The sequence below is a fragment of the Folsomia candida genome, unplaced genomic scaffold (assembly GCF_002217175.1).
Source record: "Folsomia candida strain VU population unplaced genomic scaffold, ASM221717v1 Fcan01_Sc036, whole genome shotgun sequence".
Taxonomy (NCBI): domain Eukaryota; kingdom Metazoa; phylum Arthropoda; class Collembola; order Entomobryomorpha; family Isotomidae; genus Folsomia; species Folsomia candida.
The window spans coordinates 1245350-1364330 of NW_019091228.1; the positions used below are offsets into that span (position 1 = coordinate 1245350).

The 118981-nt window shown below is 37.8% G+C and overlaps 8 protein-coding genes and 4 long non-coding RNA genes across 21 annotated transcripts; 6 read left to right on the plus strand and 6 right to left on the minus strand.

Moving 5' to 3' along the window:
• Positions 1–3569: 3569 nt before the first annotated feature.
• On the minus strand, positions 3570–7644 carry LOC118439463. The gene is made up of 4 exons (XM_035860785.1): positions 7583–7644; positions 5563–5678; positions 5293–5334; positions 3570–4174 (listed from the first exon to the last, which is right to left on the minus strand). The coding sequence occupies exons 2-4, from the start codon at positions 5656–5658 to the stop codon at positions 3998–4000; spliced, it is 315 nt and encodes a 104-aa protein (XP_035716678.1). The 5' UTR covers positions 5659–5678; positions 7583–7644; the 3' UTR covers positions 3570–3997.
• Positions 7645–13992: 6348 nt separating this feature from the next.
• LOC110860968 (zinc finger protein OZF) lies at positions 13993–16307 on the minus strand. The gene is made up of 5 exons (XM_022110089.2): positions 15943–16307; positions 15387–15606; positions 15147–15260; positions 14975–15061; positions 13993–14601 (listed from the first exon to the last, which is right to left on the minus strand). Exons 1-5 carry the CDS (start codon positions 15947–15949, stop codon positions 14058–14060), a joined length of 972 nt encoding a protein of 323 aa, XP_021965781.2. The 5' UTR covers positions 15950–16307; the 3' UTR covers positions 13993–14057.
• A 1024-nt stretch (positions 16308–17331) lies between these two features.
• LOC118439436 lies at positions 17332–19224 on the minus strand. The gene is made up of 2 exons (XR_004837422.1): positions 18666–19224; positions 17332–18256 (listed from the first exon to the last, which is right to left on the minus strand). It is a non-coding gene; the product is annotated as an uncharacterized LOC118439436 (long non-coding RNA).
• A 3579-nt stretch (positions 19225–22803) lies between these two features.
• Positions 22804–26067, plus strand: LOC110860944. Its single transcript, XM_022110059.1, has one exon. It carries the CDS (start codon positions 22804–22806, stop codon positions 26065–26067), a length of 3264 nt encoding a protein of 1087 aa, XP_021965751.1.
• Positions 26068–28705: 2638 nt separating this feature from the next.
• LOC110860971 lies at positions 28706–30718 on the minus strand. Of its 2 annotated transcripts, XR_002549009.2 has the most exons (5): positions 30616–30718; positions 30204–30359; positions 29148–29261; positions 28962–29076; positions 28706–28893 (listed from the first exon to the last, which is right to left on the minus strand). It is a non-coding gene; the product is annotated as an uncharacterized LOC110860971 (long non-coding RNA). The 2 variants fall into 2 exon arrangements; XR_004837433.1 differs by having other exon boundaries at positions 29148–30359; positions 30659–30715.
• A 266-nt stretch (positions 30719–30984) lies between these two features.
• Positions 30985–37778, plus strand: LOC118439454. 3 transcript variants are annotated; one of them, XM_035860767.1, is made up of 6 exons: positions 30985–31478; positions 31542–31613; positions 31943–34345; positions 34426–36048; positions 36449–36682; positions 37280–37778. In XM_035860767.1, the coding sequence occupies exons 4-6, from the start codon at positions 35608–35610 to the stop codon at positions 37595–37597; spliced, it is 993 nt and encodes a 330-aa protein (XP_035716660.1). In that variant the 5' UTR covers positions 30985–31478; positions 31542–31613; positions 31943–34345; positions 34426–35607; the 3' UTR covers positions 37598–37778. The 3 variants fall into 3 exon arrangements, with proteins under 3 accessions (XP_035716660.1, XP_035716658.1, XP_035716659.1); XM_035860765.1 differs by lacking the exons at positions 34426–36048; positions 36449–36682; positions 37280–37778 and having other exon boundaries at positions 31382–31478; XM_035860766.1 differs by lacking the exons at positions 34426–36048; positions 36449–36682; positions 37280–37778 and having other exon boundaries at positions 31394–31478; positions 31545–31613.
• Positions 37779–38505: 727 nt separating this feature from the next.
• On the plus strand, positions 38506–41287 carry LOC118439424 (zinc finger protein 563-like). The gene is made up of 6 exons (XM_035860724.1): positions 38506–38681; positions 38791–39250; positions 39339–39617; positions 39694–39715; positions 40109–40502; positions 40910–41287. The coding sequence occupies exons 3-6, from the start codon at positions 39425–39427 to the stop codon at positions 41078–41080; spliced, it is 780 nt and encodes a 259-aa protein (XP_035716617.1). The 5' UTR covers positions 38506–38681; positions 38791–39250; positions 39339–39424; the 3' UTR covers positions 41081–41287.
• Positions 41288–41429: 142 nt separating this feature from the next.
• LOC110860949 (zinc finger protein 16) lies at positions 41430–47997 on the plus strand. 7 transcript variants are annotated; one of them, XM_035860754.1, is made up of 11 exons: positions 41430–42169; positions 43641–43727; positions 43828–44145; positions 44224–44245; positions 44471–44861; positions 45311–45653; positions 46179–46296; positions 46384–46405; positions 46492–46497; positions 46580–46727; positions 46833–46974. In XM_035860754.1, exons 1-10 carry the CDS (start codon positions 41713–41715, stop codon positions 46676–46678), a joined length of 1863 nt encoding a protein of 620 aa, XP_035716647.1. In that variant the 5' UTR covers positions 41430–41712; the 3' UTR covers positions 46679–46727; positions 46833–46974. The 7 variants fall into 7 exon arrangements, 6 of the variants coding, with proteins under 6 accessions (XP_035716647.1, XP_021965759.1, XP_021965757.1 ...); XR_004837426.1 differs by lacking the exons at positions 46492–46497; positions 46580–46727 and adding exons at positions 47315–47396; positions 47481–47622 and having other exon boundaries at positions 41433–42169; positions 46179–46301; positions 46833–47235; XM_035860752.1 differs by lacking the exons at positions 46492–46497; positions 46580–46727 and adding an exon at positions 47633–47997 and having other exon boundaries at positions 41435–41610; positions 41688–42169; positions 46179–46301; positions 46833–47235.
• A 16429-nt stretch (positions 47998–64426) lies between these two features.
• LOC118439456 (PR domain zinc finger protein 5-like) lies at positions 64427–69034 on the plus strand. The gene is made up of 8 exons (XM_035860776.1): positions 64427–65319; positions 65388–65851; positions 65923–66264; positions 66338–66436; positions 66861–67022; positions 67355–67370; positions 67923–68307; positions 68837–69034. The coding sequence occupies exons 2-8, from the start codon at positions 65389–65391 to the stop codon at positions 69005–69007; spliced, it is 1638 nt and encodes a 545-aa protein (XP_035716669.1). The 5' UTR covers positions 64427–65319; position 65388; the 3' UTR covers positions 69008–69034.
• A 6727-nt stretch (positions 69035–75761) lies between these two features.
• On the plus strand, positions 75762–78417 carry LOC110860951 (filamin-A). Its single transcript, XM_022110072.2, has 3 exons — positions 75762–76139; positions 77128–77366; positions 77972–78417. The coding sequence occupies exons 1-3, from the start codon at positions 76091–76093 to the stop codon at positions 78068–78070; spliced, it is 387 nt and encodes a 128-aa protein (XP_021965764.1). The 5' UTR covers positions 75762–76090; the 3' UTR covers positions 78071–78417.
• A 451-nt stretch (positions 78418–78868) lies between these two features.
• LOC110860978 lies at positions 78869–80053 on the minus strand. The gene is made up of 3 exons (XR_002549013.2): positions 79798–80053; positions 79170–79312; positions 78869–79090 (listed from the first exon to the last, which is right to left on the minus strand). It is a non-coding gene; the product is annotated as an uncharacterized LOC110860978 (long non-coding RNA).
• Positions 80054–84276: 4223 nt separating this feature from the next.
• LOC118439445 lies at positions 84277–85150 on the minus strand. Its single transcript, XR_004837427.1, has 2 exons — positions 84647–85150; positions 84277–84561 (listed from the first exon to the last, which is right to left on the minus strand). It is a non-coding gene; the product is annotated as an uncharacterized LOC118439445 (long non-coding RNA).
• Positions 85151–118981: the final 33831 nt, after the last annotated feature.

Genomic DNA, 118981 nt, shown 5'->3' on the forward strand with positions numbered 1-118981 from the left:
GTTTGAACTACGCGGGTGGGGGTGTCAAAACGGGGCAAAAAGAGACGTGGGTTAATGTGGGATAATAACGGGAATGTGCTGAAAGACGTTGTGGGCGTGCCACAAAGACAATTCTGTGTGTTTTCACCCCTTTGCTGCATTTCGTTTGTAACAGTTTATTGTTAGTCGCAAAAGCCCGATAATTTATCTGAGAAGTTATTTGGCCATACATACGTAAATAATTCCTTCATTTGCCACAATAGCGAAGCTGTTGTAAAATAAAAAACGAGGATGATTTACAAATTTCTGTTCACAAAAATTTATTCTACCTGCCTGATAAACTCTCAGAAATTTTTGCGACCAATAATAATGGACCAACAGTAGTACTCACGTGAAACGCGAAGTTCTTAAAATACTGCTTCACTGAAATTACTCTTCTAGTGCAAAACATATATATGTATGTATGTATGTACCAAGTGGGAGTGTTTCTTCAAATCGATTGCAACACGTCACTAAATCCAAAAAAACCCAAAAACCTCGAGAAACAAGGAGGATTAGATTCTTCTAGGAAAACGTTCAGGTTTTTGGAACTATGCCTCTTACAAATTTTACTCTAGTCAACGATTTAACAGAATTTCGGCAAGTTGTCATTTCAGGTGAAAATGTAGGTTTTATTAGGCAAGTGACTTTGATATATTTAGCGTTCTTACCACTTTACTTCCAGCGAAGAACATGGCCAGCCTGTAGTCTGGTACCTAAGAATGTTTTGATTGAATCGTTTCTCAAAACTCTTAGAAAATAGAGTAGTTGAATTTAAGTATTTTATACAAACGTTGTCATTCTGGTTGACGTAGTACTCGTAGATGGAGCCAATTTCCGCGTTCACCTGGTTACTTGGGATGGATCCAATATTCATTTTGTAGTTCTCTATGTACAGCGCTGTAATTGGGTAACGGACATATATTTACAAGGCACATGTCAGACACGTGGCTCATCGATTTTGCTGACACCCACGGTAAAAAATCAAGCGACTAAATACACGCTCAAAACAAAAATTTGTCCAATCAACACCGCCCGAGTCAATATATGACTTGACCGCCTTGGTTACAATTGTGGTTCCGGGTGGTACTGACATTTTTCCGTCCGGTCGTAACATTATAACTACCGGTATCAAAATCCTCATAACTCGGATTCAACATTGTAACCAAGGCGGTTAAGTCATATATTGACTCGGGCGGTGTTGATTGGACAAATTTTTGTTTTGAGTGCACAAAACATTTATGTACTTTAGGACAAGAGCACTTGTGCAGAATTCACAGAGTTAGGTACGTATGCAAGTTCTAAGTTGAGAAAAGCACACATTTTGAGTATTGGAAAGGGGTAGGTTACTTTTTTACATGATGATAATTGTATGTACCTATGTACATACTTGTTACATTAAAATCTCCTTGTATATTCATAAATTCCTTAGAAGTTCTCAAGTCCTAAAAAACTAAACGTTATTTCTGTCTAATCACTTGATCTATTTAGTACTGGTTTTAAGAAGCTTGATTAGTTATAATTACATATGGAGGATTATACTGACCGCCAATATCTATGTATGTAAAAAGCTAAAAAAAAATTCAAGTTCCCCCATATATATTTCTGCGCCTTTGAGTGGTAAAAGAGGCTGCTCGGGAAATTTCATATTTTTCTTGTAAGATAGCAACAAGTGGAATAGATAATTTATTTGGTGGGGGTGTGTACCGTACATTTCTTGTAGGGTCTTGAACCGCAAGAAATGTGAGACCGATGAAACAAATAAAAATCCTTTTGCCCCATTGGCCCACTAATTCAAATCTTCCTCCTACTCGGGTATCGAGAAATGTTCAAGTTTTCAAAATCTCAAGCATTGAAGATATCATTTTACATACTTGCATTGGGATTTGACTCGTCTTTCGGAATGTTCCTGAAAATTTAAGGAAATATACATATTTTATGAACATCGCTAATACATATTTGGTAAAGTGAGACGCATTGTCAGAAATGCCACCACTAAGGGGTTGGCCATAAATTATGTTATGGCTGAGGGCATCCATGAATTATGTAACCTGATAGGGGGGTTTTAGGCTTCCATGATATCGTGGATATGCTACATACGTTAAAGGAAAGGGCGGGGGGGGGTCTTGAAAATTCCGACTTTTGCGCTGCGTAATTTATGGACGGCCCCTGACGGGATGGGATAGTAAAAGTTTCCCGTAATACTTAGCTCAGCTCAACTTGCGCCACTTGTTAAATTGGCGTAAGTGCGTGGCGAAACAGGAGGAAGGATCTGAAGTGCATGTAAGTATATTGTTTTTGCGTGACATAATGTATGTGAGTTCCCTAAGGGGCCGTCTATAAATTACGTAACGCATAAATCGAGATTTTCTAGACCCCCCCCTTTAAAATGTGTAACATAGGCACGATAGCATTGGAGCTTTCGACCCCCCCCCTCCCCCCTCTTGCGTTACGTAATTTATGGACGGTCCCTAAAGACTTGATAAATTTGTGTGCACTCACCTCATGGAAAAGCAGAACTTATACGTAGAGCCTGGATGAGCCGGTGGATCACGCGTCGACACGGCGAGGATCGCGGGAAGAACCAAGGTCGCAATTAGTACGGGCAAGGAAACCATGATAACTGACGAGGTGCTTCAGGTTCTGAACATGGAAATGAAATAATGACAAAATGAAGAAATTTCAATGAGCATGAACAGCTAAATGCTAAACAATGGCTACTTTTTGCAATGGGCTATAACAATTGACTCATTTCCTGTCACATATGTAACTGTGTAATTTTTTTTACGCAATCACACATAATTTTTGAGCATCCGGTCCAAGCCTTGTTTTATTGTCGTGACGCAGATATGTAAGAATGCTAAGGAGTACACAACTTACAGTTTTTGTAATTAATAAACCTGATATGTGGCCAATATTGGCCACGAGTTTTCTAATGTTTCACAAATTAACGAAATTACTATATTTGCTATTTTTGCACACTATTTTTTTCAAAAATGAATTTTCTAATTTTTCAAAACACCAAGGTTTTGTAGTACCAAAAATTATCTTTACATTAAAATATCCCAGTCCCATTTATCTCAACACTCATGAACTTGATGTCATTCTAGAAATTACATTTAAAGAGGTTGAGTGAGATTGCGCGCGAAAGCGTCATCCACAACAGTCTTAAGGGTCCGTTGGATGCAAGTTTTGAATTTATTTTTTTGCTTTTTTTTAATTTTGTTGAGTTCGTTATAACAGATACTTTTGGGGTCTGGCTGTACATATGTATGTATCCCGTTTAACATTTCGTAACCGTTTTGTGACCTCTTAGTGACCTCTTAGTGACCTTAAATGACCTTTGAGGTGAACATGGTGGTGACTATTGATTTCGTGATGAAATTTCCTTTAAAATGACACATATATTTGTACAAGTCTAATGAAGGTGACTCCAAAATTTCTGGGAGGCATTAAATACCCAACCAATTAAATTATCTCTTTATTTTTGCCTTTTTAAATTTGTTTATTTGTTTAATTTACAAATATATATCCGTACAATTTCATCGGAAGGTGAAAATTTCAAAATATTGTAACATAAAATTTCCTCTGATACAAGATAGTCTAAAGGACATAGGCAGTTATGTCGAGTTATATCAAAAAATCAAGCCCAAAATTGAGAATCACATGGCTCTAAGCTTTACCTTGAATGAGCCTTTTGAATAAAAATACGTTGGCCTTAATGTTTAACGGATAAAGCGATAGAAAATTTAAACACTCAAGAATTGAAATTTTCCGTAAATATTGTTTTAAAAAGATGAAGTGCCATGTGATCCCTACGTGATGGATTGATTTTTTTATATTACTCTCCAGTAATATAAGCATACTAAGCATTCCTTGAAACCAGGTTACATTGTATGTAAATGTCTAATTAATAGTGGTCCACCTGGATCACCACGGTTTTCAAATTTTTGCCCCTGAGCCGCTCATGTGTTGAATTTTAGACGCGATCATTTAGCATGTAGTGCCAGACGATAAGGGTGGGTTGTCCATCCCTTTTAACGGTCCTGTCAAGCCCTGTGAAATTCTTTTTACGGTTCTTAAACCCGTATTCCTTGAAGGTACTGCTCTCCGGAAAATCTGTCATGGGGGAAACCTTCTCAACGCTGCCAACGTACTGTTGATGGGAAAAAATAAAGGTCAAAACAATTAGACAAGGTCATGTCAGGGCATAAAACGGCGTAAGTGTGAGGCCAGGGGGTGAGGCGGGCCGAGAAAGGAAAGGGGGAAGGGGTAATGATCTCATCGTCAATCCCTCTGACAAAAGATTCTAGTTAAGTAATTTTACTTTTTTTATCTACAAACAGGTCATTTCGTCTGCTTCATTTACACGTAGATTGGTTGTGGTCGCAAAAAGGCTTGTGCAAAAATCGTTTTCCTCAGTTTTAGAAAAAAAATTGTATACCTCAATTTTCTAAAAAATTGTCGATGGTCGTAAGAAATCAACTTGGTCACTTATCGCAAAGAAAGCTTTGGTCGATTGTCGGAAGAAATAGTCTTGGGCTCAAAAAAAGTATCTTGGTAGAGGCCGCAAAAATAGATTTACTCCATTTTCTAAAAAAAATATTTTGTCTTGGTCGTTTGTTTGAAAAAAATCATCTTGATTGATTTTCGGAAAAAGTAGTCGTCCTCAATTTTCTAAAAAAAATAGTCTGAATCGATTTTTTGAAAATATAATCTTGGCCGCACAAAATAAGCTTGGTTATTAGGTCCAGTCCAATAATTCGAATTATGCCATCCTTTAATTTTGCACCATGTGCTCAATCCATGGCACGAATTAAGGATTGGGGTGAAATGAAGTGAGGCGGAATTAATTTGATAAAAACAACCCTAAAATTCTAAAATTGAAGGATTGGTATCATTTTTCAATTAGCATTTTTTATGAACAGGTACCTGTTCACTTTCATTCATTTGGCTGATTATGACAGTAAATTAAAATGAACTTCTTGTCATTTGAATGAAAATGACGGAATGTTACCGTAATTTCAGATGAGTGAGTGAAATGATTTTTCACCCTATGCTTATAGCAAAGTAAGAAATGAAGTCCGGTGAAGAGAAATAAAATGAGTTTGAAAGAAAATTAGTGAAAATCTTCAGGCAGAATTCGGGATGATTGACTTTTGAATGATAAAAAATATTTCTTGAACAGGTATGTACATATTTTTGAATCTAAAATATGTACATTTGTATATTTTGATGTATGCATATTTTGATATGCAATAATGCAATTCTTACCTCGTCACTCCCGATAACGTACATTTGAAGATCATACCAATCCTGGGAATGTTTTGAATTATTACTCAAATATTAAAGGGACCATCCATATATTACGCAATCAAAAATTTTGGAGTTTAGCACAACCCACCCAAGGAATACATTAAGGTGTATGTAATTTTAACATGGAAAACATAGGAAAACCTAAACCATGCTTGCACTAAAATCATGACGTAATATATGGATGTTCCCAATGCATCCATTAACGTAAATACTTTATTTTGCACGCACGTTGTTATAATCGTGGATGTAGTACTCGCAGATGTCGCCAATATCCGCGTTCACCTGATTGGTCGGGATGGGTCGAATCTTTAGCCTCCTGGTCATACGGCTTATGATGTACAACTCTGTAATGGATAATAAATACACAAGTAATTATCATAGGTATTAAACATTAATTAGCATGTGTATCTTGTATTTCAAGTCGATCCTGCAACATTCTGTGATTGGGATTAGCTTACATGCGACTTTTTGGGCCTCCAGTTGATTTGCATAATACCAATATCTCATGAACAGAATTTGTCTAATTTCTAATTATGGATAACAATAATTTCGCATGATTGGAATTTGCATAATAAAAGTTATCAGTTTTCAGGGTATTTGAGTTTATGTGGGCGAACCATACCTGTGCAGCTTCACTCAATTTACCCAAATTCAAGCTTAATTCACGATGAGGGAGTTAAGGACAGTGAAGCTGAGTGAGGGAGTTGAAAACTTTGATCGAGTGAGTGAAGGTGAGTGAGGGAGGCCCAAATGAGAAATAAGTGGAATGAAGGGTGAAGGGGTGAAGGAGATGAAGGCTTCATTTCTTTCACTCCTTCGTCTCGGGGGAAGAAGGGTGAAGGAATATAGGGTAGATAATTAGTTTACACACTGAAATCAGCATGGCAATATTAACATAGTACCGTCTCATATTACCCCAGCCCAGTCTCACGTTGCCCCAGCCCAGTCTCAACTTGGCCCAGTCCAGTCTCAAGTTGCTCCACTTGATGGCGCCAATATATTTAAATTATGATGACGCGAAGGACTGAATTGAATTAAAGAGTGAGGGAAATAGATGAGTGAGGGGAATGAGGGAGTGAAGGAGTGCAAATGAGATTTGTCAGTGAGTGAAGCCTCACTCAGCCTTCGTTCCCGTGAGTGAGGGGAGTGAAGGGAGTTTGACTTGAGGTGATCATGAGTGAAGCAAAACTCGCTTGCACAGGTATGGGGCGAACTGAGGAGGGGAGCTTGCGAGGTTGATAATAACAGATCCTGATGCCCTTTGGATATGTGGTAGGGCCCTATGAGTGTACTAAAACCCTGAAGTGGTTTGACTCCATGGCCACATTTGCGCCCGCCACACCCACTCAAAAATGCCCAAAAACCGCTTTCACTCCAGTTTTCACTCACTCAAATCCACGCCAAAAATCCAATTTTGCTCGGATTTTGAAATTTCTTTCACCATTACACTCCCAGATAGTTGCTTTCTTCAATCCAATGTCAATCTCAATTTTGATGATGATTATTTCGCAGGCATAATTTGCGTTGTTGATTACTACAACATTGCTCATTCAGAATTTTAAATTTTAAAAATACTAATAATTTCGAAAATATTGAGTTTGATATCGAATTGAAGAAAGCAACTATCTGGGAGTGTAATGGTGAAAGAAATTTCAAAATCCGAGCAAAATTGGATTTTTGGCGTGGATTTGAGTGAGTGAAAACTGGAGTGAAAGCGGTTTTTGGGCATTTTTGAGTGGGTGTGGCGGGCGCAAATGTGGCCATGGAGTCAAAACACTTCAGGGTTTTAGTACACTCATGGGACCCTACCACATATCCAAAGGGCATCAGGATCTGTTATTATCAACCTCGCAAGCTCCCCTCCTGAGGTTGAATAAGTACATATGCATTTAGCTCACGCGTTAAGTTTTCAGTTGAGACCAATGTCTGCTATTTCAGTAATTTCGCAAAAAAAACAGATATCAATTAAACTTTTAAAAATTTTCTTGATTGGTAAAATCTTGGGCAATGCTATATCATTAGATATTTGAATTTAAAAACCCTATTGGTAATGCACGTACATATGTATTTGCTACCCAAAAATCCTTATAAAACCCGCTGCTCCTAAAACCCGGAATAGCATGCCATCATGCCCCAGATTCGTATCTAGTGGATTTTATTATGTATGTGTGTATCCCGTATATCAAAACATGTATTCGTGCCATCAAAATCTGAAACTCCCTTCCAAGAGGAGGATGCCATTTTTTACCTGCGTTTGGATTTGACTCGATGTTTGGAATGTTTCTGAAAATTTAGGGAGACATGGTTTATTTAGGTGGTGAATATTTTACAAAAAATATGTCGTCTGGTAGGTAGACGCATTAAATACAGGGTGGTTTAAATGTCAAGCTACAATTGCAAATTTTGCAAAGGGAAAAGTCCACTAATTTGCATTAGCTATGAGGATTTGGAATTTTTTTGATTATTCAACTCTAAGGTCAGCAATTTTTACAATGTTGAATTTCAGAGGCAAAATCTGGGTAACTAATGGGAATTTACCGATTTTTCCAATTGAAAAATTTTCCTATCTAGCGGGACATTTAAACACCCTGTTTGTAACAAAGGCCACTACGTGCTAAATATATTTGCACTCACTTCATGGAAAAGCAAAATTTATACGTCGTTCCTGCACGAGAATCTGGTGACGACGAAACGTGGACCGCGGGAAGAACCAAGGTCGTAATTAGTACGGATAAGGAAACCATAGAAACGTGGAAGATGCTCATGGTTGCAAATGTGTAAGGGAAATGAAGCAAGATTTGGAAAAACGGGAAATGTTCACCTAATTCGTTTGAACAATGAAATAATAAAAACTTGCCAACGTTTCCTGCCAACTTATTGTGTAATTCTTGTTTCGTAACCACTCAATTTCTGAGCATCCGGTCGAAGTCAAAGTTACAAAATTTGTTTTATAGTCATGACGCAGGTAACAGGGTTTTCTAATTAATTAGTCAATCTAATTAATTATTTAATTAAATAGCATGTTTAAACTAATTATTAATTACTAGTTAACCTTAACTAGGAAATGTAATTTTAGTTACTCGTTAATTAGAAAATCACTAAAAATCACCAATTAAGTGGTCAATATTCTAATTAATTAGCTAATTAATTGGATTAATTAGCAAACTGAGTTTAATGACTAATTACCAATTAATTATACAAAATATCTGTTTTGTTTCTAATTATCAATTGCTAATTAATTAGAAATATTCATAATTGATAAGCTCTGCCAGGCAGTGCCAGGTAGGAATGCTAATAACAGAAATACGCAATTTTTTAGAATTAGATTGATGACCTGGAACAAACAGAGGTCAACGCCGCCGCGCCACCGATCGGGTTTGACGCGCCGTCGCAGCCGTAGGAAAATCTAGTCGGCGTGCCGGCTCCAATATTCTTACGCCGATTAATATTTAAATGCGATGAAATTTTTTAAATGGGATTCATTTTTTAATCAATTTTGGAACGTTCGAATTTTTTATGTATATTTTTTTGTTTTTAAAATTAATAAGTATTACTTACAATGGAGGTCTCCCAACGTATGCTCACAGATTTGGATCAAACTGGTGTCAATCGATCACAAACATAATTAGTATGAAATTTGCAAATGGAACTATCTGCAAATGCGCAGGTTTGGCGGAGATATTTGCATAAAAGGAGGAGAAAACGCACCCCCAAGGCTGGCTAATTTTTCATTTTCCAAATTTGCTGCGCATTTTTCCCACTTTGGATGCAAATATCTCCGCCAAACCTGCGCATTGGCAGATAGTTCCATTTTCAAATTTCATACTAATTATGTTTGTGATCAATTGACACCAGTTTGATCCAAATTGGTGAGAATACGTTGGGAGACCTCCATTGTAAGTTTCTTAAATGCAACGTAATTTCTAATTCCCCCTCAGCATAAGCAACATTCTTATAAGACTGACAGTGCCGTAGTTTCTCAAATTCTCAATTTCTGCAAAAGTTCAAACCTGCGTGGATGGAGAGTATGAAATTAACAGATGCCTTTGAATTCAACTACATATGCCAACAAGCAGAGCGAGATTTTGCAAAACTTGTTCCTGGAAAACATTAGAATTTTTGTTGCGAATTTACCCAGCAAGTTAGACATGTTCTTATTTCGCAAACACACCCTCACCATCACTAGCAATTAGTGCCCGCGGAAGTGTGGGGACAGAAGGACAATGTTCCCATGATCTGGAGATTTATGCAATACCCCACAATTTGGCACACTCACATATTTGCAACCACAATGGGCCGTGAAGTCGACGAGTTTTGCCCAAATTTACGGCGCGTTTTCTCCTCTGTCGATACAAATATGTATTTCTGTCATTTGGAGATTTTTGGTTCCTTTCAGTGTTTCGTTTCTTGCGGGTTTTTCTCATTTTTTGCACTGTAAAGCAAGAAACGCAAGAAATGCAAGGTGCAAGAAATACAAGAAAGTCCAAGAAACACAGCGCCATCTAGCGACGCGCCTACAGAACTATGGCGGCGGGTAGGAGTTTCTTGCACTTTGCATTTCTTGCGGGTAAAAATAGCTGCAAGAAACCAATATCTTGCGGGTATTTCTTGCAGCTGGTTACTTGCACCCGAAAGACGGGTTCGTTTTAGCAAATGCCGAACTAATTTAATTTGTGATCGATTGAGAATAATTTAATCCATATTGAAAAGCATACGGGGGGAGGCCTTCATTCTAAGAAGTTTTACATTTTAAATCAATTAAGCTAATCTAATTTATTCAAATATTTGTAGACTTACATTTTAAACGGAATAAAATTACCATTTGGTCATACTACTAAACATGTATTTTCGGGTCATTAATACAAATTTATACTAAAGGATGTCTGTCTACATAACCAAGTCTTTTCCAAAATAAAATTATTAACTCAAAATGTAGATTTTTTGTAAAGAAAATCAATTTCTTCCAAGGTTACATATACCTGGAAATTTATAATCAGGGCAGACTAGACAATTCTAGTCGCCCATGGCACGTGGAACGAAAACCTTAAAAAAATGAAGGCGTTCCAGAAATCTACGATAAAATTGTTTAATAAATTCTACTCCAAACATGTCGTCTTTAAGTACGACCTACCAATAAAACTTGTCCTGAAAAATGGGACGTTTCACGCAGAAAAATCCAAAAACATGGCTACCCTTATTGTCCCATTGTCACTGGGATTATTTGCAACGATGGCACTGGGATTTGCCATCAAGTCCCTCGAACCGGTGACGCCCTTTGTAAAGTTTACGATTGGAGGATGGATCTGGTGCTTGGCTATGGTGTCGATTTTCATCTTTGTCTACGCCATTTTCGCCACGCCGATTGTTTGCTGGATTCGGTGAATATGACGGATAAATATGTCGAGGAGCTGGGGCAAGGTGAGATTTTGTTCGCATTGATTTAACAGAATGGGGAGGGTTTGGTTTATCTGTGTCCATAAATTTGGCTAATTATATTTTGAAGTCGTATCAAACATTTTACTTAAGGTTGCATTGGATGACGATCCGATTTGGCATAGAAATATTAGAAAAATTTCGCAATAATAAACTTTACCTTAAATTATCAAAATTTTGCATTTATCTAAATACTCAAAATAAATACTAAATACTAAAGTTGAGGTTATTTTAAAAATATCCATTTAAAAACACGAAATCAGGGTAGAGTGAGGTAACAAATCTATGACTGATTTTATGTATTATCCCACCTTAAACTTTAGCCGTTCCCGCTCAACTTCGCGCCGCCCGACGTCCTACTCTTCTCGACTACATTTTGCGCACACTAGTTCGCTGGGCGCTGCCAGTTTACGCGGTTGTCATCTTGGGGAGCACACTGCTCAATATGGACCCGACATATACCATCCTCTCTTGGACGTTCCGAACCTTTCCGTCCTCATATAATCTCTTACTCTGGCTGGCGTTCGGAAATACAGTGCTGCTCAACGTGACCCTACTCATGCTACGATGTGCCATTGTCTACCTCGCAGCGGTCGACGTGGTTCGCGGATTCATTTTGGTCGCAGTGCTTGGAATGACGGGTGTCCCCCTGTTCAGGAACTTGGTCGACTTTTGTGACACCAGGGCTGAACTTAATGTAAAATTTTAGTACAAAGAAAAATACGTAAAATTTACTAAAGCTTGAGTATAATTTACTCAAGTTTGAGTAAAATTTGCTCATGGTTAAAACTAAAATAGTGCGTGACCCAACGATCAAGCACATACACAAGTTTTACCCAATTCTGGAGCCCTCCTCTATTTTACTCAGTTTCAAGTAAAGTTTATATACTCGACTTTGAGAAAAGATATTTTACTCGACCTTGAGTTAATTTTACTCGACTTTGAGTTAATTTTACTCGCCTTTGAGTAATTTTTTCTCAGCCATCGGTAAATTTAATTCCACTTTGAGTAAATTTTACTCAACTTTGAGTAATATTTGCTCCACTTTGAACAAATTGTACTGAACCTTGTGTACAATTTGCTATACTTCACCAAATTTTACTGCATCTTGAGTAAATTTTACTCAACCTTGAGCAAATTTAATTTTTTTTATTTAGACTGTTAGCCACCAAGACGTCCAAGTATTTCGAAATGTCGCCCTACTTTACGGAATCCCCTCGCAGATCAATCAGCTCGCCAGTTCCATCACCTTAATCATGGTCACCGTAAGTGCAGTCTTCTTCGCTTGCGTGATCGTCCATCTGCTCCCGACCTTGCCACCGATCGTGGTCCCGCTGGAATTCCTTGGCCTCTTCATCAGTGTCTATGTCGCCGTAGTGGTTTGCGAGTATGGGGCGTACGTTCATGAAAAGAGCGCCAATTTATTGGCCAAGTGTAGAAGAAGGATGGGAAACATGGGGCAAAGTAGGATTCTAGCGAGAAATATTAAAAGTTTGAGACCTGTCGGATTGTACATGGGGGTGGGGGAGACGCGATTCTTTATTCTGGATAAGGACAAGAAAATGTGGGTGCTAAAGAGCATGTTGGACTATGCGGTGGATGCAGTTATGGCATATTAAGTGGGATTTGGATATTAGAAAAGATTATCTAAATAATTTGGGGACAAATCGTCACCATTGGAGGTAATAAATATTTTTGGGTAATGATTAAGGGCACGTTTTGCCACCGATGGAAATGAGGCCAAATTTTGTGTAGCAAATATGCCTGATGTGGTTGTTAAAAAATGATAACTTTTATCTGAACATAAGATTTTTTACGATCAAAGTTTCGAATTATCTATGTAAAACTACGTCACGTATGCATGTATGTTTGTTACTTGAGTTTTTGCTTATTTCCCGTCGGTGTTAAAATATGTCTCCTTATTATTACCCAATTATAGGGCACTACAGTACCTCCTCGGGTGACGATTTGTCCCTAAATTATTTAGAGTGTAGGTGTAGTTGAGTATTGCATTTTTCAATTGCGTATGTATGTATGTGTATACACATTTAGGGAATTGCGCCTAGCGGATGAGACTGGTCGAAAAACGCCGTGTGGCTCCGCACGCGGATTTAAAAACACAATTTGTTGTTGAATCTTTAGACAAACTTATGTTGACTTAAAAAATCATGATGAATTACTTTAAATAATGCCTGCAACTTTTTTAGCTTGAATTCAAAGTGGACACTTTGCATACAATTTTTCAAAAAATATGCTCGAAACTAAACTCATGTGGATGACCAGAATAGAATTTAGCCGAATTTTCAAATGGCCGGTTTTCTTTTCAGTCAAGGGTCAGGAAGTCTGATATGGCTTCAAATTAAAAGTGACAAGAAAGTTTCCCAAAAAAATCGGGGATTTGTCAGAAAATAAATGACCCTGAATTCTTCACAATAAATGACCCCAGTGACCAAAATACGTACGCGAAAAACTGGATAAAATGAATTTTGGAATCCATGGTCATTGGTCATCATCTTCTGCAGAAAATTATTTTCTCGCTGGACGTAACTCGCTGTCAATAAGTCAAAATTCCTAAAAATTGCCAAAAAGTTAAAAAATTTTGATTTTTTTGCCGAGGGGAAATTGCCCCAAACTTTCCCCGATGTGGTCACATTGAAAAAGTAGGGACAGATTTTGAAAGCTAATATCCTACTGAATCAGAAATACTGAATGGATGGACTGAATTCAACAGAATGTGGTAGCAAGCTAGCTCCAGGTAGGTGAGAATTTTTTTTTTGAGTTTTCAGGAAGAAAGTGATAGTGGAAGTCACACACGAAACCTAGCAAACTATGGCTTAGGGTGATTGTAGGGTAGGGTCACTACTTTATCATCGTAAATTTTTAGTAAACCCAGTCTGCTATTTTCCCAGATATCAACATTTTTATGCCAGTCTCATCCGCTAGGCGCACTTCCCTATATATGTAAGTCACAATAAAATCAAAAATGTCAACTAATAAAATTCTTCATAATCAAATTATGTTATGTATGAATGGCACTTATTCCTTTGGTATAAATTAGTTAAATTAACTTAATAAAATTAATTGTAAGTATAGTTGTAAATATCTTAATTGAAATTATATACAATTAATTGGATATACATATGTAATAAATTCTGATGGATTTTATGTAGGTGTGGATATTTGCAATTATGATGATCATTTATGCAATCATAAAATAAATTCAGATTAAAATTAAACGGTACAAAATTTATTATTGGGTGCAAGTCCGTTTACCATTTTACACATATGAATTAATTACTTAAATTATAATGCAAGACTTGGTCGGGTTCACATTTCACATTTCTTACATCGCAAATTTCTTGCTTAATTTTGTCGACAGAAATTTCATTTTCCAACAAACCCAGCTCCGTCTCGGGCACGACTTCTTGTTTGATTTTGACTTGTGATCCCAACTCGCAACCACTTTTGACATCTTCCTGGACAACTTCTGTCTTAACGGGAATGGGATTTTGGGCGTGAAAATTGTCAGAAATTTCATTATTTTTCAGGAAATCCAAGTCCGGTTCTTCTTTGATTTTAACATCTTCCAAGATAACTTCAGTCTTAACTCGGACAAGATTTTCCTCATAAAACTTGTCCGGTGGACCATGCTCTTCTTTCATGTGGCCAATAATGTCGTCCGGAGAGTTCAGCTTTAGCTCACACATGACACATTTTCCATCCCAGGTGGCGTGCGCTTCTAAAATGTGTGAGTTCCGACTTTTTCTACGTCCAGGCTCAAAACTTCGTCGACACGTGGCCACCGGACAGATGTTGTCCTCATGTGGGGAAGACCTGAGATAAAATCGGCAATTAAATTAACAATTATTATTAACAATCGATTGTTAAGGGGTGAAGCGAGGTGAAATCCCTTTGTAAAAATGTCTTATCTATCTGTCTGTCCGTCTGTATGTCTGTCTCCACGATAACTTTAGACCGCTTTCGAATTTCGACATGCAGTTTTCGCCAACGTGTTTCTAATTTTAAAAGTTCGAAGATGAACGTTGTAGGTCATAAGGTCACGGCGCCAACGGTAAACGTGTCGAACTTTGTGTTTCGACCGTTTTAGACATAGTTTTGGGTGGGGATTTCAAAAATCGACATAGTTGTATGACCACGTGACCTTGTCACTTCACCCCTTTGCAATGGTTTGTTTGTCATAACTTACTCCGCCATGATTTTGTCCCCACTTTCCTCCCCTTCGAGCAAACTGTAACCAGCGGGTTTCCTTCTGTAGTGTAACATTTGTATTTTGCTGTTTCAGAAACAAAATCTTTATTAATTTATGTATCATTACTAAGCAGGTGATTAGCGTGGTGATTTTTAAATCTAAACTTTACCGAATTCCGCAACGTTCGAAAATCTTGTGATGTTGGAGTAGCTCCTTGTTCGAAAATGTTGACCCACACTTTTCGCACGTGTCTTCAGACTCTTTTACAACTCGACCCGCACATCGGTAAGTGTAAATATGTTGAAATGTAATTAAATTTTTAATTTAATTAATTAAATTAAATTAAATTAAATTGTTTATGTAATTAAATTTTTTGTACTATTTTTAAGTGTGCATAAATATTACGTACTTGTTTTGAAGGTTATGTCGCTTCAAATATTTTTCCTTTTTAAACACGGTCTGGCACAGTGGACAGGAGATTTCGACTGCCTTATCGGAGCGATGTGTTCTCACGTGCCTCTGATAACCTTGGCGGGATTTACACTGCTTGAAACACACGGGGCAGCGTTGTGGACACCACGTGACGGAAGTTCGGACAGCGACGTCATCTTTAGTTTGCCTTGGAATACCTTAAAGAGTTCAAGGATTTAGTAAGCAATTTTCGCAACAAATCAGGCCAAATCTTAATTTTAGCTGTGTACAAAAAATGCAAATGTTTTAGGAATGTTTATTGGCAATCCAATCCACGCAGTTCTTTGTAACCTTGTAAAATTCCGTTACAAAATTATGAGTGCATAAATTTCCGAAGAAAGCTACTTGATGTATATGTGTTTAAAAACTTGCTCAGATCAAGTGCAAAACCATGGTGGGTACAAAACCCAGAGAGGTTACGAGTTTCAAAATGAGTACCCAAATTTCTTGAAATTTACAACTTGACGGGTTTTGTAATAAATGTGATTATTTACCTGCCATTTATAGAAGTAGTACGCCGTTCTGATTGTTTAATCAATCTTGTTGGCGCGTCCAATCCTTTTCTCTGCTCTGCACAGAATGGGTTGGAGGACATCGTATTTAAAAAAAAGTCTCTCGAGTCGGGTGTCTGCCACCCGTCATGGGCCGTGCACACAGTATGGTGAAATTTTGGACTTCACCCAAATAATGTGAAATTTGGCATGTACATTCCCCTATGCACGCTGTATTAATACGTGGGTGTTTTATTATTAATTTTCAAAAGGTATGTTCCGCACTGTTTCTGACCAAAATTGTGATGAAATAACAAACTTCAAATACATTTAGGAGGCTGTGATTTTTTTCAACTCTGTGGGTTAACATAAACACTAGCAATAAATCGGCAAACTTTACCTCGACTTTATCATTCTATACATGCACGATTGCTTGACTTTTGGTATCTTAGAAACTTGCATTGTAATACGGTTACGCAGAATGAGCGAGTCAAAAATAAAATAATTATTTTTAAAATCATTGGTGTTAAAGTCCCTTGAAAATACACCAACTACTTTGACCTTTCATAACTTTTGAACGGGCAGACATAAAGACTTAATTCTTAAAGATGAAATCATCGTAATTTTTAGCTTGATTTTTTAAGCTAAAAATCTCGAAGGTCAGTGGCCGCTGAAGATGATTTGAACGCGGAAGATAATAATCCACATTCTCTTCCGCGGCCACTGACCTTCGAGATTTTTAGCTTAAAAAATCAAGCTAAAAATTACGATGATTTCATCTTTAAGAATTAAGTCTTTATGTCTGCCCGTTCAAAAGTTATGAAAGGTCAAAGTAGTTGGTGTATTTTCAAGGGACTTTAACACCAATGATTTTAAAAATAATTATTTTATTTTTGACTCCCTCATTCTGCGTAACCGTATTACAATGCAAGGTCCTAAGATACCAAGAGTCAAGCAATCGTGCTATACATGTTGCGACAAATGAATTTCCAACACAAATTTTCATTTTTGAAGAAATTATGTAAATAAAAATTATGCACTGAAAAAGTTGGATGATTGAGATGGCCCCCTAGGTCAAATCCGGGTCAAGTGATCTCATACCCTCCAGTGGGGTGTCAATCGATCGGTCTAGAACATACGATCACTTTGGTATATTATAAAATTTTGTGAGATAAGAATTGGCTGTGAAATTCCTGAAAAACTTATATTTTAGAGATATACTTCAAATTAAGCGCTTTAGTTATCGAAATAGTACACTCGAGATTTTTTTAGCTTAAAAAATTAAGCTAAAAATCAGAATGATTTCCTCCTCAAGAATTAAGTCTCTATGTCTGCCTGTTCAAAAGTTATTCAGGGTCAAGGTGGTTGGTTATGACATTTTTGAGCCAACGATTTAAAAAATGAAAATTTTATTTCGAAATAATTCAATTGTCGCAACCGTATGGGTCACCACCCCAAAGAAACGTGTCAGTTAATCGTGATTCTTGGACGTTCAGAGAATTCCAAGACTATGTGTCACTTTTTCCCATGGCAAGAAAATATATGACGAAAAATTAGATTGTCGGAGTAAGATGAGATTTCTAGTTTCTAACTATCCTAGCTAGATCTATTAGCTAGCACTACTACCAAATTTGGTACAGACATGCAACGACCGAGTTCGAACATGGGTTCGATCAGAAAAGATTTGGACCAGTGGGGGTCATATGAGTGGGTGGGGTATTATGCACTAAAATTTCAAAATTGTTATTGAAAGGGGAAATTCTTACAGACATGAGTTTAAACATTCCTGGTTCGGTCGGACTAAGCAAAGCTGGCCTTATAGGTTTTTGTTTTCGAAATTTTTGTCAAAAATTCTTTCATATTCTTGTTCAGCAAAGCTTAATTAGTCTAGAATATAATTTACAGAAAAATCTGACCCAAAAAATAATTTATTTAGAAAATTTCTAGAAATTGTATTTTTCGACACCGCCTCGAAAAAACGGTATTTTCTTGCTCAGGGGACCATAGGGTATTTACACAAAAAATTTCAGCCAAATCCGAGCTAGTCCACTTAACCAAGTTTTTTGCCCCATCCTTTATGAATGCCCTGTCCACCACCACCGCCTGTGTTAGCTTACGGGAGACTTTACTCTATACTGGATGTCTATCAACCCTCTCCTCGCAGAGGAGTAGAAGGTATGATCGCATCAACAATAATCAATCCAGACGTAGATTTGATAATTATAAATTAAAATATTCCGTATTAAAGTGTATCCTTCCTGTCCAAAATTGGATAATTATCCGAGTGAATTCTCCACTGGTACGGTGGATTCAGGTCCTTAAACAAATTAAAACGTAATTAAATACAAACTAAATTATGTTCCACGCTCAATTCTTCTCGCTCTTCACAATGTAAATTGGCTGATTTTTTTTTGCAATAAATAAATCAAACACTAGTCTAATATATGTAAATAATAAGAAAAATCCAATAATAAATTAATTAAATTGGTTGATTAAAAATGTATTGAAATTAAACTAATTTCAAGTAGGCAAATTATTGAAGTGGTTTGTGAATCACAAATTGTGATATAATTAATAAATAATAATAATAATAATTGTGGTTCAGTGTCAGCTTTCTAAAGCTTCAGTTTGATATATACATTTTGGGGTAATTATTAAGTATAAAATGGTAGTAAATTAAGAATTAAATATGTTTGTAATTTACAAAAAACATAAAATAAATTTACCGATTTATTTATTGTCGTCCGTCAGCTGTGAGAGCACGTTTCCCACATTTCGCGTAATGTGCAGCTCGATGCCCCAAGTGGGAACGTCCATATATAATGTCATTATTTTAGTGGGTGGGTGATTTCCGGTGGCCTATCTTATCTTGCCCATGTTAAAATTATTCCCTATCCCTTAATGTTTACGTTGGGTGGGTGGATGCTAAAATCGAAAATTTTTGACGACGTAATGTATGGATCGCCCCTCTGCATACAGTAATAAGAAGTTTTTAACTTTGTATGCATTTTCACAATGCAAAACTCTATCCTGTGTTCACTCATGAAAATGTTCGTTTTTGCGAAACTAAAACATTCGTCACTTTTTTGGTGTTGGATTGCAGAAAGTCGGTGAGAAGCATGCACTATTAGGCTTAGGATTGGCATCAAATCAGACACATATTTTAAATTTACGCTTGCCCAAGTTTTTTAAAAAATCATGCTTATTAACTATCCTCTGGTTATAGGAGAAAAGCATAAATCTAAAAAAAATCAAAATAATGCCATGAAAGTAAAGTTAAAATTGATCCATAAACGCATCTAATCATTAACTTAATCCTGCATAATCAAAATACGAATATCATTTGTAAAACTAAATTTGTATCGATATTTGTACATAATTTTGTGACCATTTTATGGGTTCAAAAAATAAATACAAATTATAATCAAGACATACGAAATTTATTATGGTGCTCAAAATCTATTTAAAATGTTAGACTTTTTCATAAATTAAGTACCGTAAAACCTCTATTTATAGCCCTCTTCTAATTATAGCCGGTCTCCAAATATAGCCGGGTCTAGAGACCAAGATTTCAAAATTTTAGCCGGGTCTCCAATTATAGCAGGGTCCCCATGAAGAAATTCATGAGTTAGTGAGTTTTATCTTTGTTTCTAGTATGTAGCTGCCCTCTAGCGTGTAAGTTAGTTTTGGAGGCATTTTTGAGGAAACTGCGTAGTATGTTTTCTTTGTCTGTTAGTTTTTAGTACGCTCTCTCTCTTCTCACCTTCCACATTCACGATCTATCCTTTTTGTGCCGTGAGCAAGCGAGATCCGTTAATCATTTATGTATCGTCAAGTTTTTGATTGTAATTAATAAATATTTTAAAGAGTATCACTGTTGAGTGACTTAGTGTTGATCCGTGGTCATTTGGGTTTTTCTCGTGACTTTGCTACCCCGCAGGGACTGATTTCATTTAATTACGCACCGGCCTGAACACCAGGAAAGTGACTTTGTTCAAGGCGAATAGGGCATCATTTTCAAAACCCCAGTAAAGTGGCCTCTTTCGGGTAGAAATTGGTCTCACTTTTAACATTTGGCGACCTTGCCAGGATCGTGTGGCGTGATTTGTGGAAGATCAGAGCATTGGAGGCGACGTGACCGCGGAGTCAAATACGAGTGATAAGAAGACTCACCATAAACCTTGCCATTTTTTGGGCCCGACCCTGAGCTGTTCGGGGGCAAATTTGGTGAGATCTTTCCGTTTTTGTTTTGTTTTGTCATCCATTGTGGAATTAACTTGTGCAAATTCGTTGCGGAATTGAAAAAGAGAGAGACGAGGTCCAGTCAGCCGTTGTAGAAAACACCGACTAATTTGTTTGTTTTTTGTTTGGAATTTTTGTTTTCCGGTGCCATCATGAACGAGGACGGAAACGATTTGAGGAGGAGTGACCGTGAAAAGAGAGAACCGGACCGGTTCACTCCATCCACTTATGAGAGGTCAAAGGGGGAGAGGGTTGTGCAAGAAGACTTGGAAGGGGCCGCGAAGGGCGAAGAAAGTGGAACTCCCAAATCCGAAATCAAGTCCCAATCCCTGCTTGGAAAAATGCTCAATTACACCCCGTTTGGAAGAAAGAAGTCGTCCCCATCGTCTTCTTCAGTGTCGTCGAACACAAGAAGGGCAGATGCGGAGGCGGAGCATGGTCAGAAAATTATCGATAAAGAAAACGAGATTTTGGAGTTGGAAGAAGAATTGGAGTTTGTGGGGGTGGAGGTAGCCAGTTTTGAAACAGCCATTAAATCCATGCAGGAGAAATGCGACCCCACAAAAACAGAATACGACCCAGAAGCTGCAACAGATCTCAAGCTAGATCTAAAAGAATTAATGAAGAGATTGTTGGAGAAGAAAACGGAATACGCCCTTAAATCAGTAAGAACTAAGGGCAAGATTCAGCGTTTGAAGAATGACATCATTCAATTGAAAAGGGTGATGGCGGCAGACTTTGCCCACATCGATGAAGATGAAGAGCAAGAACTTGGGTCAGATGATGAGCGGCTCAGGGAGATGGAGGATAATGAAAAGTTAAATCAATATGAATCGAGTTCAGTGAAAGTGCTTACCCCACCACCAGCACCAGTTGAAACACCACCACCACCAGTGGAGTCAAATAACAACAATCAAGTTTTGGAAATGATGGCGAAAGCGCTGACTACGCTGGCAGAGAAGAGCAGTGGTAGTGGCAGCAGCACTGACCGTATGATAATACGGCAGACCATTGGACGAGATCTGCCAACTTTTGGGGGCCGGGCGGAAGAATGGCCATCATTTATCGCATCCTACCGAAGAACGACCCAGGCTTGCGGATTTTCTGACGCTGAGAACATCGAGCGCCTGCGCAAATGCCTGAAAGGGGATGCGGCGAAAAGCGTGGAGTGTATGTTGGTCTCACCGGATGGACTCGCAGAAGTTCTGGAAACTTTGGAAGAAAGGTTTGGTCAGAAGGAACACATCATCAAGGCGATGATAGCGAAACTTCGACAAATTCCTTCTGTGACCCATGAAAATCTAGCGTCGATGGTGGAATTTGGGTCAGCAGTGACCAATCTGACTGCTATCATCAAGTCCTTGGGTGAAGACCACCACCTTCAAAATCCCATCCTCTTGTCTGATTTGGAGGAAAAATTGCCACCAATTGTGAGGGCTCAATGGAAAGGAAAGGTGATTGAGTCAGGCAAAGTTGCATCTCTGGTCAGCTTCACAGAGTGGGTCAAGATCCAGACCAAGATTGCTATCTTGATGACTCCACCCCGAACTGAAGAGAAGAAATCAGAAAAGAAGAGCCAGCAGCGTGAGAAGAAAGTAGTGGAAGATGATTTTCCAACTGCTGCTGGTCTTATCAGTGGTCAATCGGACAAGCAGTGTCCGTTTTGTGACAAGACCAATCACACCGGTAGTGAGTGTTTCAAGGGTGAAAGGATGACACTGGAGCAGAAGAAGAAAATTGTCAAGCAAAAAAGTCTATGCTACAAATGCATCAAGCCCAAGCACCAAGCAAAGGACTGCCGTTATCAACAAAAGTGTGATTTGTGTGGGGGCGCTCATGTAAAGATGATGTGTCCAGATCAGCAAGAAAATAAGAAACCTCCATTACAAACAGAAGACGGGGCGGAGACCACCAACTCGGGGGCTAACTACTCATGCAGGAAAGACGTGTTGCTGAAGACGCTGCTGGTGAGAGCGTTGGGTCCAAAGAGGTCGACGGTGGTCAGATTGATCTTTGACGAGGGAAGTCAGCAGAGTAACGCCGGCTCCACCACCATCTCCAAGATTGGGTGCAAGTTGGTGGGAGAGGAGTTTTCACGCAACGTTCTGTTTGGTGGTTCAGTGACTGACTGCAAGAAAGTGAAAAAGTTCAAAGTCAGAATTCAAAGCATGAATGGGAAAGTGGAAAGGGACTGATTTTGAGGGAAACTCCTACTATTTGTGGTGACATTCCGCGAGTCCCAAGAGGTCCATGGATAAGGGAACTCCAGCAGAAGAAGATATGGATATCTGATCTTGAGCAAACAGCGGTGGATAATCCGGATGTAGAGATCCTGGTTGGAAGTGACAATTGGGGGCATCTTGTCACCGGAGGACCAATTGTGTTGAGTTGTGGTTTGGTGGCTGTTCACACCGTTTTTGGGTGGACCTTAAGTGGAGCTGTGCCCGGGTCCAAAGCAAAAGAAGACAGTGTGGCAATGACTTGCACTTCCCTTCTGACCGGTGACCTGAACATCCCAGACATGTGGTCATTGGAATCGATTGGGATTCAGGATTGTGCCCAAATCAAAAGAAGAAAAGGAAATCGCCACTCAACAACATTTTTTGAAAACAGTTTCCCGAAATGAGGATGGGGCGTTACCAAGTCTCTCTTCCGTGGGTGGAGGGTGCGCCATCCATTCCGGACAACAAAAATGTTGCACAGAAGAGGCTCATTTCCGCCACCGCCAAGTTGAGGTCAGCAGGAAAATTTGAAGAATACGAAGAAATTTTCAAAGACTGGTGCCGAGAAGGCATAATTGAGGAAGTGAATAGTGATGTGATCTGTGACAACGTGCACTACCTTCCCCACAGACCAGTCTTTAAGCCAAACAGCAAGACCACCCCAGTGAGACCCGTTTTTGACGCGTCTTGTAAGGTGAATCGGAATCCATCCCTCAACGAATGTCTAGAAAAGGGGCCCAATCTTCTGGAACTGATTCCAGCTATTCTACTCAGATTCAGGGAGAACAAGATTGGCGTCATTGCAGACATCCGGAAAGCCTTCCTGATGATCGAGGTCAAGGAACAGGAACGCGACTTCTTACGGTTCCTGTGGTGGGAGGGACAGGATATAAAAAATTTGAAAATTTACCGCCACGCCAGAGTGGTCTTTGGTGTCAGTTGTAGCCCATTTCTTCTGGGGGCTGTTCTCAAATTCCACTTGGAGAATGTGGATCCGGAACTCCAACCAATAGCAAGGGAGTTGCTGCGATCTCTTTATGTTGACAATTGCGTCTTGTCGGTGGATTCTGTGGACGAGTATCAAGAATTTAAGGAGAAGTCCGTCCAGATACTTGCGGATGCGAAGATGGAACTTCGTCAGTGGGAGTGTAGCGCTGGGCAGGGTTCCGGAGTCGGGTTGCCATCAGGCGACTGCGAATTGGGCGCTGTTGGAGGTGCTGCTCAACCACTGACTGGAGTTCTTGGGATCATTTGGGACAAGAATCAGGATTCTCTGAAGATTGAGATACCACAAGATCCACTACCACCGAAATTGACTAAGAGGAACATCCTATCGGTGGTACACAAGATTTTTGATCCGTTGGGATTTCTGAGTCCAGCTACACTCATCCCTAAGCTCCTCATTCAAAAGGCATGGGAATCCAAATCCACTTGGGATGAAGATTTAAGTGGGGAGTTGCGGGAGGATTTTGTGACATGGTGGAGGGAAGTGGATGAATTGGAGAAAGTGTCAATTCCACGCCATGCATTTGGAGAAATCGGTGCAAACCTCCAACTTCACACTTTCTCTGATGCGAGTAAAAACGCCTACTCAGCAGGATCGGAGGAGAAAAACGGGGTCAAGATTCGGATCCTTCAAGCTAAGTCCAGGGTCTGCCCTCTGAAGGAGACCAGCATGAATCGCCTGGAGCTGCTTGGATGTGTGATTGCGGCTCGTCTCGCCTCAACTGTGAAGGAGGCGTTATCGTTGACAGAAGTGCCCACTTATTATCACTGTGACTCGTCAAACGCCTTGGCTTGGATTCGGAAGAATGATGAGTGGGGGACTTTTGTGGGGAATCGCGTAAAGGAGATCTTGACGCTGACCAAGGTGGAAGATTGGAGATGGGTCCCTGGCAAAAAGAACCCGGCTGATTTGCCTTCAAGAGGGTGCTCCCCCAGCCAACTTTTAAAATCAAAGTGGTGGGAGGGACCAGGTTGGCTTGTGCAGCCGGAAGAGTTTTGGGTGTGGGAAGAAGAAGAACCCAACATGGAGGAAGTCATGAAGGAGAAGAAGAAATCTGCAGCAGTCAGTATGACCATCGGAGGTGACTCAAGATTATGGTACATCGCCCATTCTTCTTCCTACATGAAAACGGTGAGGGTCTTTGCCCGTCTGGTCAAATTTGCAAAATGCTACCGGACATCCAAAGATCAAGCCAAGTCTGATCTGACCCAAGAAGAAGTTTATGCTGCTGAAAATAAACTTCTTAAAATTGTTCAAGAGGAGGGATTTGGGAATGAGAAGCAACTTATTTCCGGAATCAGGGTGAAAGCAGACGAGGATGGAGTGCTTCGAGTACAGACCAAGCTGATCCAAAGGGAGGATACGGTCTCATTCCGGATGCCGGTCCTGCTGCCACCCAAGCATCCTCTTGTGGAACTCTTGATAACTGAAGAACATCTCAAGCATCATCACGCTGGAGTCCAATTTCTTCTTAGCAAATTGAGGGAGAAATATTGGATTGTCCAAGGACGAAGAGTAATCAAACAAGTCATTGGATCATGCCAAAGGTGCAAACGGTTCAATTCCAAGGCACCCAACGTCCAACCAGCAGCTCTCCCAGAAGATCGGGTGAAAGATGCCAAAGCATTTCAGATCACGGGGATTGACTTGGCTGGCCCGTTTCATCTGAAAAACCAGTCCAAGACGTGGATGGTTTTGTTCACCTGTGCCGTGTATCGCTGCGTGCACTTGGAATTAGTCCATGAACTCAGTACAGATATCTTCCTGCTCGCTCTGGATCGTTTTGTGTCAAGGAGAGGAAGACCAACCAAGATTTACACGGACAATGGTACCAACTTCACAGGGGCCGAGAATTTGTTCAAGGCACTGGACTGGAACAAGATTCAAATTACAACACAACTTCACAGAATCCAGTGGATCTTTAATCCACCATCCGCGCCGTGGTGGGGCGGCTGGTGGGAGCGTCTCATCAGAAGCATCAAAGATTTACTGAAACGGATGCTTGGACATAGTAAACTGAATTACTACGAGCTGGAGACATTCATATGCGAGGCGGAAGGGGTGATGAACGGAAGACCCCTCACCCACGTCTCTGAAGATCAAGAAGATTTGATCCCCCTGACGCCATCAATGTTTCTCCAGGATGTGACAACGGTGGAGCTGCCTGAAATGGAGGTGCTGAATTCAAATGGACTCCACAAGAAATACCGAGAGTTGACGGCCCTACGAGAGGAATTAAGGTCAAGATTCCGGAAGGAATACCTCTCCTTGTTGGTGCAGAGGGGAAAAGTAAAGAAATGTGAGGAATTTCACCTAGGAGATCTCGTCCTCGTGAGTTGCGACAACCAGAAGAGAATCTTCTGGCCGATGGCAAGAATTGTGGAGCTCTTTCCTGGGAAAGACGGACAAGTCAGGGTGGCCCGTGTGAAAACTGAAAATGGATTCTTAACTCGACCTTGTCAGCGGCTCTATCCCCTTGAGGTCTCGTCTCAGGTGGAATCTCTTGCATTTGTATCGGCAAAACCGAAGAAAATGAAGAAAACCCTAGCGGCGAAGCAATCCCCTGTGGTAACAGTCAAGAATGTACCAGCGAAGCTAGAGGTGGTGTCCCGATTCGGAAGGAAAATCGTGACCCCAGATCGACTTGGACAAAAGTGAAAGTGCTAAGTGTATAATATTAGTTCTTCATTTAAGTTTAATATTTATAGTGGTAACTCGAGTACATATAAGTTTAGTAATTTTCCGAGAAAATTGGTGGGAGGATGAAGAAATTCATGAGTTAGTGAGTTTTATCTTTGTTTCTAGTATGTAGCTGCCCTCTAGCGTGTAAGTTAGTTTTGGAGGCAGTTTTGAGGAAACTGCGTAGTATGTTTTCTTTGTCTGTTAGTTTTTAGTACGCTCTCTCTCTTCTCACCTTCCACATTCACGATCTATCCTTTTTGTGCCGTGAGCAAGCGAGATCCGTTAATCATTTATGTATCGTCAAGTTTTTGATTGTAATTAATAAATATTTTAAAGAGTATCACTGTTGAGTGACTTAGTGTTGATCCGTGGTCATTTGGGTTTTTCTCGTGACTTTGCTACCCCGCAGGGACTGATTTCATTTAATTACGCACCGGCCTGAACACCAGGAAAGTGACTTTGTTCAAGGCGAATAGGGCATCATTTTCAAAACCCCAGTAAAGTGGCCTCTTTCGGGTAGAAATTGGTCTCACTTTTAACACCCCAATTATGGCCGGGTCTCCAATTATGACCTGTCTTGTCCGCTGTGTCCCTGTTCATAGTCCATTAAAGAAAAATGATGCACATTATGCCAATCAACGAATAAGTTGAACTACTAATTTTTTCCTATTAATTTCAGGTTAATAATGGATATAATCATGACAGAAAATTAAAAAAACCTCCTAAACTTTGTTTCAAGATGTAGATTAAAAGTTAATGGGTTATTTATGGCTTATCTTGCTAAATTAGAGAACTCAAATTGAGTCAACATGAATTATATTTGATTTTGTAACATCTAAAATTTTTGGAGCAACAAAATTTAGCCGGGTCTCTAATTATAGCCGGTCTGTAATTTTAGCCTGGTCCGTGACCCTCAGTTTTGGATTTTAGCCCCGGCTATAAATAGAGGTTTTACGGTATTTACATTACAATCCAGTTCTTGGTCAGGTTCACGTTTCACATTTATTAAATCCAAGCAGGCTTCTTGCTTAATTTTGTCGACAGGAATTTCACTTTTCAAGCCGATTTCTTGTTTAATTTTTACTCGTGATTCCAACTCGCCACCTTCTTCCTTAATTGGGACGGGATTTTCAGCAATTTCATTTTTCAGGAAACCCAACTCCCTCTCTGAAACGACTTCTTCTTTGATTTTTAACATCCTCCAGGATAACTTCCGTCTTAACTCGGACGAGATTTTCCTCATAAAACTTATTGTCCCGTGGACCATGCTCTGCTTTCATGTGGGCAATAATGTCGTCCGGATTTTCTCCACAGATGACGCATTTTCCATCCCACGTGGCGTGCACTCCTAAAATGTGCGCATTCCGAGATTTACGAATGGTTTTGAAACTCCGTCGACACGTGGCCACTGGACAGACGTCATCGTCATCTGGATCAGGCCTGATGGATGGATAATAAATTGGCAATTATGTAAATTAGCCACAAAAGTTAATCTATATTTATTTCTGATCAATTAAATATTCGTAATGACTTACTCGGTCAGTGTTTTACGTCCATTTTCCACTTCGTCCAAGCTTTTACCAGGGGGTTGATTTCTGAATGTGTTTCTTTTAAATAAATAAAAAAATTGATTAACTAAATGCATTACTCGATAAATTTTAATTAAAATTGTCCAAATTTTTAATCATTTTTAATTTTTTTTTTAATTCTTAATTTTGAACGTTATGCACGTCCAAATATTTCTTCTTTTTAAATACAGTTTTGCACACTGGACAGGAGATTTCTGTTGCTTTATTGGAACCATGTTTTTCGATGTGCTTATCATAAATTTGGCGCGATCTGCACTGCACGAGACACACCGGGCAGGGTCTTGCACACCACGTGGCGGAGGTTCGGACGGGGCGATGTTATCTTTATTTTGCATACCTGGAATATTTCAGGGGCCACTCCCAGAGCCCCGGCTTAAATATCAGCTTAAGCTAATCTTTATTTGAGCGCGGTTTAAGTCCGTTTTTTGGACCGTCCCAGAGCCCTGATCGGATTATTTTTGGATTGGCTCAACTCAACTTTTGGTTTAAACCAGTGTCAACTTTTCATGAGACTAAATCCTGCCCGACCATAGCTCCAAAATCATTTTTTCCTTGTTAAAACGACCTGCCCATTCCAAATTCATTATCAATAACAAAAATGATCTCCACTATCAAACCTTATTCTGTCAACGTAAGTAATTATAATTTACCTTCTCTCTTTAACAATAACAATTATATATACACGTTTCTCCCCCACAGGTTGCAACGTGACCACCGTGATCAATCTCACATTCACTGCTAGACAAGTAAGTCGATTAAAAAAAAATAATGGTCCTCACTCATAATTAATGGTGGTGACACATTTGTTTAGATGCAGTACTCAATTGGGGCCAGTGAAAAGAAGATAGTTCTTTATAAGAAATTAATTGTTACAGTAGCTGAAGAAGCAGCCTTATCATGGGTGGACTGAGAACATGGCGAATTATTTAATTATATTATTATCGTCTTCATGTCGGTGCAATTATCGCGAGGGAATATATTAGTATATAACAAATTGTTCTTCATTAACGATTGCATCATACAAATGAGTTCTCAAGCTTTCTTTATTTGCATTCAAAACAACATGTACTCAAACATGGGACTGACTTAGATAAATCTAGTCGTTACTCATAGATAGGAAGTGGCCTGTGACCAATGATTGATGTATGTAGAGCCCATACTTGAAAACATAAATCAACACTTTCGTCACCTCGATAGGTCAATAGAGGTCTATCTGTAAAAAAATGAATGAAAAGAGAGTGAGTCACGGCCAAATTTTGTGTCAAGACCACAATTTCTAACCTGTCGGAAATTTGAAAGAAGGATCACGTCGATCAATACCACCGGGAATGCTATTTAGGAGCTAAAATTGATTCACGTGCTCATGAAGTGGCGATAACAGCTGTAGCGATCAGTCCTAGTAAACCAGTTATAATAATGAGAATTCGAAAACTGATAACATCTCAAATAAAATGATAAAATCGATACCTTAATTACTAATTTTTCTTACAAACGTGCGCCTCATTTTTTCACCGCTTATTAAATTGCCCTTGTAGCGTATAGTTGTGGTATTTCCAAAATGCACCAGTAAGAAACGTAGGACTGTAGAAACAAGGGACCGTCGTAATTATTGTCCCTTCAAGATGATGATAAAGTTTGATAGGCTCTCTTGCGCTCCAAGCTGGCGCACCACCCTAGCACACTATAATGTTCCCTTATATCACGTTCACTTCGTCTCTCAAATGTTTGCCTTCTTTTATATATTTGTCTTCTAATTGCACTCGGTAGGAATAAAGGCACTCCAATATAAAGGAGTCACGACCGCAATAATTTGCAAGTCTAGGCACGGTGGAGACTCAAGGACGAATCACTTGTTCGTCACTCGGAGGAATTAGCTTGTAATTTTAGTTCAGTATGCTATGGCATACTCAAATAAAATGTTAAAAAATAGTTCCAAGTAAAATCTAAGTATTTACTTGTGAGCCAACAGGTGAGAGAAAAAGAGAGATTTGGACTTACGACTACTAAATAGCAGTCGCAGCATTTTTGGCTTAGTTTTGGTCGTAAGTTTTTCTCTGGACACCATTTCAATCCGTGTCCAGTGCCCCGGCTCAATTTCGGATCAGATTAGATTTTAAGCGGATTTTGACAATGGAAAAAGTTTAAACTTTTTTCTGGGACGGAAAAAAATCGGATTATGTTTAAGTCGATTTTTTTTGGCTTAAGCGGGGCTCTGAGAGTGGCCCCAGGTATTTAGTAATCAATAATTTCACAACTTTCGTAATAAATTTCACCGTATCACCAAATCTCTATCGTGATTTTTAAGAATGTGTATTAAGACAATTCACGTAGTACTTGGTAATTGTCATTGCAAAACTTGTAAATATTTCTGGGCAAAATTATGCCCATTTTTTGTAAACTTGTTCCGGTGAAGGGGGTTATTTTGCGAAAATTTGTAAAATTATTGCATAAAACAGTTTAAAAGTTGCCAATTACTGCATGAATGTATAACTTAACGCGTCGTTAAGAAATTTGTTGATTTACCTGCCATTTTACGGTAGTTACGTGGCCCTGATTTTTTAGCTAATAAGTTAATTCTGTAGTAAATCAAATCATTCCAGTTTGAGCTGAATTAAATCGTTTTCCAAAATTGGGTAGGTGTTGCAATGTGTAAGGGTACGGAACAATTGGACTTAGAACCTGAAAAAGAATTAAGAAGTAACAATAAACTAAACTCTGTTCAAAGTTGTGTACACAGACAATTCATTTTGTTCTTAAATATTATGTAAATTCTTTTCATTAAAAAAGAGATCGAGACACTCTTTCAATATATGTAAATACCAAGAAAAATATTGCTAAATGGAGTAATAAATTGGTAAACAGTGTATATATGTATTTTTGGGGTACTTATTAAGGATAAAATTATGTCAATTAACCATTGAAATTTCTTATTTACCAAAGTATAATATAAATTTACTAAATTCAGTTGATCAATTTACTAAGATCAGTTGCTGTAATCCATCAGCTGTGAGGAGACCACGTTTCCCAAAACTCGCTCGCGTAATGTGCAGATCTTACCCAAGTCAGACTGCGAGTCTCATATGTACGTCATATGTATCGCCTACCAGCAACCGCTGGATAGTGCATATCAAAGTAAGACACATAAAGTCATATTTACATATACACTTATTCCAAGAAAATATTATGTCAGCAAATATTTATTTAGATATGCGAATACGTATAATAATATTTAAATACTATAGACATTAACTAAATACAATGTTTGCATAAATATTAATAATCATTATCATATAGTTAGCAATATTAGCATTATCATTATCATTAGCAATAGTACCAATTTTGAACGCATTATTCATAAATTAGAAAATATGTCAGATTCATGCAGCAAACCAGCTAACACAGCTATGTGTAACAGGCTCACAATAAGTACACATTTTGTAAGTGAAATATTTCGGAATTGAGGTGGATTCAACCTTTTTCTCAGCAGGGTTCCTGCCCCTTCTAAATCTACATTCCCCAACCTTCAAAATCCGTCCCTTAACTCCAACTCGTTCCACGTTGAATGAAAGTACCATCGTTTGGAAAAGGAACTAATGTTGGTTCTATATATCTGACCCTGACATCGTTCCACCACAATATTGAAATACACAAATCTGTATATCCCGGCTGTGTATATCAATACGGATAAATAATAACACGCATTCGTTCTCTAACAACCTTTCCGTCTTTCAGTCTGATTTTGACGAGCAAAGCAAATCTACAGCTTGGATTAGGATTTTACATCAGGAAATAACCAAGGTACTGATTATCTGTTTAAATTTTTAATAATAAAGTGTTATTATGACCAATTTATGCCTCCAGAAGTTTCCTGAGATGGATTTGGCTCAACACAAGGACCGTATTTCTACCCACCTGGCCCTCTCGTTACCTGAGGTTGGGATTGTTTATTTAATTAATTTCAGTTTTGTTTAAAATTGAGTTCATTTATTTCCTAATTTTGACATCTGTGCAACAATCGTAAATAATTTAAGGACTCTTTATATAGAGAATGCGAAAACAGATTTAAAGAAATGTAAGGACTATAATGTGCTACACTTCATGCAAAATATTAAATCTGTCGCTTGAAGAACAATTTATTTGAAAGTTGATGAATTAGACAATAAATCGAAGTTACATATTCCTGAGACCGTAAAAGCATATCTAGAAGTAAACAATTTTGGTCTTGCAAATTTAATAAAATCTTTCCTTTATCTAATTTCCAGATTCTACGCGAGATAATGTCCTTCATCCCTACCAACCATCTCGTCAACGAAGTGACATTTGTTTCCAGCCGATGGGAAGCAGCCGCCAGAGAGCAAATCGTTTCTCGAAAACGCGTCATACTCACTCCAGAGAACATGGCCGCCTACCTGGACGTCAGCAATGTCCAAACCAAGCGCTACAAACGTGTAACTTTGACAGGTTTTAATTTCGAAAATCTTAACTTCCAAGAGATCTCAGTTTTACAAAATTTCTCAATTAACGTCTCCGCTGCAATTACAGAGTTAAAGCTGGATTACTTCCCCCAAGTATCTATTTGCTCACACATTTTGACATTATTGACGAATTGCCCTAATTTAACTTGTCTGCGTTTCTTTCCTAAGTTTTTCGTTCAATATGAAACGAAATCTTTGGAAACCACAAGTTCCACAAATGCTCTCACCTTTCCCAAAGTTGTGAAGCTCGAAATCGACTTGATGTTCTCAAACCGAGGCGAATTAGTTTCAATCCCCGACCAGAGAATTTTCCTTCGAAGTGTTGCACTATTCCCGAACCTTAAAATTTTACAATGTGGAACCCTTCCGAAAAAAATGGTGGACTATTTTCTCTCAAAAAATCGCATGTCGATCTACGCAATCTCACTCCGATTAGACAAATTAACTACTCTTAAGATACTAAGGCCATCCATTTCTCTGACCTGTATAGAGTTGAACGTCGATATTTTTAATAACTCCACCGATCATGATGTAATTCTTGCTACGTTTGCAGATAAACTTGAAAGACTAAAAATTAACTCTGTTTGTAACGTTACCCGGAATTGTCATGATTTACAGAGAATTTCAGAAATTCAGCTGCCCGAGACTTTACCAAAATTAAAATCTTTCAAAATTTGCATATCCCCAAATTATATGAACTATTTTGCCACCCCAGAGGTAATAGTTCCCGTGTTAAATTTAAAATTTACCAGAACAGATTATCCATATTCCACGCAATTTCCCACGTTGGAAAAATTAGTGATTTCGAAACTATGGAAAGATGAGATATTTTGTAATGCTAAGAGGCTCAGAGAGGACATATTGTTTGGAATTTGTGCAGGAGTTTTATATAAATATTTCCTGCATGGATGATGCCTTACAGTGGTAGATCTTCGTGTCCCATTACCTCCCGAGATCATGGGGACACTTTACTTGCTCAAAAAGTGCCCGTGTTCAACAAATTCTCGTGAGAACTTAGTTCCTGAAGTGTTAGATTGCTCTGACAAAAGAATTGTGACCACGTTTACAAATTTAAATCCAAGGTGGGAAATATTTGATGGATTGGACCCTTATGAGAACATAAGTGTTGATGATTCTCGGAATGCGAGAGTGTGTAGTAGGATGTAAGAAGCGTGTGATTTGGGTGTATTAAATCTAAATGATTGAAAAGTGTGGTGGTTTGTGCCAGAGTATTTTGTGTTGAATTATTAATCAATACTATATACAATAATTATTCGTGAATATCCCAAATTTTTTATATCGACTTCATCCATGTTAGTAGTTAATTTTATAAAATTTTATGAAGTTTTTTAGGTTTGTTTAATCTTAATTAATGTAATTAATGTGCATGTAATTAATTAACTCCACATACTTACATAATTATTTACTTGATAATAATCGATTGTACATATATATTTCATTACAACTAATATCTGTATTTAAGTATATGTAGTGTGGTTCCGTGGTTGGCGACACGGGCAAGAATGATTGAAATAATTAATATCTTTGCATATAAATAATAAAATAATAATAAGTTAAATAAATGCGTGTAAAGTAAACATATCGGAAGTAAGAATTTATCCGAAAATTTTGTATTGGTAATTGCGTGAATTTTGAATGTTGCCAATGCTTGATTGCACCCTGTGATAGATAGCTAGATAATAGGCTCGTGGGTATTAATTCATCGAATGCAAATATTTAAGTTACATAATTTGAGTAAAATGAAGTTTTACTTAAATAACAAATACATAAAAAAATTTAGCGTAATATTATGTAAATTTGCATATCTGCAGATTTATCTCTCCTACATAAAGACACATTGAATGGTAAGTTGACGCTTTCAACGTAGCAAGGTGCGTCAGGACAGATACGAGTTTTCGACATGTACAGGTGGACAAAAAAGAAAATCTAAAAATTAAAGGTATCTAAAAATATATAAAGATAGCATCCTAATTTTCTTTTCCATTCTATCGGATAAACATGGTGTTTCCAGGAGTTTAAAAAAATTGAGTAGTCTCAATAGGCAGATGTTTCTCACCGGTTTTCTCTCAACCAGGACTAAAAAGTAACTATCCAGTTAGTTTTTTAACTTTAAAATTAAACTTTGCCGATTTTTAGATTCCGTAAGACCTTTATTTCGAAAAACACATCGTGAGTTGAACATATTTCGAAATCATTTCATAATTTCATATTTTACTGATTGCTGATTTCATAATTTTACTAAATTTTAGACAAACATAGCTTACACGATGCTCCCTTTCGTGGCGCCACGGCCATCATTGCGATCTCCATCCCCATACCGGGCAGTGGGCACGATCTCCGAAGGGTTGTAAGCATTCAGCCCCTTTTCCCTCTTCCCGCCTCCGATTGGAGGAAGTGGACGTGGTCGTGGGAAATTGCGACGTTCTCAGCAAGACTGGGACGCCGACCAACTTTCCCGAGAGACCCCCACATTTCTGCGTCGAACTGGAAATTCTGGACAACCTAAAACCTCCAAGTGTATTTAGCAAAAACCCGCAAGCAAGGACGTGTCCAATGTACGACGGGCAACGGGAAGTTGAACGGGCAGCGAATCCTAGATCTGAAAGGAACTCGAGTTCTCCGTGACCAGTACTTTGTGAGATTTGGAGCATTAAACCCGATCCGGAGGGAAGCGTGAAGTATGCTTGGGCGGGAAATATCAAATTTCGTAAAATGATTGATGGTAAACCGTTCGTCGTGGTGGAGTATTTTCGTCCAAATAAGGGGGCTTCGAGTTAATGCAACGACAATAAGGAAGGCATTGATTTTTTTCATTTTGGGATCTTCCACTTAATGGAAATTTTGTAGAATAAATGAAGTTTTTGTCTGATAATAATAAACTATTTTTAATATTTTCCTTCAACAAAAACAAAAAGAACTTATTCTAAAATATCCCCAGATAAAAATTAGTACACGTTCCCTCACCGCTCTGCAATCGTGAAAATGTGGGGTTTGGAAATTAACACCTCCGTTTTAACGTCTTAAATTTTGTTTTAAAGAAAGAGCTCCTCATCCTACATATTTATATATAAAAGTTTAACTTGCTACCCAACCACTTTGTATATTTTTAGTCTTTCTGTAGCCAGTAAAAAAAATTATTAGTCCTTTATTTAAGTCTCTCACCCGAACCCTAAACATGCAATATCTAAATCTAAATTCTATACAATGTGCCCGACTAGAATTGGGAAACCAAATGTTTGAAGCGCAGGGACAAAAACAAAAACAGTGCATTTGTGGGTAACTAACTATTTAGTAAGTGCATTTACAAATTTGAGTGCTCATTCCCTTCCCCGACCCCAACTTTGTAACACGTAAAAATAAAAGTTGCTCAAAAAAAGGTTAAAAACATTAAAGGCAAAGTTTTTAATAACAACATAAAACAACACTAAATAATGTTTTACACCACCTTAGTCTCTACATTTCTCTTGATTCTGCCCCATTTGTTGCGAACCGAAGGGAGGCGTGCGCTTTGGTTGGAACGGAAAACCACTTACAACTGCGCCCCTTGGCGCGAAATTCGACAAGACGCTCCGAATTATGAGCAACTTCCGGTCACGGGATTGCAGGGGACCTATCTGGAAATGGGCTGGAGACCTGTGCACCTCGAATTTACGGCGGCCCTGGTCCGGATAAATGACACTTTTGGGCCTCTCTTCCCCGATTGCATTATCTCCACGACGGACTGGGTTTATACAGAGATTCACACGGCAAAGTATAAATTTCCCGCAAAGCGGGCGTGGTCCCCAGGTGAGCGCCCGCAGTACGGGGTCGTGAATGTGTCCGCGGTGCATTGGTTGGTGAATGAGGAGGGGCAACATGCCACGTTCTTTGAGGTAGGCGACCACATATGTACAATCAGTATATTTAATATTGTACAGTCATTCGTACCCGTTCAAAACTTTGGTTTTCATTCAAACTTTAGTCATGCAGATTTTTGATTGAATATTTCCATTCTTTCAAATTCATTTAAATTCATCCGATTTCATTTATGATTTCGCCCCATGTATTAAGCGTTGGTTGAAAAATGAAAGGAGTGAACAATTCTTTCATTCAAGTTCATTCGCCCTGAAATGACAATGCAAATGAGGGGAAATTTATTTTCATAATTAGTCAAATGAATGAAGGTAAACAGGTAAGTATATGTGTGTATGTAAAACCCGCAAACTTTTTCCCCTCGGCAGGACAAATAAATGCAGATTATGTAATTAACAATTTTTAATTCGCATTATTTAGACCAACATCACCGTGACCAAGAATGCCACCTTCCCTCACACAATGGCAACCCTCACCACCGCCACCCCGGGACCGGGCACGATCTGCAAAGTGTTCCATGCACCCTTTTTCGACCTGTTCTACCCCCTCGATCTGGGTGAACTGGACGCGGGTCGTGGTAAATTGCGAGATACTCGTCAAGGCCGGGGCGCCCACAATTTTACTGAGGGGCCACCTCATTTCTGCGCCGAGCTGGTATGTAACCCTGCACCCATACCTGTTCACTTTCATTCATCCGATTAAGAATGATGCCGAATGAAAATGAATTTCCTGGAATTTGAATGAAAATGAGTGAAAGATTCAGTCATTTCAGATGAATGATTGTGAATGAATGGATTTCTCACTCGTTTCATTCATCACCCTGTGCTTAATCAGAGCTCTTTGGATTAACCACATTTCTGATTAATTGATAATTGATAATTAGAAGGAAAATATTTCGTCTAATTAATTAGTGATTAAACTCAGGTTGCTAATGAAGCCAATTAAATAGAATATTGATGAATTAATTGGTGATTTTCTAATTAATCAGTAGTTTAAATTATCTAGTTTCAGTAGTTCTAGTTAAGGTTAATTACTAATTAATAATTAGTTTAAACATGTTATTTAATTAGATAATTAATTAGATTGACCAATTAATTAGAAAGCCCTGTGCGTAACACATGGGAGGAAGGAAGAAATGAAGTCAGATGAAGTGAAATGAAATGCGTTTGAAATGAAGAAAATGACTGAATGTGAATGAAAATGTTCACCCAGAAATCGCTCGGGATGAATGAAAACAGTTTTTTTGAACAGGTAACCCTGGACCGGATCAGTCCTCAAAGTGTGTTTGATAAAGCGCCGCGGAGCCACGTGTGCGAGATGTACCATCCTCCAGTGGAAATTGAGTGGGGCGCGGAACTTGACGGCCATCCAAGTACCCAGTGGCCCGTACTTTGTGAGGTTTTGGGCAATGCGGTAGATCCCCCCGAGGAGGGAAGCGTGGGGGTGGAGTATGCGCTGGCGGGAAATATAAAATTTCGTAAAATGATAGGTAACAAAGCGTTCGTCGTGGTGGAGCATTTTAGTCCAAGGGGGCTTCGTGTGAAGAAAACGATAGGGATGAAAGGATAGATTTTTGAGTTTTTTTGGGGCGTGTTCAAGTTTGTGGAAACTATGAAAGAATAAATACAGTTTTTGTTTAATATTAATAATACATAATATTTTTGAAATAATAATTTATTCATAAAATAAGTAAAACAATATTTTAATGGATGTTATGCATTACATGATAGGTCGAGCAGTAAATTTGGATGTTTAAAATTTGTCGGCCTTGGGGCGTGTTTTATCCTCTTTTCATGCAAATATGTATCTGCCAAATCTGCGCATTTTACAGATATTGCCGTTTAAAAATGTAATTCTAATTAAATTTATGATCAATGGACACCAGTTTGGTCCAAATATGTGAGCATACGTTGGGACGAGACCACCATTTAAGATTTATTATACTTTTAGGCACCGTAAGGTGCGACGCATTTGTTTTTCAAACCAAAAGTCTTAAGGTGAGCTTTGCTGAGTCATTCCCGTGCATCTAATTCCGCCCCATGTCTCATGTTTCCTCATGGAGAACTTCAAATTAACTTTTCGGCGTTAATATTTAATGGAATTTAAATGTTATTACGTTAAAATATTCTACATTTTTAACTTAACAAAACTGTTTGGAAAACATATTCCTTCCTCAATAGTTTATTGCCATCGAGAAGTTACAATCGTTGCTTACCACTGTTACAGAGGCGACCGTACGTCGTTTCTTTTTAGATGATCCAGCCTTTTCCTCAAGTCAAAGTTATCTCATATATAGGTGACACAGCCTGTTTATTGCCCCTCACAGGAAGGGAATTTGTTTCCTAAAACCCAATCTATAGTTAAGTTAAGTTGTGTTAAGTTTAAAATATAGAATATTTTGAGGTTATATCATTTAAATTTCATTGAATATTAACGCCGAAAAGTTAATTTGAAGTTCTTCATAAGGAAACACGAAACATGGGGCGGAATTATGCGCAGGAATGACTCATCAAGCTCACCTTAACTTCACCAGTGGAAGTTCCACTAGACACAATTCACTACTTTGTCAAATTCCCCGGTTTACGCGCGTCACAAAAACGGCAAATCAGCAGCTGTTTAGCCAATTCAAATAAATAGCTAATCATTCAAAAGAGTTAGTGCGTGTAATTTAATTGTAATCGCATAATGCATAAATTGAAAGTTTTAATTTCCCATCTGAAAAACTACAAAATTTTAAAGGCCGTTTGTTTTTTTGTTTGCAGGTAAAATGTCGAAAGACTACGGGTTTTCCAACTTTACGAAAAAATATACGAGACCCATTTGGAAACATTTGCCGTCCTCTACGGTCCGTCTCAACGGGTCAAATTTTGTCCCCGCAACGTACCCCCGACACGATGACAACTTTCCCCTGAAAATTGAGGGGGATAACTCATCCCCAGAATTATCAAGGTCGTCTTGCTGCTCGATCTGCCCCGCATCGACAAATCTGCGTCCTCTCGCCCTCCAGGAAGTCGAAATTCTTGCCAAATTCGTCCTAAATCAGGAGCAAATTTCTCTCATTTTACAAACTGACCATCATCCGCCAATTCTTTGTTGTAAAATTTGCTCCTCCGCGATCCACTCCTTGGCCAAGTTGTCCACGCAGATCGAAAACATCGCCGTTTTTCTACGCGCCTCCATCTCTATCGGGGACGGACTGTTCAATAAAGGGCGAAATCAGTGGTAAGTAAATACCTTATTAAATTAAGAATGTTCAGTCAAATGGTAAAGTTATATTTCAATTTAGCAAGATTTAATTGACTAATTACAGAACAATTAAACAATGAATACGTTGAGGAGGAAGAAGAATTCGCCTTAAAAGTTCAGCCGGCCTATGCCGACGTCGACGACGAAATCATGTCCGATCCTCTCTACGAAGTGGACATGCCGGAAGGTGAGGACGACCCCAATATTGCGAATTCCCATGCCGACTCCCAAAAATCAAACTTCGCCTGCGAAATATGCCAACCTATCGCCACGTTTTCCAATTCTACCAACTACAAGCGCCACATGATGAACAAGAATATTCATCCCGATGTTTCTGACGCGGGTGAGATTATACTTGTCCACAGAATTGATAAAAAATGTAATTAAAATATGTTAATTTTGTGAATTTCTTTTTAAAGATGTGGCAAACCGGACAGAAGGGTGAGCATAAATTTCAGTGGATTTTCTATAGTGTATTTTCATTCTCCCAGTTTTTCTTTTAGAATTTGGGAGATTTGTCAAAATATTTTGCGAATCAATATTTTGCAAATCTCGCAAATCTACGAAAAATACCTACATATTTTGCCATTGTTTCCATGGATTTCTGTAATTTCTCTTGTTCTTGAGGTCGAGGATGACTTTGCGAAATAAGAACATAGGTACCCAATTTCTGGGTAAATTTGCGAAAACAACGTGCACCGTTTTCCACCAAAATTTTAGCGAAATCACGCAAATTTCGCAAATTACTTTTTGCTCAATTTTCGAGATACATATTCGAGTTTCAAATTATGAAATATTATGAAATATAAATTTCTCAATTCTTTTATTGTACAGAGTCGTCCATTTCCAACCAACACATAAGAAATTTCCATGTTCCCAATGCCCCAGGAGTTTCTTCTCGTCCCTCGGCGCCCGCCGACACGAACGCCTCGCGCACGAATGGGTCCCCGTCCAGCAGCAGTGTCCCCTCTGCTCGAAAATCTTGCCGAACGCGAATGTATTGCAGAGGCACATGCGCAAACGCCACGTAAGCAGCGGATCACTCAAAAAAGAGAGCAATTCCTGCGAAATGTGTGCGAAAACCTTTGTCACCCCGACCATCAAGAACCGACACGTGGAAGCGGTCCATTTCCGGGACAAGACGTCCTGTCCGTACGGCTGTGAAACCGAGATTGGTTCGGAGGCTGAATGGGTGACGCATTTGGAGGGGTGTGAATCACCAAAAATGGTAAACAACAAAAAAATTGACATTAATAATCTGCAAAATCAACACACTTTTAATGATTTCTACTCGCTGGGAATTTATTTTAAAATTCTGAAAGATAAATGTGCACTTGGTGAGGTGATTAGTGGAATTTTTAAGCCAGATTCGACAAGTTTCTGAAGGTTTTTTTGAAATCTGCTTATTCAAAAAGTGTCAAAATCTGAATATACTTTCAAAAATATTGGCACCGGCCTGCTCCACAAATTTGTCGTTCAAAATTTTAGCCTAAATTCCTACAGGCGAGAAATCAGTGCTAATTTTGATTTCGAATTAGTGACTTCGCAAAAAGGGTTAAAAATCTGAAATTTTAATTAACTTTTTATCCAAGATAAGATTTTCATTGGTGATTTTTTTTTAAATTTTGTTTTCAGAGTGCAGAATTGGAGCGCATTTGCCAATATTGTCCAGCCATGTTTCGCAACAATCTTCTGCAGATGGAACATCGCCTCCGCGTCCATCCCGAAACCACTTACGCATGCGCCATTTGCGAAAGACGATTCACTTTCAAAATGCTGGTAAATAATCATCGCTGCGCAGATTGATTGAAAATCATGAGCGAGAACTTGCCATTCTTAGCTTAGGTATGCTTAAAAATTGAAAATACTGTTCCTTTTTTTAAAAATGGAAAATGATGTTTTAAAAAAGTGAATACATGTACATAAATCTGTATGTGAGACAATTAGCTTCGTCACTGACTGAACAGAATGTTAACTCAGAAAAAAATAAATATAATATTGGAAAAAATATAAGAATATCTCGCAAATTTGTGTTTTTATGTACTCGTCACATGCATTTTCATTCCAAATTTTCATACTCATGAAAAAAATGCGAGAAGACAAAGTAGAAAAACACGACATCACGATTCACTCCTTTGTCAGATTCCCCGTTTTCAGGCAGGCGGCCCTCGGACAAAAACACGAGCAAATCAGCAGCTGACAAAAGCAAAATAAATTTACGCAAAAGTCGGTGGAATTTAATTTAATTTAAACTCATTTTACTCCTTCTGTCAATTAAAATTTGGTCAATTGGAATAGTTAATTTATTTTCACTTATCTTATTTAATCTCACTCAGGTGTGTAAATTGGAGAAATTTAAACGATAATAAATTTTACCGGTGATAATTTCTATTTCATATTGAAAATTTTAAAGGCCGTTATTCTTTTTTACGGGTAAAATGTCGAAAGAAGACGAGCTTTTGAAATCCCAGAAAAAAGGGAGAGGACATATTTTGCAAGATTTACTTTCCTCCACGGTCCTTATCCACAGGTCAAATTTTGACCCCTCACGACAAGATGACAACTTTCCCCTGAAAACTGAGGAAGATAATTCACCCCCAGAATTATTAACGTCTTCCTGTTCAATCTGCACCGAATCGACGAATCTGCGCCCTCTCGCCGTCCAGGAAATGGAAATTCTTGCCAAATTCGTCCTAAATCAGGAGCAAATTTCTCTCATTTTTCAAACTGACCATCATCCTGCCATATTTTGTTGCAAAATTTGCTCCTCCGCGATCCTCTCCTTGGCCAAGTTGTCCACGCAGATTGAAAATATTACCATTTCTCTCCGTGCCGTCATCTCCAGCAGGAACGGACTGTTCAATAAAGGGCGAAATGAACCTGCAAAAATTACCGGTAAAAAATTAGGCTAGACTTTAGTTAACCGTCGGTCTCCGATAGGGTTAAGTGATACGTCATTTTGTTCGTCTCGGCGAGCTGAACAAGAATATCGAAGCCAGAAGGCGCGGAAATGTCCCGTTCAAAAGTTATGGCGGGACAAAGTTTGAATTTTTATTGCATTTTTGGACGTTTCAGAGAATTCTACGACTTTGTCTCACTTTGCCCCAAAGCGGGAAATTTTTTGGGGTATATTGAGATTTTGGGGTAAGGTGGTATTTGGATGTTATTTATTAAATGTAAAATGCATCAAATCCTAGAAGAGCTACCTAGAAGTGCTACCTAGCAGTGCTACCTAGAAGTGCAACCTAGAAGTGCTACCTAGAAGAGCTACATAAAAGTGCTACCTAGAAGAGCTACCTAGCAGTGCTACCTAGAAGAGCTACCTAGAAATGCTACCTAGAAGAGCTACCTAGCAGTGCTACCTAGAAGAGCTACCTAGAAATGCTACCTAGAAGAGCTACCTAGAAGAGCTACCTAGAAGAGCTACCTAGAAGTGCTACCTAGAAGAGCTACCTAGCAGTGCTACCTAGAAGTGCTACCTAGAAGAGCTACCTAGAAGAGCTACCTAGAAGAGCTACCTAGAAGTGCTACCTAGAAGAGCTACCTAGCAGTGCTACCTGGAAGAGCTACATAAAAGTGCTACCTAGAAGAGCTACCTAGAAGAGCTACCTAGAAATGCTACCTAGAAGAGCTACCTAGCAGTGCTACCTAGAAGTGCTACCTAGAAGAGCTACCTAGAAGAGCTACCTAGAAGAGCTACCTAGAAGTGCTACCTAGAAGAGCTACCTAGAAGTGCTACCTAGAAGAGCTACATAAAAGTGCTACCTAGAAGAGCTACCTAGAAGAGCTACCTAGAAGTGCTACCTAGAAGAGCTACCTAGAAGTGCTACCTGGGATAGTTATGTAGAAGTGCTACCTAGACGTGCTGCCTAGAATTGGGGAATTGGATAGGAAATGACCCCAAAAGTCTCAAAGTACCCCGAAACCCCTCCCGCCGTGCCGTAAAATGATTGTAATTCAATATTCTGGAATAAAAACTAAAAATCTCACCTTACCCCAAAATCTCAATATACCCCAAAAAATTTCCCGCTTTGGGGCAAAGTGAGACAAAGTCGTAGAATTCTCTGAAACGTCCAAAAATGCAATAAAAATTTCAAACTTTGACCCGCCATAACTTTTGAACGGAGCGTTTCCGCGCATTCGAGTTTCGATATTCTTGTTCAGCTCGTCGAACTGAACAAAATGACGTATCACTTAACCCTATCGGAGACCGACGGTTAACTAAATGTTTTCCAAAAATTATCTATGCGACTAATTGACTCGTGTCAAATTAAAATATAATTTTATGCACAATTTAATTTAATACGATTTAATTTACATATTTACTTTAAATTTTGAAGTACTCTAATTTTAAAATATTCACTAGCTGCCTTTAAAATTGCTGCGGACAGTATTGCGAACGACCAAATGTTGACAGGATGCCTTGAAGAGGAGGAAGACTTCAAAATTAGTGGTAAATTAAATAATAATTTACTCGATTGCTCATATTAAATTAAATTTTAATTAATTAATTAATTACAATTACGTCAATCCATTAAATTCGCTTAATACAGAACTCTCCTACCAAGCCGCCGCTAATATCGGCCGTCCTCCCGTCAAGATTTCGAACAATGAAGATAACCTACAATTACCTGGAGGCCTTGAAGACGAGCAAGAATTCGCGATAAAAGTCGAGCCAGTCTATGACGACGACTACATTTCTGAAAATGACGACCAGGACTCCAACCTTGTAAATTCTGAGGGCGAAGATTTATCCAAATTTACGTGCACAATTTGCCAACCCAACGTCTCCTTTGAAAGGAATTACAGTCTTCAGCGTCACCTGAGAACGGCGAAAATTCATGCGGACCTCACCGAGGCTGATATTGCGGGTGAGTGGGATTATGAAAATAATGCATAAAAACGAGGTTAAAATACCCACCTAAATTTTTAAATTTATTTTTCCACAGCTTTAGTGAAGAAGGCGAAGAGGTGAGTAAAAAATTTGTAATTTTTCGGTTGAAAAATATCTATCCGAACCGAACCCAAATCTATCCGTTGAAAAAATATGCATACGAGCCGAATCGGATTGGGTTCGTCGGGATATTCCGATTCGGCGAATCCGAATCTTTCCGTTAAAAAATTTGCATACCGAATCAAATGATTCGAAGTCAGATATGTAGCTGATCTAATTTAGTTTTTTTACACTTTTTTCAGATACAGACGCCCCCTCCCCCCCAAACGGAAGCCAGTTTCGTGTCCCCACTGTGACCAGAGGTTCACCTCGTACCGCGGCATGTACCGACACAAGCGCTCTTCTCATGACGATCTCCAGCGGAAATGCGCCCTTTGCTCGCACCACGTCACGAGCTTAATTGCCCTTCAGATGCACATGCGCAGACATCACAAGGTTCCCGTCTCCCGCCCAGAAGGCCTTTATTCCTGCGACATGTGTGCAAGAACCTTTGCCAAATTGATACACCGGAACCAGCACGTGGAGCGGGTCCATTTCCCGGACAAGACGTCCTGTCCGTACGGATGTCAAGTCAAGATTGACTCGGAGGCTGACTGGGTGACGCATTTGGAGGGGTGCGACTCACCAAAAATGGTAAAAGCAAAATCTGAAAGGGAACGTCCATATTTTCCGTTATCATAATTTTTGATTCAAAAAGTTCGTGGGTAGTTTTGACAGGTTTTGTATCGCATATCTCGCTCGTGGTAAGCTTATCTAACATGGGGAGGATAAGGAAGGTGGGGGTGGGTAGGTGGTGTAAAAATTGGCGGTTTTTTGATAACGTAATATATGAATGTTTCAATTAAAGTAGAGATTGATGGCCAATCAGCCCATTTTTAATCATTTCCGCCTGCTGGGAATTTATTTTAAAATTCTGAGAGACAAATTTTCTAATCGACCAGAAATTTGCGAGAAATTTGTCGTGCAGATAAATTCTCACAATTTATTAAGAATGTGCTGATTTCGAGGGATTTGTTAAGATTAATTTTTGTATTTTGTAAAATGTGATTTTTTTTAATTGGCGGAATTTGTGTTTTTTTTAGAGTACGGAATCTGACTTGGTTTGCCAATATTGTCCCGCCGTGTTGCGCAACGTCCTTCTGCAGATTGAACATCGGTTGCGCGTCCATCCTGAAAATATGTACCCGTGTTCTCTTTGCGGGCAAAGTTTTACCACTCAGACCATCCTCAGTGGTCACCGGTGTGCCATAACTGCCCCCACGACCACGGGGGAGGGGGACGTTCCAAATTCGTGGGAAGCCGGTGTCGATACTGAAGCAAAATTTGTGTGCAAAATGTGCCAACCGAACGTCACCTTTGGCACGTATTTGGGCCTCAAGAACCACATGAGGAATAAGAATATTCATCCAGACTTCCAAATTTCGGGTGAGTTTTAAGGTGGTATTGTATGCGAGTTTTGAGTTAGAATTGTTGTGTCTCAACTTTCCCATATATTCAAATGGAGATTTTGAATCGTCTCCGTGGGTTTTTTTTACAATATGAAGATTTTAATGCACCTAAAAAATACTAAAAATCAATAATTTTTAAGTTTACAAAGTTACGAGTGAAGAATTTCGATTTTTTATCTTCGATGACGAAATAAATATGAAATAGATGAAAAATAATAAGTAAATATCTTCTCATGGAAGAAAATAATGAAAATTCTAGACTCCTAACTTTATAAACCTAAAAATTATCAATTTATCAAGAAGGGAAAGTTGAGACGCAACAAATCAAAGTCAAAACCCGCATACAAATGCACCTTAAGAATGAGTGGGGACCTTTTTAAATTACGTAACGCGATAGGGCAAGCGGGGAGTTTTAGAAAATCGCGATTTTTGCCTTACATAATTTATGAATTGTGAATGAGTAACAATTTGCATAATTATAATTATTTTAATGAATTTTTAGCACAAAAAGAGTGGGAATGCGTTAAATGTGGGATAAAGTTTGGGAAAAAGGACAATTTCATTCGCCACATGAAGAACAAGAATATTCATCCGGACGAGGTTATTTCTTGTTCCTTTATGTATGGTGAGATTCAATACAATTCGTTAAAAAACGGTGGTTTTAAAATTGTCTAAATTTATATTTGCATATTTACATATTTGCTTAGGCCCAATAACGACGGAAAAGCGGTGAGTATAAAGTTTAAATGGTTTTGGAATGTTGAGGATTTGTTATTTTTTGGACTGATATTGTACTTTTTTATATTTCTCTTTAGAACGAGGTTGATATAATTTTATAATTAAAATTTTCATGGTTTCCTTCCATTAAGACGAATGTTAATTTTCAAAAATGTAAATATGTAGGTTCCAATTTTTGAGTTTTTGACGAGAATCACGCAAAATCATGTTTTTACCCTTATCTGGTATAGGGGAAATTGTACAATTTGCGCAGAAAAAGTTTGAAAAATTCAGCTTTTTAAGTGCCATCAAACACGTATCGAATCTGAATTGGGTAATTATCTAAATCGATAAATTTTGAAATTCCTAGGGTATAAAAATTCTAACTTGACGAAGAATTTAAATTTTTTTAAAAACTAAAGTTTCCATTTTTTTACAGTCCTGACCCCCCAAGACCTCCCCCCAAACCCGCCCAACCAGTGGCATGTATCACATGCGGGCAGACTTTCCCGTCCAAGACAAGATTACTCCAACACAGGTTCCAAGTTCATCCCAGGGCTGGTCGGAAATGCACCCTTTGTCCGAGGCTGTTTCCTCGCGTGAGTATGTTGCAAGCGCACATGCGCCAAAGTCACAGTGTTCCAAGGGCGGCAAAACCAAAAACGGAGCGTCACCCTTGTCCCATGTGTTCAACTTTGTTCCAATGGAAGCCAAGCATGCACCGGCACGTGGAGTTGGTCCACTTTCCCGACAAGACGTCCTGTCCGTCCGGATGCGGAACGAAGATTGACTCGGAGGCTGACTGGGTGACACATTTGGTGGGATGCGACTCGCCAAAAATGGTACAAATGCAGGGAGGGAATGTCCATATATTATGTCATTGAAAAGATGGGTTGATTGTTTTTTGCATACAATGCGTAGGCATAAAGTGGTTTTCTCGGATTTTGTTTGGGCCAATTTTCCAAGAAAATACGTAAACGTCCCCGTACTTATGAATTTTCCGGTGGGGGAATTTTCGAGTATTTTTTTATTATTTTTAATAAGGTGTACAATTTTCAATTTTAACAATTTAAAAATTTAAATTAAGGACCGGTCAAAATCGGAGAAAACTCCTTGATGCCTACACATTGTTAGAATGAGTAAGATTGGGAAGAGAAGAGGATAAAAACGGTCATTTTCTGGTGACGTAATATATGCACGTTCCGTATAATTTTAAAATATACGTTTTTTTATCCTTAGGGCGCAGAATCGGACTGCGTTTGCCCATTTTGTCCGTATGTGTTCCGAAACACGCTCCTGCGGATAGACCACCAGCGACGGGAACATAGCGAAAAGTGCTACTCTTGCTCCATCTGTAGGGGAATATTCACCCGCTCGAGTGTTCTCAGTAATCACAGCTGTACATAACTCTAAATTACTTGAAAATAAATAGGGTAAAAAAGGACTGACTTTATTTTAGTTAATTTTTTTTTCATAGAAAATATGACAATGACAATTTTTTATGAACAATATTCCAAATCATACAAATTCTTACAGGTAAATAAAGTTGGCATTTGTGCACACAATTTTTCAAATGCAGAATAAAGTTTTAAAAATGACGAACTGAATTTTACCAGTAGTACAAAATTCATGAATAATACCACGTAAATTTTTAGGTTGATACATACATACATACATTTTAAATACCAATAAAAGTACTTGATATGCAAGAACATAGATAGATCTATGCTACATCGTACTTATTGCATGATTTACTGGTACGCTAAAATCACCAAAATCTGCAGTTTTTTGCAAATGCATTATTGCTATGAAAAACTACGATATGATTCACTTCTTTATCCGATTCCCCGTTTTCATGCAGCCGGCCTCGACTCAAACTCAAAACACGAGGAAATCAGCAGCTGACAAAATCAAAACAAAATAAATCTACTAAAGCCGGTTAAGGGGCCTCTTACACTATGTTAAACAGTTCATGTAACACAATGTCCCACACCCCTACAAAAAGTGGACCCTTCCACCGCGAAACTCAAACTATCCTGAGTTTCTCGTGCTTATCTGTTTATCAACCAAGCTACTCTCCACCGGTTTATCAAACGAATATTCGTTAAAAATTTCTGGATGACTTCTTGATGAATATGATGACCCACCTCTAAAATGTTCCATTTTTCTTGAATTTTCTCGCACAAATAAGAATTATAGTTCTCATCAGAACCAGGAATTTTGCAGGGATGGCCAGGGCCCGGGCTGGGTATATTTGCGCCCTAGGCAAAATTTTTCTTGCGCCCCTAACTTTCCTCATGAGATAAATTCCCTGTTAAAAATTTACAATTATATACTATACATTTCAACAGCAATTTACATTATTTTATTGTTGCTCAACAATTATTTTATTGTTAAAACCTATACTCGAACTGAAAGTGTAAATGATTAATCTCGCGGAAATGCAAATTTGTATCCAAAAGGTTCAAAACTTGAAAGAACCAAGAAATTAAACCAAACATTACCAGAACTTCACTCAGAATACGATACTTTGAAGTGTGATACTCCGATTTTGTTGAAATCTTGAAATTGTACAGTTCAAATCAATACAACGAACTAACGTGATTAATGTAACTAGCTATAGTCTTCCCTCAGGGCTTGATATTAAAGTTGAGGGATTTACTCGGGAAGTACATGACCAATTAAAAGAAACAAATATGGATAACTATAAATAATTGATAAGTGGCTACGGCTTTTCCGATGTGGATGGTTTAATTCGCATTCGAATTTAAATTTAAAAATTTCTGAATTGTTAAAAAAAACAATTTTCTCCAAAAAGTAAATATAAAAAAATACGAAGAATCCAGTGGGGTTTGAACCCACCTGAGTTTAAAATTTTTGTTTTGAACGTTGGAGTTGGCGCAGTGTTTCTATTTCTTGCAGGGTACAGAAAAACCGAGGGTTTCAATAAAAATAACAAGGGGGTTTAATTGGTTTTGATTTGGGTTTCATTAGGTTTTCAAGGAACTAAGGTAATAAACTCAACAAAATAATCCTAACATGAAAGACCACATTTGAGAAAATTAATTTGATTTTTGACACCTGTGCTTTCGAAGAAAGAGATTCATTTTCGTATCACGCTTAAATACGAAGGCATTGTCCAAAAACCCGAGTTTGTTGGAAAACCCGATGCCTGGGGCTTTCTCTGAGACTCTCGTGTGCTTTTACAATATTTTTTTTCGGGGGAGGGAGTCAACAAACTTTCTGAAAATAGATACAGTATGTAGCATATTTAATGCTACGATGACATAATTTTTATATCGCCATCATCTTGCTACTTGTAAAATTTCAAGCTCAATTTCAAGCTGTGCAAAAATCTCAAAAGCATATACGGACAATTTGCTCGTCGCCAATTCTTAATATCGCAGACAGGTAAAAGGTCACGATTATTTTCCTGAACGAATTTGAGACGTCGAAAAAACAACCTCGTGGATATTTTTTTAAAACTTTTTTAGTATTGTTCTAATATTTTTTATCGGATCCGAAGGAAAATCCGATATTGAAAATCCGATCCGATTTGATAGAAAATGAGGTTTGGTTGGACCGTGTAAGATTTTTTTGACACGCACAGGAATTTTTCGCCAAGGACAGGTGTGAGGTCTAAAATCGCCACCGCGACGAAAATTCGAAAACTTAAATATAAGTTTGAATACTGGATATACAAATGTATATTTCAGTTTTCGAGTTTTCGCCGCGGTGGCGATTTTTGACCTCACACCTGTCCTTGGCGAAAAATCCTGTGCGCGTCAAAAAAATCGTACACGGTCCAACCAAAGCTCATTTTCCTTCAAAACGCATGTCGGATGCAATAAAAAATATTAGAAAGTTAAAAAAAATATCCCCGAAGTTTTATTTTGGCCCCTCAGATTTTTTAGAATAAGAATAGTGGCCTTTCACCTGTCTCCAAAATTAAAAATTGGTAACGAGGAAATTGTATAAGTACTTTTGAGATTTTTGGAAGGAGTTTGCAATTTTACAAATAGTGAGATCATGGCGATATACAAATTATGTCATCGTAGCATTAAGTGTGTTACATACTGTATAATGTGCATGATATTAAAAATGTTGATACAAAGTTCTACAAATACCTAGATGGGCCACTTAACTTGTGAAATTTCCAACAATTTTTCTTAGCCACAAATGAATTTTTTTATGATAATTAATTTGCTCGATCCGATGACCCTTAGTCTCAGCTTCAAGTCTGAACCGCTTTTTCCTTGATGAAAACATCTCCAGCCACTTTTGAGGAATTATTTTTAACCACTAGTCCTGAAAAAAGTCCATCTCAAGTAGTAGCTAATTCGTACATTTTCTCCACGACGTACAACAAACTGACCTTGTCGCGTTCAGGTCATCTACCCTGAACAAAGCTTGGTCGATTGTGACCACAGGTTCGTCCCTACCTCCAGCAAGGTGGTTCTTGCACAGCTTTTTTTGCAAAAAGTATGTAGCAATTAGTGATGTGACGCACGTTTAACTCAGGTAGTTTTATTTTCTGTTTCTGTTTATCTGTTTCATTTTGTCCAAATCTCTTTTAATGACCCTTCGATTAGTTGTGAAATTCGATTTTAGTAGTTTGCCCAACCTACGAAAGCTTTTTGGGGTTTCCTAGTCAATCAAATGGTTGAGCTTCGTTTATAGCTCTTTTGCCATAATTGTAGGGAGCGTTTTTTAAGGGGTGTAGGCAATACCTGATTAATTGCTTGCTTTCTCACGCATTCTCTACTTAATATTCAATGAATTGAGGCCACAGAAATTTTATGTCCACGTGCATGGACCCTTTTTTGATCGCACTTCCGGTGCAACCCTGGCTGGAAACTTTGTCACTAGTACATACCTCCACTTAAAATGATCAGGGAGGAGCAGTTTTTCAGATTTTCAAGTAGAAAAAAATTACAGTTTGATCTAATTGGTTTGCATATCAAACAGTGTAGGCCGGGTTTATTTAAGTTTTGCCAGTTTGTTCGCGCGAGCGTTTGAAAATTTCTCAAGTTAAGTGGCCCACCCTCTGTAATACGAAGTCCTCAAAAAACTCTCGAAAAAAGTTGTAAGGACAAAAATTAGGAAATACATGGCAAAAACCGTTGTCAAAAATATTGACTCGCCTTTGAGTTGCAAATCGCAGACGGGAGCGATTTTTCCAACTTTCATTTTCTCCCACTGCTTGAAGTGGCCGAAAGAAATTGAAACGAAATTTGAGGTGTGAAATGATTCCGGTTTTTATTATTGTCACTCATGATACCAATTTTATTTTCTACAGGCAAAAAAATACACATGCTCAGGTCCTTTTCAAATTTTATTATACTATATGTACATGTTCCTTCAGAAAATTTAGTACATAGTTCACAGGAGTGTGTACTGCTGGCAGAAACTGATCAAAAGTCCTCACTTTGAAATTTCGTGACATTTTAATTTTTAATAAATCAGTTATGTTTTTCATAGACAACGCCCGATCATGCCCATATGTTTGCTGGGGCATTATCGTGACGGCGCTCATCTGATGTAATTTTTCATTCAATACATAAATATTTCGAATGCTTTCCTTGCCAGAATTGTTGCAAAGGGAATTTAGATCAATAAAGTTTTCTGGACAAATGTAGATTATTTTACTATCCATGCTAAAATTCAAGATTACACTCACCAGGGGTGTTTCGCAGGGAACCAGGGGCGATGTAAAGTAGGACATCAAAACTAAGAATATTTTTCTAATCGAATTTCGATTATTTCGATTTTTTAAATATTGAAATAATCAGGTTTCATTCTGTGAAAAAGGGGTATTTAACCTCTCGAATTACACTAACAATAAATTAACTCTCTAATTTTTTGAAGACTGAAATAAATGTGCGTGTATATGTATGTATGTAAACCTTTGGATGCCTCGCGGCACCTAAAAGTTGCCCTCTCCAATTTTGGGGCCTGTTAATGGAATCATTATTTCGCATCTTTGAACTCACGCTAACGTTCCAAAAGTTCAGGTCTATGAGAACTCCAGGTTTTGTCCGGAAAACTGTTAAAGTTCGTGCCTCACTCTCATATGTTATCAGCATACGTCGGATATGAATGAAAAATGAGTTTTTCCATTTATCGACCTACAGTCGCCAAACTTTCTGAGAATGTTTATGGTCACTAGTAGGTCACGTATGTCAAAACATATTTTCTCATATTGGTCATATTTTCGGGTTTTGGGACATATTCATATTCCCGATCATATTTCGGGGTTTTTTCGTTCATTTTATCATTTTTGACCAAATTCTAAGATTTGGCAACCAAATCGACAGAAAATGACAAGAAATTAAGTTTTCTCACAATGATGAGAAACTTTCAGAAATTTACGTTCACTTTCGCCTAAGGTGATATAATTCATTGGGAATGAATTAAATCACTCCAGAACTTGTTTAATTGATAGAAATTGAGCATTACAAGAAAATATATCAAAAATTAAGCCAAACATTCAAAAAATAGAGTCATTTTTGTTGTCATATTTTGGAGATTTTTAAGGTCATTTTTCATTCATATTTTGAGGTTTAATCATTCATTCATATCCGACATCTGGTTAGCAGCAGCGCCTCAGCGCCCTGGGCAACTGTTCCCTCACGGGCCCAGTAAGAACTCCATGAATTAACTTATTTGCATATATGCTCCGAAAAGCTTTTGGGATAAGAGATACATTTCTGTGAACTTTTAAACCTGTTTTTACAGTTTGCATATAAATTTGGACTAGTTTGGTTAACATCAATTTATTTCTGAATACAGGAATCCTTTGTGCGCCTTTGTATAAACAAGTACCTTAGGGCGCCTAGGGGCGCCCTCAGAATTTGACGTTCTGAGCAATTGCCCTCTTCCAAATTTCGGGGCCTGCCTGTAGATGACAATATTTGTTTGTCAAAAACTATGTGATGCAAAAAATTAAGCTAAAAAGTTTATCAAATAGTCCTCAGACCGTTTCACAACATTTTTTAGAAGTTTTTCTACTGACCATTCTATCTTCACGAATATAAGAAAATCATTTATTAATTTTCCCAAATGTCGTTTTTATCTAGTGTACAGCCGGGCGCCTCACGGCGCCCTTGAGGATTTGGCGCCCTAGGCAGTTGCCTAGGTCGCCTTACCCTTAAAAGGGCCCTGGGGATGGCCATCGTCACACTTCAATCTTATATAGTATTTTATAGTAATTCAAATATTATTAAATTCCTGACTTGAAATTCATAAATTTTCTTCACCAGTGTGAGGAGAGAGTCTTATTAGAGTATTATTATTATTAGTTATTTATGGAGAAAGTAGTTTTGGGGTAAGATGAGTTGTTATGGGAATGCTCTTGGCTCGCAGTGTAAAAACTGCGAGCACGAGAAAAATCAGTCAGTTGGTTGCGAGACTTGGGCGAAGGAGGAAGCAGAAAAAAGAAGCGGAAGAAAAACGAGAAAACGGAAATAATAAGAAGAAGGAAAAGGAGTCCAAGGGTGAAAAAGGGTTAAAGGGTATGTTGTAGGGCACTGCAGAGGCATCACTGCAGGTAATGTGCTGGAAGAGGCATCTTTCCAGCACCTGAAAGTTTGCTGGAAAGTCACGAGAAGTGACCTTGTATGTATCTGGTCAAATTAGCTATTTTTCTCTCTCCCTCCAAGCCACGTCATCAATTTTATGTAAGTAGTCTCGTTGTGGGAATAAATTGTGGGGAATTGATCAGTTGTAAAAATCTGTCTTGGTGTCATATTTATTGTAAGTAATGAGTTGTAAAATCGTATGTAGAGTAATTTTCTCAGCATAATTTAGCAGTTAGAACCCGAGTAGTGCATTGGATATGCAAATAGTGTCGTAATTAGTGTCGGGAAGGCTTAATTCGTCACAAATTGGCGCCTGGTATGGGGCTCTGCGTTTTTGGCTGGTTTTGAGAAGTTACAAAAAATAGTTCGGAACTTATATTTTTGGCGAGGTCAAAAGTTTTCATCTTGAGAATAAAATTGAAGGGAGAGTATAGGTTAAAAATTTGATTTGGCAAAGAAGAAGGGCGGAAGGTCAATTCGGAAGGTCATTCATTGTGTGAAAATTTGGTAGTTGGGAAAAGTTAGTAGTTTTTGCTTTGTTGCCATGGCCAGTGGAACTAGGGGTGCAAAGCGGAGAGAAAGACGACAGCAAATGGAGGATGTGGTTGAGGATGAAGGTGTGCAAAAATCCAATTCAAACAGTAGGCGAAAAGAAAGAAGGCAAGGGCGAGAATTTAATGATGATGATGTTGTCCAAGGTGTTCAGGTTGATGTACGCAGTGCTGCAAATAATTCGAATAGATTTCAGGGGCTACTAGAGGAAAATGAAGGTCATGAGGATGATGCACAAAATGATTCAATTAGTGATAGTAGTTCAGTTGAGAAAGTTGTTCAAGGAAAAGAATTGCAAGATTTAGTGTTCAACTTAGCCAAGGAGAGTCAGACGACTAGTAAGCAGGTGGCAGGGATTTTAGAGCAGTTCATCAATCCGATTCTGCCCGTGCGTCAGGAGAAAGTTGGAATAGGGAGAAAGCTCTCCCTCATTTGAAAGGAAAGGAATTAGTGATTCCTAAGTATGCTGGATCTCATGAGTTAAAAACTCCATTTGACTTTTTAGCGGAATTAGAAAAGTATCGATTATCAGCGGGTCTTTCTGAGTTGCAAATGTTTATGTCCATTGTTCCAGTAGCACTTTCTGGTCAGGCGTATGAATGGTTTCAATTCATTAAGGACAGTATTACTTGTTGGGATCAGTTTTGCCAATTATTTCGAAAAGAGTTTCAACCACCAGGTTATGACGAGGAATTGAGAAGAGAATTAGAAGAAAGAACACAAGGCCCTCATGAAACTCTTTCTCACTATATTAGAATAATCAATGGGTTTTATCAACGAATTGACCCTCGTACACCGGAATCTGTCAGGATTTCTAGAATTTTAAGGCAAATGCACCCAAGTTATAGACAAAAGATTCTGAGAACTAGTGAAGAGTTCCTTAGCATGAGACAACTGGCGGATGCTGCCTTAAAAGTCCAGGAAGACATTTGGTACGAAAAAGAGTATCGTGAGCCTAAGCAGTTTTCTGTAGTAGAGCCGTCGTTAGCTTACAAAGTACCAGACTCTCAGAAAATTAACTTTAATCAACCAATTAGGAAGCAGTCGTTTACACAGAGTACAAGTGATTTACAACGTAGTTCTTTTGATCCGTTTAGACATTATCATTCCCAGTCTTATCAACAGTCAAGTTTCCGCAATAATAATAATAATAATAGCGCTACTGTAACCCCAGGAATTAGGAATAACTCTATTTTTGAGCAGAGGAGGAGCAGTGACCTGGGTCAAGAGCAATCACGTCAAAATTTTAACACTCCTCGAAATGTGAGTTGGGCAAATCCGTTAAATGATCCGGGTCATGTTAGTCCTGCACCTACCCAACGTAGATCATCTGAGTCGGAAAGTAGCCCCAGAATTAATTCCTCTTTTACAGCAAATAGGTCGAGTAGTTTAGAGAATGCTACGACAAGTTCACAGCGCAATAATGTTTGTTTTACTTGCGGATCTGAGGGACATTTCTCAAGGAATTGTCCACGCCGACAAAATCAGAATTCGGGAAACGAACCCAACCTGAACCGGATGTAGGTTGCGCGGTTCAGGTTAATAATATGTCGAGTGAAAGCAACCAAGTTAAGGATAGGGAATCAGTAATGTTATTTGATAATAAGTCTCCGTTGATTAAGGTCTCATTATGCGGTCGTAATTTTTTGGCGTTGCTGGACACAGGAGCTTCAATATCATTAATTAATCAGGATGTTATTAAGTTGGTCGAGGAATTAAATATTAACAAGGAAAAGTGTTATACAAATATTAGTTGGGTCAGTGGAAGTTCAGTAAACTCTGAATTTGTTAATTTAACTACGACATGGGTCTCGGGGAAGAGGAGACAAAAATTTCATTTAGTTCCTGATTTGCAATATTCGGTTTTATTAGGGCGTGACTTTATTCATGCAAGTCAAATAGTTATTGATATATTTTCCGGTGGCTGGTATCAGGGGTCAGAAAAGCAGAAGTTGGTTCCCTTTGATTCAATTCAGGGAAAGTGTGAAAGTAAAAGATCTCGATCTGTCTTACAAAGCAAAGATTTACCTGACTCGTCGGTTGGTTGTTCCAAGACCGGAGGGGGTTCACCACCACCTACTACACCTACTAGTGACTCCAATTTTGGAAAGGGTATATACACTGTTGGTAGCGCTACTGTAGGCAAACAGTCAGACGTCGACCTTCTTTGTAATGCGTTTACCACGAAATATACGCAGGGCCATGTGAAACTAATAGAAGAGTTAAAAGAGTTCGAGGAAGTTCACTTGATTTTTGAAGACGCGTCGGTTGAGTTGTATCCCAGTCGAAATGAGACTTGCACCTCCCCTCTCGACCTTGACGATGTTTTTTCAAAAACCGGCCTGACAGACGAGCAAACATTTGGTTTTAGAAATGTTATGGAGGAGTTTGCTCCATTATTTAGCAAATCTCCTGGTTATGCTAAAAACTTTGAACATGAAATTGACACCGGAAATGTGAAACCAATTAAATGCAACCCTAGACCCATGACACCAGCTAAGAGGAAAATTTTGGAGGGTTTAGTTAATGAATTATTAGCTAAAGGTGCTATTGAATAGTCCATGGGCGTCGAATACAGTTATCGTCCCAAAACCGAATGGCCAATTTCGTCTTTGTATAGATTTTTGCCCCTTGAATAAAGTTACCGTTCCTGATTCTTATACAATGAGCCGAATTGATGATATTCTTACGTGTTTGGGTAGTGCAAAGTATATTTCAACTTTTGATATTACTGACGGCTTCTATAACATTCCACTTTCCCATAAAGATAAATGTAAAACAGCTTTTCACACTCCTTGGGGTTTATTTCAATATTTAAAAATGTGTTTTGGGCTCCGGAATAGTCCAGCAACGTTTCAGAAGGCCATGGACCGAGTTTTAGGAAAATACAAATGGAAATTTGTTGTTGCTTTTGTCGATGACCTTATTATTTATTCAAACTCTTTAAAAGAACACATTGAACATTTAAGAATAGTATTTACACGGCTGTTAGAAGAGGGCTTACGATTACACCCAGGCAAATTTCAGTTATTAAGAAATAAAATTCAATATTTAGGTTATATTATCGAGAATGGCACAGTTTCTCCTAGTTTGGATAAATTGAGTGCATTAGAAGGATATCAGAGGCCCAGAAATGTGAAAGATATCCAACGATTTTTAGGATTATGTGGTTATTACAGACAATTCATTCCTGACTTTTCAAGCATCGCAAAGCCTCTCACAAGTATGATGAAAAAAGGGGTTCCTTTTTTTTGGTCAGTAGATGCTCAAAAGTCTTTTGAAATATTGCGCTGTGAACTTTTGAAATCGTGCAGTCTGCGTTTACCAGATTTAAATAAACCCTTTATAATTCAGACTGACAGTTCGGATATCGGTTTAGGTGCTGTTCTTCTTCAAGAGCATGAAAATATTCGATATCCAGTCTGGTTTTATAGCAGGGTTCTTAACGATGCTGAGAGAAACTACTCAGTTAGTGAGAAGGAATGTTTGGCAGTAATTCAGGCGATAAAGAAGTTTAAAGGATTTGTTGAGTATTCTCACTTTACTGTCGAAACTGATCATCAAGCTTTGTGCTGGCTAATGAAAATCAAAGAGCCGACAGGTAGATTAGCTAGGTGGGCTTTAGAGTTACAGGGGTACAATTTTGATGTAGCGTATCGAGCTGGGCATTTAAATCGCACTGCAGATGCCTTATCACGAGCTGCAGTTGTTTGTACATTCGAGTCACTTTCTTTAACCAGAGAAGAGTTAGCTTCGGCACAAGAAAGTGATTTAGCTTTGAAATACATAAAGGAATTTGCTATGCATTCTACACTTCCTAATGTTTCATGCGAACAGAAAGATCAGATCCTGAAATTGGCTCGAGGTGCATTTGTTTCTTCAGATGGTTGTCTGTATAAACAAATTAATCCACTTTCAAAACCATGGGAGGAGGATGTTAATGATTATAAAGTATGGGTGCCGGAAAGTTTAAAAAACAAAATTTTAGAGTATTTTCATTGTAGTTTATTAGCTGGGCATTTAGCAATTAGGAAGACTTATTTTAGATTAGAGGAAAGATTTTGGTGGACATCGATGCGTAAGGATGTAGTAAAGTTTGTCTCGAGTTGCCCGGTATGCCAGAAAGTGAAGCCAGACAGAACCGGAAGTAGTTCTTTAGGAAAAGCTGGTGAAGTATTGGGAGCATGGGAGAAAGTCTCAATTGATTTAATGGGTCCTTACACTCGTGGGGTAAATCAGTCCAAATTTCTACTGGTAGTTGTCGATACTTTTTCCAAATGGGTTGAATTGTATTGCATACGTAAGTCGGATGCGAAAACTATTTGTGCAAAATTGTCATAAATGTCATAAATGTCATAAATGTCAGACATTTATTATTATTGACAATTATGACATTTATGAAAATTTGTCAAATTCGAAATTGTCAACTTTTCTGTCAACTTGTCATTGACAATTATGACATTTTCACTGTTTATCGCATTTTTCCCAAACAAAAAGTCATCGTAGGCGGTATGTTTTGTTTCTCAGCTACACATCTTTCCTCTCATATACTTTTTCACTACGAACGACACTTAAAATATTATATTGACGACTTCCGTTCGTAAAATTATAACTTATTCCGTTTGTCTCTGATCATCAGTTTTATTTGGAGCATTTATTTGGAAAGATTGGCCGATTCCTTGCATGTTGCTTCCAATGATATTGACCTGAAGTGTCTTTTCTTATAACATAATATGTTTTTCGTTAAACATGAGAGCAATATGAAGCTTGGACTACTGGTTGTCTACAGAGTTTAGTAAGGTCATATATTAATTCACTCGATACATAATTCATCCAGCAGGATATACAGGAAGTTGCAGCCAGCTCGGTGAATATTCTCTAAAAGTTTCTACTTACGACCAACTAGGTAGAGTTAACTACAACTAATTGAGATGACTGCTAGTAGCAGTCTGCTACCAATGCTACAACGTTTAAATATTTACAATTGTAGACCATGAGACTGAATCTTACTTGGCAATCAAACTAAGAGAACTATAAATAAAATTGAAGCAGGCTGAAACAAGGAAATTCCTAAAAGTTCTTCAATGAAATTGTGAACGGTCGTAATTAAATTTGACGTTATACTTATCCTTAGATGTATATAAATACGAGTGGATGGCAATTTAACAAGAACATTTGTAGACTCGTTGAATTGCAATGAGGGAAAGAAGAGTTTTAATAGCTGCTACCAAGATTACCTGCTCACGGGGCATATTGAGATTGACAATTATGACAAATGTCATAAATGTCCGTCATATATGTCATAAATGTCATACATTTTGAAGCTGTGACATTTATGACAAAAAATTGGCAAATTGACATGTCATGACATTTATGACATGACATGACATTTATTCCGTTGACACTGACAATGTAAAACCCTACCTGTGTGACATGAATATTCATTCCGACGTTACCGATGGTGACATTTCCGGTGCGTTTTATTCAAGAATATTTAGACTTTAGTTTAATCACAAACATATTAAGGGGCCGTCCATAAATTACGTAACGCAAGAGGGCTGTCTAAGCCCCCAATGATATCGTGCAAGTGTTACACATATCAATGGGGGGTGGGAGGGGGGTCTAGCAAATTGTGATTATTGCGTTACGTAATTTATAGACGGCCCCGAAGTATCGCTTAATTTTGGATGGTCCTGTCTTGCGAAATAGCGGCTAACAGCGATTTTCCTGCAGACAAGGTTTCTAACAATGACGAGGATGACCAGCACATAACTGAATTCAATATTGAGGAAGAGTTCTCTGGAAAAGTCGAGCACGACGAAGCCATGCCTGACGCAAAAAATGTCAGACGACAGTGATGACGAATTTGCAAATTCCGATGTCGATGCTGAAGCCAAATACGTGTGCAAAATATGCCAACCGAACGTCACGTTCGTCAAAACTGTAAATCTCATACGGCACATGAGGAACAAGAATGTACACCCAGACGTTGTCCCTGCTTATAGCACAGGTGAGTTTACCTATGACGAAATGTACGGAACAAATAATATTACACTCTTTGGAATAATGCTACCCTTTTGTGCGCTATACATAAATTCTCAATTTATCTATTGTATGCGGACTTTAGTTTGAATTTTTTCCTTTCTTTAAATGATAGTTTGAAAATATTAATCCTCTTGCGTTTGGTTTTTAGTATAATTTACTTAGCATAAAATTCTCAGCAGATTTACTTTTCAAGGGGCAGCAATATTTCTAAAAGTGCAGGATTAAATAATATTAAATATATACGATTGAACCAGTTGTTTTACTCGAAACATCATCTAGACGAATATATTTAAATTGCCATACAGATACAGCAATAATGTCCGCAAATCTATTATCACCTCCTTTAAACACATTATAGCTTGTATGTAATGAGACATTAATGAAATTTCTTTGACAATATAGATACTCCAACCATGTACATCAATGTATCTATGTTGAAAAAGTACATGACAATGTTATATACCATGATTGCCCGGTACAAACCTCATGATGGTGTTCCTCATCCCCTCTTGATTTCCTACCCAGGCTTTATGGAATTAGCTTGGGACCCGGCTCGGCAAAAATACTATCACCGTGAACGATGGTCAATACCTGCAAACAGCATCATGAGTATCCTAACAAGAAAGAACCAAACTGCCCGAGAACATAAATTATGCCAAGAAGTCTATTATGACATTCTTCATTGTCTCATCCAGAGTAATTGGCCAACACATTCTATCCTAGAATTTGCGAAAATGTTTGACCCATACGAACAGCAGCAAGGTTTTCTGAACGATATAATTATCTTTGGGAAGACACAATTTAGCGAGGAAATACCAGATATTAAAGTTTCAGGTGTTTCTGTTCCAACGTGGATAGTTCAAAGGTATTTACAAAACATACTCGTAGAAGAAGATTCAAAACTAGTAGGAAATCAACCAACAACCTCCATGGGCATTGATGAAACAACTAAAAGTGTTCGACGTAGATTTAAGGTAAATTATAAAAAAAATATAATTCTACTAAACATTTATGTACAAACCATATCTTAACTTATCCTTTTTATTCAGTTACTGCCATTCCAAACCGTAACAACATGCAAATTCAAAAGAAAACTTCAAATGCACCACGTCTTCCTACAGGATCTGGAAAAAGATGCTGACTGGGAGGATCTGTTTTTTCAGGTTCCATTAGACGACGCCTACCCAGGGTTGAGAAATTATATGGCTCAAACGCAGAGACTGGCGGATTAAAGATATCGGGATTAAGGATTGAGATTGAGGATTAAATTTTAAAATCTTGGGATTGAGATTGAGGATTAAGGATTAATTTTAAAATTGTGGGATTAAGGATTGGGATGAGGGATTGAATTCAATCTGGGATTGGGATTAATTCGGGATTAAAGTTTGGGTAGTTTTCTGGGATTGGGAATTAATTTAGTCCTGGATTAATTGTTTGCATTAAATTTCATTATGCCAGATTTTTAAATTAATTAAATGAATCTGAACTTCGGAACAAGAAATATTTTGAACATTTCACATGCAAAATTAGATCGTTTAGGAATAAAATTTTTAAATGGCAATTGAATATTTTTTTGCACTAAAAATTATATACGGGAAAAATGCTAATTTTACTCTAGGTACTATTTTTAACGGAAAACTTTGACCAGAATTTGAGCAGAGCACTCACATTGCTCACACCAATGTTGAAAATTGTGCATTGAGGATCTCACGTTATGAGTAGTTTTGCAAAATGATCTGCAGTATTTTTAAATATGTGATAAAAATGAACGAAATGCAATCAATTCTTGAAAAGGGAGCGATCTTAAGAGAAGTTAGCTTTTCGATTTTTCATTCATTGCAAATTTAATCCCATTTTAATCCCATTCTAATCCCACTTTAGGATTAAACTTGGCATAGAGGGATTGGGGATTAGGGATTAAAATTTTAGAACTTGGGATTAAAGATTGAGATTGAGGATTAATTAATCCCCAATCCTAATCTCAATCCCCAATCCTTAATCCGGGATTGACCAGTCTCTGCTCAAACGTTTCATCTGTCTCACTTACTGAATTCCTCTAAAGGTCACTCTGTATTAGTAAATATTGAAAGAAAGACCCGCACAGTTTACCTTTATGAGTCGAACAACTGCCACTTAAATTTGGCATATATTCGGTCACAAATTCCGCAAAATGAATGGCCGTTTGCTCCTATTGGGGACTTAATTGCGAAAACGTTCAATTACATGTTTCCTCCAAAAGAAAACGAGAAAGATTACACATATGACTACGGACAGTGTCCACTCCATGAATGGAGAAAGGAGATGGATGAAGACGACAACGGAATCATATTGTGCGAAACAGGTGAGTCCCTGATAAGGGCAAAAGTTAAAGGGGACACCCCAATACAACAAGGGTTTTGGGAAATTCTTGAAGAATCTGTAAGTAAAAGACGGAATAGTTTTGCGAATTTGGAAAGCGTGGCAAATATCATTGAAAGAGATATTCCGCGAGTAGATAGAGTTATCCCAACTCGTAAATTCTTATTGTCAGATCGTAATAAGTACAGAGCTAAAATAATGGAAAAATTATCATAATTTGGTATTAAATAATATAGCAGATATTTATTAATGCTAGTACACTAGTTGTTAGAAATTGCGGAAATGAATGCAAAAAATATTATACATATTTGTGTAGTGTTTTTATCAAAAATATTGCACCGTAAATAAAGCATGTGACCTGTTTTGAAACTAGTTTTTACATTCAACTCGAATATCGAAACTAATAGAACTGATAAAATTCTTAACATGGCAAATTTTGGAGGCAAAACTTTGGACATTTATGCCACGATACATATACATAAATGCATAAATGCTTCACTCACTAAATACTCCTCCGTACATTAATTCATATAAATACAGAAATACTTAACAACATATGTAAAGCTTTCTGCATACGCGATTGAATAGAGTTGCATTATTTGCATGGTCAAATTATACTTTGCAGAAAGAAGCTGAAAAACCTTATGAAATTCACAACTTCGTTAGATACCCAGTTATCTGTCGTCAATGACTCGTCATATCCAAATATGCAATACATATTCGAGGAGAGTTGAATCAATTTTCACCACACAACGTGCGCAAATTCATATGCATGAAAAATATGCAAGAGGATAAAGGGAACGTCCATATGTTACGTCATCGTTTTAGTGGGTGGGTAGTTTAGATGTTTCCCATGTTAAAATTCCCTATCCCTTAATGAATACGTCGGGTGGGTGGGTACTGAAATCTAGAATTTTTGACGACGGAATGTATGGATGGCCCCAAAGTAAAATAACTTGACACGATTCTGCTTTTTGTCAGATTCCCCGTTTTTCATGCAGGCAGCCCTCGACACAAAAAACACGAGCAGCTGACGAGCAAAACCATCAAAACCCTACATTAAGCCGGCTAAAAAATTACGCTTTACTCAAATTTAGATTAATTTAGTAAATTCAAATAATCCAATAATATTCATTTCATTACCGGTACAAAATGAGCCAAAAGTGCAAGTCTTTTTCGCATCGATTTCACCAAATTGCACATAAAAAATTACAAATTCAGTTTTGGGTGGGGGGATTAATATAGCATAGCTGTTTTTGAATTATATTCAACCACACCCCCTTCAAAAATTGGGGAAGAAAATTGGGAAAAATGAGAAGGTCAATGTACACTCGGTACAGAAAGAAGTAGATACCAACTTGCATTTGACATTTGACTTCCCTCATGAATATGAACATTTTGATGCATCAAGACTTTCAAAATTCGAAAATTGGCGGTTTTTCGACCTACATATAAATCGTTAAAAAAGTGACCTTAGCGGTCATTTCGCGGCTGACAACCTGATGCCAGATTTTTCTTCGTCAGAAGTGCCACATTTTCCGCTTTTGTTGTCCGCTGCGAAATGACCGCTACCATGACTTTTTTGGGGTCAAAGTTTCTGAGGGAGGGGCTTATACGGCAGGAGCCGTAACAATGTATAGGTATTTATGATATACATAAAGGTAATTACATAGAAGCTATTAAAACAGCCTCAAATCGCCCCAAATTTAAAACTTAAGCTTTTCTGAATTTATAATGATGATATGCATTCGAAAATTAACGCTATGAGGCTTATCAACGAAGTTATCAATTTTTCAGATAAGCAAATTTAGTTTATCCAAATCGCCCCAAACTAAAAACTTAAGCTTTTCTGAATTTATAATGATGATATGCATTCGAAAATTAACGCTATCGGGCTTATCACTGCGCTTATCAGTTTTTAAGATAAGCAAATTTAGTTTGTCCAAATCTCCCCAAATTTAAAACTTAAGCTTATCTGAATATATAATGGTAGTATCCACTCGAAAATAAACGCTATCGGGCTTATCACTGCGCTTATCAGTTTTTAAGATAAGCAAATTTAGTTTGTCCAATTCGCCCCAAATTTAAAACTTAAGCTCAACGATTTATCAATTGAACCAACTCGTGTAAGAGATGAAAAGCATCTCAACACGAGTTGGTTCATAATCCCGGTAAACAATTTGAAGAGAGTGAGAAGTGAGACGGACCACCATACGGCACTGGCAACGACAGTCAGCGGTGGTGGTGGATACCCACCAGAATCCGAGTCTCACTCTGCCTTTCGCTAAATAATGGAAACTGCGTTTGTGAAACGGTTGGGCTGGTTCAGCTCTACCATTAGTTAAGCCAATGCATAAATGGGACTTTAACGAATAATACACGAAATTAAAGGTGCGTACATTTCCATTTCACATTTTAAAAAAATGCAAATTCAGTTTATTATTGTGCCGTTTACATAGAATGTCGAGAGAAGACGTGCTTTTAAAACACCAGAAAAATAGGACGGGACACATATTGCAGGATTTAATTTCCTCCACGGTCCTCCTCCACAGGTCAAATTTTGACCCCCCAACGGAAAAAGATCACAACTTTCCCCCGAAAATGGAGGAGGATAACTCATCCCCCGAATTATTAACGTCGTTCTGTTCGATCTGCACCGAATCTGGGACAAATCTGCGCCCTCTCGCTGTTCAGGAAATGGAAATTCTGGCCAAATTTGTCCTAAATCAGGAGCAAGTTTCCCTCATTTTCCAAACTGAAAGTCATCCTCCCATATTGTGTTGCAAAATTTGCTACTCCGCGATCCTCTCGTTGGCCAAGTTGTCCACGCAGATTGAAAATATCACCAGTTCTCTCCGAGCCGTCATTTCCAGCAGGAACGGACTGTTCAATAAAGGGCGAAATGAACCTGCAAAAATTTCTGGTAAAGAATAATCCACTCTGATTTAATCGTTTTCAATTAAATTGTAATTAAATTGGCTTAATGTAATTTAGAATTGTCCCTTGAAATACCTGCGAACATCGACCAGATTTCTAACAATGACGATGACCAACAATTAACCGGGTGCCTTGAAGAGGAGGAAGAATTTGTGATAAAAGTCGAGCCAATCTATGACGACGAGGACGATGACCGTGACGAAATCACGTCTGATCCTCTCAACTTGTCAGAAAATGAGGACGACGAGCCCAACTTTGCAAATTCCGAGGTGGACGCAGAATCGAAACTTGTGTGCAAAATATGCCGCCCGAACGTGACCTTTACCAGGGCTGACGCCTACAAGCGCCACATGATTAACAAGAAAAAACATCCCGATATTTCCGATGCAGATATTTTAAGTGAGTTTTATCATTATACACGGGAAAGATAAGGATGATTAAATATAAGCATTTAATATGTAAAAATCTTTAGCCACAGGAAGACATGTGTGCAAAAAATGTGGCGTAAAGTTCGCCCGTAAAGAAAGGCTCTTGCGCCACATGAGTAATCATTCAGATGCTGATATGGGAGGTGAGTGTATGTAAATTTACACTCTTAACAATGGTGTTACCCTTTAAAAAGTGCAATTTTAAAAAGTAAAATTGCACTCATTTACATTTCGTAAATTGTACTAAATCCAGTGGAGTAGAACGTTGTAATAAGGAGGAAGGGACCCTCCATAAATTATGTCACGTGAGAGGTGGGGGTGAAGTCAAATTCTTAAATAATCGTCCCTACATATGCTAAAAGGGGGGGGGGAGTCTAGAAATTCGCGTGACATAAATTATGGCTGGCCACTAAAGTTTGCTCTGAAATTTCTCTTTAATTCATAATGAATTATTCATTTTTTAGAACTTACTTTTTCATCAAAACGGTAACGTTATTTTTAAGAGTGTGAAATCCATCAAAAATTCAATTTAAGTTTCTGGTTTGCATATAAATTTCTTGCTCGCAGCTAACAAAGACGTTACAAATTCGGAATCCGACGTCGAAGTTGAATTAAGTTATAAGTGCAAAATGTGCCAACCGAAAGCCATTTTTCACAGGTTGGATACCTTCAAGCGCCACCTGAAGAACAAGAATATTCATCCAGACCTTTCCGAGGCGGATGTTGCAGGTGAGATTGCACAATTATTGTACAAAATGCAGAGGTCGGCGCTGCAGGTAGCATTTTACGCGCCGCCGGAAGTATTTTATTCGCGCCGCCGGAAACATTTTATTCGCGCCGCCGGAAGCATTTTATTCGCGCCGTCGGAAGCATTATATGCGCCGCCGGAAGCTTTTGACACGCCGCCAGAAGCATTTTATTCGCGCCGCCGGAAACATTTTAAGAATGGAAGTATTTTACGCGCGCTGACTTCGCAAGATTGGCCGGGGTCGACCTCTGATACAAACAATTTATACAAAAATTAATTTCTACGTGTATTTAATTTAAATTTGTTTCAACAGCTGCAGCAAAAGAACAGTGAGTATAATATTTCATTAAATTTCCTAAAACCTTTGTTTTTGGAATTTTGATAATTTAATGTTTAAAAATAGCATGAAATATGACCCGATGCCATATACATTATGTGTATAATACACACATGCATAATTTTATTTTACTTTGCTCCCTCCCTGTTTGGGAACGTCCACATATTACGTCATCATTTTACTGGGTGGGTAGTTTATATTTCCCATGTTAAAATTCCCTATCCCTTAATGTTTACGTTGGTTGGATAGTACCCATAGTCAGATGAATCCGTGACTCTCTACAGAAAGAGATGGATAGGTGCAAAAATCGAGATGACTAATTTTGACGACTTAATATATGGATGGTCCCTATTCTCGTAGTGTAGCACATAATTAGTGTCTCACAATACGGTACTATCGTACTTAGGCTTAGCACCTCATTTGCATAAATCTCACTATGCCTCTATGCCTGTGTTCATGTCTTTCGCGAATGCGTCAAAATATGCAAATGAAGTACCAAGCCTAAGTACGATGATATAGTTCCAATTTTGTTTTTATTTCCTAGATTTGCCAACGTAAAACAGAATGAATTTCCGTGTCCCAAATGCGACAAGAGTTTCACCTCGGAGTGGACGTTAACCCGACACAATCGCTTCCTCCACGGAGCGGTTCCTTTTAAGCGGAAATGTACCCCGCAAGTCTCAACGAGCTTGTTGCAAAATCAAATTCGCAAACATCGTAAAGTCGTAATCCCAAGAAGCAAAACAAAAGCACCACGTCATTCTTGTGACATTTGTGGAAAAAACTTTGCCACCTGGGGAAACATGAATCGTCACGTGGAACTGCTCCACTTCCCAGACAAGACGTCCTGTCCGTACGGATGTGACGCCAAATTTGGCTCGGAGGCTGACTGGTTGACGCATTTGGAGGGGTGTTACTCACCAAAAATGGTCAGTTTTAATATTTAAAAGTCAAAGCAGTGACATATATAATTCGCACTCTTAAAAATAGTGTTACATTTTTTGAAATGCAATTCACTCAGAATTTTATTCATATTAAACAAATTATGGAAATCTGGGATATGTAGCAAGGCAGGTATTGATTTCTTGATAATAAATAAAGCTGCTACCGGTTGGTAATAAATTAAGAATTGTAAAAATTTGCTACCGATACGGGAATTTTCTACCGGTACCGTTAATGTTACTACCGAGCTATTACTTTTCAATACAACTTTGGTCGAGTCAAATATGAATACCGCTTGGTATTATTTTAATACTGGATTTCTAAGAGTGTTCTATAACCAGAGTAAATTTTACTCTTTATCAAGTGAAGATTTACCCAGGAAGTTTACTCAATATTTAATTCAGTGTGGATTTATATACTTGTCAAAAAGGGAACATTATTTTTAAGAGTGTACTGCGCAGTACCCAATCAGAATTTTTACTGATTTTTTTGACGTTTTTTATTGTATTTATGCAGAGTGCAGAATCGGAGTGTCCTTGTAAATCGTGTCCCGCCGTGTTCCGCAACATCCTCCTGCAGATGGATCACGACCTGCGCGTCCATGCCCAAAACATGTACCGCTGTTCTATTTGTGAGCAAAGATTTACTCGACAATCTGTCCTCTATGATCACCGGTGTACTGGTTGAAAATCAAGATGGGAACTTAATTCATAATTTTGTTCGTGTGTAAAATATATTTATTTCTGAATGATATTTTAATAATTCTTCCCGTTTGATGTTTGATGTTTGTATATATTTATTTATTGTACTTTATATTACTAGCTAATTTAATTCAATTGGTTAATTTCAAATATGTATGCACCATAGACGTAGACTATATTACCTTAAGATTTATAAGAAGCTGAAGAAGTTGCTGTGTCGGATGAAGTGAATGGTTACTGGAGTCCGTATTTATATGATTCCTAGAATGTGTAAATTTTAATTAAATTAATATTATCCACACAGTCTTGAGGTAGGTATTAGATAAAAGTCAATTTACGTAACTGGTAATATTTGAATACTTCACAGCATATCTAGCTCAAGGTTCGATTTGTAAATTGGTTCATGGAATTTTTATAAATATCTTGGGACGCTTTTGAACTATTGAAACCTAATTGAAACTTTTCACCTCATGAATTTAGGTTTTTGGGTGTATTAGTTTATCTTGGAGGTTAATTAGGTACTTCCAAATTTTTATAAGTGCCACTATAAACAATAATGTCGGCCAAGTGTAAACAGTTTCATGGTTGTGAGACCTTTGTTTAAATTTGGAATAGAAATCGGAATTTTTTTGGCTGGCGTAAAAAGCAGACTATCTTTAGAAAAAATAGGTAGGTTCTAAGGTCTGTCAATTCGAGATGACCTAATTTTTCTAGATAAATGTTAGAATTTTTTTGTATTTGAATCCTAAATTTTGCGTATTTACATACTTGTGCTTTAAAAAAACGTTTATATTTAAACGTATGTAATTTAAAAAATTCCGAAAAATATGTCTGCATACATGCAATAGTTTGTCTATGATTATTGTATTCCAAATAGAACTATGTATGGGTATAAGTATGGTGATATCGGCGGGTATGTATGTAAATTCATGGAACCCGGCCCCGAGTAGGGATCGAAATTCTCAGAAAATCCGTATGACGCTAGGCTTGAATTGTGTGCACAATTGTATTTACAAAGTTGAGTTCGGTTATGCAACAACGCTGCGGTTAGAAAATGCAACTTTCAATAGGCTTAGTAAATAGAATCCTTATGAATATTTGCATATGTGAGTTGGCACAAAGGAGTTTATGTAAATTTTACCCGGAATTGTTTATCCAGTTTTTAGAACTGTCATAAAATCCCATGAGGCCGGGGCATAGATATTTCTGGTCAGTGGCGCAAATAGCACATAGGCAGGGTAGGCAATGCCTAGGGGCCCCGAGTGGACACAGTATCAAAATCTAAATATCTTGTTTTAAAATAACTTATTCAAAAATTTTGAAATAGAAGTTGTTTCATATCATTTTATTAGTTACGTAATTTATGTATGTAATTAGTATGTTGTACTTGTGGTTTTATTTTGAGTTGATAGCCCAATTTGGAAGTCAACAAATGCTAAAAATTTCAATTTAGCACGAGTTGGTGACTAATTTTAGTGAATTTAAACCCAACTAATTTAGAACTCATCGGCAACACTAATTAAATTATTCAAAAATCACTTTATATTCAAAAATTCATAACCTTGTTAAAAATGCAGGGAAATGTGCGAAAATATATGTCAAGCTCAGGATGATTTGGGTTACAACTCAAAAATTAAACGACAAATGAAAAAAGATTACCAAGAAAACGAGTTTTAAGGAAAAAATAAATACCTTTGGCCTTTTGACTTTATAGAAATTTCGCAAAAACATTAAACAGATGAAGTTATCATCTTTCCAACCACTAATCTGGGAACATATCGAGGTGTCCAACGAGTTTGAGGTCGATACCCGGAAGGAGAAGTCAGGCTCTGAACGTTGTTGTCGAACACATGTCCTCTTCGAAAATTAACATAATTTTTTTAAATGCCAAATAATTTTCACAACAATTTTTTTTCAAATTTCAAATAATTTGTTCAACATTTCAAATTAAGTTTTTAAGTCATGCAATTTTTTTCAATTTTGTGAATTTGTACCAGTTTTGGAAATTATGTATTTTGCTCGTCACAACTTGACGAAAAGTGAATTTTACAAGGAAATTCCTTCAGTAGGCTGGACCATGTATAGTGGTTATCTTGGTATATCTAGGCGTCGACCACCACCCCCGTTGGACACCTCGGTGTGTTTACTTGTTAGATACATAAAAGAATGAACTAAAACTTTAGATAAAAGTTTTTAGTTGTATGATTTGATATATATTTGTAACGGGTATTCATAGTTTTAAGTTTGTAGCTGGACACTCAGTAGAGTGGACTGAGCATGCTGCCTTTCCATGGCAGTATTCGCGTCCAAAGGGGCATACATTAAGATTGAATAGGCAGTGGTGGGTAGAGGATAGGCGGAGTGGGACTGGCCCCGTGAGTGCAGGGGTGAGTGGTGGTGCTTACGGCAAGCCGGCGTCTCTTCCTGTCTTACTATCCTTAAATGGTTTCTCGATCCCCATATCTCATCAATAGATATGGGGATTATACCTGAGCAACTAGATAGCCACTGTCATACGGTGTAAGTAAGAGGATATGCAATAGATCTGATGAATGATCTGAGCATTGGGTTCCTCCAACAAGAGGAGCCCTCCTCCCAAAATACATACATAGTTTTAAGTGAATAAGAAGGATGAAATGCTTATGGAAATATCCAAGTTAAAAAATTGAACTTCGAGTTACTACATACATATGTTAATAAAGTTTGAATTTTGACGCATGCCTAGGGGCCCCCGAAAAGTAGTTGCGCCACTGTTTCTGGTACGGGAGAAAGTATTTCATACGTACATATGTAGCTGTACATATGTACAAGGACATTGAATCGTGTTGGTAAAAAGCTCAAGCGATTGTCCTCGGTGAGAATGGAGAGGAGGAAAATAGAACATGCAAATTAATAAGTTTTCAACTGCCCTTAAAGTCCTCAAAGGAAGTTTCCAATTCAAAATTAGAACCAGAAGTAAATTTTAAAACAGAACCAACAAAGGTTGAAACCTATATATACGATGTGACCTGATTACTCTGTAAGTTTTTAACCCAGTGAACTTACTTAGTTTATAAATTTGTATTTTAAAAAATTCCCCTTAGATAGATAATTAATGTTCTAAAATAATTGTATAGTAATGGGGGTGCAAACCATGTTCACCCCAGATTATTCTTTTGACCATTTCAGATTGAAAGACTAACTTGTTAGTGACAACATTTTGCACCGAGCTTGCGGAGATGGGCAACATTCAGAAAGTAAAATCCGCGATTTTCAGGAGGAATAAATTCTACAGAAGTTTGACCATTCTTGTAACGTCAAAACCATAAAACTAAAATTTAATTTCGCGAATGCGTTGGTTCAGAAAGCCTGGTTCTGTAGTTATTTATGAAGTAAGTAATACAATTCGCAATACTTGGTTTTTATGAAATTCTAGAAACACTGTGATGACGAATGGTCCGGAACATTACAGTCGCAGAATCCGAAGTACACATGTTTTAGTGCGAAATTCCAACAGATATGTATGTAAGTACACATAGCTGGGCGAATTTCAGTTTGAACGAATCTCCATTTTTACATATATGAAGTCAGACATTCGACTCAACGTGGAGGCGAATAATTCTTTTAATTTCCTGATTGTATTTTTACTCTCAGGCTAAAACTTATTTAAATTTCAAAAAATTCGTCGAAATTCAATTTATGATGTATTTAACACGCATTGAATATGTTTGGACCCCTGTATGAGATGGGGCTCAAGCGTACACCACCCTAGGTTTTTGTAAAATTTTGGGGCAGATTGACACAAAATACTTCTGATTACAATTTAAATCAATACTGATTAAGTTTTCATGAAATTTTGAGCATGCAACTTGAATTTCCAATATTCATGGTTTCCTGATTGGTTTGCATGTTAAGCATCAACTTTTGACATAAACATCCAAGTCAATGGAAATGCTTAAAAATGCAAGTTATTAAACTAGCTTTACTCTAATAAGTAATTTTCGGAATTTTGCTATCTCACAACGTTTTGTACGTATGTACTTACTTTTTGAGATCACAGTTCCTAACCTTCTGAAAATATTCATAGATTTCTGCACATACAATTCCTTTGATCGGGCAGCTATGTATGTTTTTTGCGAATTGCACTTCCGCAAGGATTTTGTGACTCATTAGTTTTCCTAAAATTAATGACTCGTTATAAGCACGAGTGCAGCGTAATGTTACATTCTACGCGGAGTAAGTGGAGCATGGCTGCGAAGGAGGAAGCGATCTTGACACAGACGAATATGAGGAGCAGATGTGCATACATCTTTAACCTGGTCGGGGGGAACTAATAAGGTCGAATAATGAATCGTCACCCGGGTTGCGAAAATGACGTGCTCACATTTGTCCCACGTCGGATTCTCGGTGTGTCAAATCACTTACATAAATAATTAATATCGCCCACATTTTTAATGCTTTTCTGGCACCGGGTTCGGTCCACACACTTAAAAATAACGTTACATTTTTGAAGAGTGAATTCAATTTGAATTTCGTAAATTAATTATACGGAATCCAGAGTAACGTTTACTTGATAAAGAGAAAAGTTTACCTGGAATATACATAATATGGTTTTCTTAATACGGAATTCAGAGCGGAGTTACTTTTCAAAATGGTGACCTTATTTTTAAGGGTGTATTTTGCAAAAAATTATGCACATTGAGTAGTTTGTTGCGCCATGTTCTCATGAAATGGTTATGTATCTATATAAATGCACATGTCTTTTGTTACCTAATGGCGTAAAATTGAGAATACTTAATGTGTACATGCATCTGTTTTTTCTCATAATTTCTTAACACCATGTAAATTATGTAAAATTATGCGTTACGAGAAAACAAGTGTAAATTTTGCATAACGTGAAAAATTTTGGTAGCCTCAGTTAAATTGTGCATATGTAAATAGAGGTTCAATGGTGCAAGGTACAAAATGTACTTCAAATTTGTCACGCGAGGAAAAATCAGACCTCATATTTCCAAGAAAAATATACAGGGTGGTTTAAATGTCAGGTTACAATGGAAAACTTGCCAAGGGGAAAAATTAATAAATTTCCATTAGTTGCGGATTTGGGATTGAGATTTTTATTAATTTTTATCAAAACTTATGGAATCCTGATGACAAAATTCTTCAAATATTGAATTTCAGAGGCAAAATTTCGGTAACTAATGGAGATTTGCGAATTTTTTTCCTATTAAACAATTTTCCATCGTAACCTGACATTTAAACCAGCCTGTACTTAAGTAACTTCTGTACGCAGTTACATACTTTCAATTTTAAAATTTCCGGGAACGTGCATAAAGCACGTGGTAAAATACTGTCAGGTTTCCATACAAATTGCATACAATTTGCGTCTTATGAATCTATTAAATCACGTTTCACGACGGTAGTAGCAAAATCAGAAGTTGAATCTGTAATAAATATTTAAACACGACAAAATATTACCGCTTTGGTGACATATTTAGTGTATAATTCCGCACAAAATATTACCGCTACGGTAACGTACTTAGTGTGAAATTCTATGTGTACTTTACTACATTTATAAATCGTCCCTCTAATAAATTGGGACAACTTTGACACATTTAACTCGATTAGTTTATTTGTTTTGACGATGTGCACTCATTTCTTCGTAAATTGTGTCCTCGTCACCCATCCCGTAAAAACAAACATGTTTGTTTATACAGGTTACACAACATTAATGCAGTAAGTATGTATGTATTTGTCCTTTTTTGCAACCCATTAAGTTTTCGGAAGGAATAAACCCGGCTGTTTTATTTCCTGTGAAACAATGAAATTCTTTTACCCGAGTTGAGCCTGGTTTTGGCAGAGATGGGAAAAAATAAAGTTTGGCAGGCTTAAGGTGACGGAACGCTTGACTGGAGATGAGTCAGGGTTTGATAAGTGAGTGCAAAGAAAGGGACGTGCGTGATGGATAAGGTAAGATCTTACAAGTTATTGTAATGCGATATGAGGAACATAAATAATGTGGTAATAATTTGTTATCGTGCGGCAGCTAGAATTTATCAGTTATTAATAATGTAAAAAAGATTTTGAGAGCACAACACGTGGTCGTATTTTTTGCTTCCAACAAATTTCCAACAATGTATCTTAAATCGATGATGGGTTCAACCTGTTCACATTCATGAATTTAACATTGGTGAATATAGGAATGAATATTCATTCACAACGTTAAATTCATGAATGTTAACACCTCTGGATGGGTTAAGTTTGGTAAAGGACTGTTCGAAATAATTAAAGTTAGTCTGGAAATGTTGCATGATTTCACCATTTTGTATGAAAAATTGAAAGTTTGTAAGAAAAATTGACAGCACATTAGGCTAAATTCACTACAACCTGATTTATGTATTTACGCTAAATAGTTCGACACTACAGTTCATTACCAATCTGTGTCTCAACCTGCATGACACGTAAATTGGTAAGAGTAATAAGTACCATTTAATCAAACTATTACCAACCCGGTAGGGAATGATTACCAAGCCAGTAGCAGTACGGAGTAGATATGTAAGTGATTCTACAGGATATTGAGGATTTTAATTAAATGGTGAGAATGTTTAACCAAAATTTTCATTGCATGAAATTCTTACCCGCGTAATTATTTACAGTGTAAATATGACCAAGAATTAGGTTGAATTTGGTAGAGCTTTGTTTAACAAATTATTTTTAGATCTATTTACACATTGTTTAACAAAATGTATCGGTAACAAACTTTGTTACCGAGTTGTTTACAGTGTGATTTGCTTAACTACCGGAAATCGGGGTGACATCCTTCCTGAAGCAGACGAAAATAATAATAAGTTGCATAAAAGAGTTGACTCATTAATGTCCTGCTCATTTTTTTCATGGGAAGACGACGAGATGCGGAGGAGAGGATAATTTATCGAGCGAGATTACAAGAAACGCGACCCGAGCCAAAAGATTTTGTTCAAGCTTAGAATCAGTCTGGCGTATGATGTAGAAGAACGAGAAGGAAATTCCGTTCTGATAAGTTTCTTAAGTTTGGCGATAATTTTTTTGTATTTTTTTGAATTTTTGAAAAATGGCCGGTGTCCTGTGTCAAGGGGGTGGTTTGGTGTTTGGAACGACGGGTAAGTGGGGGTAAATCAACATATGTAAAGAAGTGTTTTAATTGCGTTAATTATTTTGTACGATGTCGAAATGAATCGAGCTCATTAAAATAGTTAAAATCAACTTGCTAAAATTCTTTAAATGTTAAATATGTGATACATACGCTCCAGTTATACGATTAAATTAACCAATTAAATTTTTATTGAGTACACACAAAATGCGACAACCTTGCAAATTTCATAAGCCGAGAATATTAAAGAATAAATAATTTTTCTAAATTAAATACATATCGTAAAACATTTTAATACGAAAGAAAGCTCGTGAATAAATCACTTTAAAAAATGTCATCCATACGATCTGTTAATTCTACCCTAAATTTTAATACGAAAGGATTATTTAGAATTTTCGCAAATTTATGGAGTGTACGCATTCGTTGACATGAATACGCCCAATACGTACATATGTATGTATTTATGCACATATGTATATGTCCGAGCTTATCTCAAATTAGTACGAAATGGACGAGTTTTTTAATGTTGATAACTAATAAACGGATTTCATGTATTTGATTATGGGTTACTCAGAAAATAAATAACTTGCCTGTGCTGTTTATTTGAAATATTTTTTTTCTGCGAATTTTACTGCAAAATTTATATACATATGTATTAGGAATTATTACATTAAGCTCTCTTACTGGTAATTACATAAATTCTGAGTTAAATCTTCCCTGACAACTGTACATATGCAAAATAGTTAAATTTTGTACTAGATTTCTGAGTACACTTAAAAATAGTGTATACATTATTGATCATTTACATACATGTAAGCGATCAATTATGTAAATGCAGTCCAAATTAGTTGTTAAATCTCTTTGGGTATAGCACAGTATATGTACATACTTAATTTGCATATAATTCAGAGCTGATTTATTTTTTAATAATGGTAATATGTAATGTTTTTAGGAGCACACTGAATGAATAATTTTGTACTCTTTCTCACTATTCACAGGAGGCCGATGTAGGTTCATGGTTTTCCTGGAAGAGTTTAAGGTCGGAGAGAAAGTAGTTTCCGGTTTGACGGTGGGGATTGATGGGCCCTCCGAACCCGAGATAAAGTTCGACCATGAAGACAATGGAAACATTGAGGTGACCTGGACCCCTTATGCGCCCGGATTTTACGACGTCCACGTCAAGTTTAACGGCACCCCGGTGAAAGATAGCCCCTTCAATGTGAAGATTGTGGGAGAGGTGGGTTATTTTATTTGTATTTTGTTAACTTTTGTTAGACCTTTTACGTACAATGGTATTTATAAAATTAAGAAATTACAAAACTTAAGCGTTTACTTCAAAGGGGTCAAACATAGAATTTAATTTTCATATGCTAAATTTAAAAACAAATTTGTTGTTTTTCAAAATTGTGATCAAATTCAAATCGAATTTCCGCCATGTTACGGTTTTAATACTAATTAATGTAAAAAAATGTTTATGAAATTTTTTAAAATGAACTTTTACATATACAAATTTGAAAGGTGTGCTTTTTTTTGCTATTTGCAAATGAATTTTATATTCGTTCTGCATACACACAATTGCAACATGTAAAGTTCATACCTATTCTTAAACATAATTTTGTCTTCTTCAAAATTAAATTGCATGAATTCTAAACTTTGAAAAATACAGCATAAACTTCACTCTTTCACAAGTTCACGTGACTCTGGATTTAGTATGGTTTACTTAATATGAAATTCATATTATCTAAGAAAATTTCGAAATAAATTCGAAATATGACATTACTTTTAACAGGGTTGTAAATTTATATGATATGTAATTACCCTTCGTTGTCTTTTTTTCGCCAGGTGAATTGCATGGGTCAATACACGAAACCGAAGGAGCAGGTCGTGACCGGTTGGGCGGCGAGACAAAAGGCAGAAAAGGCTCTGAGGAACCCGAAGTAATGGTAGAATAAGGTCCCCTAATAATTCAGGGGCTGTTCATGAATTTTTTAGCGGACATTGTGACTTTATGTGATGTCAAACTTGCATAATTAAATGGAGTGGTCTTTACAATCAAGACTTTTCCGCCTCATAATTTATGAACGGCCCATTAGTGATTTCTTTCAGCTCAACTATTTACCGTAGTGCTCATCCGTGAACGAATTACTAATGCCAAAATTAAATGCTGGTATAGCTTAAATGAAATTATGTATGTAAGGTATGAAAATTTGTAAAATGTGAAACTTTCAGAAATTATCCGAATATTACTTGTACTTTGTTGGTAATAAAATACGTACGTGTATAATTTATGACTAGATTTACATATTTATTTGGACACCAGCCTTATCATTTTGCATGGCGAGTGTCACACGTGTTATTATGTTATGCGTATCAAGTATCACGTTGATAAGTGAATTGTGTAGTTACATATTTGGCACCGTATGTACATATACATGGATATGTAACAAAATGTCCCGTTTGCAAATTTCAACAGAGATTTCCTGCTGAATTTTCTGTCAAAAGAAATTTCTTCAGAATGTGCCATAGTGCAGAAATTTTCCGCAGAATTATGCATGTTTTCCAGAAGAAAAGATCACTTATGCAATTTTCATATCTGAAATCAGCAATGATCATGTTGAGCCGCATACATACGTGCAAAAGCGATTCTGCCAATAATTGTCAGGTTATCATGCATTTCTTGCACTTTGGACAAAATGAAGTGAAAAGCTGATGATAACCAAGTTATCTTCATCATTTGTTTTTGCAATCAGGTAAATTTATTTATTAATTATTACACAGATATAATAAATTTAGCTTATGTAAATATTTATCAACATCGGAGAAGTTCGAAATGGACACCAGTGTCCGTACATCGCACTGTTGGTCAAAATTTTGTACAACATTGTACAAAAACATTGTGTAACTTTGAATACTAAATGTCGTATTTGAATATTTGAATAAGAAATTGATGAAAATAAGTTTCTGAAATTTGGAAAAATGACATTTTAAACCTTCTCCAAATTTTTCAAACCTAAAATAACTAATTAATCTTGGAACTCACGTATCCGATTTCTAAGATATGCAGAGGACAGGAAAATCCAAAATTTCGATGTAGAAAGTTGGACTTTCACTTTTCCGACCGGATTGTTCCCAATTAATTGCTCCGATTTAATTCCTCCCTCGAAGCGGAAGCGATACAATATTCTGGAAAAATTTAAACTAATCATAAAATTCTGATTTATTTGTACTAATAATGGGTACACTCTTAAGAATAATGTTATCGTTTTGAATATAAAATGGACTCTGAATTGTAAAGCCAGTAAAGCATTCTAAATCCAGAGTAACGTTAAACTGTTAAAGAGCAAAGTTTACTCAGGATTTATTTAGGACAGTTGAGTTAATTTAGAGTGCATTTAGTTTTCACAAGCGCAACATTATTTTTTAAAACACGAAAAAACACATTTAAAACACATTATTTACACGCAAACCGTGTAAATTTCGCATATTTTATGCACGATTCGTATCGTAACTGTACCACTTGTTACAAAATAAAAAAATGGACGCCATAATTTTATAAGTTTATAATTTGTTTATCTTTTATCTAAATTTTTGCATTTCTTCCTTCAAGGTTACACACATTTGCGCGAATCTCTTCAACTCTCCATCCTTTCTTTAAGAAATAAACTTACCGTATGATTTAATCCAGGAATATGAAATCCTGGCGGGACGTCGGCATTCTGTGGGACACAGCTCGCCAAGTAAAGCGCCGTTGCCACGGCACAGATCACAAGGACCAAAATTATCGCGAATAATCGCAAATTCATTGCAAATATGGGACAGGTTACGCAACAAGTATGAAAACAGCATACGTGTGAAGTCAAATGTAACAAGTGAATGTGGCGAGAGAGAAAGTGGAGGGACGACAGGTGCCAGGGTGCAATGAGTCGTAGTAGGTTGCCTGGATCGATACCTTGTACATACAAACTTACTAATCGATTCGGGATAACTTTTCCGGGTGAAGATTCCTTTCTCCGGGTAACTCCCGGACAAAAAGTGGTCTCCTCTTCTTCTTCTCAAAAAATTCGATCTTATGTGTTTCTATAGATGAAGATATTTACGTACATTGCTAAAACTCTGGTAGAGTAAGTGGTATGCTCTGTATGGGTATACCCATACATACATATATGGATCCATATATCCATATATGGATTTGCATCCATATATGGATTTGCGAATGACTTCATACCGGGTTGGTAGCAGTTTGTTTCTGAGTGGGAAATTTTTTGTTGGCAAAATATTTCTAGGCTGTAATGCTTGTTATTGCCAGTGCTGATAGAGCCATACATTGTTGATAAGTATGTGCTCTGGTCGGTAATGATTGAATACAAGTTTTGCAATAAAATTGCAGGTTTGCGATTAAGGGAAGGTCCATAAATTACGTCACGCAAGAGGGGGGAGCGGGTCCACGGTTCCCATGATATCGTGGATGTGTGACACAGTTAAAGCTGAGGAGGAGATCTAGAAAATCGCGATTTTTGCATTACATAATTTATGGATGGCCCCTTAAGAATTTAGACACAAATTACATACAATTAACCCTCATAAAATTAACCCTAATCCTATACTCGAGTTGATTTAACAGATATTTCACACCTATTTTCTGAAATTATTTTTTGTAGGTCCAATGTTCCCTGCGTAATGGTTACGTATTTCTAAAATCTTTACCCATACTGAAATTAATTTAAACCATTTATACTTGATATTTATTAATATCTAAGCATATTTATTATGCTTTTATTGGGAAAATCTCTAAACCCGCAGAACCCAGAATTTTAGTAATATAATTATTTTGCATATTAAATGAGAAAAGAAAACATTCCTAACACAACTAATGGTGTACATGGACGTTATATGAAGTTTATATAATGCATGTAAGAAAAAGCCAGAAAGGTTGGTTCGCAAACAGAATTAGATATTTTTCTTATAGAACATTAGGCACATCCTGCTTAACTAATTTAATAAGCTTCATAAGCGATTTGTGCTTTAGCATAAACTATTTTTCCGCAAATCAATAAATTAAGAATATCACTAATCCGTTTATTGTGTTACCTAAAGGGAAAATAGGTATACTAATGCTTTCTTGACGAGCCTGGAAACTTTATTCCCAAATACTCATATACGTATAAAATATGTCTAAAATTTGCGTATAAATCAATAAGTATTTTTATTATCTCTTTTGAGCGTCATTTCAGAACAAATATTCAAAATTACGTTTCACTTTTGGGTCTAAATACATATTTACATATTTGAGGAAGCTTCGTCGGAATACATGGGTGTGGTTTGCAAAAGCAATTTATTCTAGCTTTCGATGCTGAACTTGCATCATTATCAGGAAATTAGGATTAAAAAAACTATATTTACATATATTTACGGTACTCGAATCTGTAATCTCCAACGGTGTAAATAAGGCGTTGCTATTTGAATCAAATAACTCGTTCGCCGCACATACGCTTATCAATGCCGACACCTTCAAGTATTTACGCTCTGAACTCGTATGCTGCAGTATTTCAGAGGTTCGGGACTCTCCCTGTCCGCTGGGACGGGCAAAAGAAAAAGTTCATATACCGAATTAATCACAGAGAATTGCTCTTTTGGTATTTAAATGTGATTGCAGTATTATTTGGAACTTTTTGCTGTGGCATAATATGTCTGCGGCAGATATTGGTGAAAGTGACCAATGTGTCAATGTATGTTTTAGTCATGCAGTTATTCTTTGGATTAATGGGTGCCATGTCGGGGTTGGGGTTCGGGTTGCTGATTGTAACGTATGGGCAAGTGGGTACGACAGCGTGGGACAATATTTTCATTATTGACAAGATACTAAATAATGGTAATTAAATTAATTTTGAAACATACTTATCTTAAATTAAAAATTGGTCTTAAAATACAAATTAATTTTAAAATTTTAAAATACGCAAAAAATGTTCAGAATGGTTGTATTTTAAAATCACATCCTTGCAGAATCGAAGGCGCCTATGAAGAAGCACCATATGTTGGAACTTTGCACCCACTTGGCGGTTTTGGGCATCCGAATTTGTCCAGTTCTATCCGTTGTTATCGGTTTTTTCTCAACGTGTTTCCAATTTGATCCTTTCTTTTTAGTGTTCGAAGCCTTCTTGCCGAGTCAAATATTTCGAAGTCATACATTTATAATTGCCGCCGTACGGTTTATGCTATGCACAACCTGCAACTTTGAATTCTTCTGGATGGTAATATTCGTGTACGTCGTGGTGGCCGGAATAGTCGACATCCTCCTTAAAATCATAGGCCAACTGACGCGAGGGAAACTAACTTTTGGGTTGAATTTACGCGTATACGCCATGATGCATGTTGTAATTCGATCTGCTCAGGGCCTTCTGGATTTCGCGATGAGTTCATTTATAGCAGGATTAATGGGTGCCACTATTATCGCTTTATATTTGTCCATTTCGTCGTACAGTTTAATACCAGTTGCAATTTATTGGATGTTCCCTAACGCCGCAGTTATCTCTATCTCCATCTTGCAAATCCTCGTAATCCCTTTCATATACATGTGCGAAGAGTCGGCCGCGATTATTCTGAAGCTGAAAATTGTACCAGCCTATGTCTCGCAGAATGTGGTTGGTAATCCAATCAATGTAAGAAAGTTGGTGCGAAGGAGAATCAATGCTATGCGTCCTTTCGCATTTTACGCTGGTTTGTTTGATTACAGATTTCACAAACTAGTTAAATCTTCTAAACTTTCAATTATTGATACAATTTCTGGTGTTACGGTATCGGCACTTTTGGCTAAGCGGAAATAAAGTATCTGTGCATGCATCCAATTCAAGCCTATTCGGTGTTTTGATTAATTAAACAATGTATAAAGAAAACTTATGTAAGTCTATTTAAGTTAACCTGTGTTAGTGTATTCGATTTTTTGCTCGTTTCAAATTATTTTGAAAATATATTTTAAATAACATTTTTATTTTATATGTACGTCGTTATATCCTATTTATAGTGGGAGGAATGAAGGGAAAGTGAGAAAAACGAAGAACAAATGTATCTGTTAGTTATTAAATAATTAGATACAAAAAGGCAATTAACTGATCACTTTACTGGTGATTAAATTTCTGATTATCACCAACGCATAACATTTCCAATTAATTTGGCAGACTTTCAAACTCTTTGGAAAATTCGTTAACGCTTATATAACAACGATAAATAACAATCTTAAATTTTAAATAACAAATAACAACTTAAAGATCTTAAATAACAACGATTTTGATATGTTTTCACTTCAATACTTTTAGGGTGTTAGACTCATTGATACGTATAAGCACGTATTTAAGTTATTTGTCCACAAACTAATACGTTTTGGAGGGACAATGACGCATGACTTTTGGGTTCTGTAGGGCATAGGGTTTTAATTTTTTAATTTTGAAGATTATGACAGGGTAATAATAAATAAACAACGTAAACCTAAAAAAATCACACCCAACCACTTTTGGTGCTCTCGATAAGTTAGTCGAGGATCGCGACACCTTGATTTTTGACGCGTTCCGGGGTAATATTTCCAAGCCGGTTAAAAAATTCTGAAGACAACCAAAAAGAAAAACTTTCCGAAAATGGTTATTTTAAGTTTACAGTCTGACGTACACATATTGAAAATATTTCATTCCGTTTTTCCGTAAATACATATCTAGATTCATATCCACTGTCTGGGAAGTAGTAAAAGGATTAAAGTTCTATACGATCTGGAATGAAAAACGTATTGTTACGTTTATTGCACATTTTTAATTTGCACAGCATTGATTACATGGATCCCGCTATACAACTGGTAATGCAAAGTCTTGCTTCCCCGACTTTTGCACCCTGACCAATCTACCGAACGGGCCCGTGCAGTTCATTCCCACTGTTTCCATTAGGGAGAGCCCAATGGGAAACAGTGTTGGGAAAATGGGAAGGATTCCCCATCACTTTTCTCAAATACGAACCCATTGATTCCCATTCGAAATTTTAGCAGAAAAATTCCACTTCGGCATATATGATATCGGTGAACAGTATCCAGTATGATAATATAATATATGAAAACCATCAAAATTCCCTTTGGATATCTTAAAATAAATCCCAGAACAAAAACAAAATACCGACTATTAAAAATTCAATGTATTTATTTATACAAGAATCCAATTAATAAATTTTATACTATTCTTAATTCTCCCCTACCAAGTTGAGATACTCCTCAACTCTCGTTTCTGAATCATCGGAATTCGAACAACTGAATTCCGGCGACATGATCGTAGAATTTCCAGCCAGACCTGTGAGACGATTCATCTTCTTTCTGGCATCCCCAGGAATATTGTGAAGCTTCTTTTCAAAAGTTAACCACTCAACAGTATTTGGCTTCAGGCCGAAAATTTGCGTTGTGTAATCTATAAAAAACAGTACATTTTCTTTTAGGTTTTTTCATGTTTTTTTAACCATAAAGATCAATAATATGATGAATATCAAGCTCACCCTTTAATGCTTTAAATCGGATAGGGTCGATACATCTTCGAACGTTGTTCCGAATTCAAAATAGTCTTCGTCCTCCCAACATACGACGGCGTGGGTCATGTCACCGCAGGTATATTTCAAAGAATAGAAAATTTACCAGAGCGAGTAATTTAGGCTGACCAAAGAGAAACTAAAAAAGCATGACGAGGAGTGAATTCCAAATATGCCGCTCAGTATTTATCGGGGATGCTTGATATATTTCATGCCTTTTCGTCTAAATCCAATATGATTAATTCAGATGGGATATTGAGTTTTGTAATGCAAGTATGTTCCAATCAGATCCCGTTAACGTTAGCAATTCCATTGGGGACCTAGCAGTCATTTTCCTGTATAAAAGTTTCCAATTGGATTTTTTACATGAAATGCATATATGCATCACATCTTATTGGAAATATACTGTAATCATAAGGGATCCGTAAGGATCCATCTACTGTTCAGATTCCCCAATGGATCCCAAGTCTCAGAAACGCACGGGCTTCATGCATTAAACAGCGCATGTATGTCACTCCTAATTTGTTCGGAAAAATTGGTTGCTCAAATACAAAAACCCGGGTTGGATTAAAGTTATTAAATAAATTGAACAGGATGTCACTGATAGTGTATAAGGAAAGTAATTAGTTTTGATCGAAGCAAACCTTTTGTACGTATGTATGTACGTACATACATACTACATATATGTATGTATAAGGCTAGCATATTTACGAAGTCATGCATATACTAATTTTTGAAGGTTTTATTAGCATTGTACGTAATCAAATGATTTACTCGATTTAAAGATTTATCAACAAAAGTACTAAAAATATTGTATACACAATATAAGGACAATTCGTAAGAATTTAAATGTTTGTTTGAATTATATACATAACTGGTATTACTTAGAAATCTCCTTAGAAATTATAATTTCAGAATAAATAAACAGCAAATCTAATTCAGAACACGTGTCATAACAGTCGTAGCGTGTTCTAGAAATTAGGGCTTTTTATAATTTTGCCACAAGTTTCTTAATGTTGTCAACCAACCAAGCATGTTAAATTCCATTAACGATTCTAAAGAATTTGTTTAACTTTGCTAAGGAAATTTTTTTTATGTTTCTAAGGATTTTTTTTTGTTGCTAAGGAAATTTTATGTTGCTAAGGAAAATTTTTATCATTATCATAATTATATACTACGATCATAATTACGATCATAATCATATAGGAATTCGTATCCGTTCCCTGATTGGTGGAGCCAGAAAGCCGACAACCAATCAGAAATTCTGATTCAGAATTCAGGGATGTCACGCAAAATTTCACGGGACGAAATTATAATATAGATTTAGGACCTTAAACAGGCCTAGTCCAATACTGTTAAATGAGCTACATACATCAGCACATTTTTCCGTGAATCTAAAAATTGTACACAATCATACGTATGAGCTGTATCTTTTTACATTTTAGAATGAGTATTCTCATGGACATTTTAATTCCTCTTGGCCAAAAGTGCTGATATTGTAAAACTAGAAATCTTTTCAATAATCGTGCTCTTGGTCGATTTCCCTAATTTGTGGAACCTGTAATCCCACAAACCCGCGTAAACTACGAACGGGCGCATAGTACGGATTCTCTTGCGCCCCAGCTTCCTGTGATCGAAGCGCTGGGTAGCCACAAACTGCGGCATAGTTGCCGGCAGAATTTTTAACCTTTGAATAATCACTGTCGACTCCTCGCTCATGTAGATGAAAGGGATTAGGAGGACTTCTAAGAAGCAGACGCCGATAACCGAGAGGGTAGGAAACATCCAATAGACTGAGACTGGTATCAAGGTGTAAGCAGAAATGGACAGGTACAGAGCAATGCTAGTGGCACCCATTAACGCTGTTATCGTTCATGCAGAATAAATGGACCAACGGAATTCTCGGGAGGCTAAATGGCCGACCTTGCCATAACTAAGAACATGTAAAGTTTCAAAATTAATTGCACGGTCATTTCTTGATGGATTTTCCAAATGGCGCACGTTTTGGAAACCTTGGACCCTTGGGCGAAATATATATTTTCAAATTTTTGAAATTTGGCCCCACCCACCAGTTATCGAGGTCACAAGGTCAAAAAAATCAAAAGACATTGCCGTATTGAATTTCAAAATTCTGCAAGGGAATTCGAAAGACCTGGGTACAGATTCTTGGCGGATAGTCAGGTCATCGTATCCAGCGGTTATCTGGCCGCACCCCTTCATTAGGGGTCAATGGTGGGTGTGGTCAAAGGTCAATTCCCAAGAAATACAATAGAAAAAATTCTTACCACCGTATTTTCTGAAATTCAACGTCACCATTATTCATAAACTTCATCGTGCACCCCATCTGAATGACCTGACCTTATCGTAGACCTCATGACGACAAAGGGGTGTGGCCATCGGCGCTTCTGCGAATACCCAACTCATATACGGCATGCGACATATCATTCTTCTCAGCTCGATAGGGAGATCAAGATTAAACATTTGAAATTTGGAAACCACACCCCCAGTGGGTGTGGTCATCAGCGACTTCTCCATTTTAACGAAACCACGTCATTTGATATATCATTTTTCTCAGCTCGACGAGGAGATAACGGCAGAATACTTAAAAATTGGAGACCACACCCCCAGTGGGTGTGGGCATAAGCTACTTTTCGATTTTAACAAAACCACGTCATGTGATATATAGGTTTTCTCAGCTCGATGGGGAGATCACGACTTACACCTTGCAATCTGGAAACCACACCCCCAGTGGGTGTGGTCATCAACTACTTATCGATTCTATCATGCAATAAATCATTTTTCTTAGCCAGATGAGGGGATCTTAATTGGATAAGCAAAATTTGGAAACCACACCCCCAATGGGTGCAATAATCAGGGAGTTTTTGATTTTGACAAAACAATGTCATGTGATTTCCCTCGTCAACGAGAGAGGATTCAAACGATATACTTCAAATTTATGGTCCACACCCCACTGGGAGTTTTCCTCGGAATCACACCAATTGGTGGACACGGCAATTTGATAAGTAGTCTGCATGATTCTTATATTTGCTGAAGTCATGGACTTGGGGTGACTTTTTTTCTTCGCCCACTGGACGTGGATTCTAAACTTACTGATTCACCCGAGAATTTCTTTATATACAGCTGGGAAAAATTAGTGTGAAATCCGCATGTATGAATTCTTTGTATGTAGGCATTTTTTGCATGCACGTATTCTTTAGTTTGAGTGGGTTGGGGATGCGGATAAAAAAGTAAGTGCAAGCGGGAGCATGAGAAGAAGAGGGGCGCGTTGGCCTTGTGAGGTAAGATGAAGTGTGTAAGTAGATGTCAAGTAGAGAGTAGCCATTTTTAGAAAGTAAAGTGGGCTCTTAATTTTGTATAATAATTATTAGAAAATCTAAATAATTAATGTTCGTGTTTAAATGAACTAAAGTGTGATTGTTAATAAACCTGTTGCTAAAGATAAAAGTACCTAGTTTTGAGTTAAAGGGTTTATTTTAAAGTCAGCAGATTCGAATTAAAGTTTAGTTATTCTCTCTTCGTGATTCGGACTATTCCACGGCACAGTCAAAATACGGCGATCTCTTGTCAACGGGTAGTTGACACTGGATGATCCCAGTGAGTGAAGCGTCGCGATCTCACAATTAGACTAGATTTTTATTTTCAAATCGGATGTCTACCGACAATGGAGGTCTCCCAAGTTGGGAGTCCCAACGTATGCTCACAAATTTTTACTAGGCTGGAATCAGTCGGTCACAAATAGGAAGTAATTTAATGTATCAATACAATTTAATACAATTTAATACTTGTAATTTAATACAAGGGGAATTACCGTCCAAAAATGTAACAAGTTTCCCAAGTGGAAAGCAACATCTGAAACCACTCAACCTCTACTCTGCTCTCGCGCTTCCTCTGTGTGCATCTACGTGCACAAGTGGAAGAATTGGTGATATGGCAATGAAGGAGGAGTTAATTTGTAAACATTTTGTATCATAAAAGTATTGCACATTGCCAAAGTCAATTCAGTAATAAATCGACCTTCGGACAAGTAACAACCTTCTTCATCCTCCAGCCAGCTCTTATTGCCAGGCCATACCCGCCGCCATCATAGTCATCCTATCATCGTCATCACACTATCATCATCCGCATGAAGGGTCATAAGGCGAACGAGAACTGGCTCACCGGGTAGTAGAGGGACATTGGGATTGAACCAACCAATGAAGGGGGAATAGATTTCACACCTTAATGCTCTTAATTTCCCTCCTGTTGAATGGAAGTCGCCTCTAATTTTGCATAATTCTGTTTAAATTTCGTGTCAAGGATGGGTCTGATTACCAGAGACCATTTGAATCTGTTCCTAAAAACCCGAAATCTTTCGGGTAAAATTTTTTTTTACTCATTCTAAATTGCTCCAAAATTAATCCTTCTGACTTACAAAATGTCAAAAATGAAATTGGCAAATGGTGACATATTCCTGCAATATGGGGAGCGCAGCAAATTTGGACAGTGAAAAATGTGCCACCTTAAGGGGAACGTGTTCTCCTCTTTTTACTTATTCAGTCGCAAACCCCCAGACGAGCTGAGAAAATTGTATCACAAGGCATGTTAAAACCGAAAAGCCTTCGAGTTCAACTCCCAGTGGGGTGTGGATCGTGAATTTGAAGTATATCGTTTGAATCCTCTCTCGTTGACGAGGGAAATCACATGACATTGTTTTGTCAAAATCAAAAACTCCCTGATTATTGCACCCATTGGGGGTGTGGTTTCCAAATTTTGCTTATCCAATTAAGATCCCCTCATCTGGCTAAGAAAAATGATTTATTGCATGATAGAATCGATAAGTAGTTGATGACCACACCCACTGGGGGTGTGGTTTCCAGATTGCAAGGTGTAAGTCGTGATCTCCCCATCGAGCTGAGAAAACCTATATATCACATGACGTGGTTTTGTTAAAATCGAAAAGTAGCTTATGCCCACACCCACTGGGGGTGTGGTCTCCAATTTTTAAGTATTCTGCCGTTATCTCCTCGTCGAGCTGAGAAAAATGATATATCAAATGACGTGGTTTCGTTAAAATGGAGAAGTCGCTGATGACCACACCCACTGGGGGTGTGGTTTCCAAATTTCAAATGTTTAATCTTGATCTCCCTATCGAGCTGAGAAGAATGATATGTCGCATGCCGTATATGAGTTGGGTATTCGCAGAAGCGCCGATGGCCACACCCCTTTGTCGTCATGAGGTCTACGATAAGGTCAGGTCATTCAGATGGGGTGCACGATGAAGTTTATGAATAATGGTGACGTTGAATTTCAGAAACTACGGTGGTAAGAATTTTTTCTATTGTATTTCTTGGGAATTGACCTTTGACCACACCCACCATTGACCCCTAATGAAGGGGTGCGGCCAGATAACCGCTGGATACGATGACCTGACTATCCGCCAAGAATCTGTACCCAGGTCTTTCGAATTCCCTTGCAGAATTTTGAAATTCAATACGGCAATGTCTTTTGATTTTTTTGACCTTGTGACCTCGATAACTGGTGGGTGGGGCCAAATTTCAAAAATTTGAAAATATATATTTCGCCCAAGGGTCCAAGGTTTCCAAAACGTGCGCCATTTGGAAAATCCATCAAGAAATGACCGTGCAATTAATTTTGAAACTTTACATGTTCTTAGTTATGGCAAGGTCGGCCATTTAGCCTTACAATATTATTAACATTGGCCGATGGTCCGTCTTTTCTGGATGGACCATACCAGCAAAAAGAAAGCCAAATCCATTAGCTGCTGAGTAGATCGAAGAGCAAGATGTACCATGTCGTATACACGTAAAATCAGCGTAAAAGAAAGTTTTCCCCAAGTTAGCCTTCCTATAAGCGTAAATAAGACATCCACCATTCCAGATACCACGGCGTAGATGAAGGCTAGTACCCAGAAGAATTCAAATACGCAAATTGCCGATAAAATAAACCTTATTGAAGCAATTTTGAATGAATGATTATGAAACACTTGATCCGGCGTGTAGGCTTTAAACACAAAGAAGAAAGGCTCCAATTCGAAACAAGTTGAGGCAAAACCTATAAAAACGGACAGAGTGAGGCATACGCGTATGGACAAACCCATCGCCTGTGTGACAAGTTCTAAGATACGGTGATTCCTCAAAGGCGTCTTGGACTCTGCAAGTGAAACCTATTTTTAGCATACTTCATGATATAATTGTGTAAATAGTTTATGAGAAAATCGGGTATAGGAGCATTACATATATCTTCATTTATATTTAGGTTGCACCTTTTTTATTTATTTTGATAGATATTTGTTTCTCAAAATTACTTTAATTACCTTTGTTTACAATATTTTCAATAAGGCACATTTTTTCCCAGGATTTCGCCCCTTCTTCCCCAAAGAATACAAGCAGTAATCCGAACCCGCACCCTACCCCTGCACCCATTAACCCAAAGTATATCTGAATGACTAAGGCATACGTTGGAACATTTGTTACTTTCACGAAGATCTCCCTCAGACCAATTAAGCTACAACAGAACGTTCCAAACAAGACAACCACCATGTTGAAATACCAAAATAATAAATCTTTATGACTAGTTCGGTACATTAGCTTGTTATTTTGTCTGTCCCATCGCAACGGGAGAGTTCCGAACCTCTGAAATACGGTGGCATACGCGTTCATGGCGTAAATACATGATGGTGACGGCATTGCGATGAAATTGTAGCAGAAGAACGAATTGTCGAAACAAGTTGACTAGCCAACTAAAATTTCAAATTCTTCATTAAAGTGCCAGTTTACAAATCTAAACTAATATGAAATATGTTACGTAATAAATATTTATTTAAGAATATTTATAACGAAGTTGTCCTCTTAATTCAATAGTTAAAAAGTTACGCTGTTTAACTTCAAATCCCGTCACTTAATATTTTTGAAGTGATTATAATGTTCAAGAATAAAGTTATCAGGATCACTGATAAAGCATTTCAACCGCCAGCCCAGGGAGGAATTATCCTCAAGTTGGATTGATCAAAGACTAACATGAATAATTTAGTACAAACCAAGCCAAACAAAAAATGCTTGAATTTTACCTAGGTTTTACCAGCGAATAATTCAGCATATCTACATGACAGTTTATCTACTTGTGTAACCAGCAAAAATAACTAATACGTACGTCGGAGAACCCACGAGCTTTGCAAGGGCAGATTCTGATACCCATTTGATACCTTGTTGTAATAAAAAATTGAGCAATGATACGTGAACCCTGAACCTCATTAAGTTTCTTTGAAGGGGCACATTCAACTGAAAGATGAGCAGTCATCTCATGCCTAATTATTTACCTGGGGTTTGGGTGCGTAAATCGAAATTCGAAAAAAGTATGTTGTTAATTAATTTTTAAACACCAAACCGTGGTAAAGATTGTGCAAAAACTCACTATCCTCGAAACCTGATACCCACGAGAATACTTAATACCCTCGAATACATGTCCACAAAACCCCAATACAAACGAAACCTTCAACACCTTCCAAAACCCACAATACCCACAAAAACCCGGCAACATACCTCGGCCTACGGTCCCTGACACCATTTACTTTTCCCTCGTTCACCAGCATGCTACTATTTACACTATATCCAAAGGGCATTCAATTCCGGTGTTGCAAAGGCAACTCGTTCGCCTCCTAAATTATGTAAAGAAATCATATATGTAGCTAAGATATACATACATACCTACATAATTTGTCTAATTTGGGCAATATGTTTGCCCAAATCCAAGAGGAAGGGTTTTATAAAACCCGTAAAATAATTTAGACAAGGGTTGTCTATTTTTACATGTATGTATAAGAAAAACAATATTTGTGTTCGACTATGCATAATAAGTATGAAAGTTTACCAATCTTATATAAGTTTTTCTTTTTATTATGGATAGAATTAAATTAAATTAAAACTAATCCTTAATCACAAAAGGTATCCGGATTAATCTTAATCCTTAACCCAAGCTGCTCTTCTAGAAAAACTTATCCCTGTAAAAAATCTTATCCCAGAAATAGTGATTAGTCTAATCCCAATCCTAATCCAACAATCCGGGGAAACTAATCCCTAATCCGGAGCAAAAAAGCCGTTAATCACCCAACTTTGGCCATTGTCTGCATCACTTAATGTCGTTACGAGAAAAAAACTTAAAATTTGGGATTTCAACGAAATTCGCTTATTAGCGTTGCCCCAGCCTCGTGATACATTAACCAAGCCAAGTCTCACATTACCCCCGCTCAGTCTCACATTGCCCCAGCCTAGTCTCACATTGCCCCAACCCAATCTCACATTGCCCCAGCCTAGTGTCACAGTGCCCCACTAGATGGGGCCAAAATGTTTAAATTATGACGACACGAGGGATTTAATTGAATGAAAGAAAGAGTGAGGGGAATGAGTAATGTGAGAGGAATGAGGGAGTGAAAGGAATGAAGTAGTGAGAAATATGCAAAGACAAATATGCAAACGACATTAATGCAAAGACATATATGCAAAAGACATATATGCAACCTGACAAATATGCAAAGACAAATATGCAACCGAGAAATATGATTTTAAATACCTATTCAATTTTTTGTGGGAAATATATCTCTCAACTGAAAACCGAAAAGAAATTAAAATGTTCTTCGAAATTTCTCAATAAATTTCAGGTTTCGGACCCCTCAGTTCAAAAGGGCTGTGTGGAGGTACAGGTTTGTTTTTCGGAAATGTGAGATAGACCGTATGATTCCTTTCATCAAGAAGAAAATTTAAAATGTAATTTTTTGGACCGACCTTGGACTAATCCACAATGCAATTTTTTGACCATTTTTAGATCAAAATTCTCCATTACCACTATATCGTACGGGATCTCTACTTAGTATAATTAACGTATTATAGTTCCTGGAAAGGACTTCTCAAACTTTAAGAAGATAAAAATAAATGTGGTAATTTAATTAGTCACGTTGATAAGATTGCTTCGTGCGTCAGTTGAAACTAAAGTAGTAATGTAATTAAATATTTCTCGGTTGCATATTTGTCTTTGCATATTTGTCTGTTGCATATTTATCGGCCTGCATATTTGTCGGGTTGCATATATGTCTTTTGCATATATGTCTTTGAATTAATGTCGTTTGCATATTTGTCTTTGCATATTTGTCGTACCACCGGATTTGTCAGTGAGTGAAGCCTCACTCAGCCTTCCTTCACGCGAGTGAGGGGAGTGAAGGGCAATTTGGCTCGAGGTGGAAATGAGAGAAGTTGAGTGAAGTGAGGTTCACTTGCACAGGAATGTTCGCAATATATTATGCTCAGCAGCATGCAAGATTTGACGAAAGTCGCTTATACGCTTAGCAAGAGATATTCTTATCATAACAGGATGTGGATAATTTTGTATAAGAATGAGAAATATGTTTTCTAGAGAAAATTTTATGTAAGGCCAACATACTTATGCATACATACTTACTTTTGTTGAAAATAAACCCTCCAAACGAATATAAAAAAGTAGCGTCAGAGCGATCCAAGTTTCCTTTAAAATTATCCCATATCCTATGACAATTATGTATCTTTGACCCTTTACCTTGATCTCAAGGTCATGACGTCAAAAAAATAATTTTCTTGACGTTAATTAACGTCCTTGAAATTGCCGTAAAATTTCCTTTAAAATGACACCTCATATGACAATTATGCATTTTTTTACCTTTGACCTCGTCGTCAAGGTCATGAGGTAAAAACTATTAACATATTTTATATCTCCGTCAAATTTCCTTTAAAATGACACCCCACATGAAAATTAACGTACAATTTAATTTCGACCACACCCCCTGGAGCCGTTGGGTGTGATCGATTGACCCATTTTCGGAACTCGACCGAGAACTCAAAATTAGAAGCACAATGGCGAAAACGGGGTTTGATTATGTTGACTTGTTCTGGAGATATCCTGCTTACGGACAGACGGACGGACGGACAAAACGATCACAATTAGTAGCTGACGCTGCTTAATAATCACACTAACTACTGGTCGTTTGGGATATGATGACAATTACCAATAAACGCGCTATATTTAAATATGCATACATCCGGTATAGTCTGAACTTAATACTGTCTATGTAAATACATGTGCAAAAATTTAAGAAATAATGAAACCAAGGACAATCTAGGCAAAAAATAACTTGTTTGTTAATCTCGGCTACGAAAATAAAAATTCGTTCTTCATCTCAATCTCATAAGATTTTAGGATCATCTCTTTTATTAAATTGCTATGTGTAATTAATTAAACTTTCAATTTTATTACTAACTCTTATCATTCCTTAGGGTAAAACATTTGGGTAAATAATCTTAACAAAATTAATTTTTGTAATGAAATTGTTGCAACTAATGAGTATAATGTATTTAATTAAATTACATAAATAATATAGACTTGGTAAATGGAAGTTTTGAATTTTTCAAACGTTTTGTTTTAAAAAAATGAAAAAAAACTGATAAAAAATAAGATTTCGAGTTGGTTTATCAGACTTTCGTACTGGTTTATCGTTAGGGTGGATTTCAACCTTTAGAACCTCAACTTCCTCGTTGTCCAGCTTGACGAGATCTTGTTTCATGACGAAAAGTTCAAGTAGATCTGCGTCAGGGTCGAAACTCGCGCTATCTGCATGCTTACGCACTTCTACGATATAAAATGTGTGGCATTCGTAACCGACTTTGAAACCAACGTTGCGTTGTTCGGTTTCAGCAAATTTTAATTAAATTACCTCCGAATATAAGAAAAACCGTATTTTAGCGTGAACTCTTGAACAGTTTGCAAATGTAATAAACCAATTGTAAGACTGGAAAAAGTACATCAATTTAAATTAGGAAATATGCAAAGTATTTTTAGAGGAATTGATTTTAAAATGAATACGAAATATTGAACATTGACTTTAAGAGTAGTTTTTGTTATTAAAGACTGAAAACTGATGTACTAAAAATTTATTAAACACTTCTAACACGTTCTGTCATTATTTGAGAAATTAGTTACGATGTAGATTAAGCAAGATTTTAGAATATTCATATTCATAGAAATGTAATGCGATTAGATCGTTCGTTGTTTAATTCTTGATACGAATTTTACATTCTCCAAAAACGAAAATTATTCTAGACTTTCCCGTATTTATAATACATTTAAAATCACTTAAAAGTTCAATACATTTAAATAAACTACTTTAGCACATTTTATGATTAATTTTATAAAAATTATATAAGCTGAATTTAACAGTTTATTTCCGCTTGGCCAAAAGTGCCGATACTGTAAAACTAGAAAGTCTCTCAATAATCGCTCTCTTAGTCGATTTTCGAAATTTGTGGAACCTATAATCCCACAAACCCGCGTACCATGCGAACGGTCGCATAGTATTGATTCTTTTTCGCACCAATTTCCTTGGATTAAAATACTTGCCGACCAAAACGTTCGGGATAGTTGCCGGCATAATTTTTAACTTTAGAATAATCATTGTCGACTCCTCGCACATGTAGATGAAGGGGACCAGTAGGACTTCCAGGAAACAGACTGAGGCAACGGCGACAACAGGAAATATCCAAAATACTGATCCCAGTATTAAACTGTAGGCCGAAATGGAGAGGTACAAGGAGATAATAGTGACACCCATTAACGTTGTGACAAACAAAAACAGACCCAAATCCATAAACCCTTGATAAGATCGAAGGAAAAGGTGTAGCATAGAGTATACATTAAAAGTCAGCGTAAAAGAGATTTTTCCACATGTTAGTTTCCCCATAATCGTAAGTATAACGTCGACCATTCCAGTCCCAATGACGTACATGAAGGCTACGTCCCAAAAGAATGCAAATTGGCAGATTGTCGATAAAATAAGCCTGATTGAAGCAATTTTAAATGAATGATTATGAAACATTTGATCCGGGATGTAGGCTTTAGCCACGAAGAAGAAAGGCTCCAATTCGAACAAAGTTGAGGCAAAACCTATAAAGACAGAGAGGATGGGGCATATTCGGATGAACACAGCAGCCGCCTTCGTCACAAGTTCCAATATAGGGTTTTTCTTCAATGGCGTCTTGGACTCTGCAAGGAAAACCTGTTTTTAGCAGAATTCATGATATAATTCTTCTGATTTAACTATAAGTTTATGAAAAAAAGTTTTTTAGCACATCTGGCATAGGTAGGGTGACCATATTTGTCCTGACTAAAACCGGGACATTTTTTGGCGAAAAAATTTTCCATAATATCTAGTGCTTGGCGATTCAGATATCACCGAATTTTGAGAATTGGCCAGGAAAGGCAATGAAGCAAATATTACATGCATGTTGCTAATATTTATGTACTAAAATGTACTTTTTCATCAATATTTTGGTGAAAAAAAGAAATTTTCTCGACAATTTAAAAAACCGGGACACTTTATCAAAACCGGGACATTTTCGGGACGCCGGGACAGGGTTTGAAAAGCGGGACATGTCCCGGCTAAACCGGGACGGATGGTCACCCTAGGCATAGGACCACTATGTAAATGTTCATTTTATTATAAGTTGCCTATTTCTTTATTTTTATATTTCACGATGTCCTGCGATTACGCTTGGCTTGACATACAACTTGTTTCTTAGAACACATTAGTTACCTTTGTTTAGTATATTTTCAATGCGGCACATATATTCCCACGCTGTCACCCCATCTTCCCCAAAGATTACAAGCAGTAATCCTTAACCGCATGCTAACCCGGCACCCATCAACCCAGAAAATACCTGGATGACTACGGCATACGTGGGGACATTAGTTACTTTCACGAAGATCTCCCTTATACCAATTAAGCCACAACAGCACGTTCCAAAAAATACGACCGTCATGTTGAAATACCAAAATAACAAATGTCTCTCATAAATTTGGTACATGAACTTGTTATTTTTTCCGTCCCATCTCATCGGGAGAGTTCCGAATTTCTGAAATACCGTGGCATACGTGTTCAAGGCGTAAACACATGACGGTGATGGCATTGCGAAGAATTTGTGGCAGAAGAACGAACTGAATACCTTCTAGCCAACTAGAATTAAAAGTGCCTCATTATCGTATTTAGATATTTGCGAATAGGATCAAATATGGAATACGTACACTCCAAATAAGGTTGAGTAAAATTTATGATGACACAACGGGTTGTGCGAAATTTACCCGACGAAGGCAAAATTTACTCAAGGTTGAGCTAAAATTCTACAACGTTAGATAAATTCTAACTTTCATAGTGTAAATTTTACTCAACCAGTTGTGTCATCGCAAATTTTACTCAACCTTGAGTAAATTTTAATCAAATTTATTTAGAGTGTAGGTGGCGTAATAAATAGTTATTTAAGAATATTTACAACGAAGGTTTGATCTTAAGTTCAATGCTTAAAATGTCACGATATTCAATTTTAAAACCCCGAGTTTTTTAAAAAGATTATAAAGCTGACGAAGAAAGTTGTCCAATAAAGTTGGCAGGATGACTGGTAAAAACCGACAGGCCATGCAGGAATTATCCTTAAGTTGACCTGGCCAAAGAATAACACATGAATAATTTAGTACAAACCAAACAAGACAATAAATCCATATGGTTTATGCTGACTTTTAACCATTTTAATACCAGAAGCAAATAATTTATTTAGTATCCCTACGAACATATAAGTTTATCTATTTTTCTAAATATGCAAAATCACTAATACGTACATATGTCGGAGAACCAACGAGCTTTGCGACGTCAGATTCTCATGCCCATTCGCAATTTTGGGTTGGTAAACAATTGTTTAGAAGGAGAGATGTGAGCTGGATATCCACTCACATTTTCTAAAAATACACAATCGTCATCCTGCAATTGCCAAAAATCAAAGTTTTCTCGAACCTGGAAAATATGTATATTTGTCCAAAATACGAATCCGACGCTACCTATCACATCAAATTTGCTTAACTAAACTTTTAAAATTTAAAAAAAGTTCTATCAATGGGATGTTTTCAAAAAGAGTAAAATATCAAAGAGAACAATTTTGTGTGGGGTCTATTTTTGTTGAGAAGAAGTCTATTTTTCAATAAATTCGAGAAAAGCATGTTATTAATTCATTTTTAAACAATGAATTGGTAAAATTTTCGAAAATACCGGTAACAAACTTCGACACACGGTCGTTAGCACCCGCTTAGTATTCGTACGTTCACCAACATGTGACTATTTACACAATATCCAGAGGGCATCCAAATCTAGTGGTGAAAAGACAACAGGTTCTCCTCCTAAAATGAGGCAATCATATAGCTAAGATACGTAACGTCCATCTTTAAAGTCATCATTTTACCGGGCGGGTCTTTCCTAAGTATGTTAAAATTCGCTAGCCCTCAATGTTCACGTTAGGTGGATAGATGCTAAAATCAGGAATTTTTGATGACGTATAATGTATGGATGGCCCATGCCCATAATTGTTTCAGCAGTATTTTTTCTTCAAACACAGCAGACAGGGTTTTATGAACCCAAGAAAATAAGTTAAACAGGATGTGCCTGTTTTTTTGTATTAGATAAAAATATAGCTTTGTCCTACTATAAAAGTTTAGCATGCGTACATATACTTTTGCTTTTTATTGTGCACAATTATATTAACTACTGGCCGACCTGGGGACTTTTACTACTTAATAAAGTGGTTTCCTCAGATTTCTACCGGACTATTTTTAAATTATTCATGCACAGACCTTCACTGAAATTTTCAAAGTGTCTAAACTATTCATCCAATCTCAACATTCTTGATATCAAAATATAAGTTCATTAATGCTCTTCCATATATTATTTTCTAATCAAGAGGGGTAAAATAATTTTCCCATCGAGAGAAGTTTACAAATATGACCTATGTAGAAACAGTAAGGTACTAAATTCGGTTGAAACTATGGATGTTAACTTCTCGCAAAGAAATTGGGGAAATTGCGTGATCCAAGGTATGAAGTAGGGTCAAAATGAGTTCACAATCAAAATAAAGAAAGAAGTACCAATGTTTAATCAATAGAACAAAGGTTGAACAATCATCGCAAACTACACGGAAACTGGATCGGTTTAAACAAACCAGGATGTTCTTTTCGACAAAAGTGATGAGACGTGCTTTCTAACTCAAGGACTAAAAGAATATGCCTGGGATCACAGACTGTACGAAATGGCTTGAAATATTTCCGACTAGAAATGAAATACAGTTAAACAGCTTAAAATTGGTTGAAAATTTAACTTTATTTGTTTGTTACCTGTGATAATAAATTCACAATAACTACTCTGGCCCGGTATTCATTATTTTCCTTATAAAGATTTGAAACACGAAGTAAGTTTGGTATTTTTTTTTTCTCGTGGGCTGCTTTATTAGCTCACCCTGCGTAGCACGGGAGCTATTGAATTCCTCTTGTCCGTCTGTCTGTCTGTCCGTCTGTCCGTCTGTCTGTCTGTCTGTCTGTTCACGAGTTTTTTGCATCAATTGATGCTAATTAATAAGTCCCAAAACCATTTTAACCCAAATTAGTAGCACAATTGGTATGCAATAACAGCGGCGTAGCCAAGGGGGGGCTAGGGGGGCTTGAGCCCCCCCTCAGAGCCCGAGAAAATAAAAAAAATACTTAAAAAAGTGCAAAAAATTTTTTAAAAAAAGTAAAAAAAAAAGTAAAAAGTAAATTACGTACGAAGTTGTATGTTACACATTAGAAGATTTCGTTATTACTTCGTGCCCTTAGTATTTTTACCGAAAAATAAGTTACGACAGCTAAGATATTTGCTAAGATTTTGTTAAGCGTCGTATAACTGTACTAAAAAAATCACGCTACTAACAATATCCGTACGTATTTATGTATGTAAGATTTGAATCCGACGAATTTTAAATTATTGAAGCACAAAAATTAAATTATCTACAGTTTGCATTTTCGTGGATGCAAGTATTTGCTCTAGTAGCGGAATTTTTAACAAGAATAAGAGTCATTCAAAATTCTATAACTTTTTCAGTTTTAAACTGATTTCAGAAATTAAAGAACATTAAATAAGAAAAATTACCTTTCAAAAACTTGTAATGTTAAAAAGTTTGACATTTTCTGTATTTTTCAAACTTCCCAAGTAGCATACAAATTTAAAATTTGAAAAGTTTCTAGTAAAGTATTTTTTGTGTTCTTTAATGTTTGTAATCGGGTTAACATTGGAAAATTTAAAGCTTTTTGAAAAAATCGTGATTTTGGTTAAAAATTCAGGGAAAGTGGAAAATACGAGCATTCAAGAAAATGCAAAAATATATGCCTACTTATTTCTGCGCACGAACTTTTTAAAATTTGTCAGGTCAAAATCGAAGAAAACCACTTCAGGTCTCCGCATTATAAGCTCAACGTTTTTACGAAACTAAGGATGTGATGATAAATCTGGATACCGGTTTTGAACGTGAGGCGTGTGTATTTAATTCGAGACTTTTTTAGGTCAAAAATATTGTAAACTTCGTCGCCAAGGTTTCTGCACATATTAGACATATGCATAGGATATAAATATAATCCGGTAACATTTTTCCCTGCAAGGAAAATGTTTCTTTTTCAAAACTGCACGTTTTACAAAACTTATTTTTTAGAAGAACGGTCACCCCATTCTTCACGTTCTGAAATTCTCACTTTTCCAAAGCGTTGACGTAAATAGAACCCGGCTGTACATATTTTGTGGGGGCACATGATTTTTGTCGATTAGGTTGTAAGTTCTGCTACAATCTAATGCAGATTATTGAACGATAGTTTTCACCACAATGGGTTTCTTTGATATAATTTGTATTTAACCCGTTTTACATGTTATACTACACTGTAAATAATTTTGAGACAAATCGACACCCGCGGAGGCACTATACTGCTCTGACGATCTAGGAGACGTTTTGTCACCAAAGTGAGATAAGTCAAAAACTCGTCTACGAAACACACGTGACGTCGTAATTTAAAAAAACTGTGAATATTTTTATCGGACCATATGATTTTTTTACGTGAAAGTATTGCATTTCTTAAATGGCGACGTCACGCGTGTTTGGTACACGAGTTTTTGGCTTATCTCACTTTGGTGACAAAACGTCTCCTAGATCGTTACCCAAAAATAGAGCAGTATAGTACCTGCGTCCGGCGACGATTTGTCTCCAAATTGTTTAGAGTGTACCTTGCATAATTTCGACAAGAACATTAAGTTGTCTAATGAAATTTGAGAATAGTCATTCTTTTTCTGGTAGGTGAGACTATCTTGGATTAGAGGTGAGGCAAATGTTAAGTTGCACCCAGCTTGCTCGTGCTCGGCTCAGTTCAAATGAGCTTGCCAAGTTTTTTTTTCGAGTGCTTCCTGAGTCGAGATTTTTCTAGCTTTTTGCGAACAGTGTTTAAGCTAGCCGAGCTTATGAAAACGGCTGCTCGACTTCCTCTATTCTGAATTATTCAAGTCATTTTACATGCTTGGAAAAAGGGATGTAATTAACGACCCCACTAATGTTTAGGTTTTTGCCCCCTAAATTGCGGAAATGAACCCCCATTGATTTTTGCCCCCACGTAATTCTTTTTTTACCCCCTAAATATCAAACGAATCCCCCTAATAAAATGACCGGATAAATACTGAAAATCAAGTGCAATTACATATATTTAGATCGGACTTGTCAAGAATGCTCAAAATAATTTAAATAATAACCAATTAAAAAGCTTTGGAGCACTTTGGTGGGCCCCTGCTTTCCTTCTTTCCCTGAGTATGTACCTGTTTCTTGAATTGAGACATGGTACTGTTCATCAGTTATCATCCACAATGACTGAGGTGTTCATCAATAATATCATACACCATTTGAGTCGAATATTGCTAAAACCCCAATAAAACCTTTGGGTTCTTATTTTTATTTAAAACCCTAGATCACACCTGTGAAGATCACAATGGTCACAAAAGGTCACGTGATGGTTAAATTACATAGAGGTGAATCAATCGGGACCCTCATTTTAACCTCAAAGGTCACGCAAGGAAACCAAATGTAACATAAAGGTTGAAGTACTGCCAATCAAAGGGAAATTTAACCCAGTAACCCCCAATTCAACGGTCACCACTATTTTGACCTCAAAGGTTATTTAGACGTATCACACACTTTTTATTCCTTGGTTGCAAGCGTTGTAACCATTTGATCAATATGTGAGTCGTAGATCACAACTGATCAACATTAGTATCTTTCAATCAAAACAAGAAGATACTCAGAGAAAGGAGGAAAGCAGGGAGCCAAAGCATTTCCATAGATTAATATTTAAATTATTTTGATCATCCTTGATAAGTCCGATCTAAATATATGTAATTACACTTGATTTTCAGTATTTATCCGGTCATTTTATTAGGGGGATTCGTAGGATATTTAGGGGGTAAAAAATTAATTATGTGGGGGCAAAAATCAATGAGGGTTAATTTCCACAATTTAGGGGGCAAAATTCATAATGTTAGGGTGGTCATTAATTTAATCCCTTGGAAAAATTGTTATTCGCGCATCTTAATTTTGGATGACTTTAATTTTTTTAGCAGAGCTTACCGCTTCCAAGACCTCCATCTTAATGCCACCCATGGTAAAAATTTTAAGGATAAACATTGACGGGATCAATAGTTATACATAGCTAGAGCGGGGGACAAAAGAAAACAATATTAGCAGAATAAATTTACACCCTTTATATTAGTCCTTAATCTTTGGACTAGTAATTATTCCGATCATGCCTGAAGCTTTGCTGACGACTTTTGTCAAATTTTTCTCTAGTAGGAACTTGTTTGATATTTCAGTAATCTTTAAAATTTTGTTATTAAACCCTTCATGTTGCCTGGATTTTTTTGTACAATTTTTCTTTGAATGCACAACATGCTATCTATGTAAGAAACACAAGGTTGATTTGTAAACTGCCCACTACTATTTAAGGTGCCACGCTTTGCGCTAAAGCCACCTGATACCAGTAAACTTTAGTCCGAATTTGCAGACCCTCGTTAATGTGTGATCTAATTTTTTGTGTTATTCAAAAAATCACTGGGATGAATTAAATACACACCACACACGATTTACAACAGATATAATAAATGTTTGAAGCGTTGTTAGGTCAGGCATTGAATATGGCGTGCCATAGGTAGTGGTTTTTGACGCTTAAAGCTAGGCTATGTGTAACTATGTAACTATACCCTGTGTTAAAGCGGTGTAAGTGAAGTAAAAATTTAAGCCTAAAAGGGTAATCTATATACTTTTTGGGCTGGGTTGGACCCAATTGGACCCAATCCTGTGCAATAATCTATGTCAAAATTGGCTAACAATTTTTTCCGCTTATTTTCCACCATTGGTGCATAATTCTATTAAAATTACATATCTAGGTTGTCTATTTTGTATGACACAAAACAATTGGGACACTCGATGCAAAACGCACCAGAAGTACAGAATAACTGGCAGTAGCAATGAAACAATTTTGACACCGCATTTTCAGGAGAGCGAGCTAAGAGTCGATATTATGTTAAAATTATGTATCTATTTTCATCGCTTATTTTCCATTATTGGTACTCATTTGTGTCGCAAATATGTATCTCCTTTGTCGGCTTATTCTGCACCTTTGATGCAAAATGAAATCCTAATTTTTCCCACATTATTCGCTTATTCTACACCTTTGGTGCAAAGTTATATCCAAATCATTTCAGGGTGAGCTACTTCTAACGTTACTACGGTTTATTTGAGTCTGATGCATGGAGTAAGACAAACTCACCGCCACGTACTCTGAGTCACGTGACGAGAGACTATAACAATGGTGCGGTGGTAATGCTTATCATCAGCAATGGTGATAGATGTTGGTTATAAATTTATCACCATCACGGTGATAATCGTTATTTCCACTCTCGCGGTGATAACGGCTATCTTTTATCACCCAATTTCTTGAGTGCATAGTGTGAAGAGGTGATCTTTGCCAAATCCTTATTGAAAAACTGGTTCTTTAGATCTGCAACTCTCACTATCTCCTTTTCGTAGTTGTGTTAGTGATCAATGATCACTATGTCAAAAAGGCAACTATTATAATTCTTACAACTCTTACCACCCAATAACCGGTTAGACATATAAGTAGACTAAATAGGTATACGTATGGTATATAAGTAAGAACAAGAGTGACCATCGACAGGGAGTCGACTGCCTGTATCTTGATACGTGCAATAAAACCTGTCCTGACTTTGTCTCACCAAATCTCACCTTGTCTCCAAGACGCAATTTATTTCCATGTACAACAACGACGACGATCGTCTCATCTGCCTCACCACCACCATCAATGCAGTGAACCCCCCCCATAAACGGAACTTCACATTGGTACCCACGGCGGCCTCTCCTTGTCAGAAGTAGAGAAGGACGCCGCACCCCCTCTCTCAAAATCGCCCCATCTTCACGACTGCAGTGTGACGAAGTGTCATCACTACAAAACGCGCCATTCCCTCTCTACCCCCCATCTTCACGACGTCGGTGTGACAGACCACCAAGGTAAGTAAAAAAAAATTTTCCATGACTTTTTAACCACCCCCCCCCCCCACACTCTCCCCCCTTCACCATTTTACACGATCCACCATTGGTCGGTACTCCGTCGATATTTTACAGAAAAAAAATATTTTGAGTTCCCACCACCGACCATACGTCCACAATTCCCTAGAATCACGTACCTGTCAGAACTAAAAAGGACGGGGAGAAGTTTGAGGAACACTTCTTGCCCATAGGGGCCCCTACATTTCAAGTACACATAGAAGACTGTATGAATTTATTTCCCTTGACTGCGGAGACAGCAAGGACGAGGTCGTTTTTCAGTCCTTTTTGCACCTAGTAGGCCACAGTAGCCATTTTTTTCTCGCCATTAAGCGTATTTTTCTAATTATCGGTTCACGCTCCGAGGGGCGCCGATATATTTTGAAAATCATTTACCCTGTGACAGTAAGTCGTACGCACCCCGTTGTTCTCTCCAGCCGTTAGGGCATCCTCCGTTTCATTTAGCGTGTTGGTAGTTATAGCTCTTTTTTCCCATACCAGACACACAGCACTTTGTAATAAGAGAGAGCGGCAGCTCGTTCAACTCGACCGCATTGAGGATAATTTCATTTCTCGACATCGATATTACACATCCCAAACCACTAACCCCACATCGGCCTCCCCGAATCCTCGTTCTCCTCCTACTTACCGGTTACCTATAACCACATACGATCCACATTTTCATTCGGCACGCCCACTAGACCAATATTTTTCGGCGGACGAGTCGGCCTTACATCTGAATTAACCCCAGCATCATCTCACACTCTTGGTCCTCATAATTTTGGTGCCACGTCGATTGGCCAATCTCTCCCATCAGCGAGGAACTTTCCAATTTCAACATCTCGACCCCAAATCGAGGTTGTTCCGCATACTTTTGGTGCCACGTCACTTGGTCAATCTCTCCAACCTGGCACCCCCTTTCCAATTTCAACATCTCCACCTCAAAACGAGGCTGTAGCTCCTCACCACGATATCATTTTGAGTCCAAGACGCTCACCCCAACCAGAAACTGCTTCTCCTTCATCACCTCTCTCTTCTGACCCCGATAGCTAAAATCCAGTTTCGAGTGCAAATCAACTACCTGCAGCATCCATCCCTGCGACTTTTTATCTCAAAACTAGTATCTTGCCTCCCGCTACTTTCTATCCTCAACCAAACGCCAGCCCCCAACGTCTTCCATCAACCACCACACTCCACTCCAAACCGCATCTCAAACATCGTAGTCTACGAAACCTCCTGCACAACGACTCCGTGCCCATCAACCCCTCAATCCTTATTGGTACCACAACATCTTTTACTCCACCTCCCAGCAGTGGTTGAGACCCTGCCCAAAACAACCTTCCGCTCCTCAACCACCACCATTTTTTCCTTTCATTATTGCATCACCCACTCTTTTCCAAATGGGGACAACTATCAACGACATCACCATCTCTCCAGGATGTTCACCCCCGACAGACACTAACTCTCCTCTTTCTTTCCCACAAGTCTGTCCTAATACGGAGTTGGAACCTTTACCAACCCCCGCGGCACCTCTCCCTGCTAACATTTTTGTGCCACCTCACATTCTACCTTCCTTCCAACCTGTACCTCCACACCATACCAACGCATTCTATCGACCACCTTTCCCTCCCTCGCATATCTCGACCATTGATGGCGACTTCTGCGCCTGCCCACCACACATCTCTCACATCGACAATTTGACGGGGTGGCCCACACCCGCTACATCTTCTTCATACGATGCAGTTTTCGCCCACCTCATTCAAGCCTTAAGGTTTACTTCCATTCAAGACTGTAATGCACACCCCCCATTCGTTAATCCCCGATCGACCAACGACCCGCACTTCGTCTCTCTCTTAGCCCAACAACTTCCTTCCCAATTACAACAAGGGATTGGTACATCCGACATGAGGCCTCATGTAGTCTCTGCAGGTTCAGATTCTATTCATATGTTAGATGCACCTCGCCCTCGTTCCTCGGGTCAGCACATGACCTTCCCAGATTCCCCACCGACGGGTGGTTTTAGACACAATAACTACCAACAGCGCACCTCACAGGGTAACCGTAACCGTAACCATAGGGGTAGATCTTCGTATTCCATCAACCGTGGTGGCGGTTTCTCTACCCGCCAGAATGTACATAGCCAATTCCATATCACAGCACCTTCGAATCACTGGCAATCCAGGAATACAGAATTCCGAGACACACATCACATACAGGATGGTGTCGGCCGTAATTTTGGTGGAGGTGGGAGAGTCCATTCTCGACGACGCTACAACCCCAATACTAACCGACCTCGTAGTGAAAATCACTCGTTGTATTCTCCCCCTAACGCACACCCCCGCCAATCACGTTATAACTCACTGCCTATACACACTAACTACAATCCAAATCGCTCCTCCTCACATATCCCAAATACCCGGCGACCAGATCTATTAACTCGACCTAATCAACCTACCAACCTCTCCCGACCACTTTCCAATTCTAACCCTCTACCTTCTTCACCTAGCCAACGCCTCGCCCCCCACACCGCCGGTGGCAACATTCCTTTTCCTTCATGCCCCGATTGCGTCGCCTCACGACACACGAATTTCTCTATCCCACATACTTTTAAACCAGGCAGCGTTTGACCAACCTCTGCCCCTCGGCAACGTTCTCAATTAGATCACCATATTACACTAGCTGTATTAATTATATACGTATCACCGCGAACCCAGGATGGTCCCCTTGACTATCACCGTAATACAATAGTAATAAATAGTAATAATCACCGGTCACCCAGATAGCTATATTAATTATATACGTATCACGGCGAACCCAGGATGGTCCCCTTGACTATACCCATTAATACAATAGTAATAAATAGTAATACTTACCGGTCACCCAGATATATATATATACGCATTATAAAACTCACCCATAGGATTTACAAAAACAAAAATCCACAAGAGAATTCTTTCTCCTGTGTATTTTTTTTGCGCTTTTCCATAGGTGATTTTCGATATCTAGGATTACGTAGACATCCCACATTCTTTTGTACCACATAACTATTACTTAGAAGCGAAAACCGGATAGTCTACCATATTATACAGCGGTCGCTCTATGGTCCCCACAACCATTCGCCGCATTTAAGATATAAGAGAACTAACGACGCGATAATCATAAATCCACAGGAGAGTTCCTTCTCCTGTGCATTTACGTTGCATATAGACTTCCATGGGCATCTCCCCTAATGAGTACCCTCACTCCCCTACCTTAAGATTTAACACTAGTAAACTCCTCCTGGTCACCTTCGTCTGCACATTTTTCCAGTATTAGGCAACCTTCGATCTGTCATTCAACCAGTAGCGAATTGTCAGCTCAATTACATTAGTTTTCTTTCTTAAACGCTACTACGTACCTCCCCGTCTGTTCACGAACCACGTACGCGACTCAGCAATACGTTTAGTATAACGGTATCTTCTACTCTACCTCTATATACTCAATTGCTACAACACTTTGTCCAATCTCACTTCACCGGTTGACTCAACACTTTACTCACCCCCGATGTTATTCTCAATCCATATACCTTTTGGACCAACTGGACCACAATATTAGTCTCCTCGCTTCAGGGCTCATCTCCCATGCTGTTCAAACAATTAGCCGTCTCACTTACAACGATTCGACCCACCGACCACAATCTAGTTCCAACCCACCTTCTACCTTTTATCGCACACCTGAACCTAACCAAACCTGTTCTCCGCATCGACAGGACCGCTCGGCCAATCTCATATCTCCCACGAGGAAGAACGACCTTCCTCTCAGGGACGCCCTCATTCTCACCTGATTCTCTCCCCTCAAAACCAGTCTCCCTCCTGCCTCAATTGTGCATACTCATCCTGCAGACCATCCAACTCGACCCTTCCTCAGGCCATAACACCCATCACCCACCAACCCATATTCTTCTCCCAGACGACTCTCTTCTCCTCGCAACCTGCAGTATCGCCCCAGACACTGGCTCCTCCGTCTTGTATCTTCCACCTTGTGACAGTGAACGACGTGCAGTTCAACAAGACCACACAACTTCTCTAAAGGGAGGATTTCATACTCCCGTGCCATGGACCAACAAGTTCCCAAGTCGCCTAAGGCCACCTTCTCGTCCACCCAATTTCGGGCGTACAACAGCTCAATCCTCCTGCTGACCTATCTCGAAGAAATGCAATTGGCCTCCGAACTTCTCCGACTTTTTGATGCGAACTTTTTCTTCACCCGCAACCACCTCCTCCAAATGTGTGGAAAATTTACGTCCAGCATTTCACCTCCACGCCCATTTAATTTCACCGACTCTACAGCTGTGGATGAAAAATGGTACAACGAATTTACAGCCAGACACCCGGAAGTATTCCGCAACCCCAATATCCTCACCTATTATGGCGCTTATGGATTCTGCACACGACACAATGAAAAACTCACCATTGTCCCCCCTTCAAAACTCATAACGGTGCCAGGTAACCTACGTTTACTTCCTCCACGCCCTCCCAAAAGCGGCCTCCTGTCATACACGTACCAACTTTGTTCTTGTTCTCACTCCCCCCGCTATCTCCCGCGTCTTAAAACCGCGTCATACCACGTATCAAGATCACGCCGAACCACCCATCCAACCTGAGGAAACTCCTCCAATCCCCCCACTCTACCCGAACATACCCTTCCCCACCACTTCCATCCACTCCCTCACGTCCTGTGCCGGCTACTAGTAGGCCAGCCCCACCCCAAAATTCAACCCCAGGCTCTCCATCAATGCAATCTCATCCAGCCGATCCGCCTCAACAATAAAAATACTTATAATGTCTTCGTGCCATCCGTTGCCATACGCCGCCACGCCGACATATGCCAATCACACTTTCTTTAACAACCAACGACAACGGATTCTTTTTCTCTTACATAGATCCAACCCACCTCCTCACCCCACTTCTCCACCTCACCCATCTTCACCTCAAACAAATTTTTCATGTATTCGCCACAACAGTGAAACCCCCACGCTCCAACAAGTTTTGTCACGCCACTTCAACCGTTGACATTGCGTGGTTCGACGAATTTTGCAATAGACACCCAGAAATTATCTCCCACCCACCCTTCCCAGTCCTCACCCACCAAGGCGCTTTCGACACCTGCAGCAGACACAATCAATCTTTGCTTACCCTCCCCTCCTCAGCCCAAAATATTGGTGAGGCACATGGGTCACCAGTTATCACCCCCACGACAGCCCCTTCCTCAAATCTACCCCCGAATTTTAAGACACGTCCCGGAATTCTATCTTATTCCGCCTCTCGTCGTCACTCCACACGTCCCATCAGATATCGACCACGCCATAGACTCTTACACACTTCCGGCCTGGCGCAACAATGTTCCAATCCTCCAAAGACCACGCCCCCTTCAATTTACAACGGATATTTCTTTTCTTTACACCGTAGACCTCCTCACTTCCAACCCCGTCGAACACCCCGGAGTCACCCCGAATTTCCAAAAACTTGACAACCAACCCCGTAGAACACCCCGAATTTCAAAAATTTGACTACCAACCCCATCGAACACCCCGGAATCACCCCGAATTTCAAAAATTTGACTACCAACCCCGTCGAACACTCTGAAGTCACCCCGAATTTTCAAAAAAAACTTGATTACGAACCCCGTCGAACACTCCATAGTAACCCCTACTTGACTACCCACTCCCTCGAACATTCCGGACTCACCATGAAGTTCTAAAAACCTTGACTCCTAGCACCGCCGAACCTTCCTGCGCACCTCCGGATTCACCTCGACGCCCACTGCACATAGTAGAAAACGTCCCAACCCGATTCGGTCCCCAAACATGCATACCATCCTACCTCAAGTCGGTGCGCTCCCATATTCATTCCGGAGATATGATGAACTCCTATACTGATCTCGGACACTCCTCAACACATACACATGTTGGTCTACCCTTTATGCGATGTCATTTCACACAAATAATAATTACAAACATCGGAATTATTTTCGTAATAATCAATCGATCATTTATTTTCGCCAATTTGGTTTTCAACAAAAACATAGTTCCCTCCCCAAAATTTAAAAAAAAGGCGAAAGAGACTCGAAATTCAAACTATTTTAGACTTCCACTTGGATGCTGAATACACCCCATCATGTGACAACGCCCTCTCTCACAGCGGCGACCTCCTTGACATGATTGAAGGTGTTTCCTCCACCTGTCCCGTGAGCAAAAATGATGCCCACAGAGACACAGCGGGGAATGAGGACCCTGCATCAACAAAATCCAGTTAACCTTCAAGATATCAAACCCCATTTCTACCTAAGAAACAATTTTTTCGCGTTAACAGATTTCATTTTCAATAAATTGCCATTTACGTAGCCTTAATAATCTTACTTATTGGTTAATTCGCTCTGTTACTTTAAGTCTATTTTAGTCTACTTAGGAAAATTTTAATAATTTCTCTATCAATTTTTAACCGACATAGAATTTTGACATTCTCCTTACCTGGGATTGAGAAGTTTCCAAATTAACACAAACAATGTGATGCACACCCTTGAAGTAGGTACACTGACGCAAATCTTGGATTTTTTCGCTTCATAAGTCGGGCCGACTCTTCATAACATGAGAGCTGTGAAGAGGTGATCTTTGCCAAATCCTTATTGAAAAACTGGTTCTTTAGATCTGCAACTCTCACTATCTCCTTTTCGTAGTTGTGTTAGTGATCAATGATCACTATGTCAAAAGGGCAACTCTTATAATTCTTACAACTCTTACCACCCAATAACCGGTTAGACATATAAGTAGACTAAATAGGTATACGTATGGTATATAAGTAAGAACAAGAGTGACCATCGACAGGGAGTCGACTGCCTGTATCTTGATACGTGCAATAAAACCTGTCCTGACTTTGTCTCACCAAATCTCACCTTGCCTCCAAGACGCAATTTATTTCCATGTACAACAACGACGACGATCGTCTCATCTGCCTCACCACCACCATCAATGCAGTGAACCCCCCCCCCATAAACGGAACTGCACAATAGATATGCAAATCCTTCCTGTTCTAGAGACTTGATGGTTTGTCCAATTTTAACCCTTAGCATGATGCCATGCTAAGGGGATAAGCGGCCTCTTCTTAAGGCAATATCATAAATCGCAAAGCACTCAATACTCATACTCTCCGTTTAAGATACGCGGAACCCTAATTACAGGGTAAAATTCCAACCTTGGCTGGGAATACCCTGCTGAGGATTTCGAAAACGTCATCAGGAATCCTTAACATCAAGTGCGTCCAATAAATATTAAGGTACTGGAAAACTCAATGAGAACAAGTAGATGAGTCAAGAGTTTATCATAACAACAAAATATTCATTCGAGGGCACGCTGATTCTATGTAAAAATGCTGGACTGGGGTGAAAGCATTGTGAGATTATGTAAGTATGTGCAGTGGCGGCGGAAGCAGGGGGACAGGGGGACATTGTCCCCCCGGAAAATGTGCCGGGGGGACAAGTAGCGTTAATGTCCCCCCGTTAAAAATTGAGAACATCCAAGATCATTTAATCTATGTACATTATACATAAGCAAAAAAAACAAAAAAATATTTTTTTATTCGTTTACTTAAATAATGAAAAAACTTCTTCACAAATTATTTTCTATTTCAAAGAAATCGAAACTAGTATGCTGCTCAAGCAAACTTGGCTTATAGTGCACATAAATATCTCCAAAATCTTTTTCGGCATTTATATTTTGAGAATAAAATTTTGCCATTTCAATATTTCCCTAATTTTGTTGACGGATTTAGGATCTTTGACCTAACAATAAGGAATACATAAGAGTAGGGTTTTACATTGTCAACTTGTCATGGCATTTTGACATGTCATAAATGTCATAAATGGCATAAATGGCAGACTTTAATTTTTACTGACAATTATGACATTTATGAAAATTTGTCAAATTCGAAATTGTCAACCTTTCTGTCAACTTGTCATTGACAATTATGACATTTTCACTGTTTATCGCATTTTTCCCTAACAAAAAGTCATCGTAGGCGGTATATTTCGTTTCTCAGCTACACATCTTTCCTCTCATATACTTTTTCACTACGAACGACACTTAAAATATTATATTGACGACTTCCGTTCGTAAAGTTATAACTTATTCCGTTTGTCTCTGATCATCAGTTTTATTTGGAGCATTTATTTGGAAAGATTGGCCGATTCCTTGCATGTTGCTTCCAATGATATTGACCTGAAGTTTGTATTTTCTTATAACATAAAATGTTTTTCGTTAAACATGAGAGCAATATGAAACTTGGACTACTGGTTGTCTACAGAGTTTAGTAAGGTCATATATTAATTCACTCGATACATAAATAATTCATCCAGCAGGATATACAGAAAGTTGCAACCAGCTCGGTGAATATTTTCTAAAAGTTTCTAGTTATGACCAACTAGGTAGAGTTAATTGCAACTAATTGAGATGACTGCTACCAATGCTACAACGTTTGAATATTTACAATTGTAGACCGGGAGACTGAATCTTACTTGAAAATCAAACTAAGAGAACTATAAATAAAATTGAAGCAGGCTGAAAAGAGGAAATTCCTAAAACTTCTTCAATGAAATTTTGAACGGTCGTAATTAAATTTGACGTTATACTTATCCTTAGATATATAAAAATACGAGTGGATGGCGATTAATCGTCATCCACTCGTAAATCGCGATTTAACAAGAACATGTGTTGACTCGTTGAATTGCATTGAGGCATAGAAGAGTTTTAATAGCTCCTACCAATATTACCTGGTCACGGGGCATATTGAGATTGACAATTATGGCAAATGTCATAAATGTCCGTCATATTTGTCATAAATGTCATACATTTTGAAGCTGTGACATTTATGACAAAAAATTGACAAATTGACATGTCATGACATTTATGACATGACATGACATTTATTCCGTTGACACTGACAATGTAAAACCCTACATCAGAGAGATCAATTATAAAGAGCTGTTTAATTTTGTTAAAATTTCTAGAAGAACTTCGGAACAATAATGACGCCTACTCTACTGTTTCCTAATGGCTTCTTTCTCAATTTGAGAAAGGCTCCATACAGGTTAAATTTGCTATTTTGGTCAACCCAAAACTGAGCAAATTAGGGCGAGAAGGATTTTCGGTATTTATAAATAAAATTATACATGTATAATTTTATTTTCGAAACGTACTTGTTTGGCGTGCATAAAACGTTTGGTTTACAAAATTGGTGAAGCCATGCCGAAGAAATTCCCTTCCGAAGTCTAACATCTCATAAAATTTTTTTCCGTAAAAAAATTGCAACGCAGAAAAAAATATGCATAAAGTTAAATTACCCGGATATAGTGTTTCTCGTTCTACTGAGTCTTGGGTATCTCATTCAGTTGGAATTGTATGAAAATCTAAATTACCAGGACTGTCATCCTGCTAGTTTACCCTAAGGTAACATCCCCCCAAAAAGGTAACGCGTCTATAGCGTTTTTCGAAAAATCGACGCTATGACAAGCCAGGAAGCGCTCAGACCCAAACTCAAAGTAGAAAAGTTGTTACAATATGTCAGCTGCATGTGAGTTGGGTCACCAAGTACATAGTTCAAAAATAAGGTCAAAAAGGGTAAAATTTAACGCGAAAAATAACTTTATCATGAAAATCTCTCGCTTTGAAGTTCAAACTACTTGCATAGGTATATAATGTATGTATATCTGAAATCACTGCGTTTTCCAGAATGCGCATGTTTTCGTCTGTGGGGAAATTTTCCAACTCAAATTTTCAAGATCCAGTACCTTTTCGAGTTTCCCGGTTTCAAAAATTAAGCACAATTTTTCTCAGACTTCTGTGAAGTTATAAAAATTCGGTCTTTAAAATTTCACAAGTTTGAGATATGCATGCTATTTACTATAAGTTTATAAAAATGTAAAAATCGATAAATTTTTGTACATTAAAAGTTTTTTGAAAATGAATTTTTAAAATTTCAGGGAGTAAATTGTGAGAAAAATCGTGCTCAACTTTTGAAACCAGGTTGAAATTCGATAAGTTACAGCGTTTTAAAAATATCCATATTTGGATGAAATTTGTTTCCGAATTACTCCGAATCCCATTTTCCGTGTTATCTCATCAATTTTGATGGATGGTATGCGATATTAGTTTGAAGTTGGAAAATTTTGTAAAGCAAACAACTATTTCGACCGACTTCAATTAGCGAGATAATTACTTGAAGATAGTACAACAGTAACTCTCACAACAAATTGAACAATTCCAGGTTGAAATTGCGTAATAACTTGACGTCAATATAGTTTGTAAAGTTTTGAGCAGGATTTTTTCGTACCAATTACCGAGAAAATTGGTTAAATATAATGCTGGTGTCACAGTCGAATTGTGTTTACTTTGAATAAAGTTTTGTACGAAAAATATGTGGGTGCTACTGTGGGAAATAACAAGAGAAGTAAGGATTTAGTGGCAAACGTTGAGCGAGTAAAACAAGTACCCATCTACGCTGCGGTTCAGTTTTTTCGGCCTTTTGGCTCAGTGGTCTGTTGCGTTGGCTGGAAATGAGACGTCGTGGCTTCGAATCCTACAAGGAGCATATCAAAATTTTTGCAAATTATTTACTTTTTTAAATTTTAATTAATGCATTTGCTTATCTAATTAATAGAACTGCTGCATTTAACAATTTTCATCGCCCAACTATTAAATAAACCGGAATTAAAATTATTTGTAGTTTCAAAATTTAACATTATACGATGAAAATTGTTAAATGCAGCAGTTCTATCGTTTGCCACTAAATCCTTACTTCTCTTGTTATTCCCCACAGTACCTCATATTCCTGGTTTAATCTTCAAACTTATCCGGCAACCTCACAATGCCCAAAGTTCGACCTAGATTTAAACCCTGATCGAAACCCTGGTTATATTGCGAGGCGAGATGAAAATCAAATGTGAGACCAAATGGGACATGTAAAATTTTCGAAAATACTGCGTAGTCTTTGACCAATTTCAAATTTATAATAAATTATGTGTTGAACAACGTATCTAAAACAATACATACACGTTTGTTTTAACCCATTTATTGATTTGTTCAAGTTGTGCAAGTTGTGAATCAGATTCGAATCACTACGAATCCGAATCCGAATCCTGGTTTCACGGGATTCGATCCACTCGAATCCGAATCCCGCTCCTCGAGATTCGGATCAGTGCGAAGCCGGATTCAAACGAATCCAAATCCGAGAAAAATCAGATTCATGCTGAGCACTGGCTAGGACCCCTCAATAAAATTAGAACCAATGAATGCATTCTGTATTTTTTTTAATACGCCATAAATACAGCATGTAAAAGTAATACAGTCTGTAACAGCATGTTACTAAGAAGTAAAAGACTTTAACTTATGCCATCTACCAAAATAAGGCATCAAAAAGGTATGCAAAATATCATAGAGGCATGAAAAATAGCAAAAAGGGAACCTCTTTGCACACACTGTGTTTACGTGCACAATAGTAATTATATTTTGCAATGGCATAGGTTCGCGAGCGCCGAAGGCGCGAGCGGCATGGAAAGCTTTTTGAGGTTGTCCCCCCGGCCAAAGTCATCTTCCGCCGCGCCTGAGTATGTGGGTGAGGTCTATTTAAAAAGGGTGTTTTTAAGATAGATATATACAATGAAATAGTGTTTTTTCGCGCTCTAACGATTTTCGAGTTTGATGACTTAAAATTTTCGTAATTTTTTGTACATGAAGAATTCGCAATAAAATTGGGGGGGTATTCCAGCAGTTTTTGCGATACGAGCCAAAACGTGCGAATTTTTTGCAAATTTTCAGATATACAAGTTTTGACTGAATATTTGCTTTAACATGACTGGAAATAATTTTAAAAATTATTTTGGACCAGAATTTTGCCGCTGCCTAGATCTTTGGCCCCAGTTTTCCAATTGGTTTACTTTTGCAAAATAATTGCAATTTTCGTATTAGTTTTCCACGATAGAATTATAGTATTTGTTAAAAGTTCTTGGCGTATTATTCGATTATACGTAACATGTAGTTGTATACGTATTTGGCGAATTCGCCTGTAGCTTTAACTTGGTATTTTTTTAGCCGTATCAATTTTTCGGTTAATATTGAGCAACTGTTGTGAAATTAGAGGTCGGATTTATAAAATATTTTAACCAACACTTAAAATGTCGAGTATTACCCGTATAAAATTACATACAACGGATTCGTTAGGTAACGTGTTACAAACAATTTCCATTAAATATGTCATGCTGGCTAACAAGTACTGGATAGGGAAAGACCCCTGTGTTGCCAATATTAACCAGCGTGACCTCATTACCAGAGCGTCGCATATCCTGAATTTTGGAAGCAATACACAATTTTGTTGTCAATTTCGAAGTTTGTTAACAATGCAAGATTTTGTTAATGCCGCATCGACTTGTTTCAATAACAATGAAGCTTGAATGTAAATCTTCGATCATGTAGATGCGTGAAATTTATATTTATTCAGGAAACACTTGACATGTTTATAAAAAAATGTCCTGTTAAAATATGAAATTATTTATTGCGAGTTTAAACTTTATTACGTCACCGTTATGTAATAAATTCACGATATTGGTTAATAGATTAATAAACTTCGTCTAATATTTGCATGTATTAAATACATATCCATTTTCATTTTCCTAGCGTTTTCCTGCGGAATATTTTCATATTTATATATTCGCGGATACTCGACGATTTTGGTGCAATAAGTATTATCATCAAAGTTCCAACGGCACTACGTCGTCCACCAATGGGCTGAAGTAACCCAGCACAATCTTCCCCCAATGCCGGAGAAGCTTAACATTTTCTGCCAAAAATTGAGCCATGGAAATTAATATGAGCAGTCCACAAAAGGAGAAAGCGGGAAGAATTAGGTCAAGAGAGATTGCATTAGACTCGTGGAATATGATTTGTTTTCTCACGGTTTCAAGCGATTCTTGCACAGCCTGAAAATATTTACCCAACTTTGAAAGTATTTTTTTCTTATTCAAGATGTTGAGTAAAGGCTCTAGGTTACTCCACCACTGAGTTAAGCCGGACTCTTGCATGTGTCTCAATCCCTTCGCCAGGTACGGAGTGAACAAATTTTCATGTCCAATCTTGAAAAATGCAACTTGGAACGGTGATTCACCTATATTTTGGACTAAGTGACGATTCCCTAAATATCCTGCATAGGTAAGCAATATTTTGAATGTTTCTTCAAGATTGGATATTACCATCGGTGGGTAAGTGCGTTTCGAATTTTCTCTAATAATTTGATGAAACATCCGGTCAACTGAGCTATCTATGATTGACAAAAGCTTTGCCTGAAATTTGATTAGGAACTTCTTAAACTTTGGATTCACGGCATCGTTGTAAATTAATTCCGGAATAATTACATCTTTGAGATAAGTCACGTTAGTCTTAGATAGGGACATATCCATAGATACGATGGGAATGTCCAAGTCGATTAGTTCATCAATTCCACGGGGGGTTTGAGGTGGAAAGAGGACAGCCAAGCATGAGTATATCGAGCCCTGGTAATAATTAACCATGAGGACGAGATTACCAAATAACCATAAAGTTAGTAGCATAAGGGCCACCTTTCCTTTGTGACAGGACCTCTGGGAACTCTGGCCAGCCTGGCCGAGGAATATAACAATTACGGCAATCACCTCGTCAATCATTAAAATAGCGAAGGAAATGTATTTCTCGCGCGTTTCTCCCTGGGTTATTGCCGCA

Coding starts and splice junctions, on each gene's coding strand:
- LOC118439424 (XM_035860724.1), top strand. CDS start 39,425: ATGTCCGATCCTCTCTACGAAGTGGACATGCCGGAAGGTGAGGACGAC. Junction 39,716..40,108: donor GTGGCAAACCGGACAGAAGG/GTGAGCATAAAT, acceptor TTTATTGTACAG/AGTCGTCCATTTCCAACCAA. Junction 40,503..40,909: donor GGTGTGAATCACCAAAAATG/GTAAACAACAAA, acceptor TTTTGTTTTCAG/AGTGCAGAATTGGAGCGCAT.
- LOC110860951 (XM_022110072.2), top strand. CDS start 76,091: ATGGCCGGTGTCCTGTGTCAAGGGGGTGGTTTGGTGTTTGGAACGACG. Junction 76,140..77,127: donor TTTGGTGTTTGGAACGACGG/GTAAGTGGGGGT, acceptor CACTATTCACAG/GAGGCCGATGTAGGTTCATG. Junction 77,367..77,971: donor ATGTGAAGATTGTGGGAGAG/GTGGGTTATTTT, acceptor TTTTTTCGCCAG/GTGAATTGCATGGGTCAATA.
- LOC110860944 (XM_022110059.1), top strand. CDS start 22,804: ATGAGGATGGGGCGTTACCAAGTCTCTCTTCCGTGGGTGGAGGGTGCG.
- LOC118439456 (XM_035860776.1), top strand. CDS start 65,389: ATGTCGAGAGAAGACGTGCTTTTAAAACACCAGAAAAATAGGACGGGA. Junction 66,437..66,860: donor TTCAGATGCTGATATGGGAG/GTGAGTGTATGT, acceptor TCTTGCTCGCAG/CTAACAAAGACGTTACAAAT. Junction 68,308..68,836: donor GGTGTTACTCACCAAAAATG/GTCAGTTTTAAT, acceptor GTATTTATGCAG/AGTGCAGAATCGGAGTGTCC.
- LOC110860949 (XM_035860752.1), top strand. CDS start 41,713: ATGTCGAAAGAAGACGAGCTTTTGAAATCCCAGAAAAAAGGGAGAGGA. Junction 43,728..43,827: donor GGAAGACTTCAAAATTAGTG/GTAAATTAAATA, acceptor CGCTTAATACAG/AACTCTCCTACCAAGCCGCC. Junction 44,146..44,223: donor CACCGAGGCTGATATTGCGG/GTGAGTGGGATT, acceptor ATTTTTCCACAG/CTTTAGTGAAGAAGGCGAAG.
- LOC118439454 (XM_035860765.1), top strand. CDS start 31,554: ATGGATTTGGCTCAACACAAGGACCGTATTTCTACCCACCTGGCCCTC. Junction 31,614..31,942: donor TGGCCCTCTCGTTACCTGAG/GTTGGGATTGTT, acceptor TCTAATTTCCAG/ATTCTACGCGAGATAATGTC.
- LOC118439463 (XM_035860785.1), bottom strand. CDS start 5,658: ATGACCAGGAGGCTAAAGATTCGACCCATCCCGACCAATCAGGTGAAC. Junction 5,335..5,562: donor ACATCCACGATTATAACAAC/GTGCGTGCAAAA, acceptor AAACATTCCCAG/GATTGGTATGATCTTCAAAT. Junction 4,175..5,292: donor ACGTTATCGGGAGTGACGAG/GTAAGAATTGCA, acceptor TCCCATCAACAG/TACGTTGGCAGCGTTGAGAA.
- LOC110860968 (XM_022110089.2), bottom strand. Junction 15,062..15,146: donor TTCGAACGTTGCGGAATTCG/GTAAAGTTTAGA, acceptor TTTCTGAAACAG/CAAAATACAAATGTTACACT. Junction 14,602..14,974: donor GGGGACAAAATCATGGCGGA/GTAAGTTATGAC, acceptor ATTTTATCTCAG/GTCTTCCCCACATGAGGACA.